This window comes from Aulostomus chinensis, chromosome 21 (assembly GCF_037954235.1).
Source record: "Aulostomus chinensis isolate RoL2024-O1b breed Wild chromosome 21, RoL_Achi_v1.0, whole genome shotgun sequence".
In the NCBI taxonomy this organism is placed as follows: domain Eukaryota; kingdom Metazoa; phylum Chordata; class Actinopteri; order Syngnathiformes; family Aulostomidae; genus Aulostomus; species Aulostomus chinensis.
The window spans coordinates 12120779-12262049 of NC_141340.1; the positions used below are offsets into that span (position 1 = coordinate 12120779).

General features: G+C 42.5%; 9 protein-coding genes, 1 long non-coding RNA gene and 1 pseudogene across 20 annotated transcripts; 9 read left to right on the forward strand and 2 right to left on the reverse strand.

Annotated features, from left to right (window-relative positions):
- Positions 1–793: 793 nt before the first annotated feature.
- Positions 794–7105, forward strand: commd3 (COMM domain containing 3). Its single transcript, XM_086191507.1, has 9 exons — positions 794–821; positions 3072–3451; positions 4111–4222; positions 5184–5247; positions 5327–5361; positions 6139–6199; positions 6272–6328; positions 6410–6463; positions 6941–7105. The coding sequence occupies exons 2-9, from the start codon at positions 3313–3315 to the stop codon at positions 6998–7000; spliced, it is 582 nt and encodes a 193-aa protein (XP_086047633.1). The 5' UTR covers positions 794–821; positions 3072–3312; the 3' UTR covers positions 7001–7105.
- An 881-nt stretch (positions 7106–7986) lies between these two features.
- Positions 7987–16463, forward strand: bmi1a (BMI1 proto-oncogene, polycomb ring finger a). The gene is made up of 10 exons (XM_086191506.1): positions 7987–8386; positions 11231–11401; positions 11510–11606; positions 11840–11895; positions 12423–12470; positions 12568–12676; positions 13477–13516; positions 13747–13845; positions 14030–14110; positions 15173–16463. The coding sequence occupies exons 2-10, from the start codon at positions 11290–11292 to the stop codon at positions 15518–15520; spliced, it is 990 nt and encodes a 329-aa protein (XP_086047632.1). The 5' UTR covers positions 7987–8386; positions 11231–11289; the 3' UTR covers positions 15521–16463.
- Positions 16464–20164: 3701 nt separating this feature from the next.
- On the forward strand, positions 20165–26860 carry spag6 (sperm associated antigen 6). The gene is made up of 11 exons (XM_086191410.1): positions 20165–20385; positions 20491–20586; positions 20661–20827; positions 23076–23259; positions 23384–23589; positions 25234–25407; positions 25692–25844; positions 25933–26124; positions 26207–26323; positions 26398–26543; positions 26655–26860. Exons 1-11 carry the CDS (start codon positions 20361–20363, stop codon positions 26734–26736), a joined length of 1542 nt encoding a protein of 513 aa, XP_086047536.1. The 5' UTR covers positions 20165–20360; the 3' UTR covers positions 26737–26860.
- A 6057-nt stretch (positions 26861–32917) lies between these two features.
- On the reverse strand, positions 32918–64204 carry pip4k2aa (phosphatidylinositol-5-phosphate 4-kinase, type II, alpha a). Of its 4 annotated transcripts, XM_086192211.1 has the most exons (12): positions 63174–63298; positions 62782–62903; positions 49072–49169; positions 48832–48928; positions 47223–47375; positions 46827–46973; positions 46692–46730; positions 42705–42821; positions 38448–38561; positions 37403–37643; positions 37151–37254; positions 32918–36497 (listed from the first exon to the last, which is right to left on the reverse strand). In XM_086192211.1, the coding sequence occupies exons 2-12, from the start codon at positions 62836–62838 to the stop codon at positions 36417–36419; spliced, it is 1248 nt and encodes a 415-aa protein (XP_086048337.1). In that variant the 5' UTR covers positions 62839–62903; positions 63174–63298; the 3' UTR covers positions 32918–36416. The 4 variants fall into 4 exon arrangements, with proteins under 4 accessions (XP_086048337.1, XP_086048336.1, XP_086048335.1 ...); XM_086192210.1 differs by lacking the exon at positions 62782–62903 and having other exon boundaries at positions 42714–42821; positions 63174–64204; XM_086192209.1 differs by lacking the exon at positions 62782–62903 and having other exon boundaries at positions 63174–64204.
- A 426-nt stretch (positions 64205–64630) lies between these two features.
- Positions 64631–69360, forward strand: LOC147241732 (armadillo repeat-containing protein 3-like; annotated as a pseudogene). Its single transcript, XR_015111086.1, has 12 exons — positions 64631–64656; positions 65264–65313; positions 65525–65644; positions 65748–65816; positions 65898–66067; positions 66207–66401; positions 66740–66902; positions 67034–67142; positions 67641–67938; positions 68049–68131; positions 68367–68535; positions 69043–69360. The product of XR_015111086.1 is annotated as an armadillo repeat-containing protein 3-like (transcript).
- A 1560-nt stretch (positions 69361–70920) lies between these two features.
- On the forward strand, positions 70921–75660 carry LOC147241733 (armadillo repeat-containing protein 3-like). Its single transcript, XM_086192213.1, has 4 exons — positions 70921–71582; positions 72523–72691; positions 73205–73299; positions 74399–75660. The coding sequence occupies exons 1-4, from the start codon at positions 71569–71571 to the stop codon at positions 74400–74402; spliced, it is 282 nt and encodes a 93-aa protein (XP_086048339.1). The 5' UTR covers positions 70921–71568; the 3' UTR covers positions 74403–75660.
- A 15458-nt stretch (positions 75661–91118) lies between these two features.
- On the reverse strand, positions 91119–108982 carry LOC147241734 (uncharacterized). 5 transcript variants are annotated; one of them, XR_015110807.1, is made up of 11 exons: positions 108845–108982; positions 107981–108137; positions 107762–107880; positions 106799–106927; positions 98904–98929; positions 96419–96535; positions 95679–95732; positions 94861–94973; positions 93344–93418; positions 92864–93033; positions 91119–91753 (listed from the first exon to the last, which is right to left on the reverse strand). It is a non-coding gene; the product is annotated as an uncharacterized LOC147241734 (long non-coding RNA). The 5 variants fall into 5 exon arrangements; XR_015110805.1 differs by having other exon boundaries at positions 94861–96535; XR_015110806.1 differs by lacking the exon at positions 107981–108137 and having other exon boundaries at positions 94861–96535.
- Positions 92757–95225, forward strand: LOC147241735 (lipocalin-like). Its single transcript, XM_086190749.1, has 6 exons — positions 92757–93176; positions 93354–93493; positions 93564–93643; positions 94476–94589; positions 94688–94789; positions 94888–95225. Exons 1-6 carry the CDS (start codon positions 93072–93074, stop codon positions 94923–94925), a joined length of 579 nt encoding a protein of 192 aa, XP_086046875.1. The 5' UTR covers positions 92757–93071; the 3' UTR covers positions 94926–95225.
- Positions 108983–109021: 39 nt separating the features above from the next.
- Positions 109022–124398, forward strand: LOC147241736 (armadillo repeat-containing protein 3-like). 2 transcript variants are annotated; one of them, XM_086191531.1, is made up of 23 exons: positions 109022–109153; positions 109364–109415; positions 109499–109616; positions 109829–109954; positions 110061–110129; positions 110225–110397; positions 110529–110723; positions 112086–112269; positions 113502–113654; positions 113786–113894; positions 114770–115019; positions 115125–115261; positions 115497–115665; positions 115816–115910; positions 116853–116936; positions 117436–117603; positions 117848–118013; positions 118158–118271; positions 119910–119919; positions 121010–121107; positions 121909–121985; positions 122182–122329; positions 122483–124398. In XM_086191531.1, the coding sequence occupies exons 2-23, from the start codon at positions 109365–109367 to the stop codon at positions 122612–122614; spliced, it is 2826 nt and encodes a 941-aa protein (XP_086047657.1). In that variant the 5' UTR covers positions 109022–109153; position 109364; the 3' UTR covers positions 122615–124398. The 2 variants fall into 2 exon arrangements, with proteins under 2 accessions (XP_086047657.1, XP_086047656.1); XM_086191530.1 differs by lacking the exons at positions 109499–109616; positions 119910–119919; positions 121010–121107; ... (1 more) ...; positions 122182–122329; positions 122483–124398 and having other exon boundaries at positions 118158–119283.
- Positions 124399–124506: 108 nt separating this feature from the next.
- Positions 124507–136465, forward strand: c8g (complement component 8, gamma polypeptide). Of its 2 annotated transcripts, XM_086190745.1 has the most exons (7): positions 124507–124851; positions 125653–125798; positions 126166–126236; positions 128601–128708; positions 128843–128947; positions 130998–131033; positions 136300–136465. In XM_086190745.1, exons 1-7 carry the CDS (start codon positions 124669–124671, stop codon positions 136317–136319), a joined length of 669 nt encoding a protein of 222 aa, XP_086046871.1. In that variant the 5' UTR covers positions 124507–124668; the 3' UTR covers positions 136320–136465. The 2 variants fall into 2 exon arrangements, with proteins under 2 accessions (XP_086046871.1, XP_086046872.1); XM_086190746.1 differs by lacking the exon at positions 130998–131033 and having other exon boundaries at positions 136300–136458.
- An 824-nt stretch (positions 136466–137289) lies between these two features.
- On the forward strand, positions 137290–138845 carry LOC147241738 (lipocalin-like). Its single transcript, XM_086190748.1, has 6 exons — positions 137290–137466; positions 137645–137784; positions 137857–137936; positions 138087–138200; positions 138299–138400; positions 138499–138845. Exons 1-6 carry the CDS (start codon positions 137362–137364, stop codon positions 138534–138536), a joined length of 579 nt encoding a protein of 192 aa, XP_086046874.1. The 5' UTR covers positions 137290–137361; the 3' UTR covers positions 138537–138845.
- The last annotated feature ends 2426 nt before the right edge of the window (positions 138846–141271 follow it).

The window sequence follows — 141271 nt, forward strand, 5'->3', positions numbered from 1 at the left end:
AACACCTTTGATTTACACAACAGATGTTCTCTATCAACTGCTGGATATTTCCACTGCAGAGAAATGAAGACGTTAGTGTGTGTATGGAAATCTGGGGGAGAAGTTGCGTAAAAAAGGGTCCATATGGACTCATCTTTGCGCGGGCAGAATGAGAGCAAAGTGGGTTGTTGTTTTTTTTTCCTCCTCTGGAATCACTTCAGCTTTTTTTTTTCTTTCCTCAACTTCATCAGAAAATAACATCTTCCACAATAAATCCCTTCATCACGTGAAGTGACACATTTTCTTCTCCCAGCATTGCACCACTCGTGCACCCACTGGCGTCTGGAGCTCCCCGCACGTGTCACGCGTGTCTTTACTGGGAGTTCTTAGAAACTGGGAAGTGTCACCCAGTAGTGTGTCACCCCGTGGTGGGATATTCCTTCACTTTTTTTGTGCAGTGACGCTCAGCTTCACACGTGTAGTTTAAATAAGAAAAAAACTTTTTTTTTTAAATCACATAATAAGGGTAACTTTAAAGTGGGTGACACGTGAGGATGGAGGCCCCACTCAGGACGTGATTGAATCCAGGAGCGGTTCATCGCTGGAAACTTCGCACACGGATCCATCACCTGCAGATGAAGCGGTGAAAAACAGAGGAAAAAAAAAACAGAAGAGGGAAGAAGTTCTGACACATGTTTCTTCCCGCTTCTTCTTCTTCTTCCTCTTTTCCTGCGGGTTATTGTGACACATCACGTGGACGCGCCTGCTGATTGTTTCACCGAAGAAAAGAAAGCCAGAGTTGGAAAACACCAAATCGATTCAAGTGGCGATGATTTAATCAGGTCAGTGGTTCCGCAACACTCTCGTCAATAAGACGCCTTCTGCTGCCAATTAAAACACACGCGTTTAAAGCTGACGTCACTGACTCAACCTGGTCCTGAACGTTGCTCTGTATGTCATTGACGTAAACACATTTTTTTCAAAGGTCATATTCCCACCAGCGTCCTCTTAAAGGGGATGTTTGTCATTATCTTCGTGTTCTGGTGTGGAAGGGAGCTCCGGCGTGGTCGAGTACCTTCGTTCGGAAACAACACGTCACAAATCCTTTCATGGGTTTTGGCGTCAAGTTGTTGTTGTTTTTTTTTTCATGACGTAAAAACACAAAGATCTCTGTTGATTTGATCTGAACGTTTTCACCCAACAAGTCACCGTAAACAAGTTAGAATTCAAAGAGACGGATCGACACCTTTGACCCCAGAAGTGCAAATCGTGCATTTTTTTTTAAACAACTCGGGAAATAAATTTAGTTCCTCCCCGTGAATGATCTTGTCCAACTGGTTCAAACCAAAGAGGTGAAAAGAACTGACGGGCTTCATTCTGATTTTCACTCCAGCTCTTCTTGTTGACGCTCATAACATGGGGGGGGGGGGGGGGTAATTTCATAGACACGTGAACGATTTCGTGAGCTTTCATTCAGTTTATCGGTGTAAAGGTTACATTCCTGAGTTTGACGTGCAAGAATTTAAGGGAGTTTAAATGATAGGATTATGTCGCGCTCTTCCTACACGAATGCAGGTTACAAAGAAAAAAAAAAACGTGTGTGAACGTAAAGATGGAGAAAGGAGGGAGAAGCCGTGCTGCAGGAAGGTAGGGGGGCCTAGAAACTCTTTCCTAAGACGACCTGCGGCCCAAATGGACTTCGGACAAAGCGGAGTCAGAGGTCACTCCGATAGAGAGCCGCTGCGGAGGAGGAGGAGGAGGCGGCGGCAGCGGCGTGCGGCCGCGGCTCAGCAGAGAAATGACCCGAGTCCTACAGACGATGACGTCACCACACGATCTGAAATAAGAGCTTGAAAGAAAGTTGCACGTGTAAACAATTCGGTGATTAGTTGACTTAATTATTATTATTATTATTTTATTTTATTTATTTTCTTTTCCAGCTGCAGCCCGCAAAGGGTCGCTGAGGAGTTTGGTGTGAACCGTGATAAATCGTTATGATTTCCTCCGGCGTGACAAGGGGTTTTCCGTGCCGTATCAGAGCCACCTGACCAGAAGGACTACGCAGTCAGGAACGACTGACGCGTCAGTTCGTTGTTATGGCAATGACGTGTGTCAGACTGACATCATTTAAAAGGGACCTGCTCACTAACCCTCGACCTCACGACTCCCTGGGCGCCAGGAGCGTGTGGATGCTCCTCAGTCAGTATCACGGCGAGTTCACGCTGATTTTTACAAACGTGGTTGACACGATTCAACTCTCCTCCATCTTTTAATCCCGAGGAACCAGGATTGACTTGTGGAGGGGAAAAAAGCCAAGAAAGCATCAGATGGTTACAGAACTGCGGTTAAAAAAAACCCAGTTCATCTGATTCTGAGGTGGACGATATGGATTTGAAACTGTACCACCAGATTTTATTGTACACACTGAAAGTGACGAAAATAGAGCGGTAAAGCCACCACAGCCCTCGATGGAAACAAACACTTACTGGGAAAATTAAGTTTGGAAAAACAAACGAGAATTTGATTGACCGGCCGGGACGTCATCATAGACACCGGCGGGATTCATCGTCAAACCCCAGGATGAACACACGGACAAACACGTTTGCTCTTTGAAAGTGCAAACAAAACTGACATTATAGATCTCCTGTGTTTATATTTTGTTTTTATTAGTTCGTGCACGATCTCGAGAAGATGGGGAATTCTTATCACGAGCAGGTTTTGTGAGGATGAATCTGGGAGGATGTGACGCAGCTCTACTCTCCATCTCCCTTCAGCAGACGGGCTCATTCATCACACGGGGATCGTGGGAGTGGAGTTTGGTGTAGTTTTTAGGGGTTCTGAGGCAAACAGGCAACATCTCACGGCTGCTTTATCAGCTTTGTAGTGCCTTTTTAGGTTCAGAGAATGCTGACAGATGTCCAGTGTTGGACCCCATCTGAGATGTTGCTCTCCTTCTGCAAAGACACTTAAATTCACATTATTCATAAATGTTTCAGATGTCCCTCAAAGTCTCAGTTTAACGGTCTCTTTTTGGCTCAAAATCCAAGTTATGTAGTGTGATTTTCCTTTTTTTTTTTTTTTTTTTTTTTTAGAAAAAATCTTTCAAAAAACGCCATCCCTCCTCCTTGGCTCAGGTCCATTACGGGAAGAAAACCTCGCACACGTCGTAAACCACCCGCAGCACCAGCTCCCTCCGTCTCCACTCCGCTCCCCGGCATGTGCGAGTGCAGCTCGGCTTGAGCCCGCGTCAGCACCCCGCTCCTCCCTCCGCTGCTCCGCACCATCAGCTGATCCGTCACGTGCTCGTGTGTCGCGGGCCACCCATTTTGCAAAATGGAGTTGTCGGAGTCTGTACAGAGAGGACTACAGTCTCTAGCAGAACCGTCTGTTTTCAACCAGACCAGCTTCCCGGTGCTGCTCGACGTCTCCTTCCGGAGTCTGCTCTCCTCCCACGCCGACCCCGCCGTCCTCGGTGAGCTGCAGCCTCTCCCCGCCGCCTTTTGTCTCCGCTGCCTTCTGCTGCTGCTTCCGGTTTCTCCCTGCGGTCGTGGAGGCTACACGGGAGCTCCCGCGACGCTCTCACGCCGCGAGTTGTTGGAAAACGGATTCCTCGCGTTTACACGAGGTCGTAAGAACAGAGAGACGCGCGTCAGAGCCGCTGCTTCACACCCAGCACGCCGCCTTTGTCATTTAAACTGTCCGCTCGGATATTAGCCGCAGCAATTTGACGCAATATTAGTCCAAACTGACAAAGGACGCACATGCAGCGGCTCATTCTGATCCGGAACGCTGAACCGTCCTGCTCTTATTTCTCGTTCATATTCTGTTATTTGCATGGGATGGTCGAACTCGCCTAATGGCAGAATTATTTCCCCGTGTTTACACCCCCACCTCATCCATCCATCCATCCATCATCCATCCATTCACATGCAAATCATCATTGATTTCCATTCTGACAACGTCAATCTGTGCGCTCAAGTATGGATGTCCAACCTGCATCTTTTGTTGCAGCGAGCGCGCCTGTTGTTGTTGTTGTTGTTGTTGTTGTTGTTGTCAGCGTTGCCATGGTGAAGAAATGACTATTGCTGGGGAGTCGATATGGCGTCTTCTGAGAGTATCTTGTGTTTCCAGATGAACCCGAGCTGAAGCAGGTCGACCAGATCGCGCTGAAGCAGAGCCACGCAGCGGTGGCCACCTTCATCTTGGAGGCGGTGAAACAAAACGCGGACAAGTCAACAATCAGGTCAGAGAGACTCGCCGTTAGACCCGAGAACCGAACCGGAACTTTAGAAAATAAACCATTAATGTTCACAAGAAAGAGCGGCGGATGGATGCAAATCCCTCCGCTGATATTTAGCCAATTGGATGCAGTAGATTTATCAGATCAGCTGTTTTTCCTTTTTATGAAATATGAGCTTTTGACAGATTTTAATTTTTGTAAAAAGAAAAAAAAAGTCAGGCATCAGTGGGTAAAAACCAGAAGTTTAAGATTCCCTAAACAAACGTAATACAAAAAAATGGAAAACGAATGAAGAATTCATAAACATCGCCTACACTTTTTACTCAGGAACATTTTCAGTTGTGATAAATCATGAACATTTGTAATTTCCCATGGAAGTGCTGGATCTGGTCTCCTACTACTCGACGTCAGTTCTTGTGAATTTTCCACCGGCATTCAAAAATATTTGTGATGTCACAAATCGTGCTCGTAGGACCGCCTCTTAAAAATCTGATTTTCAATTCACTTTTTTATCACCGATGGGTGTGAAAGGAGCAGGAAGTCAGGCGCTGCACATCTGTCACCGAGAAGCTCAACTCTTCAACTGTGGCAGCCAGAAGACATATTTGTCCAGCCGGTTGGGGGCTTTAATGTCCTGTTGTGTTGTTTCTTCATCATTCTGGGGTCTGTTTGAGATCATGTGCGTGTTCGTGGTGACCAAAGGAACTACGCAACACTTTTTTTAAAGAAATTTTGTTCTGCATGTTAATACTTCTGAAAGTTCCCGTGTTTCTCCCGTCTGCAATTTATTTTTTCCCTTTTTATTTTCACTTTGACATCAGCGTTCATGGGACCGAACTCACTGCCTGTCCGTGGACAAAAAAAACAACAACACACACACACACACACACACACACACACAAAACTGATTTATGACATAATTTCTTGTTATTTTGTGTGTCTAAGAGTTGTTTTGTCCCCGCAGCTCCTGTCTAGAAGAGCTCTCCTTCAGCGCGGAGAGAGTAGAAATCTTCTTTAGCTCATATCAGGTGACAGTCCGAATGATCTCGTTAACATCTGTCCCGTGGTTTTGTAGCCCAAAACTAATTTGTGTTTTTGTTTTTACAGAAACATAAAAAAGAACTAGAGGCTCTGCTGGCGAGGTAAGGATGTCATGTGAGGCGATCCCGTCTGGATTTAAAAGTTGTCCACAAAAACAAAGTATGAATGCACCGATTGAGAGATTCTGGGTCGATGTGGATGTTCGGAACAATAAAAATCTGGACTGTAGCTGATTCTGATATGGATGTTTTTTGTTTGTTTGTTTTTTTTTGTTTTTTTGTTTTGTGTTTGCCAACAGTGTGCTTTTGTATTGTTTTTGTGTGTTTGATTGTTCCACAATCAAACGAAAAAAATACCATCAGGTTTAAAAGCCTGCCAGTCATTCATCACGCCATCTTTGAGGACACCTCAAGGGTTCTTAAACAGTAGAACCCCTCGCATCAACTGATAAATAACAACACCTGTGAATGCCTTCTTTTTTTTCGGTCACTGTGAATGAAGAAGACAAATATCGGCTGGTACCGTCTACCTACCGACCGTTGCATCCTTGACAATCAGCATTTTGGGGGTTAAATTGGCCGGATAAATGCTAATCGATCTAAATCGATGTATTTGATTTGATCTACCGAAAATTGACAGGCAGAAAAAGCTGGCAACAGAGCTGCGTTTTCAAACTTGATATTGAAAACAAATCATCCAATAAAACAGGGAAGCTTTGACTCCAAAAAACAAGAAGCATCCGCAGAAATCTGGCGCCTCAACTGAGGTGCGAAGCGCACAAAGCCAGTTCGACGTCTCCCTTCAGACTCGGATTCAGATGACGGTTGGGTGTGGAAGCTCTGCTGCACCTTTAGCGGTCTCTTCTGTCTCTTCTCCAGCATAGGAAGGCGACCACCTCACATCAATGACGTGTCATGGCGCCTGCAATACCACGTGAAGGTACTTTTAGCACTTTGTCCTTTTTTGAATTCATCATTTGGGTGTAAAACTAAATCTTGGTCTCCCTGACAGAACGGACAGGTGGATAAGGTCAACGAGCCTTTCTACTTGCTCTCACTGAGCACCGAGGTAACAAATGGCAGCACGAGTCTCACGGATTTTGTTGTTTTGGGTGCTAAAACTGAGTTTGTGTTTCGGTTGTTGTTTTAGAATAAAGGAGCCCCGGAAGACATCAACTTCGCCTGCACGATGGAGCAGTTACAGGTAGGGGAGGAGGCTTTTCCGCCTGTACGTCATCACCACGTTGATTCTGCAGCACCCGATGAGGAGCATGACAGATCTCCTGGTATCGCGGGAGCTTGTGTTCTCGGCTGCTTGACAGTTTGGTTGCGTATTAAGTTTTTAAAAATGCAATCACCGTAAAATGACGAGCCCCTGTTTCTGTAAGGGGTAAAGGGTCACAGCAAGCGGCTCTCCGGATGAAGCTGCGGTTGAACTCTCGTCCAGTGAAATGTTGCATCGTCACTGAAGCCTCGACAGAAGATTCTTAAACGTGGTGAAGTTGTCAGAGAGAATTCTCCTCTGACGAGGACAATCGTTCCGGTGGAAATCTGATATTTTAAGGCGATCTTTCGCGCCCAGCCTGAATATTTGACGGTGATGAATGAAACGCTGCTGTGTTCTGGTTTTATTTTATGATTTTTTTTTTTAATCGAATGATCGATGGTTGCTTGTTTGCAGGACTTGGTGGGAAAGCTGAAAGACGCCGCCAAGAGCGTGGAGAAAGCCGGTCAGATGTGACGTGCTGCTGTCGTCTCCGCCTCCTCTGCCGCTCCATCCCATCTCAGCTTCTGTTGTACCTGACTTGTTATTTTTAATCGTTTGATTCTGAATAAAAGAAAGAAAGAAAAGCCCGTTGTTGAAATGTGTGTGATTTAAAAAAAAATCTTTCTTTAAAGGCGAAGCTCAGGTGGTGTTTCATTGTTATTTAGAATATTTGAGTCACGTTTTGGTGCACGGAGCCAAAAGAGAGATACTGGCGTGTTCAGTCCACGCACTCCGGTCTCAGATTGTATTGACGCTCAATTCCAGCAAATATTTTCAAAGCGCTGCAAATAAAAATCTGCCAGATAGAAAAAAATAATAATAAAACTGTTCCTTCTTATGGAAACCTAACGCCAGCCTTCAAGCTCCTGGCAGCGGCGGCGGCGGCGTCTCAGACCTCACTAACGACGCTAATTCATCAAGTGGGAAGTTGCGGTGCATTTTCTTTTTTCTTTTTTTTTTTGGCAGATGTCAGGACAGCGTGAGACAAAGGTTTGACACCGAAGCCATTTATCACAAGGAAGCATAACAGCGTTAAAAAAAAGCTTTTAAAAGATTAATAAAGCAGCTGCGTGAATCCAGATCCACGTGAACGTGCGTGAGAGCTGCGGTTATTTTTAACATTAAAGACAAGATGAAGGCACCACCCGCAGCCAGCGATTAACAAATTAGCGCACGGATTGCTGTGGTTGGATCAAAGCGTGTGTGTGATTATTTAAAAATCATGCGTCACACACCAGAAAGACGACGACCCAAACTTTCACGCGCCCTTGAATGCAATTCCAGCTGGACTGAAGTTCGGACTACCGAGTGTTCCTGGTCCGCGTGGATAAATATTAAAAACGGTTGGACAAAATGCACGTGTTCGTTTTCGTGGGGGTGTTATTTAACGCGTTAGAGGAGTAAACGAGCACTACGAGCCTACACCGACAGTAATTCCTAGGCACCCTTAAGCAACGAGACCACGTGACCAAAGCGGGGCGGTCGAACTACAAGCCATTTTGGGGACGGTGTCAGTTTCCACGGAGCACACACACACACTGCTGCGTTTTACTGGGGGTGAAGCGGATATTTTGGAGGCAAAGTTATCGTGGTGGAGTGGAAACCTGCCGGAGCCGATACCGCAGGACTGGGCTCGTCTCGGATACCGGATCGGACACAGCGCGAGAGCGGTGAGGAACGGTGGAGTTTTATTCGCACGTCTGAAATGCGCTCCGGTCCGCCGTGCGCTCTCCGCCACTGACAGCGTCTGCAGCCTGCTTCAAGATGGCGGCTCGGCTCCTATTCATTTTCTGCTGATCGCCTCCCAAGTTTCATTGTCTCCTCGCCGCAAGACCCACCGATTCCCAACCGAGCATCCAGGTACGTCTCCTTCGATATCATCTTTAACTAATGGCGGCTGGTAGCGACGTTTCCAGCTTTGTGTTTTTTCTACGTAACGATCCAGCGGTGGATGTGGAGCTTTCATCGGTGGCTGCAGCGAGCACCGACGTGGAGCTCTGTTTGTCTGGCGCACCACTTTTTTCCCCCCAAACATGTTCCCTGCTCCGGTATAAACGCCAGTTCAGATCCACGCACACCCAGCGTCGCATCACGGGGACTTCAGCATTCCGGGTGTATAAGTTGGTCGCCGATGATGTGGGTTTTGTGTCGTCTGGATTCGTGTGAAGTGGAAGATTTCAGCCTCGCCAGGCTGGATCGGCGGAGAAGTTCGCAGCAGCAAGTGCTCCAAACAGTTCTCCTGTGCCCACAAACCCACACAGCGGCTTCATTTTATAGATTTGGGACCTTTAGGGTGTTAGGAAGCAGGTGTGGTGTGGGTTGGAGCTGTTTTTGACAGAATATCTGATTTATTAACTTAACTTGGAAAGCTCCCATAAACGTGACATGAAGGCAAATCATCCCGTTGGAGCGTACACGTTTCATAACGGCTTCTTTGTGAATCCTGGAGCATCATTAAACAGTGCTGGCTCTTCTGGTTGGAGAAGAACACTTAGGTTTTTTTTAGAGGAGGGGGGGATTTTGTTGAAAAATAAATGCGGCACGATGGGCTGCTCACAAGAGGCTGCTTGTGTCAGCTAACGCGTGGATAAGTTCACGTTAAATTCTGCGGGCTGCACGTCACGCTGTTTGTTTCTCGTTCTTATGGCTCATTTGGAATTTTCCATATTTTCACCTTCTTACGGTTGAATGCTGGAGACGAGACGGTGACACGAACCAGAGCTTTTTCCTCTTGGGAGGAGGAGGATGGGGGGGGGGGTGATGATCATTTTCATGTCACAGAGTGACAGTGTGTGTTTCGTGGGGTGAAGTGAATATATTTTCCCATCATCCCCTGCTTGGGCAGCTTGACAGCTTTGTGGATGTGTTAATAGTGGTGTAATAAACCGGACAGGCAACAAGCTGTCAGAATAAAACACAAGTTCTATTAATACATCTAAATTTTGTTGCTTCTCTCTGGAATGACTGACAGGTGAATATGAGCTCTTTGCTTTTGTCGTTGCTTGTGTGTGTGTGTGTGTGTGTGTGTGTGTGTTTTCTTCTTCTCCAGCTGCTTTAGATTTAAGTTGAAGCGTGATTAAATCTCACAATAATTAAGCATGAAAGATGAGAAATGAGCAGCTTGTGTCGTCTGTTCACGCTATGAACCGGCGGGGTTGAATGCTGGTATTTTTATTTATCATTTTTGAAGCGTTTGTTTCAGCTGCGTGTTCGTTCTGAACAAACTTACCAGAAGAGCTCAAACTAAGATGGAACATACATGTCGTCCATCACCATCCGGGTGTTGCATCCTTAAAACGGACTCGCTTTCCGAACTTACCAACGGTGGTGCGTTCACAGACGGCCAGGAGAGGTCGGTCAGTGGGGCACGGTACCGTGTGACATCCGTCCAGTGCTCTATGCCACTGTCGACGCCGGTATTTATTCGTTGTTCGGCAATTTAAACAAGACAAATATTTCTCCGCTGTGTGTGTGTGAGAGAGCGTGTGAGTGTGTGTTCTTTTTTAAGTTCTCCGCACAAGTCTCGTATTACGCAAATCGTAGATGCAAAACCGGAGGGAGAACCGAGGGTTCCACTGACGGCGCCTCCGTTCATGACGCTGCAGGGTGAACACGGTCGGGTCGAGCTGAGCCCCGGCTGCTCGAGCTGCTGCCGCCTGGCCATGTTGCTGTGCTGCTTTATCAACACGCCGTGAAAAAAGCACGCTGCAACAAAAGAGCAGCTCCCACCGACACTCGGACTCCTCGCGGTGCCCGCGAAAGAGTCGGGAAGCTCCGGTAAACCCGTCACATTCTCCTTTCAGTTACCCCCCCCCCTTTTTTTTTTTTTAGAAGGGAAACCCCCGTAGCCCGTTGAACCGATACGGTTTTTTTTTCCTCCACAAAATGGCAGCCGTGCTGTCGGCAGCCTGGCAGTCCAGCGGCTGTGTGCGGGCGGGGAGGGACAGGGAGCCTCCGGTCCCTCCTTGTTCCCGCTCTGCACACCGGTGGCTCGTCGTGCTGCTTTGTTTTTGTTTGTTTGTTTTTGTTTTTCTACGTTGACGTCCCGCCCGCTTCTTGGTCACTGACAAGCAGCCATGTGAGCTAAATAGCAAAAGGAGTTGCCATAGAAACGCTCAGGTCCCCCCCACATACACCCCCCCCCCCCACCACGACCACCACCACCACCACCCAACCTCACCCCACCCCATAGCCTCTGTGGCACACCTGACGCAGTGAATGGGTGTCTCCTAACATCAAGGGCTTTCACCCGCGCGCACCCTGGGGTGCCCGCCTCTCGTGTCTGATCTCACAACAACAACAACAACAACAACAACAACAACAAAAGCTAAATTCCTGCTTGTGCGCGTGGCTGCGCGTGAGTTCATCCAGATTGTTTGCGTCTGCGCCGTTTTCTTAGAGTAAAAGATGAATTCTGGTGCTGAACCTGTGATGGAGGATGGAGGGCAGGCGAGCAGCGACCTCCCCTCTCTCCCCCCCCCCCCCTCTCTCTCCCTCTGCGTGCGTGGAGAGATTTACGATCATCCGCCGCGCCACGGCTCATTCCCCCATTGGTTAATATTGAATTAGCATAAAAGATGATGTTGCTTTTACACAGTCAAACAAACAGGCGTCTTCTCCAAATGGCGCAGTAAAGGAATCCCGCAGCCTCTCTCTGTCATGCGCGCGTTTATTGTTCTGACTTTTTGTTTTCTTCTTATGTAGGGTTGTTGCCCCCCCCCCCCGCCCCCCCCTTTTTTTTTTTTTTTTTGGTGGGGCTCATCATGCATCGGACGACCAGGATCAAGATCACCGAGCTCAACCCTCACCTCATGTGCGTCCTGTGCGGGGGATATTTCATAGACGCAACCACCATCATCGAATGTCTTCACTCATGTGAGCGACAGAGTCTCTCTCTCCCTCCCTCTCCCTCTCTCTCTTTCTCTCCTATGTTTCAAAGACTTCGTGTGACTCAATTTTCTTTTCTTTTTTCTGTGTGTGCAGTCTGCAAAATGTGCATCGTTCGCTACCTGGAAACCAGCAAATATTGTCCCATTTGTGACGTACAAGTGCATAAAACCAAACCTTTACTCAACATTAGGTGAGTCTCCTGTTTCCTCTCTCTTTCTTCTCCCCTCCGTGTTTCCTACTTTAGAATGTTTGAAATGAAATAGTTGTCATCTTTCAGGAGTGCTTCACATCGCAGCCCTGCTCATCGTTGCTGCTGAACTTTCTATCTGTATTTTTTCCTTTGCTTGATCAGTTTTTAATTGCGAGTGATTTTTTTTTCCCCCCAACGTCTTGACTTGAGAATTCTGTTTCTTTCCTTCCCAGGTCTGACAAAACTCTACAGGACATCGTATACAAACTGGTCCCAGGCCTCTTCAAAAGTGAGCAAACGCCTGGACTCAGGAAATGTTTTTATGCGCAAGTTTGTTTTCTGCAGCTTTCCTTTCTTCAATTTTAAACCCACAATTTGAGTCTGACTGAGTGGAAGCTGGAGCAGGATTTATCAGGAGGTGCTTCTGACTGAAAAGATAAAATTTGAGGGTTGAGAATGGAAGGAAAATAAATCACCAATGTGTTTCAAAGAACAAACTTGTGCATCAGCTGAGGTCCAGAACTGTTCTTGTCATTGGTCTGGCATCTCCGTGTGTTTGTGAGGCTTCTTTGCTTGGTTGTTGTGTGTAGAATCAGACCAGCCTCCCTCCATCCGTGGATCCAGTCCTCAAACACACGATTCAATCTCTGCGTCTGTTCTGTATTTAAATTGGATTCGGCGTCACTTCTTATCCTCACCGTTAATCTCGCAACACCGGTGAGCAGAGGGTCGGAAGGCTGGCAAGCTTCTGATCTTAGGTGTTTTGGAGACTGGTCCTCGGCCGTGTTTGACTTGAAACTTCCTCTTCCCGTGCAGATGAAATGAAGAGGAGGAGAGACTTCTACGCCGAGCACCCTGTAGATGGTGAGGCCTCACTCTCCAAATATTCAGCTGGTTTCCTGCGATGAAATCATCCAGACGCCGATGGGTCTATCTATTTTATTTATTTTTTCATTCCCAGCTTCAAACGGATCCAATGAGGATCGCGGCGAGGTGGCAGACGAAGACAAGAGAATTATTACAGACGATGAGATCATCAGCCTCTCCATCGAGTTCTTTGACCAGAGCAGGTAACGGAAGTCTGCTCAGTTGAGCGTTCGAGCTTCTCTGGTGCCTCAAGACACATTCAAGAGTAAAAGTGTCAGATGTTTTTCAAGCAGGATTTATGACATCACCAGCTGCTGGAAGCTGAACCTGCTACAGTGTGGAACTCTACAGCCTCCAGCAGCAGTGAGACCAGTGAATACTAGGATTTTTATAGAAGGAAAAGAACCTGCAGAATTTTCAGCACAAACAGTGTCAGACACACGTTGTTGTATTTTAAGAGTGTTGCTGTAACAGTGTCAGACACACGTTGTTGTATTTTAAGAGTGTTGCTGCAACAATGTCAGACACACGTTGTTGTATTTTAAGAGTGTTGCTGTAACACGGATTCGTGGATGTTGAGGATGAATTTACAGCTGTTGCTTGATATTTGTGCACCAGCGGTGGGCAAACAGCAAAATCCCAGTCCCACGTGAGCGGCACAATTCTTTTATTTTCGCTCCAAAACTCCTAGTTTGATAACGTGCCTGGGGTTCCTTGGTGGACTGATTGGTAGCCTTCCTGGTGTGGTCGCTGTTAAAAGGGCAGCTGACATGAGTAATGAGCCACGACCAGAAACTGCAGTAACATCTGTTGGAGGGAAAGCCCCCCCCCCACACACACACACACACACAAACACCACTCCAAAAAACAAAACAAAAAAACAACCTTTGGTTTTCATTCCAGAAAGATCCAGTGGAATATTATTTATTACTACTGCTGCTAAAACTGATGCAGAAAAAAACCATACTAGGGGTGACGTTTATTCTCTTGTTGCTGTGTGCAGACTTGGCGGCGGAACGGAGGACAAACAGTCGAAAGATCAGGTATCTCGCCTTTTACGTCCTCTCCTTTTTATCCGCGAGACATTGAAACCTGCTGGTCACCAACATTCGTTTCTTTATGTGTGAAATCGATTGTCGCAGTATTTCAGGGTCGTGGGTTGTTTTTTTTCCCCCCCCCCGTTATTTTCTAACCAGTCTTGATGCTCAGCTCGTGTTCAGAGATGCACCTTCGCAGGCAAATACCGTAAATAAACTCTCCAAATTACCTGCAGCTGGCAAACAAAAGGTACCTGCAGTGTCCGGCAGCCATGACAGTCATGCATCTGAGGAAGTTCCTGCGCAGCAAGATGGAGATCCCCAACACCTACCAGGTCTTTATGTAGTTCCACATTTTTCCTTAATGTTTTCCATTAAGATAAAGGCATATTTCACTCATTATTTTATTTTATTTTTTTAAATTTGTAAATGACTGCGTGAGGCAGGAGAGTTGGGGGTTCTGGTTCACGTGCGTGTGAAATATTCCTGGGTAAACTCGGCTCCCTCTTCCTTCTCTAGGTTGAAGTCATGTATGAAGACGAGCCTCTGAAAGATTACTACACATTAATGGACATAGCGTACATCTACACTTGGAGAAGGGTAAGGCCACCTTGAATACTCTCCATCTGAGCAAGACACTGATGGCTGTGGATCATTCAGGTTCAGGCATTTTCATGAAAAAGTCCCCTAAGGCCAAATATTTATTAAATGGCATTAATGCCGCTGTTGGAGCTTTTAATTTAATTAAAAAAAAAAAAAGACTCAAAATAAATCCAATCGATTGCAGGGAGAAATGATCTCATTTCCATTCACGTAGCCTTTATTGTGTTTATTTTAATATTTGTCAGGAATATTGGCGGCAGTAATAACTGAATCCTCCCTGCAGGTCCGAGTGCCGTTGGTCTTTCACGGCATCACTCAAATATTTAAAAAAAAAAAAAGTGCTTTTTTTTTTTTTTAATTAAAATTTTGCAATCAAACTAATTGATTCATATTCCAATAAACCAAATAGATTTATTGGAAAAAAAAAAACCAAACAAAAAAACCCCAACAACCCTTGATCGTCTGCTTTTTCCAGTCAGTTTCTCCTCTGGTCCTGCCAGGTTTTTTTCTTTTCATTTCTTCTTCTCTCTCATTTTTTTTTTTTTTTTTTACACCAACAATTCCAAAAAGACCTCCTAAAAAAAAAAAAATCAACTTTTATTCATGAAATATAATTATGTTTAGATTTTCTTAAAGATCAGATATATTATTTGACTGTGCTGCTGAATGTAGTTGTCAGTTAAGGGTGTCCTTAATGTCTTTGCCCTTTTTTTTTAAAAGTGTTTTTTAATTGATATTTTGTTATCATAAAAAAAAAAAAAAACCTGATGGGGTGGAGCAAGCTTTCTTCAGCCAGCCGGGTTTATTTAAGTAATTTATTAGATGGCGTTCCAAAAGTTGAACTCCCTGAAAATTTAGGTTATTAATTTCCTGCGGATTAAAGGGAGAACGAGAAAGATGCAGCAGTTTTAGTCTTTGTAGGAGGTGCAGTTGTTGCTGGAGGAAACCAGCCAGGTTTCATTCACTGAGCCTCTCACAAACTCAGCCCACAGTTGAGGTTACCTGTTTTACACCGGGCTCTGCTCTGCTCTGCTCTGACTCCGCCCTCCTGCTCTCCAGAACGGCCCGCTGCCGCTGAAGTACCGAGTGCGCCGCAACTGCAAGAAGATGAAGGTGGGCCACACGCAGCCGGAAGGCGCCAACAGATCCGGTCCAGAGAGCGATTCTGCCAGCGACAAAGCCGGAAGTCCCACGGGGGCCCCGTCAACGTCCTCGTCGCTACCGAGTCCCGGCACGCCTGCGCAGTCCCCGCACCCACAGCCCCCACACGGCACCAACAACGTCAATGGGACACCGGCTGCCGCCCCTCCGACCCCGGGCCGCTCCTTCACATCCTTCAGTAGCAGCGGCGGCGGAGTCAAACCCCGGAAGGTCTCACTGAACGGCTCGTCGACCTCTTCCGGATGACGCGCGGGTCCAGATGGAACCGGACCGGACCAGCCAACGCCAGACATCCGCTCAGCTAATACGTTTCCATGCCAACGTAGTCCCATTGTGTAGTCTCTCTCTCTCTCTCTCTCTCTCTCTCTCTCTCTCTCTCTCTCTCTCTCTCTCTCTCTCTCTCTCTCGCTCTCTCCATTTGTTATAAATATTCTGACATCATGTAAGTTTAAACGTAGTGTGGAGTCAGACATTTCAAAATAAAAGGACAGCGGAAGTTGGGTGATGTGGGATTTTTATTATGAGCGCAGATTTTGACAAGGAAGAAATTGGCGGAAAAGAAAGTCAGACAGGAGAGCATTTACAACCCCCGTTTTTTAAAGCTACGTCTTTATCTACAGAAGTGACTGAAGAATTATATCTTCTTTTTTCCTTCAAATAAAAAAAATGATCGCTTCACGTGTGTTGGGATGTTTTTAAAACAAACCGTTTTCATTATTTTATTTTATTGAGGAGGATTTTTTTTTTTGCGTGTTCGACCCACAAGTCTCGTTTTAATGTCTTTTTTTTTAAAATCAATGAAAAGGAATCCTTGGAAAATAATAAAGCGTTTGGCTCGACGGGAAAACGCCAATGGAGGAAAGAAAAATCCACTTTTCTTCGCCTTTTACTGGAAAAGAAAAACCGTTCTTGTAGCTGCAGTGGAATTTTCCTCTTGAACGGCAGATTTCTAGAAGCCACATGTACATAGAGACACGATGCATATTTAATCAGCGACGATGCTCTTCTCTTGTTTGTTCCGAGGGAATGACTTGGGCTCCTGCCCGGCTCCGTTTCATGCTCAGTGACAGATGTTTTGATGTCTCCTGTGTTTTCCGTATTTGTATCGCTCGATTGTATGAACAACTTATTGTATTGTTACTGTTGCACAGTATAAAACATCTAAATAAAACGTTTTACACTTATGGGAGAAGCCAGTTGACGTTTCGAGTCTTCGTGATCTGTTCTGCATGAGCTGAATAATCAAATATGAGCAGACGGCGCAGAGAGCCAGATGTCTGTGTGTGTGTGTGTGTGTGTGTGTGTGTGTGTGAGAGAGAGAGAGAGAGAGAGAGAGAGAGAGAGAGAGAGAGAGAGATAGCCGAGCTAGGAAAGCGGATGGGGGCTCTGGAGGAGAGGTGACCTCTCTTTACATCCACTTAAGAGGCTTTCCCCCTTTATATTCATTCATTTATCTCTTCATGATCCTCTGAAAAACAAACAACATTTTAATACCAGACTGTCTTTTTCCCGTGAATTGGATTCCAAATTTTTTTAATTTTGGTATCTCGTTGCTCATCATTTTAGAAATCAGTCAACATAATAATGTTTTTTTTTTCCCCCATTTTCGGACAAAGCCTGAATACATGTAAATAAATAAATTTTATAATTTTATTTTATAAATAAAATATTATAAATAAATTTGAAATAGATTTTTTCAAGAATAGATTTTCAATTCATTTCAAATGAATAATTAATAATAAAATATAATATATATATATAATATAAATAAATGTTAATTATCACATCAAACGTGTCTTTCTTTGAAAACAGATTCAAAAGACTGCGCAGGTTAAAATTCGATTTTGTGTAAGGACTTATTGCTTCATACAACAGAAGAAAAAAAAAAGTAAAATGTTGACTGTTAATTAATTACTTACATGCATGAAACAAGTTCGGCGCTTAATTTGCTTTAATGTGCTTAGAAACCAGCGAGGACAACACGGAGATCTCCGCTGAGCTCCGTCTCCTTGATATTAAAATGTCATTTTCCGTTTCTATCAAACGGAGCTTCATCGAAGTGGGAAAAACATCCCGGCAGGGCAGCACTCGGGTGATCTGTTCACAACCAGGGGGAAAATAAACAAATACAAAAAGAAGAATGTGAGGCTATCAAAGTAAAAACAGAAACCTGGGTACATTTTAAGAAAAGATGATTTACGTTTTTAAAAAATTAACTTACTTTTCTGTCTTTTTTTATTCCCTCTAAACAATACGTTTTCAGTGGGTTTAATACGTCTCATGAATAATTAGTTTAAACATTTTCACTGACATTAATTTGAATTGATATCAACTAAATCACGCGTCATCCCATCTAAAAGATTTGTGTCATGGCGTCATCGTGAGATGTCAAACCAAAGTGTAGGCCAGGGCCAGGGGCACTGTTGAGAGGTCTGATTCAGAAATAAATAAATCCAATTAAAACAACAACAACAACAACAATAACAACAACAACAACACAGCTATCCAGGGAAAAACAGCTCAAAATCAAAACCAAAAAAACCCAGAAAGCCTTTAATATTCCCACTGTCTTAAAATGAAAGAAGTTTAACAATGAAGGGAAATTAAATGAATGAATAAATCGATGATGACTACATAATCAGGAGGCCTCGTCGCCCGTCTTTGATGACGCTCGGAGCTGCCGTCGTATTTTACCTGAAAACAAACGCGGTTAACCTGCACTTGACCCGCGCCTGCGCAGTTTGATTGACGGACGAGCCGCGATGACAGCTTCCTGCGCTTCTCGCAGCCGCCAGATGAAAAACAAACAGATGCTGTTTTTATTTATTTTGATCAGTTGTTTCTTTTCACGTAATTCGACACTTAAAAGCATAACCAATCAAAACGTGGGGCACATTCTCAACTGGCGGAAGGGTTGGGATTCTCCGCAGTGACACGACTAAAAAAAAGTAGGACTTCTCAGCCGAGCGAGGACCTGCGCGACGACTTTGGATGTCTTAGCTTCTATTCTTTTAGTAATTATTTCCATGTGCATGTCACCGCCTTCTCATGCTTCTTCTTCTTCTTCTTCTTCTTCTTCTTCTTCTGCTTCTTCTTCGTCTTCTTCGTCTTCTTCTTCTTCTTCTTCTTCTTCTTCGTCTTCTTCTTCTTCTTCTTCTTCTTCTTCTTCTTCTTCTTCTTCTTCTTCTTCTTCTTCTTCTTCTTCTTCAGTGTCAGCAGTAACTGATACAAACCTGAGACATGGAACATCAACAGCTCTGTGCTACAACGTAGTCCCTTTTGACGTTTGATGATTTCACTGCAAAGTAAAAGGGATTTTTTTAAACTGACATATTCCTCAGGTTGCTGTGTTCCACTGGAAATTAAAACAGGTGATCTACTTTTGATGGTTTCAGATCAACGATCAACATTCACTTCAATTTTTTTTATCTAGAAAAAAAAAAAAATCGTCCAATGGAAGAAATTGAGCCAGGTTGGCTCCTCAGCTGGTAAACTGACACTTTAGATACTGATTGAAAAATGACTCAAAATCAAACCCTTCTGACAAAAATCAAGATGTTTCTCACCTTTAGAGGAGCCTGAATGCAACACGGGCCAATCAACTTAGATGTCCTTGTACAACGATTGGTCCCTCTGCTAAATCTGCTAGCTTCACATTTGGAGTTCATTTTGTGTTTTGACTCGAAAGGTTTGATGTCTAAATGTGCTTTCTTAACACATCGTTGAAAGAATGTGGCTGAAACATTTCAAGATGGGGACACAAACTCTGGTTGGTTGGTTTGTTTTTGTTTTGTTTTGAAAGGCTCAACCCGACCAACAATCACGCAATTGTTAACATCCATGATTAAGTTCAGCTAAGTTGGGCTGCTAGCTTATTATTTTTTAATTATGTTTTGTTTTGAACTTACAGAAACTGGCATTAATATGGAATAATGTCCGAAATATTGGCATTGTAACCCATTAATAACTTCAGAAACATGATGAATTTATTTGGTTTACTTAAGATTCTGATTACAAATACAAGGGCTCATATATATATATATATATATATATATATATATATATATATATATATATATATATATATATATATATATATATATATATGTGTGTGTGTGTGTGTGTGTGTGTATATGTATATATATATACATATATACACATACATACATATATATGTGTGTGTATATGTATATATATATACATATATATATATATATATATATATATATATATATATATATATTTCAACTATTTTCTAAATTATTCAACTGGTTCTTTTTGCTATTAAATGTAACATCGTCCCAAGGGACTTTCTGACATATTTTTGCTATTTAATTCTTGTACATAGGTTATTTTTTATACCATGTTGACTGTATAAAATCTTTAAAAACAAATTTTAGACACTTTTTAATCCCTCGAAGCTTTATTTATTTATTTAGATCTGTCCAAATATTTTTTTAACCCTTTACCATGTTCCTCAGTTCAGGATGACATGAGTAAGTATACTTCCTTACTACTTATCTAAATTATTATGATCACCCATGGGGGGGGGGGGGGTACTTTGGTCTCTGCTCCAAGCTGGTTATCATCTTTTAAATTCTTTTTTTTTTATTAACCTTCAAAAATGTTTCCTCATCTCGCGTGCTCCTGAACGTCATCTCCTGGTGGTTGACGTAGTTTAATCACGAGGTTGGAGGTGGACAAAAAACAAACAAACAAACAAGAAAACAAACTTTCCAACACAGGCTAACTTTAGCATATATTAGCAGTGTATTCACTGCTTCATTCTAAGCGACAAACCTCCGTCTCCCTCCGTAATGCTGCTGTTTATCCTCGCTCGTCTTTTTGAGCGGGAACAAGTCGCCATTACCACCGCAAACCTGCCGCCCTGGTTATATTTACGGGAAATATCCGAGTGACTCAACTGCTTAATATACGATCTTCGGTCAGGCAGGCGTGCGCGATTCAGCGTTTTGCTTCCTGTATGTTGCCAAGGCAACACTTGACAACAACACTAAGGAGGTCAAACGGAGAAACGCAACTCTGAGTCCGTTGATAACTCCGAGATTAAAGAGTGAAAGTAACGATGAGTCAACGTCAGATCATTCAAGGTGAGACTAGAGAGTAATTATGAGTCAGAAGAGTTAGATTCAAGCGTTCACGCCGTCTGTTTGTGCGTGTGCGTGCGTGCGCGTGTGTGTGTGTGTGTCCTGCAGTGTTTGAACAGTACCAGAAGGCGAGGATGCAGTTTGTTCAAACTGTTGCTGACTTGTCAAGTAGACCACAAAATGTAGAAATGCTACAAAATGCTGGTAAGACAGTAACACCAACCAACTCAGGTGTAGCATGTAGCTGCTCTCTCAAAGGAGTGCGCTCCTGCCTGCAGGTGTGATGTCCATGCTGAGGCCCCTGATGCTGGACGCGGTCCCCAGCATCCAGCAGTCGGCAGCCTTGGCTTTGGGTCGCCTGGCGGACCATAGTGACGACCTGGCCGAGGCTGTGGTGAAGGAGGGCATCCTGCCTCAGCTGGTCCACTCCCTGGCCACACAGAATGTTAGTATCTCTGATGGAGGGAGTGTGTGTGTGTGTGTGTGTGTGTGTGTGTGTGTGTGTGTGTGTGTGTGTGAGAGAGAGAGAGAGAGAGAGACAGGGATGTGGGATTGTCTTTTCCTCCTGACATGGCAGTTCTCCTGGGGGCCGCCTCGAACCCTAAGAGCCATTTACTGAGAGAGTCTTCTCTTCTCAGCCTGCTGTCTCACAGCGCCATCATCCAACACTATTTAATTTAGATCGCTGCAGGCTGATGTAGTTTTAGTTTTCTCTGCTGAAAATGCAACATTCGGGGTTAAATGAACATAATTTACATCATCTTGAGACATTTCCTAAGAGAATAAAGGCAAAGAAAAGCTAAACTATGAGAACAGAAACCTAACACCAGTGGAAGGTAACAAACGTTAGAGGGTGATAAAGTGTCCCAGTAACGGCTGAGATGTAACTTCAAGAGCTTTTCCTGATATAAAGGTAATAATAATAATAATAATGACAATTCAAGATGAGGGATTAACTTTTGAATTCATAAGAGTTGCAGTTATATGTTGGTTTCTGAAAAATCTAAACAATATTCAGAATAAATTAACTTCAGAAGTAGGCGACATCGTGACGATGTAACAAGAAAACATGACAAAACGTGAACACAATGGGTGACCCGGCACATGCACTTATTGTACCTTACATGATACAGTAGTTGTTCTGTGTGTGTGTGTGTGTGTGTGTGTGTGTGTGTGTGTGTGTGTGTGTGTGTGTGTGGTACTTAGCTTGTAGCTTTGACGTTTTGATCAACACACAATGGACTGTTTCACATTTTCACTTACATTGTCTTTACCTTTGAAACTAGAATTATTTCCTTAATTGAAGTTCATATTTTTTCTTTAAAGATTTGTTTGTGACTATAAATCTAAAGATAAAACAGGAAATATTTCAATATTATTGAAATTAAATTCTCAGTGGAACTGAAAAGTCATGAGTCAAGAATTTTACTAAGCTGAGGCAACAGTTGTTTATTGGTTTGCATGTGAATATCATGACAGAGGGTTTTGTTCAGTAATTGATTAATACAGGTTAATATGACGTGTGTGTATCTATCATTACTCTCTGTGGCGACTGTGGGATCCCAATCCCATATCAATTAAAGCCAGAGTGCACTCCATTTGTCGCCATCTGGTGACTGTGAGGGGTATCACAGCTGTTTCTGTCACCAAAGCTGTGGATTCATTTGTATGAGCATCACACAACTTCATGATCAAGACTTTATAGAATAAGTTTGATAACATTTGGAAAGTCTGGAGGAGGTTCATGATTGAAATACTCATCCGTGTTCGAGCTAGCAGAGGGCTAACTTGAAGCAGCCAGCTGTGAGCACGCTCAGTGTGCCCCCTCCTGGCAGTGTGGGGAAGTCGCCACAGACATCAGCTTGTGTTGTGAAATAGGGGGTGGGTACTGGCCAGGACCTCACGCTACCTCACACACAACCTGATAGAGCGCAATATTCTAGATTTTTCACTAAAAAGATTTTTTTAAAAATAGAGCTGAAAATTCAAGTTGGTGAGCACATCAGATGATATCCATAATTCAGAGGAAGACTTGTCAAAACTAATTCAATCAAAATATATCTTTTCCAATTCATTATAATCATTCATGAATGCAATTTCCATGAACAGCGCAGTGAGACATGTTGAAAAAGTGCAGTGTGCGTGATCCTTGTTGTCCCTCGGAGCGCGACACAGAAATCCTAATTACAGTCGGTCCCAAACGTTAGATGGAAAAAAATGAGTATGAAGAGCTGGACAATCAATATTGAATCAAGGAAGAATTACTGGGATGTCAAGAGCGATCAGAGCTGGTTTTTGTCCACCCCCATGGTGAAATGCAACAGGATTTAACTGATGATTCTGTTCATTTGTATTAAACGTGACGGCTCCATAACTATCGGGGTCACGTCAGTTGCACACGAGGTGTACGCTACTTATTTTTTTAACGAAAACAAGAGAAATCCAAACCCTCTGCAGTACTGCAGGGTTTGCGTGTGAGGTGACTGTCATGAAAACATAAAACTGGTCTGCATCTCTTAGAAATGATCACAGGCTTTTTTTCTGTGCAGCACTGGATGTCAGACGTCCTTCTTGTCTGTCAGACGAAGTTACGGTCTAAAAAAAAGTCATTATTGCTTCATCAGCAACTTCCATTTCTTCCTGAATCGTGTGTGCGTGTGTGTGTGTGTGCGTGTGTGTGTGTGTGTGTGCAGAGGTTCTATAAGAAAGCAGCAGCGTTTGTGATGCGTGCGGTGGCCAAACACTCTCCTGAGCTGTCCGAGGCTGTGGTGGCCAGCGGGGGGGTGGACGCTCTAGTACTCTGTCTGGAGGAGTTTGACCCCGGGGTGAAGGAAGCCGCCGCCTGGGCTCTTGGGTACATCGCACGACACAACGCAGGTGTGAGGGGAGATGTTCTGATTTACAGGATTTGTTTATGTGAGGCTTTTTTTCAGGAGCTGAGATGCAGCACTAGAATTTGCATCTCAGCTCGGAGCACTTCCGCCTTTTCTTCTCCTTGCAGCGTTGTCACAGTCAGTCGTGGACGCGGGCGCCGTCCCCCTGCTGGTGATGTGTCTTCGGGAGCCTGAGGTATCACTCAAACGCATCGCAGCCTCCACCCTCAGCGACATCTGCAAACACACCCCAGAGCTGGCCCAAACCGTGGTGGACACCGGTGCCATCGCACATCTGGCCCAGATGATCCTCAATCCAGATGCCAAACTCAAGGTTTGCAGCTGTGGAGCAGTTAACAAACGAAACGAATCCAAACTAAGAACACAATATCAGTTCGGGCTGTGACGACTGTTGGTGTGTCAGTTAAAATAAGCTTTGTTAAATGTGTGCATAAATTAATTGATACAATTTTGATAAAATGCCATAGGTATCAGGAATATGAGCCACACGTCAACTGCAGAACATCTCAGGGCCCAAATATACAGAAAGTAGCACCAGAGCAGCAGATTTTCTTCCATTTACCGCCATCATTAAATTTCTTCCTTTAATTTCTGGCAGGATAGACACCGCTAAGGCGTGTTGCTGCCCTCTACTGGTAACTCGCAGCTCCCCATTTAAATCAGCACAGGAGGTCAAGGAGCAAGTGCACGATTAAATGCATTCATATTTTTATTAGCACATTCTTTTTTTCTCTAATGTATGAATCAATATTAACCAGTTACTCTGCTAAGCCTGTTTAAATACGACTGAACTCTTCGCTCCGACCTCATGAGGTCACTTCTGAGACACCACACTGGATTTGACACTTTTCAGACTTTGTAAGCTCAGTGGCTAAAAAGACAAAAAATAAAAAATAATAATAATCAGACATTCAGATTCAGTTTAAATATTCACAAAAAAAAAACCTATGATAGTTTGAATTAATGAAAGAACAGCTGCTGGAGCTATGAGACACCACACCAGAGCAGAGGAACGCATCTGAACACCTCAAAACTCAGAGACTTGAACAGGCAGCAGGAGGTTGTTGTTGTTGTTGTTGTTGTTGTTGTTGTTGTTGTTGTTGTTGTTGTTGTTGTACAAAGCTTGAAATTGTTGGGCTTAACATGGGAATTGTAGTTCTCAGCATAGTGGACTACAAATCAGGACATCTATGAAGATAGTGGAAAAACACTAACATTTAGCATTTTTATAATTCACAACATTCACACAACAAGAATAAGCAGAATATTTTTGACAATTTTATGATCACATTTTTAAACTACAGCAAAACTACGTCTCCTTAAAGAGTGCGTGTGGCTTGAATATGAAGGCGCATGTTAGAGCACGTTTATAGAGCGTTTTCTTTTTGTCAAAAAAAGCGAAACGCTGAAATGACATCAGGTTTCCGTCCCATCTTTTTGCTCCCCCCACATCTGTTTCTCTCGTTTTTCACTCAGCACATCTGCATCACACGTCACAAATCCACCGTGAGGAGGAGAGCAAAGACAAAAAAGTTCAAGGTTATTTTATTTCCAGTAAATTTAAAAAAATCTTATTCAACGTAAACAAAACGACATTGAGTATTTGTGTGAGCCAAATTGCTTTTCATCAGTTTTCTTTATTGTTTTGTTTATTTTGAGGACAACGGACCAAAGAAGTAGGAAACGTAAACATGTAAATGTCCAAATTACTGACAAGACATGAAGAGATTTGGGAAATGTTTAAAATAAATAAATACATATTTGCAGTTTGTTGGACATTTTTGGATTTTGGTTATAATTTTTCAGATCTGAAAAACCTGGTGAAAGTTACACTTGAAAAAAAAAGTTCAATTTAATTTTTTTTAATATGAGATTTACCCCCCCCCCCCCCTCCCCAGCTAGACAACATAGTTAGAAACTTTTCAAGTGCTGGGGTCTCATGAGTGTGTCTCTGCAGAGGCAGGTGTTCTCGGCCCTCAGCCAGATCAGTAAACACTGCGTCAGCCTGGCTGAGATGGTGGTGGAGGCCGACGTCTTCCCCGCTGCCATGGTGTGCCTCAGAGACACGGACGACTACGTCAGGAAAAACGTCAGCACCCTGATGAGGGAGGTGGTCAAACACACACCAGAGGTACTGCACACACTCTGCAGCCTCAGGGTTTGCACGGTCATGAAAAACCTGGAAAAGTCATGGAATTTGAAAAATGAATGAATGAATGAGGGGGGGGGCGCTTTGGGTTGATATTGATTTTCTTTGATGCGTGTTTAGGTTTTATCAGATCTCCTAGCTGGTTCATTTCAGTAAAACTCAGGGAAATGTCTGTGTATTCAGGTGTTTCCCAGAAGGAATGAGAAAAAGAAAACTTGTTGATGTGTATGAACACACTCAAGCCACAGAGAGTGTATTTTTTCCAGCTGGCCCACTTCATCGTGAATTGCGGTGGTATGGCAGAAGTAGTCGATTACCTGGGCGATTGCCGTGGAAACGTGCGTTTGCCGGGGATCATGATGCTGGGCTACGTGGCAGCTCACAACGAGGGCCTCGCCATGGCTGTCATCCTGTCGAAGGTGTGTGTGGTTCTCGATCTCTCCTGACAGATGTTCCCCCAGCTGTTGGATCCAGGTCTGTAACGCCTCGTGTCCTCCTGTCCTGCAGGCGCTGTCCCAGCTGGCCCTGTGTCTCTCAGAGGAGACTGAAGATCACATCAAGGCTGCCACCGCTTGGTCCGTGGGACAGATAGGACATCACACCCCTGAGCACGCCAAGGCGGTGGCCACAGCCGCCCTGCTGCCCAAGCTGCTGCAGCTCTACATGGACACCAGAAGCTCGGAGGACTTGCAAGTCAAAGTACAAGCTGCAGCTGTTTCGCCGTCATGCCGGCGCATGAAGTTCTATTCCATTTTCCTCGCCTGTCATACTTTCTTTTCAGAGTAAGAAGGCTCTGAAGATGATCCTGCACAAGTGCACTTACCTGCCAGCGCTGGAGCCCTTCCTCTATGACGCGCCGAGCAACATCCTCAAACACGTTACCTGCCAGTACAGCAAGGTGAGTGGTGCGGCAAGAATCCCCCCCATAAGTAGAAGTTACTGAGGTGGTCACACACCATGTTCCCTCCCAAGGTGCTGCCTCACGACAGTAAGGCTCGTCGTCTGTTTGTGACCAGTGGAGGGTTAAAGAAGGTGCAGGAGATCAAGGCGGAGCCTGGCTCGGAGCTGCAGGAGTACATCAACGCCATCAACAGCTGCTTCCCTGAGGAGATAGTCAGGTATCTCACATAGCTGCTGGCTTTTCTCTGAATTTGCTCAATGTGGCATTTTAGAATGCAAATCCAGCTTTAGCGATTTATAAACGTTGGTGATATGAATGTGTGTTGCAGGTACTACTCCCCCGGCTACTCGGACGTGTTGCTGCAGCGGTTAGATAACTACCAGCCAACTGACAACAGCAACACGCCTTAAAGTTGTAATGTGAATTAAATTGTGCAGCTTCATCGTCTCTGGTGTCAAGTTTCTTCCTCTGACTGTATCTGCGGAGAAGAGCAGCAGCATCTCTAAATGCCGGATGTAATAAATACTAAATAAAGGAGCTATTCTTCATAAAGCGTTCTGTTCGAATGATATCACACAGCTCTGATTCATCTCCTACTGTGGTTGCAGTGCCTCCTGGTGGCCGCCATATCTTACTGCGACCCAGCTGTGTTTAGGTGCATGTTTGTGTGTGTGTGCGTGTGCTTGCAGCAGCTGCGGCGCACATGGCGAACCGCTCTTTGTTTATTGTCTGCCGGCTTGTCTCCGCTTGTTCTCGGCATCATCCTGACGCGAAGCAGCCTTAGTGTCTAACCGCCGGGAGATGTCACCATGTCGGCTGCAGCAGCTACCGTCACCTCCTCCTCCTCCTGCTCCATTTCTAACCAAATCCACCACGCAAGGAAAAACACAGCCATTTGACCCTTTTCATAGGTATTTCTCCCCCTCCAGTCGAATGTTCTCAATAAATCATTCTCGTCTAGTTTTGATGGGAGATGATCAACCTTTCTTCGCTTCACATGGGAAAAGAGCCTCATAAACACTTAAACTAGAAACAAAGCAAGTATGTGTCCTTGGTCTGTTTGCCAGATTGAAGCCTGCAGCTGAAACATATGGAAACAACTTCATATTTCTTTTGATGGATTGGTGTTAAAATTACATTTTAGGGGGAGAAAAAAATTGTGGGCGTAGAAAGGAAGGACTATTTTGAGGAAACAATCGAATTTGTTCCCTCCATTGAATGAAATCAGGGTGACAAGATTGATCTCCTTCCCTCAATTTGGTTATTTTGGTGGGTTAATTTTTAACAGGCATATCTTGTGGCCACAAATTAATTAAATTGAGTGAATGAGTTGTATTTCATGGCCTTAAAATAATTAAGCTATAACTATAACGATATATATATGTGTATATATATATATGTGTATATATATATGTGTATATATATATATATATATATATGTGTATATATATATATATATATATATATTAGGTAACAAGTTATATCTTGTGACCATAAATTAATTAATGTTACATCATGTGGCATTAAATTAACTAAAGGGGAGGGAAAAAACGTACAGCTTGGGGCCTCTCTCTCTCCATATACATACATATGTATGTATATATATGTGTATATATATGTATATCTATATACACATATATATACACACACATATACATACATATATATAAATATCTATTTATTTATTTATAGTTAGTTGAAGTTTTCTGCATGACAACTCAAGCTCGAAATTCTCTCTATATTAGAATTCTAAGGTATTTAATGAATATTTGTGTAAAACAAAAAAAGAAAAACGCACTTTTTACAGAGGGAAAGTCAGACTGAGTGTCACTATAACACCGATGACGATCTTCATTTAGGAATTCTAACGACAAAGTTACAAGAACAGAATCAAGTTGTTTTTTTTTAAATCTCCACATCAAAGATAACAAATTTCTCTGGAGGGGTTTAATTCTTTTTTTTATTTTAAAAGTCAATGAATGATCGTCCACTGTGAGGCTGATGAGTTGTTTTGATTTAGAAAAGGCATTCAAAGGCATTTTGATGGATCTAAACTTTCTTTCTGTTTGTCCTGCAGTGTTGGAGCAGTGCCAGTTTTGCCATCTCACTGTAAGAAACCAGACTGGGCCGAGGGAACCGTGTCGCTGACGTCTGCGGTGTGTCAACCTCCCCTGCAGGTGCGGTGAGCGCCCTGAAGCCCTCCATGCTGGACTTGGTCCCCAGCATTAAGCAAAGAGCAGCTTGGGCTCTGGGCCACCGGGCTGAGGCTGTGGTGAAGGAAGACATTCTGTCCCCAGAGAATGTCACTATCTCATCTGGTGGAGGGTTATGAGTTCTACTTTGCTTTTCTGTCAGGCTTCGGTGGTTGGCTTGTGAGTGAGTGAGTGAGTGAGTGTGTGTGTGTGTGTTTGTGTGTGTGTGTGTGTGTGTGTGTGTGTGTGAGGGGGGGGGGGGGGGGGCGATCACCCTGGAGGACGGCAGGGTCACTCCCCAGAATGTGGGAGTGTGTTTGCTAGTAACTTGGCAGTTGGCCTGGGGGGTACTTCAAAACCTAAGAGCCCTCTACCATGAGAGCAGCCGGGCCTTTGTTTTCTCTTCTCCCTCTCAGGCCACTCACACGCTCAGAATGGGCCCCATTCATGAAATATTCTTCTGCACAAATTTCTTCTTACACACTGCAGGACTTTCTATCCCTCATTTTATTCTTACAGGCAGGAAGCCAATCCTGATGGCTATTTCAAAGTCCTGACATCTGCTGTGTAGCCTGAAGTCTCACGCCGAGGTGATTGCCAGTCGCAGGAGTTTCACAATAAATGTCAGATGTCCTTCTTGTCTGTAATAAGAAGCCATGGTCTAAAAAAAAAAAAAGTCATTCATATTCATCAAAAACCTCCCCACTTGCACAGAGGTTCTATAAGAAAGCAGCAGGGTTTGTGTTGCTGGCTGTGGTGGCAAGCAGGGGGGTGGCGCTCTGGTCCTCAGGTGAGAAGGGTCACAGTCGGTCATTTCAAGAGGTCTTACATCTCCCTCTCATCTCAGATCCTGAAACCCTGCACTCGGCCTCTGGTGCAGGAGGTGTCGGCAATGCGCGCACCAACATTGACACTGACACGACTTAGGATTGTTCAGTTAACTGAGTCAAAAACGTACCAGCAGACAGATCTTTTTAAATCTTTCAATGAAAAATGTCTCGCCACGATTTTGTCTGCATGGTTCTTGGGGTTGGGTTGTAGCACTGTGGATAAAATACACACAAACATCTCAGCTTGGAGCACTTCGTTTTGTCACTTCCAGGCTGGATTACTGCAACTCCCTCCTATCAGGCTGCACCAGTAGGTCCCGAAAGACTCTCCAGCTGGTCCAAAACGCTGCTGCCCGCGTGTTGACGAGAACTCGTAGAAGAGACCATATCTCTCCTGTACTGGCCTCTCTGCATTGGCTCCCTGTCAAATTTAGAATAGAATTCAAAATTCTCCTTCTAGCATACAAAGTCCTCAACAGTCAGGCTCCTTCACACCTGACAGAGCTCATAGTCTCTTGTTACCCAGCTAGAACCCTCCGCTCCCAGGATGCAGGGTTACTGGTGGTCCCTAGAGTTTCTAAAAGTAGAATGGGACCCAGAGCCTTCAGCTATCAAGTTCCCTTCCTGTGGAACCGTCTCCCAGTTTTGGTCCAGGATGCAGACACCCTCTCTACCTTTAAGAGCAGACTTAAGACCTCCCTTTTTGATCAGGCTTATAGTTAGGACTGCTTAGGCTAGCCCCTAGATATGCTGCTATAGGCTTAGACTGCTAGGATCTCCCATGGTGCACTGGTTTTCTCCCTCCACCTCTCTCCTTTATATGTCATACATAAATCATACTTGTATGTGTTACTAATTTATCTTCTTCTCCTGAGCCTTTCGGCTCCCCACATCCCTGATCCTGGGTGCTGCTGGAGGAGGCTACAGACCTGAAGAGGCTCAAGCTGCCACCTGTAGCTCCACCTGCTCACATCCCTGTCTCTCCATCAGTCTCTTCCCTTTCTCTCTCTCTTTATCTCTGTCCCTCTCTTTCCTTCTTTATCTCTGTCTTCCTCCATTATCTGTCTTTGTCTCTGCCCCGCTCTCCTGCTCTCCTCCCCCCAACCGGTCAAAGCAGAAGGCCGTCCCCATTGAGCCTGGATCTGCTCGACATTCCTGCCTGTTAAAAGGAAGGTTTTCGTCACCGCTGTTGCAGGATGTGCTGCTGATGGAGAATTGTTGGGTGTAGATTCATTGAAGGAGTGTAGTACTAGAGCTGCTCTACTTGTAAAGTGTCATGCGATAACTTTGGTTGTGCCTTGGCGCTATACAAATAAGATTGACTTGACTTCTACCTTTTCTTCTCTCCTTGCAGCGTTGTCAAGTCAGTCGTGGACGCGTGCGCTGTCCCCCTGCTGGTGATGTGGCTCTGGGAGTCTGAGATGTCCCTCCAACGCATCAAGCCTCCACCCTCAGCGACACCTGCAAACACACCCCAGAGCTGGCCTGTACCACTCCGGTGCCATCGCACATCTGGGCCAGATGATCCTCAATCCAGATGCCATATTCATAGTAAGGCCATCTAGAAGCTGACTATTTTCCTAAATGACTGGTGATGCAGGACGCAGACGCTCTGTTTAAATGTGAATGTCTTGGGGCTCATGAGTGTGTGTCTCTACAGAGGCAGGTCTTCTTGGCCCTCAGCCAGATCAGTAAACACGGCGTCAGCCTGGCTGAGATGGTGATAGAGGATGACGTCTTCCCTGCAGCAGCGTGTGCCTCAGAGACACGGATGACTACATCCTGATGAGGGAGCTGGTCTCTCTCTCTCTCTCTCTCACACACACACACACACACTTATACATACACGTGCAGTTGCTCTTATAAATCCTCTCGCCATGTTTTCTTGTCAGAGTAAGAAAGCTCTGAAGACGATCCTACACGTGTACATACCTGGAGCCAGAGATCAAAGTCAGAGATGGAAGTAAGAACCCCTAAGATCAAAGTCAGAAACATTAAAGAGTAATGAGTCTCTTCTCATTCAGCTAAACTGCAACACTTTTAAGTTGGTGCCATTGATATTTCCAAGAGGAAATACAAGAAATGAAATCTACAAACAGTTCCTTTTCCTCCTTCCTCGGATTCTTCTATTCAATTCCTGTTTCATCTGACCTCAGACCAGGCGGCAGCAGATTTTAACAGATGCTTGTGTTCAAACAAATAAAAAAGTTTTCAAAAGTTTGCTAATTAAATTCCCCAAACTTCCTTTTCATTTACTGCTCATGTTTATCTTCCTTTAGCACAGACTGTTAAAATAAGTATTACTTCCATCAGCGAGCACTGCGAAGGTTTTCAGCTCAAACAAACACGGTAAATATGAAAGAATAAAAGTGGACAAAGAGCACAAAACAACGGAGGCAGAACATTTGAGTTAAGCAGAACAAGTGCTTTAATTGGTTTGTGTGAGCGCTTATGGAATGGACTGTATTATCATCGTCATCATTAAATGTGAAGAACAATAAACGTACATCATTTTGGCCTCGCTGCCACCGAGAGGGAACTCTCACCAACTATAGTCAGACAGCAATAAACATTCACTCACACTCTCTCTCTCTCTCTCTCTCTCACCCACACACACACACACTCTTATGCTTTAACAACAACCAATAAAAGTAGCCCGGACACAATCTGCAGAGGGATGTTTTCCTGGCCTTGTGTTTGGATTTTCTGCATGCACACTCAGATTCACTTACGTTTGAGCACTTGTCATAATGTTTTTAAGTTCTTTGAAGATTATGAATCATAAAAAGGCCAAACTCATTTATTTTCCGCGTCTCTGCAGATGCTGCCCGGCCTCCAGTCTTTTGCAATTTTTTTCCCCTTAACACTTGATAAACCACATAAACACAGGGCTGTTTTCCATTAACTTTGGACAAGTTCACATATTCACTGTCTCTCCCAGTATACACACACACACACACAAAACAACAACAAAAAAAGATTTGAAACAAACAGACACATTATATACGATACACAATGTTCTTCAAGCTCATGAGGGGGTTTGCTTTGACTGCTGAAAGATGCTTTTGGCAAGTTAACGCTGGCGGCAGGTCATGAATGAAGGGGCGAGTCCAAAAAAACACATACATTTATAAGCAGAGCTGTTATTGTCTTCAAATTGTAACTTTTGTGGTCTGGCATTGAGATTCTGAGTTAATACTACTCCCAAAAACCAAACTTTGGAACTCGCTCACCCTGCATGCATCGCGCCGTTTTACACAAGGAAGTCTCCGGAGCCCTCCCTCCAAAAAAAGAACAGAGTTGATAGCGTTCCCTTATTCTCTGTTTTCTTTAGAACACAATCTATGTACAGTATGAGAGCTATATGTGACAACGGAATACAGCCCAGTAATATCAACAAGCCACTGAGGGATCAGCTGGGGCCTCCCTGCTAGAAGCCCCAACTGATTGGAGAGTCTTTTACACGTGTCTGGGTTACACAAACAAAAAGAACATGCATGCAAGAGAACAGAAAACCTGTGAGAAATGAACAGGAGTTAAACACTGACAGTCTCCTGAGTTTTTGGGAAGGGGGGGGGGGGGTGTGCCAGTTATTGAGGACAAGCACAACAAGATACAACCACGACACACACACTCACACACTCACACTCCACTAATGCACACATTCATTAAAAAGGCAGGACCAGCGCAGAGGAGCAAGCGATTTAAGACCCTGGGGAGGAGGTAGGGCACACCACTCAAAAAATCTGAAAGATGGATTTGAATTTACAGAACTGATGCACCATCTTCCAATTGAACACAGCTAGTTTGTTTATTTAAAACACAATCGTTAGAATGGTTTCACTTTTAAACTGCATAACATGAACAAGTCTAAATATAGAGGGAGTGGAAGAGCGAGGGGGGTAATGCATGTCAATGTAAACACTGTAATTGAACTAACCTTTTACCTTAAAAAAAAAAAATACAAAATATAAAATTAAATAATTTTGGAGTATAAAGGCACACATCTTGCACAGTGTATACAATGAAAACAGTTATTTAAAGCATAGTCGAGAGGGACTATTACGCAGAACAGCTCACAAATCTGGTTAAAGTGTAGAAACACAAACAACATCGACTAGAGAGGGAAAAGGAAACTTAGTCCTCTGACATGCATTTTTTTATGACCTTTTTTTTTTAGAAGTACATCAGAGTAAGCGTTGTATAAATATGATTCTTCATTTCCCACAGCACCATCATTCATCCACACAGGTGGATCCTTTTTTCTTCTTCTTTTTTTTTTTTTTTTTTTTTTACACAACCATAATTCAGGACTAAAATCTGATGTAAAAATATAAATGTGAATATAATCTATGGTATCTACACAAACATATCGCGACGGAAGCTTTTTGTGTGGGTCCAAAAAAAGAAAAAAAAAGAAAAAAAAAAGTAGAGGACGATTTTTTTTTTACTTGTTTTAGTTGGTTATCCAGAAGTGATACACAACATCACACGCACAACAACGCTTCTCGCTCACATACATGTATATTGCATTTCCCTTATTAAGACCACATCAACTAACTTGGAGGGGGGTGGGGGTGTTCGTAACATTTGGTTACTTTCCTCTTGTGCAAAATATACAAAAATCCTTGTAACAGAAACAACAAAATAATTCCACATTATTTCATAAAACCACCAGATGCAAACACAGATAAAACCACCATTCAAAAATGTCAACAATAACACGAACAACACTGAATAACAGACTGAGGTTAGAGAACTGATGTTACTAACAGTGCTAAAAGCTCATCTTTGTGTGTGCAGCAACTTTTCCACACGTCCCTCCTCTCCTTCCACAACTTTTAAACACATACACACACAGGTCATCATTCCTGGCTACAATGTAGATGTTCGCTTTCAGCCCTGAACGCACGATGGCAAATCTTGTTGACAAGTCCTCCACCACCACGCCACAGTGCACCTCGGAGAGGATGGTCGTTTATGAAAGAACCACTTTTACAGACAAATTACCAGTAAAATTCTTCCCATCCAATCTGAAGTGCTCGGAGGCGAAGACCATCTAAGATTGAAATCCTCTTTGTTGCAGCGTGTGTAACAGAAAAAGAGCTCCTAACCACTAATGACAAATAAAAGTGCAACATTTTGTATTTTGCTCATAAGGTGCTGATGGCAACTCAGGGTTAAGGGCTGCTCATGTTTCACTCCAACTCTTTAAACACTGATGACACACTTCGGTAGTTCCCTGCCAAAGGAATAGAATCCAGACAACAAACAAATGCCCGACTTATTTAGAATCAATGCAAATGACACTACAAAGGATCGACACTCACTAGCACTGCTTCTCTTCTTCCCTTAATTCTTCTTCTTCCTGTTTTTTTTTTAATTTTTCCCCTAAATATATACATTAGTTTTATATATTCATTAGTTTTCTTGTGACCAACCCCCAAAATTGTTTTATTTCCCCAGGGATCTCTTTCATTTCATGATTGTGAATGTGCCCAGCACTTGGAAATAGGTTCCCCACCTTGGTGGTTCCAGGAAAACCTTTTGTTTCCCTGCATTGCTGTTTTGGTGTGGCAACGCACTGGAGGGTCTTGTCTGTCAATGCTCTCTCCATGAACTTGTTTTCCTAATTACTGTGTTGTGGTTTGAAACTATATTTTAATGATATACAGTTGTGTGAGGTGGGAAGACACGTGATGCTGCCTCCATTGGAATTTAACAAAAAAAAAAATTCAGATTTATACCAAATTATTTATTTGTGTGTGTGTGTGTGTGTGTGTGTTGGGGGGGCATGGCTCTGAGGTATAGAGGCCGACTAGCAACTTAAGGGCTGTGTGTGTGTGTGTGTGCGCGCACTTCCTGTAAATTTTGTATCTCTTTAAATCTACTGTGTATAATGGAGAGACGCAGAGAAGACGTGATGTGACTAATGCCCATGTGGCTTTAATCTTGTGAAAGTATGCCGATTTCAACTTTTTGCCGCCATCACTGTAAAAAATGGACTGATGTGGGTAACGAAGGTTCACGCTTCCTCACTGCACTCTTGTTCTACTAAAGTAATATATTGTCTTATATTGCATATACAGGATATTCTATACGGCAAGCATTCGTCTTTTTAATACCTTGGCCTGTTAACAGTTAAAAGCGATAAATGATATGGCGTAAAATGAGTGAGCTGCATGGAGAGATGCAGAGAGGATGTGACGCGTGGCTGACGGCCATGTTCCTTTTATCTAGTGAAGAAAATAAAGCCATGGATCTCCAGTTTGGGTGTGTACGCTTCGCTCAACTACACCACGCAGAGATGGCAGTAATCGTTCTGTTACACAAGCATGACCATTTCCTGCAACAAGATGAGAAGCGTGTGAGACCGAGAGGCTTCTACTACACACACAATATAGGAAATTGAGGGGTTTCGGGGTAAGAGATGGAAGAGGAGCCCGAGGGGGGAGATTTGTTTGGCTGACTGTTTGTATAATGGTGGGGTCTTTTCTGTTGGCCTATTGGAAGACAGCTTCCTACTCCCTGAAATGAAGCAATTGCATTAGACGAGGCTCAACATAAACCTCAGACCCAGGGACCTCCTCTTGACCACACACTATAGCACTTCCAATCATCCCCAACCTCCCCTGAACATCATCACAGACAGTCGGACAAATATCGACATGAAACATTGCTGGGTGTTGCATGATGTGTTAGAGGCAATTAAAAAGAGCAATTATTCCACAAATACAACCATACGGACCAAAAAATTATACATTAAAAAACAATGACTTGGACACTTGCTCTTAACAATCTTATCATCCAAGAAACACAAGAAGAAAAAAGTGGAGAGGTTAAATGTAAACCAATTATGTTTCTTTTTTAGCTGCAGAGCATGGCACCCTCCTGTAAGAGAGAGGAACAAACGAGGAGAGCTGAGGAGAATGGATGAAGGAGAGTGATACCAAGATATCGTAGCACCTTATTCATTCAGCCTCTGGATGTTTTCCTGTCCTCTCTGCCCTTCTCCCCACTTGTTCTCCCTATCCCCTGTGCCTCAGTGCCTCCTGTTGCTCCTGGGGGCTATGACAGGATAGTGGTAATGAAATCGTAAAACCTCTTGGAGTACTGCTCTGGGTTCACCGTAGAGATCTCTGCTCCGGCCTGCAGATGGAAACACAAGGTTTATTACATTTACCTATTTATCAAAATGATTGTCAAAAATAGTTTGAGAATGACCAAAACGAAGAATCAGCTCAGAAAAAAGCCTGGGTCGGTGTAAAACAGTTCCAACTGGTTTGATATAAAGCAGAACCCCAGACTGCATTACCAGACTGTACCACTAGGTGTCACACTGCACATAGGGGCCAAGTGAAACTCCAGAGAGGCTGATACAGTGGGCCAATGCTGCTGTGATGACATCACGGTTGTTAAATCAGAATTTCGGTAGGGCAGAATAGCAACTTGGTGTTATTAGTTTCATATCGAGTTCAGCTGTAATGAAACACAGTAAAAACAAAGCAAAATACAATTGCATTGTCATGCAGGCTGTTTTCTTTGAGACCAACTCCGCCATGTCTGCTCTTATTGTCACAGGACCATCATCCCCCTTCCTCTACAAAAATCTCCTCCATGTTGCTGCCTTAGCTCAGCAAGTCCCGACATTGTTACAAGTCACACACTAGTTGGATCTAGTGCTGTGACGTGAAGTGTGTAGGTTACCTTTAAAATGTCCAAGCATGTCATAATAAAAAATACAGTTTTAAAACCAGTTTGAGCTCCTACACTGGACCACACATCCACCCAACTTTACCTACCCCATGTTTGACAGTCTTGGCGGCGTGCGCGGCTTTCTTCTTGGCATCGTAATGCTGCAGGATGTCGATGACAGCCATGAAATAAACCTCCTTCCTGGGAGCACCTGTCGTTCAAAAGCAAACACTCACACTTAAAGTCCAGTAGGGAGAGCTCTCAGAGCTGTACTGGTCTTTCCAGCTTTGGCAATTGACTGGTTGAACATTCAACATTCTATTATAATCCTGCAAAAAAAACAGAACACAAACACTCACTCTCATTGCTTTTGATGGCATAGACGTCAATGGTGGGATCGAACTCTCCTGGTGACAGGGGCTTGGTGCTGTCCAGGGTGTTACTAGGACTGTCAGGGGGCGTCCCAATGCCCCCTCCGTCACTCTCTCCCTCCTCCTCTGCTTCATTGTCCTCACTCTCCACCTCTTCCAGCTCTGCTCGCTCAACATCGTGGATCCCCACTAGCAGACTGTAGTCCATGAGCTTCAGCTGTGCCAAGAACTGAGGATGGTCAGAGAATGTGGGTTGTGAGTACAGGTTTCATGGGAATGCCAGAGGTACAAGGGCTTAAGGAGGAGCATTTAAATTAATCTAGTATGGTCACATAAGTAGGAGGTGTAGTAAAACAGAAAACCTAAGCAACAATGAGGGAGAGGTAGACTGTTCCCATCTATAGAATAATACCCAACACGATTACATACATAGAATTTAATGCACCAAAAGCTAACTGTGAATTACCTCCCTTTTAGAGCGTGTTAGTATTAAAGGTTCTATGTGTGAGGCTTGGTCCACTGTTTAACTCACTCTCCAAAGAAACTTGAACCAGTATATTAAGGAAATGTTAACTTAGCAAACACATTAACCCTGCCAGTAACAGTGACACTGCTATTGTCAGTGACAGCGTTAATGCTACAAACTGAGGGAGTATCACAGGGTCTTGTTCATCATTGTGGGTGTGAGGTGGACAGGTGAATTGGTGGTCTAGAAGGGGCTGGGACTTCGATTCAAGTTTGCCGACACAAATTGACAAAACGAGTCCCCACCCATCCCTGGGCTGGTTGGGTTGAACCAAAACCCCTACACATACAGTGACTCACTGCCTGAGCTACAATGTGCTTTCAGTAGACAGGGCAGACTGGCACTGCTCTGCGATGGACTAGCAACCCGTCCAGGGTGAAAAGCACCTCTTGCCCAATGTCAGCTGGGATAGGCTCCAGGCCCCCCCGTGACCCTGAATGGATAAGTGGTATAGAAAATGGATGGATGGATGGACTAGAACTAGCTGGTTAGCAAACTTACACATACCTCCACATCTTTCCTAAGCTTCTCCAGGAACATTTTCTTGTTCTCCTCATCGATGTAGATCTTCTGTCCATCATTGATGAAGTCATTGTCCTTATAGGTAGGCAGCTCCTTAGCCTGCCCATTAGTAGTAGAGATGAGCAATGGGATAAGCAACAGTCAAAATACGATAGTTCAGTATAGAGAGGCACAGGAGGCAGCAGACCTGGGTAAAAACATAGCAGAATTCTGGTGCTTACATCACTTTTCTTTAAAAAGATGAGTGCCTACAAGTATCTGATAATCACTCACTTTAAATATTGCTTTAAATTTGTCTTTGGGAGTTCCAATCCAAATAATTCTATATAAAAGTTGAATATTTAGAAAAGAAACACAAGCATCAGTGTTCTTTATATTTTTATCCCACAAATACGAAAGAACATTCATAATCTACCCTAGATGTTTTTGCATTGTAGCTATTAGAATCATGGGGGTATTTCAAAATGCACCACAGATATTGAGTCTAAACTTTGAAATGAGTCATGTGAATGCGGTGTTGAAATAAATTTCCCTGACAAGACAATCCTGCATGTTGAAACACCCAGTACACATAAATGAGGCCTTGAACCTGTGGTTTGTTAGTTAGATCGCCTGTCTCAGCCAAATACAACAAATATTATTGATGTACAGGCAGTCTGTTCAAACCAAGGCTGGCCTCTTTTCAAGGTATATCTTTTGCTTAATCTAGTTCATGCAGCATGCTCACAGGAGGGTACAGATCCATCTGATGCATTATTCTTAAATTCACATCTTTTCACAATAGAAGGTATCCTGTTGATCTCACAATAACCTCATGCAGTTACTTTTTTTTAACAAACATCTTATCCACTTTGTGTCATGAGAAAACCAAGAAACAACTGTGTTGCCAGTAAGCTCGACTCTGAAAAGCACCAGTTCATAGCAGTATGATAACAGAACATACCCCCACCTGAGGGGTTAAACTAATAAAGGCCTTCTAAGATGCTTTTCAGAACCAGACTTTTCATTAATTGAAAGCTATATCTGATAATTTGCTAAAGCTAACGTCTGCACAAGAAGAATGAAGAAACGTCTTATTTTAATGCCGGGTTTTTCAAAATCAGGCTGTTGCAGTACTGCTGGCAGCATGTAGGAGGTGTCATGTGAGCACGATGGGGCCTAATTCTGAGTCATTAAGGAAAAAGAGAGCAGGAAATGAGGTAACAGGGCAGCAGCAGCAGTAGATTAGCTACTACAGTGTGTCCCTATGGCAGCAGGAGAAGAGCAGCAACACATGACTTGTAGCACTAGAAGGAGCTCGGACATACACGACTCACATACATACACATACAGAATAGGCTTTTACACAGATGAGCACAGGAATACATGTCACAAAATATCAAGCACATATATACAGACATAGACCTCCAATTTGCAATAAATATGGGATGTGCAACTGGGCTTGACAGAACATAGATGTGACGTAAATGTGTAAACAACAAAGCTGACAGCAAACATTTGCAGGGTTGTCATCTATACTGACACCTCAACTCTTACATTCATCCATATTTGTCCAGCTTTATTTCAACCAATCTAACCAGTTCAACATTTCTATGCCTCTTTTCTCCATTACACTGACTGGACTGAAATGCACTGGATTCTTCAGTGGTGGTAGAGTGAAGAAGGGGAAGTAAGTGGAGAGACAGATATGTAAGAGGCAGGAAGAATAAAGAGAAGGCAGGTTTGTCAGTGAGCGCTATGAAGCAGTGAGACAGTTCACGGGGACAGTCTCCCCGTCTGTCCTGTCTCCCTTTGGCCGTTTGCAAAACTGATCGTCTCATAGTATTGCCATGCCATACATTGATCACTTTCTAGCAAAATAAGCAATTCATATCAACCACTTCAGCATGCAAGGCAATATTTATAGATCACTTTGTGTGTTTGGTCTGAATTCTTACACGTGTATTATTGTATATGATAACCATCTCCTTGGATGTAGAAACCAAACAGAAACAAGCTCTAATGTATGTAAAAGTGAGCAGAAAAATAATGGTTCAGATGGGAAGCATGTTTCTCTCAACCATATTTAAACCAACATAATTAAAACCATTAAAGCAGTCATAAGTGGACTCTTTTTAGGGAACAGTCTAAAAATTCCCCCAAGCTAAAAACAGAGTGAGATACAGGTACTCTCCAAAGGATGCATACAATAAAGAGACAGAGCGCAATTAAGTCCTGCCCACACCAGGGGAGACAACATTGAATCTCTGCTGACTTCGTGTTGTAGAAGGTGCCTCACTGTCAGTTACAGTTGAGAGTAAAACCCTGCCTGAGACCTGCTGTGTGAACTGAAAACTAAAGCTGTTCAAGCAGGCAGGAAGGAGGCATGAATGTCATGTCAATAATACCTGTACTAATATCAACAAGTGAGGAGGCGGGACCTCAAAAATTATCCGCTATCTAAATCACATCGCTTTTGTCCAGGTTACCAAACTGTCAGTGAACATTATGCTTTTATTTCAGTTTCAAACACACTAAAGATCAATACCAGATTTGTGTACATATGTATTGTGTGTGTTTGTGTGTGTGTGTGTGTGTGTGTGTGTGTGTGTGTGTGTGTGTGTGTGTGTGTGCGCGCGCGCGCGTGTTAGGATGAAGGGCATCTGTCTTTTGCTTGATATTATGTTTTCTAAAATGTACAACAACTGGTGAAGGTCACCTGCACAAAATTCCACCTTATGGTTTATCAAGAGAAATATGCACTCTGTTGGTGTAAATACCTTTTGGTATGGGGCCTGTTTGTGTATGTGTGTGTTACTGCAAGTCAACTGTAGTTTGATTGTAAATGTACAAGGCAGTTGTATATGAATGTGTGGGAGAGACAAATTTCTCATCAGGTAGACGATTCTAGCTTTTCTTATCTTAAATAATCTTAGACCGGCAACTCTCTGGCTCACACTCCAACAATTAGGTAGCAGTATTGCTCCTTAACAATCCCTACACTCATGACCACAATTAAGTTACCAATAGAAGACACGAAAAATAAACAAATTTATATATTTGACTCGTTATCATCTTGGTAAATTATGTTATTTTGACAGCCCTTACGTGCGGCAAGCATTTTGTTATGAATAAATGAAATCTCCAAACATCAGATTTAGGTGACTATATTTCTCTAAGTTAAACTAAAGCATTTAGAAGGTATGGAACCTGCATTATGGCGGAATGTGCAAAAAATGAGAATACAGTTAACACCTCAGTAAACTATGGCAGTCAAGTGTTTTGTTCATGTCCATAAGTGATATGAAAATTCAGTTGATTTAGTTTTCTAACTTCTAATATTGATAGTAATCCCTTGACATACAGAAATCAAATATTTGTATGCGTCTAGTGTTTCAGCCCCTGGTTGCATATTGTGGTGCCACTTGTTCTCCCCTCCAGTGAATGGTTTTCAGAACAGGACATGTTGCACTCTGTCTCTCTATACTCTCCTTCTAAAACACTTATTTTAGGAGATTAAATCACACTGACAAATGCCTGTCAGAAACCCTGACAACTGACTCCTCTTAGATTGTATTTCAAGAGGATGTCCTAAGGCTTCTACTTGACATCTGCCTGCATTTTGAAATAAAACAAAGTGGCAAAAGTCAGGACATTGGACGCAGAGTCAATAAATCTCAGAAGCACTTTCATGATTTTGAGGTACAAGTTCTCATATATAGGCTTATAGGCTAGATTAAGACTTTTGGGTGCGACATTCTTGACTGGCTTAGGTAAATCCAAGTGTTGCGAGTTTATTGTGATTGCTGTATTATGCATGCAGGCCAGTTAAAATCTATACTGCAATCACTATAATTGAGGGAATCCTCCTTAAAATTTTGCTTTTCGAATTGGAATAAAAAACAAACAAACATCAAAACTAAACGCATCATCTTGTCCTGATGTAACAATGCGATTTCACCCTTCCCATTGATGCAGTTCAACCTCTTGCTCTTGGGTGTTTCTGATACACGTTTGTGCCATCGACTGAAAGGTGGGAACAAATGAACTGTTTGGCAAAACTAAAACTGGAATTGTTGCAAAAAAGTTGAGCAAAAGTGACTGTAGATGGATGAAAAGAGTGCAAAAATGTCACCTTTAAATAAGAGTGTATCAGGCTGGTGAAGACAAGGAAAAAGAAATGCTTGGCCGTACAAAGAATAACAATAAAAAGAAGATTGGTTAAATAGATCATGCCTGGTATATGAGCCCTGGTTCTCTTACATCTCTTACGTGTTTCATGGCGCAGTAAAAGCGCGTAGCAATCCGCAGTGTTTGCAGCCTTTGCTGAACGTTACCAGATTTGGGCCGCAGGGGCACATCCTCTGGTGGGGGCGGCTGCTAGAAAAGGGGGAGCGAGGGGGGGATGGTAGGGGTGGAGGAAAGGAGAGAAGAAAGGAGAGGAGGGGAGGAAGGCAGTTGGAAGTAAAGGCAAAGTGTTTAAAATGTAACAAGGGCATCAACGCGAAAGATGCTTTTGACCAGTCAAGAGGTTAACAATGTTAAGATGGCTGGGCCAAGACGTCCATAAAGTCTCCAACTTGATGCTTGTAAAAGTGAAACTAACAAGCATTGTAGTCAACAGAGAAGCTGTGTTAGCAAGTGGGCTGCTGTTTAACATTGTTCAGTCATATATCATCACATGTTTATTGTGAATCATTTGTCCTTCTCTATCCACTGGCTTGAGTGTGGATGCTGGAAAAACTGCAATTATATTTGAAACACCCATCAGCACAGCCAATCCAGATTTACAATGCATACATGCCGAACACGAACTCCAAACGGACTCTAGAAAGTATTCTTGGTTTTACAGAACAGTATCAGCTCGAGAGGGCTGACGTTCTTTTTGATGTTCCACAATATGGCTTCTTGCATAAAGTGATCGGAGCATGCTTTGACAGCAGGTCCTCCTCAGTCTCTAACAGTCAAAGCACTGCGCTGATACCCCAAGGTAATACAGGATAGGAATAGGATTTTAGACTCTGTCCCTTATTGGTTTTGTTAAAATCTAAGTTATATTTGCTTATGCATGACCCTGCTCTGCCTGCAGTGGTGTTATTTTATTGGAAAACATTCCTTCACTAGCTGATAGAGTAAGAAAGCAGCCTGGGAGTACAACTCTAAGGAAGTGAAGAGCAAGGAAACAGCTACCAACTACTTCCATTTGCATTCTGTGCACGAGCAAAGAAAAACTTTGGGTGTAGTAGGGCTGCACAATTTTGAAAAAACATTCAATTATTCTGACAATGATTGCAATTTTGATATAAAGGGAATGTTATATTTTTCCTCTCACATTGTTACTGAAAACCTATTAAAATGATAATGGTGGGATTTCTGAGGGGTACTGCATTAAACAAAGATGTTCCCTTAAGTTTACAGAATTTGTACTGAGGGCAGGACATCTCTATAGCACCACCTTCAATTTAAAATGGTATTTTTACCAAAGTAAGTCAAGAAATACAGTGATTTGAAAACTGCAGTGGGCCATATTGGGATTATGCAGCCCTAGGGTGTGGTACTTTTTCTAATAGTTTCCTCTGGGAGGTGCAACCAATCCAATATCATGACAGTCCACACACACATTCATTCCAGCATGTTAAAGCCATGTATCCTTGGTGGAGACAAGCCACCGCTGGTATGAAGAGAAAGAGGAGAGTGAACAAAAACAGCAAACACAGAATCGGAGCGCTACTGAGTGGAAACCTGGTGCAGACACTGGTGGTATTTCAAATGCCAGTGGGACCAGTGCATATTTGATAGGATGCGATGGTACCTCTACATCTTCTGGGTCACTAAGCAATGGCACCTAAATTGTTAAATATAATGTGGGTCAGGATACTAAATCAGTCAGTCTGTGTTATGTGGTCAACCACATGATAAAATCACTAGTATGAGGGGCCAAAGACCAACGGTACCTTGTTTGGTCTTTATTTCACTGAACTGAGGATTAAGCTACCACTTTAAGAGATTAAAATAAATTATTCCCATTGATGCTGTGTGATCAAAAAAACTAAGTAGCTAAAGGAAGTGCAAAACATATTTCATGTAAACAAAAAAAAAATACATGTCATATGCGGGAAGAACACAACATGTCCAACAGAATGGAGCAGGTGTTTATATGTATTGGAATGTGTTAGAAATAACTTCAAAAAAGATGCAGAAAAAAACATTACATACCATGCAAGATGCATGCATGAAAGGGAGACAATCATGCAGTCAGGAGAGAACCCTGCCATGCTTGTTGTTTGTGTATATGAAGCAATTTTAACACACACTTTACCCTCTGGACTAAACACAATTGCTCTTTTATTTGGATAGATGCACACTCCTTCTCAATCTAATAGGCACCTGTAGTGCGTGAGAGTGTTCACACTTGCATGGTTCTGGGTCATATAAGACTTATGAAGAACAATTTGAAGTCAGCAACACATCCATTCAAAGCCAGAAGCAGTTTCAGCAGGTAACTTGACTGTGTGGTTTTGTGTGTTTCAAGTTTAGACATCAGCATATCTCTTGTCAGATCTGTGTGTTTGATCTGATCTTTCTGAGATCTATTTTTAAGTTAGGTGTGAGCTGTCATGCACATTCAATATCATGTATGCGATTGTGCACTGTAATCCGCCTCCAAGTGAAAGTAACTGCTAAAATTCCACAGAGACTTGCACTGAACTAAACTGCTTTATGAGTCAGGAACATTTTCCATACGGGTGAAAATGCAAAATTTGTCCAATTGCTTGTTTATCTTTAAAGCAAGCCTGTGAATAGTGTTTTAGCTGAACTGCAAACAAAAAGAGGTCATAAAGTCAGCTCACGTGCGTGTGAAATCCTCAGCTGTATAGTTTTTCCACTCTCTCCGTTTTAACCCCAATGTTTTGTTCCTCCTTCCACTGACACTACACTAAATTTAGTTCAGGGATTCCCTGAAGTCTTACATGCATCGCTGCATGGTGTGCCCCATGATTAAGGCTCCATAAACCCTGATGGAAAATTCAAACCCCTCTGGGTCAGAACTCGCTCTCATACATAAACCATTTTCATAGCCTGCACCCCCCCCCCCAAAAAAAAAGGCGGAGACATGAAAAAGGTCACAATCAATTAATTCCCATCCAGTTTTGCTGTCAAAGTCAAATGAAAAGCACCCCAAAGTCACAGCGTTTACTACAGACGCTGTTTGCAGCTTCCATAGTTCAATTACTACATATTCAGTTTACCCGTTTTAAAATATCTCATTAACCAAAAGCAAAGTGAACTAACAATTCTTCCACAGTTTAATTTCTGACAGATGACCAAACTGATAGTAGCCAGTCTCTCAGTATATAGAATAAGCAACATTTCCAGTGACATCCTGTACGCATACACGGAAAACATTACCATTCAAAACCATGTGTGACAATATCTGATAATCAGCACACACACACACACACACACGCACCCACGCACACACAATCTTTCACACAGACAGCAAGCAGGGGAACTAGAGGAACAGCAAAAGCGAAGTTAGAGGGGAGGGAAGCAAATTTTAAAAAACACAAATAGCGTGCAGGGGCTGGAAGGGGAATGTGGTGATGGAGTATGTGCTAACTAAAGAAGATGAATATTCGCTACTGTCATCCCCACCCAAAGGGAAATGAAAGCAGACACTAAAATTTAGTTAGTTGGACTGTTTGGGTGATGACAGTTAGCTTGTTTGAAACTGTGTTGGTTATAGAAACCACTGGAAACGCAATTTGATCTCTCTCAATCCCTGATTGTCCCTGTGCCTCAGGTGTTATTGGCACCTCTTAACAGACTCACTGGGTATTTTTGCAGATGATAGCAGTGTTTTAAAAAGATGAAAGATAAATAGTTCCTTCCTTGTTTCTATACTGTTCATTTCCCTTCTCAGACTGTCCTCAGAACCTGCCATTCTTTCAGTAAAATTAACAACGTGCAACAACAGTTGGTCATTGTGGATTATTACATTAGTGCATCAGTTCACAGAGACAGACTCGTATTTACAAAAATGTAAATTGTATATTCCAAAATGTTTGTTGAGATGCTTTGATGAATTAGTTTAATTCTAACTTGGCTGTAGATTAAATTGTTATTCTATTAATATTTTTAATGTTTGTGCTGTAAGCAGGCAAGAATAACAGCATACAACAATATTTATCATAGACTGTGCGTGAGTGAGCATAAGAGTAGAGCCTGGCCCACGACAGATGACTGTACCTTCTCCTTGTCGCTGGCCTCTCTTGCCACAGTGGAACCCTGGGGGGGGGGGGGGACAAGACCAACAAAAATTACTTTTCTCACCCCACTATTAGTAGTTTCACTGGAAAGTCTCGCTTTGCTCTCCTCTCCTACCTTAAGATCATATTTTTTGTAGACAGAAAGGCGGTGTGAGAAGACATTGCGTGTAACAATCATGTAAGTTGCGTCTCCGTCCACGGTGAGCCGGTACATCCCCAGAAACTGAGGCAGCAGAGTGTTGCCATGGCACTCCACAATGAACTACCAGAGGAGTAACAAAAAATAATTGATGGGTCCTTTATACTTAAAAGGGACACTTTACTGTATGTGTAAGTGGAGACACAATAATAATTTTGCAGCACTTTTTTAATGGCCGACGGTGCGGACATGCATTTAACTACCTCTTCGCAGTTAGAGTTTCAGCACACTAAAAACCATAAGGTGTTTAGTGTCTACCAAAGACACACTGTTGCAGCAGACTTGTGCTGAAATATAGTATTGTAATATCACCTGATGGTACTTCTTTAGAATGTTATGCATTTCTGCCACATCCTCGCTGCTGATGGTCTTGATGACATAGCGCTTGTCATACGAGGTGTGGAAACGGGCCCCGCTCCGTCCCTGGGCCTCACTGTTCAAGGGAGCACTGCGTGTCAGAGAGTTCTGTGAACACGAATAGAAAGAAACAGAGGAGGAAAAACAATCATCACATCTATTTTCACTGCTTCTGGAGAGCTGAGTTCATGCATTTTTTTTCATAGTTATGAAACTTTTGTAACTTCATAAACTTTTTAGTGAGTAGCACATTTATTTATGAGTTCACACCCAAATTTTGCTGTCATGTTGAAATGTCTGAACTGAGTAACTTAGAGTAACTGCTCTGTCTGTGTATTTGCATAAACAGACATCCTGCCACTGTTCAGTCAATACATATGGGGTTCTGACCCCATGCCTGCTGCCTGTCCAAACCTACACAAACAGCTGCTGTCCAGACTTTGGAGCTCAAAAGTAACATGATCCAACACCCCTGGCTCAATGCTTCATTCTCCAGGAATTCCTGATGTCCTCTGCCCTCACTTTCCTCTCCTCTCCTCTCCTCTCCTGTCCTCAGCTCATTGCATTGTTTGCTTGTGAGGACCTTAGGAACCTTTGAGGCGCAAGCTGAAACATGTGCTACACAACAATTTTGCTTAGACTCAGACTCAAAATAGTCTGAAGTCTTGTTTGTGGAGGTTCTTAAAAAGCATATAAACTAAGGCTGATCTGTAAGTGGTTTGTATCACAGCGTAAACAGTTTACAAGTCTTACAGTCGGTCCAATGCTGGAACTGATTTTCCGCACTGCCCCTATATCATAGTGTTAGGAAAACCATTTGAGCTTCAGTTCCCCTCTGCAGAGCTCAATTACCTTATTGGAAATAATGTTTACAGCTGCATGACATCTAAACTAGCTGGCTAGCTGTTGCAGCTGGTGGCACCCACTGGCTGACATTAGGAATACTGCCAGTGAAAGTTGAAAAACACGCAGAAAGGCTGCTTCTGGAACAGGGGCAGGAAGATGAAACTGACAATTTAATAAGCTTTTTGATCAACATGTGACTAGTATTTTATGTTGGAGACTAGTTACAACATTTCTTCTCACTTGGCAGTTTTTAACACCCCGACTGCCCTCTCCCTGCAGCCAGCCAAACCCTGATATAAACATGTATGAAAGACAGCTGCACTGAGCTGGGACACAATGACCTCAAAGTACTGCCAATTCACTGCCTGCACTGGGAATGGGGATTTTTTTTCAGGAAAGGAAGGAATATAAAAGGAGATGAGAAGAAAGCTGAAGCAAAGGTGGGAAACACAGAATTGCAACAGAAAAACAGTTTACTCATTCTGATGAAATTTATTTTGAAAAAGTGACACTTGTGCATTGCATTTTACTTGTAGCACCAGATGTTTCATTTTAAAGATGCAGATGGATTCAGAAACATTTAGGGATGATACATAATCTGTTAAATAATATGACCAACCACACAAGCTGACACAAAAGTTGATATTTTACTAAGAAGGATTAGTAATGCTGAAAGGCTTGTAAGTTAATCTTGTGAAAGTATAGAAGTTTTACATACCAAGAAGTCTTGATCATCAATGCCGAACCTCTCTCTGAGGTTTCGAAACACTAGGGGACAGTACTCCTTGAACTTGAAATGGCTGGGCATGTTTTCTCTGCATACAAAAACAACAACAGAAAAACACAAATGATGCTGATTCTGATTTACATGTGAAGGACTTAAGACAATGAATATTGTGCCGTCAAAAAGATTTTTTTATGAAATACTACAGTGAAAGTATAGTGGAAAAGACCTTACTTATTAAATAGGTGGTTGTCCACTTTAATCTTGGAATAAGCCTTGAAGTCGTCTGGCATGAGCATGATGGGAATCTGAACATGACTCAACTCATTTATCTGTGCAGTGAAATCAAAAGGAGACAGGATGAGATAAGTGGAGTTCCCAGAAACACCAAAGAGTGCAAAACATTTCATTAAAATCATACTGGAAGTTCTAGAGGTTAAATGTGTGGAAAAAACACAGATATTTGCTGACTATATATCAGTATTAATAACCCTATTATAGTTTAGGACCTGAGAGAGTTGGTGGATGTTGAAGACATACCAGTAGTGGCTAGGCCTCGGCCGATTAATGTCAAATATCACTCATATCAGAACAACAAGTCATCATAGCGATTAATTGGCTGATATCGATATTATCAATATCATCACCTGACATGAAAATATTTTCAAAGCAGGCAAAGTAACTGTTTAATTAGAAATGGTGTCCTTGCATCATTTGCTCAGTAGAGCGTGCTGTGCTCTAGTGCTGCACTGTTGTCAGTCCAGACAGTAAGATAACTGGCTGAGTATTTGAATTATATTACTATAAAATACATAAAGAATTAGTTGTCAAAATATTTTACTACTTGATATTGATATCGGCAGAGAAAAAAACTCCCATTATCTGTCAGGCCCTGGTATGGCGATTCAACATTAGCAATGGACAAGAACTGAAATGACAAAGCCAAAGACGAAAAGAACAGACCATTTATTGTTTTAATCAAAAACATTAACAAGCCTGGAGCTTTGCAACCATGACAGTTCATCTACTACGATGTTACTCTACCAACTCACACACATAGATACTCAACCATGTGCTAGCTGCATGCTTCACTACTCTACTGATGTGACCTTTTCCATGATACAGATCTCCACAGACTAGTGCAAAGGTCTGCGCTAACATAACTTCACATGAATGCTCGTATGACTATATTATAGCTCTGAAAGCAGAACTCCAGCAACCAAAAGCATTCAAACTTTTCAGCAGCAAAACTTTGTCACTTATGTCACTTCATTAAAACAACCAGCTGTGATGAGCAGGTAAGATGTTCTGTTTTGTGTGTGTGTAGCTATGAACATCGCATTTCTTCTGAATATTTCTGCATAGGTCCCTCTGTACAGGACATGTCTACAAATGCAGTGTTGTTTTACGCAATGCATGCACAGAAATTTTGTGTGCTGACTTTAATGCAAAACACAAGTTTTCTCCTGGGAATCTTCTGCAGAGGGAAGGATTGTTAGTTGATAAATCACCATGCTAAGCGTCTGAAAACTGGAATAAACAAGATAAACCAATATCTGTTTAATTTAACCAATATCATTTAAGTCAGCTGTGTCAAGGTCATAAATGGATGGAAAAAACAAATCATCATTGCATTCAAAATTTTGAATGAGTAGTTGCTGCTTTTAAAGTAGCATATTTCTGATGATTCATAATTAAAAGAAACAGTTGAATTTACCAGTTATTACGTATTATTACCAATTAGTACAACTCACCACCCATACACAGATGATTACTAACAAAAGTGTGTAGTCAAAATTCTCCAACTAAAAAAAATAGGGGAAGCCTTGATGAAACTGGAGAATACAGAAATGTTGATACATTTTTCATTTCTGAATCAAATTCAACTTTGAGAATGTCATAAATTACTGTACACTACATATTGTGAACTATTAGGTACTTGTGCTGAGCATTTACAGTCATCGCAGTTATCCAAGAAAATGTTAAACAACAGAATGTTACAATAAACCCTCCGAGCGGAATAAACAGCAGGAATTCAAAAACACATAAGGTACATTGCTGGAGTTTCCATTCAGAGCTGGCCATGCATGACACTGCTGTAATACGTAGACTGGACATTTGCTATGACTCAGACACAGCTTGACACACACAAGACATGTGTGCATGCACATTTGTTATTGGCTGCAAGAAGGGGTGCTGGCAGGTTTCTTGCATCTATTAATAACCTGTCATTCCACCAACCTTGCTTGTGTGTGTTGAATAAAACTCCTGTACATAAACACTGACTGAGTAAAACAAACAAAAATGTGTGTGCTTCTCCACAGCACCAAATATATACACTGTTCACAATATGGTTTGAGCAAACAGGCACAAGGCGCTATCATATCACAATTCCAGCAGCTGTCTCAGAAAAGGCAGCCAATATATTAACCACAGGGCAACCACCATGAGCCTGAGGTATTGCATGAGTGTTACAGCAGATGGTGCAGGGAATAGTCTCAGCATGGCTGACTGACCCGTGAAAGCATTTGGCATACTTCAGGCGGCCATTAAGTGCGCTTTTTGGACAGTCGACCTTAAACATGTTCATGATATTAATACGCCTAATTATATTTAGAACCAAGAGTCAGGACATCAGAGACATTACATGGTTAATGTTAAATCAGATATTTAGAGCCATTTTGAAGCTTCATCCTCTGAAATAATTATATTCTATCCGTTTTTGCTTTGCCAGTACAACTTTTGTATAGATGGTAATGTAAATAATATATTTCCTGTGTTCAAAGCTCTGTTAGTTGAGAGTCTGCAAGTAAAACAGATTGAAGTGGCTTACAAACGATTACAACCCTTCCAACAGAAGAAGCTGGCATCAAGTACTAATTACCTTGGCAAAAGTGGCTGGCAAAACACTTCAGTTAGACAAACAAAAAATACCAGAAGCAGAAATGTTTCTATCTGTTACATGAACTAATAACGGAAAGCGACAAAAACCACTGATTACTAGAGTGATTAAATCATGTACAACTATTTTTAATCAATGCTAACTGCAAAAAGTGTTCAGCAAAGATCTGTCTTTCTAACTTTGGCTTTTATTCTGCACAGCAAGGATACTGCTCAGGATAGGTATTCTTTTTGATTAATTTAACAGCCCTGAGAAATGCAGGAGAAACTTTTGTCTGGAAGAATGCAGAGAAAACACGAAGGGAGCATTGTTTGAAAAAGTGGAAAAAAGGAGAAAACAAGAAAGAGGGGCATTTGCAGGGAAAGCAGAGCATTGAGTCCACAGATGCCATGTCAGAGTATGTTTCAGTGCAGTGCTGTGACAGGCACCGACGTCACAGTGATGCTATAGCCCCAGATGCATTCTGGGTAAGAAGCGGAGAGATGTCGCGGAATCAAAAAATCTGCACAAGGGCAGAGACAATGCCTGATATTACCAAATGCTCTTAATATACCATTTAGACAGCTATAGAAGACTAAACCCACTGAACTAGAAACAGTGAAAATATATTCAGTTATATAAAATTAAGTGTAGATGTTGAACTAGGAAGAGACAACCCAATACATATTCCCAAATTACAATTATATATCATTTGGTACTAATAATGTAGAGGCAAACATTCCTGATGGTAAAATTAGGTCCACTCCAATTTTTCTAAAAACATGACAAAGGCAGTATGTGTGAGACTTTTCCCCTTAGAGGGTCCAAACTGAAATGTAATGGTAGTAGTCGTAGGCTGTGTGCCAAAAACAGCCTGGTGCAGCGCTGGTGTCACTGCTAGATTCTTAGCGGTGCAATTGTCAGCACCACCGTTGTTTAACTCGCACATGTACCTGGACTCGTGTGTGAGCCCGTTGTAGGGCTGCACAACTTCCAGCAATTCTCAAATTGCAAATCATTTTCACATGAAGGCACAATATTGGTTTCAGGCCAAAAGACCATTTTCAATTATATATTATGCTGCTGCAGAGATGGTTCTACATGAGCAAAACAGTGAGTGCATTTACACACCAAACAGAGCAGCATAATTCCTCTGACAAAATCAGTGTGTTAGGATTTAGGTTTTGCATTTAAGCATGATCAGAGTATGATTCAAAAAACAATTTAGGCAGATTTATGCCATATTTTTTGTATATTGTGTTTCTTTTGTAAAATTAGAAGAAAAAAAAATACCAAAAAACACTAGTCATACACTTGACAGGAAAGAGACCCTTGAGAACAGAGGAAACACTGCATGGGGACAAACACACACATTGATCAAATTAAATATTTTCTACACAGACCACAGAGACCACTGATCACATGAATGATTATCTTATTACTATGATTCTTTTATAAATATTATTTCTTAAATGTTGTTTAAGCTTTTATATCGTACAACATCTTAGGGTTTAACTTCAACCACGCAGTGCATGACCAAGTTTCCAAATGATACTCTGTGCAAAAAGTCACTCCATTTCCTGATCAATTTATGAAAATATCAGCAGGGATCCCGCATATTTAACGTGCATACAAAAAAGATAACTACACAAAAAGAAAAGTACGGTATATTTATTTAAATTATTTTAAACATGTATTGTCTGGCCTGTTAAATCATTATTTTTTCATGTGGTGGGCCAAATTTAACCAAATTTTGCAGTTCTAGTCTACATGATGGTTGATTAAATCATGATATGATATGCCTACTGGAGAGACCAGATCCACTATAGTCACCTACCTGTCCTTCACAGTGCCTCTCGCATATTAAATGGCTGCGTTATGTCTCCCAATGTTGAAATTCTGTTCGAATTCTGCTTTATTTCTCTGTTCTAATTGTTATATTTCTCAGGCTCTAGACATAAATTATTTCTTGAGGATTATGTAACGGTTTTTGTTTTATCATCTGCCTCATGCATATCTGATCACCTCCTTGCAACTATCAAACTTGCAGACAAATTTCACACCACCACTTCCTGCGTCTCCATAGTAATATGAAATGGTTTTCTGGCCCAGAGGAAAGCAAGTGTGTGCTGTTGCTCCATTTGACAGGAAACTGGTGAGGAAAGCGTGCTCAGTCAGCAACATGGCACAGCATTATCTACTATAACAGCTAGATGACTTTCTCTTAGCTGATGACAGCACACTACATGCGTTGACAGGACAGAGATTGTAAAACAGTCTCTCTGAAAAAGATAAGGCTGAAACGAATCGTACATTTGGGTCATTCCTTAAATGCAGTATTTAAAAAGGGAATCAAAATGGAAAGAAAGAAGTTTTTCATCTTTATTCTCCTTTTTATTTAAAAAACAATTAAAATGATAATCATGTGACTCATTCTTTATCCAATCTTTATTCAAACAAGGATGTTGACAAACTTGTTAAAATTTATTGTCAGTTATGCAGCCGCAAAGGAGGAAACAAGGTTTTTCAGGCCAGGGAAGGATAAGATGGCCACGTCTAATATAAAATTTACAGATTTCTTTTTAGGGATGTTTTTTGAGTTAGTCTGACAGAAAATTACAACAGCGGAACAAGGAGGCAGCATTAGAGGTATAATGCTGACGGTGATGTTATGAGGTCATATTTCCTCTCTCCGACTGTCGGTGTTCATATTGATGCTGTAACCATATTTCCCAACAAAGCTGTATTTCCGTTTCTGTTGTAAGACAATGGAATGACAAATGTTATTAAATACCTGCTGATACATGGCTTTGCTCATTAATGCTCAATGTTAACAAGAGATCCTCAAGTTCTTGATATACCTTTGATGGCATCAGACAAAACCGTCAAACACAAAACGTAAGGACACTGACTGTGCTGTGATTTGGCTGAATTCCCAAGTAAAATGATCACTCAGAGAACATTACAAGCAAAAGAACATCTTATGTTGCTGATGTCAGTGTTACTGAACTCTTTGTGGCTGCAATGTGGACAACAGGATCCTTGATGCCATTAGTTGGCTGGACAGAGCAAGGAGCTTGCAGGGAAGTAACGATGACAAGGCAACTCACTAACGTTTGTCAAAAGACAATGGAATTGGAAGCAGCAGCAGTTAGGGCTGCAGCGATACACTAATCTCGCGATGCGATACGATACGGCTCACGATACAATTCGATACACTTACATCCTTTTATGAAAGATTTTAAAGGGACAAAGTGATTTTGGTGACATCTTGTGAGTGTTCCATAGACTTGGATTGAATTAATTCAACTGACAGCATCAATTACACAACACATGGCTCTGACTGGCAGCTTGCAAATGCTGGACAAAATGAATCAAAGATGTGGTGAGAAAATTGGTTTCATTTTTTGAAACTGACTGCAAATTGTAGCTTGCAAGATTTTGAAAAGTAAAGTCAACAATGGAGAGTTTAAGTGCAGCAAGTGGCCTTCTTTGGCAGCATTTTTAGCTTGATACTGAACACAGGAGGTAGCTACGAGCCACTCTAACCACCAGGTAAACCAAAAATAAACCATGGCAGCCAAAAACTCAAATCGTGGGTGACTACAGCATAGCGGGGCTCCATCACATTCACCATGCGCCTAAAGCCAGTGTTTTCCACCACTGAATAAAGTCTCAAATCCTGACAAATAAAGTAGGCAATGGACTCCATAATTTTCTGTGACCTCGGTGAAGAAGATGGGAACTTGTGGCAACGACCGCCGTCACTGTCCAGTGTGGTTTGTTTCAGGTCGCGCTGCAGCTTCTTAGGCTCGGTCTCAGTTAGTATTACCTTGTCTAGGACTTAACGTTTGTTTGACACAGGATGAAACCGCCATTCCTTTGTCTAAATTGTCACTTTCCTTTTTGTTTTGAACCCAAAAGGCTCCCACACATCTGCGTTTAAGCATGCATGCGCTGGATTTATACTCGCCGCCAATGTTCCCTCAGTGCGCTTGCGCAATCGCGCACCGCTCGCACATTCTCCGCGCACAAGAAAATCTATGCGGCGCATCACCTCGGTGAGTGACAGGTGTCCAGCCAATGATACGATATTGTTCACTTAGGTGATGCAGCCAATCATAGCATTGACCGTGCTTGCGTATGTGCTCTGCCCATACGTGCCATGGCACCGTGCAGGTTAGCTAGCTAACAACAGTGCGGCAGAGATAAGAGACAGCGACGGTTGCACAGCGGTTGAGCTGTAAACCCCCGAAAATAAAAGTAAACTTATAGAAATTGCTGCTGTACCTTGCTACGCTCCCAGGTGTTGAACAGGTGTGTGGCCACAGCGTGCACAACTGATGTTGCTCACATTGATCCTCAGTGTGCTCAGGGAGCTTGTGTGTATGCCCAGACACATGAAAAATTTGAGGGAACAATGCTCACCGCTATTTTCCTAAATCTCTCAGCTCTAACTGGATGATAAAGGCGTTGGCGTCTGGGTAACTCGAAATGCTTTAAGCGACACTTGCAGCTGGCAGACCTATTTGCTCTTCCTGCAAAGTGCAGGACACGGGGATTTGAATGGGGCTTAAGGTATCGATGCTCGCGGCTAAAAAATTGATTCTCTCTGGGGAAACAAAATATCAACGTATATTGCAGAATCGAAAAAATTGCTCAGCCCTAGTTGTAGTCGAACCACTATACCAACGTTTTCTGGACTTCCTAAGTCTACACAATACGTTTTGTATGCAGGATGTCTCTCTAGCTCCATGCAGCAGCATGGCTCAGAGGTAGAATGGCTGTCTAGCAACCAAAGGGTTGCTTGTTCATCCTCATTTTCCCCCAAACTATGTCAAAGTATCCTTGAGCAAGATTCTGAGCCCCTAAATGCTCCTGATGGCCCTGTGACAGACTGGCAATCCTTGGTCCAGGGTGAACCCTGCCTCTCACCAAATGTCAGCTGGGATAGGCTTCAGCCCGCCCCCGGCCCTTAATGGATAAGCCATACAGCAAATGGATAGACTTTTTGAATGAATTAATCTTCAAATATTGTGTCTTGTTGAGATTTGAAATTTGTGGTAGGCCTTCAAGGGATGTCCATTAAATTTCAATTAAATGTGCAGACCGATTATATAGCAGGAGACTTGCCCTTTAACTGTAAACCAGCCAGCATCAAAGGTCACATCAAGCTGTAGTAGATTGTATGAGTGTGGATTTAACCTTTCAATGACTACTTAACAAGGATTACATCATTACCTGCTCTTTCATGAATCCTAGGCCGAGTAATCATACATGGCAATCAAACAATATCCACACAGAATAATACAGCCAACTCCAGGAGTCTACAATAGAACGCAATGAGCTGCAAGCCCATTACAACAATAGTTTATGGGTGTTTTTCCATCAGGTTACCTTATTTCAAGAGACAACATAAAACAGGATAGAAAGAAACAAAAAATACCATTTTGTAAGATTACAGACCTAACCAATACACTGGATGTTTACATTTACCCACCTACTTCCCAGGACTGCAATGAAACAAAGCTGCAACGAAGACAGGCGAATCATAATTGAATCAAATTGTGACACACCAGTGACGATTCACATCCCTATCAAACTGCAGTGTCCATAAATTGAGCACACTTCAATAAGTTTTCCGATGTTATGGAGAAGACAGTGTTGTAAAATTTTACTGTCAGTTTCAGTGTATGAAATTAAGAAAATATTTGGGGGGTAATTCTGGTCCCCATGGTCTAAAAAATGGGAGCATTTTTAAAATGACTAGGGGACATGGAAAAAATTGCAGTTAGAGCTTGGTTGCTTTTAGGGTCCGACCCATTTATTGGCCTGCCAATTCAATTTAAGCTGTTAGAGCATAATTGGTAATGAGCCAAAAGTTGGCCGATTGATGCTGATTTTACAACGTAATTTTCAGTGTAAAATGCCATTAATTTTTTTTTTCTTAGAAATGATGTCCTTGTTAATCCAGTAGAGGGCGCTCTGACTCCTCTCATGTGACACTCCATCGCAACCCCAGTGTGAGAGTGAAGTCATGTATGGTTACGAGACTAAAACAGAGCAGTTTGCCTCAATTGTAAGTTCATAATAACTAGTTTGTGAAATAAAAAATAACGTAAGTTTCTCATTTCCCATGACCTGCCTTGTTGTGGCTGTCACGTTTCACTGATATTATCAGTCGAGTTTGACATATGTTGGCAAACTTAAACTTGGGATAACCTAGCTTAAATATTAGCTACCTTATTAAACTATTTAACCGAGTCAGTCTCGAAACCATGAATGATGTAACGGTACAGTACCTCGATGTAATATTACGCTACAGACTAGATAAAACCGGTGCAAATTAGGATTATGCTTCGTCGCCTTGGGCCTGTTGAGTTTCCAGTTCAAAATCATTGCTGGCAGGGTCCATCTCTTTGTCTACGTGTTTGTGGGAGTTTTGGGAGGATCTGGTGGAGGAACAGTGACTGGTTCACTTTGCTGAGTAGGTGGCTTACTGGCTTAACCAAGTAGCGGTCCATGATCTACTGAAGTACGGTAGCTTAAGGTAGGATACGTAGTAAGGAGCGTTGTCTGTGTGTGAGGCAGGCACCCTGGCAGTCAAGTAATCAGTGAGATTATCAGAATAATGAGTTGTTGGCAAAAACTTGGGGGTAATTTTGGCCCCCAGAACATGTTTTTTGGGGGGCATTCTTGGCTAAATTTGGAGCCAGAAGGCCCCTAGCCCTCGCCAATTTCCAACACTGATCAGGTTGACCCGTTGCATCATGATGCCTTTTGAAAAGTAACGCTAATTAATGTTGTGCTTTGTTATGAAAATGGAGGACAATATCAACCAGTCTTAGCAGGGCCCTGGCCAGAAGCTTACAAGGGACCATCACTGCTGAGATACACGTGTTGCAGGAAGCATCAGCGGTCAGCTGAGTGAATTTGACATCTCCTGTAGTGGGAGGGCTGAATGGATCTGCACTCATTGTGGGCCTTTTTGAATAATGTTGACAGTTTGTTTTTGTTTTTCTTTTTAGAAGTAACAGCCCTATATAAGGCACTATAAGCAACAAATCTAAAATGTCAGTGAAATAATAACCCTGAGATCACAATAATGAGTGAAGCTAAGAAAGACAAAGAAGATAGCCATTAGTCAGTAGCCCTCCTTCCTCATGTCTTCCTCCATCAGCCAGGAACTACCTTTACAATAAACTCTCCAATTTTATAATTTGTATGTACTTTATTTAAGCTGATTCATGATAACTTTATACTATTTAATTTTTATTTTACCCTGTACAAAAAATATACAGAACAGGACATCAAAATCAAGGTATGCCCTGATTACTTTACATTTCTCGACAAAATTGTGTTAAACTAGATGCTGAAAAATGCCAGTGTGTGACAGCAGAGTAGTGAGTCTGTGTGTGTGTGTGCATTCCCTCCCAGTACAGCTGTCATGACGAAAAAAAGAATCATGACTGCAGATAATAATCATGCTGACTGTCACAGCTTGTCAACAAAACACAATGTGCAATACGATGCATTTCATGAACACTGAAGAGAGTAAAAGATATTATCGATGTACATTTGTGTGAATAACAAAATAAGAGAGCCTTGGAGGAATGTCAGCTTCTACCTGAATAAGATAACAGCACTGCCAATAAAAGCTAATGGTCACCCTTTAATTTGAAATACCAATGTTTTTTTCTACAATACCAAGAGATCAATCTCCTGTCAGTGTTGAAACAGTGAATGACAAGAATGTCATTTATTGTTATCTTCAGCGTAAGCACACACACACACAAAAGTCAGTGCTGTGAATGGCCAGCTATTAAAGGACAGAGTGGTTTGGACTGCTAGAGCAACAAACAGTCTCATGGTATATGGCCTGTCATGCTGAGTGAATCAAGCTCCTCAGCAACATGTCACATCACATTTGGGCGAGTAGTGTGCAGTGTGTAGGGAGTGTGTGGTGAAGGACACAAAAACACAAATGGCAGGGTTGCATAGCAATTTTACTCCCTTCATTTTTTTTGGAATATTGAAATCATTTATGATTGATATCATATCGCCCCAGATTCTTTCAACCTTTTGCTCAGTAATTATATGATCTATGGGCTTACCTAAATGTTCTGAAAATGAAGAAGGACATTACATCACAATGTTTAAAGGTGTTTTTGGGTGTGTATAGAATGAAAATATCATATAAATCTAAAGGCATAAAAAGCCTGAATATTTAACCCCTACAATGAGGGGAACTGCTGGCAATGTTATGTTACTGGACCGTACTGCCATTTCCCTCTGAGGGAGGAATCATTGCAATCCTTCAGCTTGAAGAAGAGCAAGTAGCTTAGAACATAACTGCTGTGAACTGGTGACTTGAAAGGGGAGCTGCAGCGCACAGACCTCCATCTTGTTCTTTGAGTTGTCTCTTCGCTTCAACAGAAGTTTGCATTTAACATTTTCTGGATGCCAATAAAAGTAATAACAATACATCAATAAGAAAATAAGCAAAATGTACTCATTCACTGAATAAAACTTACTCAGCAAATAGAACTTAACTGTTTCTAGAGCAGCGGTACTGAAGTTTACATCAAAAAGGGCTCTATAGAGTGACTTTGCTGTGTACATAAACACTGGTACATAACTGGTAACAGATCTACAATGAAGAATGAAGTACACAGGCATTAGCCGTTTCTCTTGTTTCTTCCGTACAATAACACTGAAATAGTCAGAAGGAGCCAAAGTGGATAGGTTTGACTGATACCCACAGTGGATGTGGGGGTGGGGTTACATTTTGCAGAATCTGTATGTGCATGTTACTTCTGCAGTCTGGCTGCATTCTCAGGCCTCCCCCTTCAGTTCATTCTTTCATAGTATCCTGTTATTTGTGGAATACTATGTGACCCGTTTATTTAAGCTTTCAGGTTAAGGTTACTTTCCAAACTGCAGATTTCACACCCTCAGGCTATACACTAGTTACACAATCTTGTAACACTGCATGGTATGTCATTTTCAGATTGCCAATACTTTGAGCAGCACCTTATCAAGTGCTGACTAAAACAGCAATTGTGGCAGCCTAAGGCATTAGAGGGGAATGGGCTGGCGGCAGCCACGGCCTGTTATGAAATCCAAAAGAAGAGTTTGAACATGTTGAATGTCCAAACTTGTGTAGATTTGTGTGTTTGAGAGTCAGTATTACACTGTTTTGACTAAGATTAATTAGACAAAGGAGGTGATATGGGCTTAAAAATACTCCTTGCATCAGACATGCATGAACAAAGTGATGATCTAAATAATCCTGAACCAGAAATAAACAGTTTAATAAAGTTTCTACCTTGTTAATGGATCCAGTTACAGTTTACATTCATGTTTGTAGGAACTTGAATAAAATACTGCCTGCTGTGCAGATTTAAAAGAAATTTATTGAGAATTCTTACGTTTCTTTCTCGTGTCACAACTTCATTATTTTATGCTATTCACTATTCATGCAAATTAGGTCAGATTTATCACGTGGCTTAGGAGTTTCAGTGACTTTGACCACCAAAATCTGGTTAAGTTGTTTACAGTGTCAGTCTTAAAGAGACACAAAACCATCTGCAAAACAAGAGCAACACAGGTAATAGATGCTTAATTCCTGCTGTCTGTCTTTTAGGGTTATTTTTTCTTTTACAGTAAATAGTGGTTAGGGCCTTCAAGCGGCCTCACAAGTAAGATTTACCTGTCACTGGTTAATTTGGATTATTAGACAATATTTGCCCAGCATGTAACCATGTCATCTGTGCTCACAGTTAAATGGATCATTAGTCTGGAGATAAACAAAAACCTAACCGCCCCACCAAGGTAAAAGAAAAAAGAAAAAACATTAGACTTGATTATGTCCTGTCACTGCATCAATGCAGTATTTTCATCTGCATCATAACACCTCGTGGAATCAAAAAATGTCCACACCATTATCAGTTCTGCAGAAATTGTGATGTATCATAGTTTTTCTTGAAACCTATATGCATTACCACAGAATCGCTGTAGTTAGAATCATGTCATGAATTACTCTCAGACTCTGAAAGTCTAGCTAGGAGAGGTGGTAAAGCCATATAGTTCAGGTTTCGAATAAATATCGTCTCCATACTGTATTACTTTTGTCTTAATTGAAAGCATAGTGCAGTTTCATAGCCGTTTTTAATCAATCCAAACTACAGCCATTTAGTTTGCCAGAAGACATTGTTTTGACCCAGATGTTCACCAAGTTACTGGGTATCGAAAATGTTCAAAGTCCGCAAAGATGAGTTGAATCAAGACTTATTTACATAATGCTAACTTGACAATGTGGCTGGTGTCCTTGCTGAACTGGATACATGTAAGCCTGGCTCATTACTGACTTGCCACAATTGCACTGCTTGAGACACGTTAAAAAGATTATAACGTTCCCTGCCATCTTTTAGCAAAGTTCTTCCTGGTTATTTAACATTTTCCAAAGTATGTGAATCTCATATCAAACTGCTGTGCTGCATCAATAACTGTTGTAGAAACTGCCCCTTGATGACTTTTCTAAACACACAAAGCAGCTCTGTTATGATCTACTCTAAATTTCTAACTATCACCACCATAATATGAAACAGCACAATAATCAATACATACTTAAGCCACTCTCATACACACTCCACGCTGTCACACTGCCTGCTTACACTGGTATGTACAAGCCAAACCAACAACACTCAAACATGAATGAATGAGTAAAAAAGCAGCGCTACCATCTATATCTGGTTCTTAAAAATAAAAACAACACTGTGTATTATTGTATTTGTACAGTACACATGAATCTAACTGCTCACTTACCACTCCACATGTTGGTAAGCAGTTCTCAGTTAAGTTAAAAAAGAGCAAGCTTTAGTGTTTTTAAGTAAAATATGGAGAGACCAAAACCATTCGGAGAACAAAGAAATTGTGATTGGCACACAATATATAATAATCTGTCAAAGAGTGTAAAATATCTGATATCTGGTGTTCAAGGAAATATTTGCATCTCTTCTGATAACCAACTTTGCTCTTAACTCCAAAATATGAGCACTCACCCAGTGCAAGTATTCAGCTACGGAAGAGAAAGGGAGCAGAGATAAGCTGTCTTGCATGGGAAGATGTGCTCTCTCATGACATAGAGCCCGAGCAGCTTATCCTATGAGTGCACAACAGGAAGCTACAGCGGAGTTGGTTGTTAAAAAATACACACTCTTCATAAGTGAATAAATGCAGCAGAAATATCATGCAAACTACAACTGAGTCAGTAAACACCGCTGACACAAATGTCTAACACAATTAAAGCGACATCAGTTCGATGACACTGGACATGCACTATTTATAGTTTTATTCGCCTGCAACAACACAAAAGCAGATTTTTGATAGGCTTCATGTGTTATATCATAGTATGGGGGTACTCTGTGGATCAGCATTAGATGGTCTGACTCACCGAATGGTTCACTCCCCACATAACCACGCTGAGCAGGGGGTCGCTGGCACGGAAGAGCTTCACTTTCTGAGCCACGAAGTGTTTTTTCTTGGTCTTCGTTTTGCTCGCAATAGATGCCGCAATACTACTCGCTGAGGCCATCTTAAAGCAAACTGGCTGGTTATTGCAATCTGAACGATAATCTCCGGAGAGTGTCTTCCCTTTTGGCTGGCACAGTGGCCGCAAGCTCACGACTCAGCGTTCCCAAAACCAGTCATTCAGGCAGCGCACAAGTCAAATAGCCTCAATTTCTTTCTTCATCAAACGTCCGAAAAAAGCTTGGCTAACGCTATGGCCCTATGTCGACGAGGACGAGAGAAAATATATATTTAAGCTAATACTGCTGTTCTCCCTCACCGAAGAGTCCACCACTTCCTTCAGCCCACATCATAAACCACCTCTCTTCCCTCCTTGACTGGACGACTTCGCACCCCTGCGACGTGAGGTCTCACTGAGCTGGCGTTAGCATAGCCACATAGCCAGCATGCTAGCTAGCAAACATCAGCGATATCCGTTGTTAAAATGAATAAACGCATTAAATAAATGAAAAACGTGAAACTCTGAAGAGAGTGAATATTTTGTGCAGCTTTCTAAAAAATTAAAATCTCACATATATGATACTGAATATACTCTCCTATAACAGTTATCAGCTAACATTAGTCCCTCCGACCTTTGCTCGGGAGCCAGCTAAGTGACTGCACATCCAGCCTCCGTTCACCTGCTAGCTACTATTAGCCTGCAAGCTAGGTAAGTATTAGCACTAGCAAGCAGCGGTTCGGTCCTCCTACGCGTCTGCGGTTAGTCCGTGGACATGACAAGGGTGTATCCTGTCATGCTATTGTCCCGTTTTACGCCGAGGAGCTCCTTCTTTGAGTTAAATCAACGGGTGTTTCCATACAATTTGATTCGTGCGCTGCATTGAGGTTCATGTGTGCTGCTGCTGCTGTCAACTGACAGCTCGACGGAGGGGAGTTGACAGCCAGCCTGCGCTGTGCAGCGTCTGCGCCGGTGATTCGCTGCAAACCCCACTGCCTCCATCGGCTCCATGCTACTTCCCTGGACCAATACCATTCTACTTTTTACATTTTCTTTTAATTCTAGCTTGACAATTAAAACACAATTAACAACAACAAAAAAATACTGCCTCTAAGTGTGAATATGGAGAATTAATTGGAAGAGTATTTTCAAGTGAGCCTGTGGAAAATTTAAAGGGACAGCTCAAGGAACAATGAAATTCAGTCATTGTCTCCAAACACTCAAGCTGATTACAGGTCTGAGGAGTTTTCTTCTTTTTTTTAGTTTTAAACACCCTGCCGGAGTTTCACAGGAAAAAATGTGACAGTTGTCTCCCAAAAACATTTAAGTAAATGGTGACTGATTAAAAAACATACATAATAAAAACATAAAATGCTTTCGTACTCCTGATCCTAAGTAATCCAAGTGACCTGAAGCTTTGATGTGGCTGGTCTCTCAGCCTTTCTGAACAACTTGTGATTTCAAAGCGAGAAGCCTGAAGCAAAGTACCTCAAATGAAAAATACATACATGATTTTTATAGTGTGGATGCAATTTTGAGGAGCAGAAAGTTATTTTATGAATTACACGAGACTTTAACATCACCGCCACTAGCCTCACCCTCCTCCTGTTTTAGGATTTATTCCCACAACATTCTAATTGCACTGAATGATCATAAGACAGTGTGTATTAATTTTTTTAACTGATATCTCATGATAACAGGATACTGTTTCATTATCACGACATGAGATTTTTTTTCTCATGCTAATGAGATATCATCCCGTGATTACGACACATAATCAGAGTTGTTTTCCTGTGACAACGGGATATTATCCTGTTATAGTGTGATATTACCTCATTATCTCAACTTAACCAGACTCGATTTTTCAAAAGGGTATATTGTCCTGTATGAGATATCATTCCAGCCTCAAACTGGCCAGGGTTTGTGACATTTGGAGGGGATAATGTCTGTGTCAGTCTTTTTGTTGTTGTTATGAAGGATGCTACTCGTTATGTCGCCAGCAGCACTAGATAGTTAGATATTCTACCCAAATCCTGTGACGTTGTCTACACATTTGCAGAGGAAAGTGCATCGACTAATCTTACTATGAATGCAAGAAATGAGCATCTTCCATCAAGCATGATTGAGCTGATGATGCCTTGGGGAAGTTCAGGAGGCGATAGGGTGTCATACGGCAGAGCCCTTAAAACGACTCACTGAGATAACTTTAATAATGCGTGGACTAGAGGCTCACCGGAGAAACTAAAATGTTGCCTTCTGCCTCCCCCTGTTGTTAGGAGATGAGAACAAAGTTTCTCTGCTGGAACTCTGGGCATTGCAGCCTCTCTGTCAGCTCCTCACTTACAAGTAAGTCAGGCGCAATGCCTTCATGGCCCTGGGTACCATGGCCAAAAACAGTACATCAAACAGCACATGACAGTACTTGCAACTTGATAAACTGTTGACTTACTGATGGGTCCTGAATTACTGTGTTAACTTTGTTTCTGTTTATACAACAAGGCGATGTCAAGAGTAACCTGAAACAACTAGATGTCATTCCATCCATCGTTCACAAACTGTCACTTGAAGGTTGGTTTTCTCATCATAACCTGAATACATGTTCTCTATACTATGTGATTACTGTTTCATTTTGATTTTTTTCAACTGAAGAAGTTATCCAAGAGTTTGCGACCCTCTGCCTGTCCTCTCTGTCTGTGCGCTTTGTCTCGAAGGTCCAGATCTTTGACAACAAGGGCCTTCCACCTCTAATCCAGCTCCTTTCTAGTCCTGACCCAGATGTTCAGAAGAACTCTCTTGAAACCATCTACAACCAGGTTCAGGTGACTCAAAGTTTAACTTTACAAGTAGAGGAGTAGAATTTAAGTGCATGAAAGACTGAAGTCAAATTTAAATCTTTGTATGGCTGAAATTGTAATTCCTTTTAATGTCATCCTCTTATTTCCCCTGTTCTGTATGAAGGACTGCAACAGTCGCTGGGCGATGCTTGAGCTCTCAGGGATCCCTCCTCTTCTGGAGCTGTTGAAGTCGGACTAGCCTGTCATTCAGCTTTTGGCTTAGAAGACACTGCAGAATATCACCACTGATAAAGATACGCATGCCACCTTCAGGGAAGAGAAGGGATTTGAGAAACTCCTGAATATTCTCAATAACGAGGTCTGTAAGAGAGAGTTTGACATATGACCTACAGTAAAGCAAAGAAAAATATTGCTTCCTGATTTTACACAAAACAGCACTGTCATCTGCTTTTTTGAGTTAAAAAATCAGCACTGCTCTGTGATTACAGCACACATCGTGGTGAAGGGTGGGATTGATATTCTCAACAACAAGGTCTGTAAGAGAGAACACATCATACTGCTAAGCAATAAATATCTGTATATATTGATGTCTCTATGTTTGCGATTTGATCATCTGAACAACAGCTCCTTTGATGTGTGCACTGCTGGGAATGTGTTTGGGGATCTGCTTATCCTAATGTTACTGTTTTCTTACAGAGTTTCAGTGACCTTCATGCTGCAGCTTTGCAGGTAGTTGCAAACTGCATGAGTAACAGGGAGAATCTGGAACTGATCCAGACCAGTGGAGGACTAACTGTCTGCCAGGCTGCTGCTGCCATGAGCTTCCACGGAGCCAGCAAAGATAGTTTCAGAGATCTGGGTACATCAGCTTTCCCGCAACCACCACAGCACTTACTCACTCACCTCAATCAAGAGTGAATATGATGGAATATCACATAATTTTTTTCACTCAAACTATGTGATCATCTTAAAGAGTATTGCGTCTTTCAGGTGGTTTCCCTGCTGTGGTAGCATTGCTGAGCAGTAAGAATGTGGCACTAAGAGAGGCAGCAACTGAAGCCCTGTCCAACCTCACATCCAACCACAAGCTAAATGCTATGTGAGTGAAAGACAAGCTGCCCTCCCACCTCTCCTCACCTGTTTATATACAACAATATCCTTTAATTCTATGGTGTTAGTGCAGTGCCAATTCTGACTTGGATCTCTGTAATTCTGATTGAGATCAAAGTCAGGGATCTTTGATCTCAGATGCTGCGCTACATACAGCTATCAAAGCTATGCAGAAACCTGTGTGTCATCTCAGACCTTTGACCCTCAGACCCCCAGATCCTAATGAACCTCAGCTTTAAAACTCAGCACTGAACATCCGACAGGTGCCAGCAATACACACGTTTGACATTGTTCAAATGAAGGTTGTTGGGACAACCAAGTCATGGAAAGAACATAAAAGAGATTTCTTGCTTGGCAGCATAATTTTGCAGATTTATTATGATTTTCATTGAAATACATCCTCTCTGTTCCCCCATTCTCCAGCTGCCTTCCACACATCACTTGTAATGTTCTTGGAATGCAATAAGTGTTTTGTGTTGTCTTCCAGCGCAGTATTTGAGGCTAAAGGCCACACGTACCTTGTCCAGCAGCTCCAAGACAGCTGTCCCAGGACAGTGGCCAATGCTGCAGCCACACTTGGCAACGTGGCAGGACAGGAAGTCATCCGCTGCAGCATCTTACAGCATGGAGTCATACAGGCGCTGGTGGAGCCCTTAAAGTCCACAGACACACAGGTCCTGATCAGCACTACACAGTGCTTGGCTGAGCTGGCATGTGATGCTGATGCAAGGACAGAGGTTGGTGCAGGAAAGACTAACGACCAACTTCTACTCTATTTTTATTAAATATATTTCCCAACAAACTGTCAAATAATACAATACATTTGTCTTTTGTCCAACATAGCTACAAAGAGATGTAGGCCATCCACTGGACAATTTTTTTATGTACTTAAAACAAGGAGGTGTTGAAGAATGCATGCTTGGCAGTCAGTGTGTGTGCTCAGGATGAGCTAACTGCTGTGGAGATGTGCAACTTTGGGTAAGACACTGAGATGAGGAACAACTTTAACACTATATTCATCGGCTCATGACATTTAGCAGAGATGGAGCATTGTCGGATTTGTCAAAGTAGAATTCAGTCAAAGCCGCGTAATGTCTCAGGGAGCCAGTAGATGGCATGTAGGGCAGTGTTTTTTGTGTAGCTAAATCAGTAGCTTTGGGTCATTTTGCTCATATTAACTGTATGTATGCATGCCGGTGTGTTGGTGTTTCAGAGCCCTAGAAATGCTTCAGGAAATCAACAAGTCAACAAATCTGAGGAGCAGGTTCAGTGAGATGGCCATAAACAGTCTTCTCAACTCCAGCTTGTCTCTGAAATACATCCTGACAGGTCATTTGGCCTCTACCGACATCATCACGGATGGCTTTTATGATGCCGGGAAGGTTTGTGTACAATATGTGTGTGTATTCTAAGGCAGTTTGTGTCACAAATATTTTCCAAATGAGATTGCAATACCTCTGTCAGGGATTTGAGGGTTGAGGATGATGGACACCCAACTGCAGACAGTGAGGGCGGTGCACAAAAGAGGTTTATTGAGAGACGTGGCGAGAGGCAGGAGGCTTGACGTGACAATGTGGGGACACCAGATGACGAGGACAAGGACAAGGCCAGCAAATAACAGCGACAACTACAGCTACAATGACCCAACAAAGTAACTGAGGAAACACAGAGGTTACATATAAGAGGGGAAACAAGACACAGGTGGTGCAATCACCCAGGTGAGACACATGAGGTAATCACAGGAGGGAGGACAGGAAGACAGGACATGACTACAAAATAAAACAGGAAGCACAAGACAGGGATCGTGACAACCTCTCAATATTTCTTAATATTTCGGTAAGAAGAAACATGAACAAGACTACTCTTTGACTTTTATCTCTCCCTCTTAGGTCCTTTCAGGTCAGAGAATTTCGACCCTTGAGGAACTGTCCAAGCAGCCACTGAACACACACCGGCCCATCATTGTTGTCAATACAGCAACAGAGTATGATCTCAGCTTCACAATTCATACACTAACCAAAACCTTCTGGAAATGGCAAAAAAGTTCACAAAGTCTTAGGAAAATTAAAACAACAGTACTTATTCTCTGTATACACATCTATATCATAACCCAAGACACAAGTAGAGTACGAAAAAAGCCAGCAATGATCCACTCTACCAGCAGAATCTATATAGGCTAGTGAATCACCCCCTTCTGCTCCAGTGCAGCCCTCTGTTTTTCCTTCTCTTGTCTCTCTTTTTACTTGATGTTGTCAGTGTGCCACACTCGTGAGACCTCACAGGGTAAAGAAAGAGCCTTTGTGACTTCTGAAAAACCAAAAGCATCAAAAATTCAAAATCAAGCGAAGCATATCCATGAAGATCAAGATAAAATGCTGACAAACCTCTGTCATCCCTTCCCAAGATTTCAGCAGACAGTATTCCTGTCTCAGAGCACAGGATGACACAGTTTGATGTCAAAATTTCATGCTAAAGACTGATGATACAAACAGTCAATTAATGAGGTTGAGACGTGCGTGAAATTACCATTACAATCTTTGAAGTTCAACTTTTAGTCCCAGAGAAACTTTGTCCTGTAGTTGAAGGAAAGACCTTGAAGTAATTTCTGAGATATTGAATTACTGGGGTACACATCACTTACAAGTGAAGCCACAGTGACCTTTGACCACCAACGTCTTTTCAGTTCATACTTGGGGGTCAATCTTTCTGAGGAATTTGAAGAAATTCTTGCAAAAATTGATGGGGAATCTACTCTCACAGGGCACTTCTTTACAAGGTACCGGCAGCATAATTAGCGACATCTCAGAATTTTGTTTTTTCCTGTATTTCCCTTTTTGGATACTGCTGTCTTTTCACTTCATATCTTATTCTGAAATATTCATACCCAGACTCATATGCTCACTTCCCTGTCCTTCCTCAGTGTCTGGCTGATTACACTAGGATGAGCTGTACTCTTGTCAGAGGTGAGTACAACCGGGCCTGGAATGAAGTACTCCTGAAGGAAAACTCCAGCAGACAGTCCTGCAGCTTCATAGTAGACCTCATGCATCAGCCGGGGCGACTACTGGAGGCCAATACTCCTGCTGCTTTCCAGTACCAATATATAAAGAACAATGTAGGATTGAACTAGTGTGTAACACTCAAACCAGACATTTTACTTAAAGTATTTTTGGAAAACTGGACCCATATTTGAAAAAAAAAATTGGGAAAAAAAATTCCGTCTCTGTTGAATTTACTTATTTGCAATCATTATTGACTTGCAAAATGTATTTGTTAGGATCAAAAACAGGTTTAGTTTATAAAGAGACAGGTCTTGTTGATCTATGCCTGATGCAAAAAGTTGCTTTGCTTTATTAAATCGATCAAACATTGTATTTTTTTATGGCAGGGCAGGGGTGGGTGATGTTAACTTACTGTGGAGGATAGGGTGATGCTGCTGTATTGAAATGAAAATTTCAGAATGAAATGTGTCACTGATAAAATATGAAAGCGAGAAATTGTACTTATTATACTCTTATGCCTCATAGGACCGTTTGTAAAAAACAATGTCAACATTAACAGAAATAAAAGTAACACAAAGAAGTTTAGGAAGTATGAAAAGCGATTTGATATAAAAACTTCTATCACACATAAGGACAAAGTACTACAAAGAGAGGGCCACAAAGTCCTGAGTGAGTAGAGGATGATGAGCTGCAGTGGTAGAAAGTAACCAAGTATTTTACTTATTGCTATTTTCACTTGAGGGGGGCTGTGTATTGCTTTCATCTGTGGTTAGCAGGCAATCAGAACCTGCGTAAAGGAGAAGTTTGCCTGGGAGGCTGCGTGTTTGGAGAATTTCTAACAGAAGGCCTTTGAGAAAGATTCTATTTTCACATGAACCAAGAAGTTTTCATTGATCTAATCTCAAATCAAATAGAATCAAAAGGGTTTCTCTGGCAGAAAAGCTTCAGGGCAAACTTGTCCTTTGAACCTACATTTTGTGTTCTCGCTGAGGTCAACAGATTTGAAAGATGATCTCTAATGTATGTGTTTTTATATTTGACAACACCTTCCCTCATTACTCGGTTTGGTGTGTTTTCTTGCCATAAAGCTGCTATATTATGACCTTTGGACGTTACCCAGCCATAAAGACCAGTGAACCCAGTCCTCTTTGAGCCATATAGTTGGAAGTGGGACTTTCTGACCAGGTCGACCTGCTGGCAGGCTGGATCAGCCCGGGGAAGACCAGCAGGAACTCGCTGCTGCATGAACAATCGTGGCTGTCAGCAGCGCACTTGAGATCCGCACTTGAGCTCGCAGGCTGCAGCAGCCAGCATGTCTCGCTTCATCAGCCGAGCTCTTCTCGTTATTTCTAAACGGTCGGCAGCCAGATCCGCGGTGTTACCATCAAGGATCCCAGCACTCATACGATCTGTATGTACAAGTCCAGGTACGTTCGATTTCTTGATTGTTTTAGACCTGCACGCTTTACACACGCCGGCGTTTCAATCCATTACAATAGTTTTAGAACTATCATAATGCAGGTCATCTTGTCTGAGATAAAGATAGTTTTGTCATGAAAATCAACTCAATGACAAGTGTTTCAGTAAAAGTTTTTTTTTTCAACAAGTGGGCCAGAGAAGTGTAGAAAAAAATCCATGTGTTTGCAGCATATTCCTCCACACTAAGAATGTGTTGAACAGCAACTTTACAACTTAAAAAGATTTACTGTGAGACATGTATGCTCGGCAAAGAAACACCTCAGGAAATAATTACAAGACAAGTTATTAAAGGAACTGTTTCATGTGGCGCGGATGGAAGCAATATCTTAAAATTGGCACAGTATGAGTTCCTTTCAAGTATGTCGCAGAAGTGTAAATGCATCCTCCCGTTCTGCGGGCATTGACCCTCCTTTCCTGTGACAAATCTGCTTCACCGCCTGCATGGCTTCTTGTTGCAATATAACTGTCTCTCATATTGGTATACTCACATACCACATCCAAAAAGCCACTTTACGAGGCTCTGATCAGTGTATTTCATTTGGACTGCGTATTGTGGTATCTTATTGTGGTAAGGAGGTGTTGCAGAACACATTCTTGGCAGTCAGTGTGTGTGCTCAGGATGAGCTAACTGCTGTGGAGATGTGCAACTTTGGGTAAGACACTGACATTAGGGACAACTTGAACACAACATACAGTGCCAACAAGCAAAGGCGGAGCATTGTTGGATTTGCCAAAGTACTGTAGAAGAAGTCGAAGCAGAGTAATGTCTCAGGGAGCCAGTAGATGGCAGTGTGGGGCAGTTTATTTTTTGTGTAACTCAATCAGTAGCTTTGGGTCATTTTGCTCATATTAACTGTATGTATGCATGCCGGTGTGTTTGTGTTTCAGAGCCCTAGAAATGCTTCAGGAAATCAAAAAGTCAACAAATCTGAGGAGCAGGTTCAGTGAGATGGCCATAAACAGTCTTCTCAACTCCAGCTTGTCTCTGAAATACATCCTGACAGGTCATTTGGCCTCTACCGACATCATCACGGATGGCTTTTATGATGCCGGGAAGGTTTGTGTACAATATGTGTGTGTATTCTAAGGCAGTTTGTGTGACAAATATTTTCCAAATGAGATTGCAATACCTCTGTCAGGGATTTGAGGGTTGAGGATGATGGACACCCAACTGCAGACAGTGAGGGCGGTGCACAAAAGAGGTTTATTGAGAGACGTGGCGAGAGGCAGGAGGCTTGACGTGACAATGTGGGGACACCAGATGACGAGGACAAGGACAAGGACAAGGCCAGCAAATAACAGCGACAACTACAGCTACAATGACCCAACAAAGTAACTGAGGAAACACAGAGGTTACATATAAGAGGGGAAACAAGACACAGGTGGTGCAATCACCCAGGTGAGACACATGAGGTAATCACAGGAGGGAGGACAGGAAGACAGGACATGACTACAAAATAAAACAGGAAGCACAAGACAGGGATCGTGACAACCTCTCAATATTTCTTAATATTTCGGTAAGAAGAAACATGAACAAGACTACTCTTTGACTTTTATCTCTCCCTCTTAGGTCCTTTCAGGTCAGAGAATTTCGACCCTTGAGGAACTGTCCAAGCAGCCACTGAACACACACTGGCCCATCATTGTTGTCAATACAGCAACAGAGTATGATCTCAGCTTCACAATTCATACACTAACCAAAACCTTCTGGAAATGGCAAAAAAGTTCACAAAGTCTTAGGAAAATTAAAACAACAGTACTTATTCTCTGTATACACATCTATATCATAACCCAAGACACAAGTAGAGTACGAAAAAAGCCAGCAATGATCCACTCTACCAGCAGAATCTATATAGGCTAGTGAATCACCCCCTTCTGCTCCAGTGCAGCCCTCGGTTTTTTCTTCTCTTGTCTCTCTTTTTACTTGATGTTGTCAGTGTGCCACACTCGTAAGACCTCACAGGGTAAAGAAAGAGCCTTTGTGACTTCTGAAAAACCAAAAGCATCAAAAATTCAAAATCAAGCGAAGCATATCCATGAAGATCAAGATAAAATGCTGACAAACCTCTGTCATCCCTTCCCAAGATTTCAGCAGACAGTATTCCTGTCTCAGAGCACAGGATGACACAGTTTGATGTCAAAATTTCATGCTAAAGACTGATGATACAAACAGTCAATTAATGAGGTTGAAATATGCGTGAAATTTCCATTCGAATCTTTGAAGTTGATCTTTTAGTCACAGAGGACTTAAATTAGTAATGGTTTGTTCATGCCTGTTTATACTTGTTAATGGTGAATAAGTGTTACTTACAGTAAGCATAGTTAACCATTTATTAATGCACTAAGTGAGCCCCTATAGTAGTGTAGTGTTTACTAGACATGTTAATTGAATTGAAATTAATACAAACTACACATTATTTATGCACCCTTATTGTAAACTGTCAGATTTAAGTAACAAAGAAGCAAATGAGTCCATTCTCCCACTTAAACATGAGCGGGAACAGTATGCTGCCCATGTGACTGTTTAATGCCACTAGCACACATGGATAGCAAAAAACAATGCTACATTAATGCTACAATAAATGGGCAGATCTTTTTTTCTGCGTTGTCATTGAAATTGATTCAAACTGTGTGTGGTCCTCATAAGAGTAAAAAGATGCACACTGTAGAGAAAATGATGTGAACACTGTGGAATTTAGGATGCAGAACACTTGTTTGATTTCAAAGGTGTGATGAGATTTGCGTTCATGTAATTGTGTGCCAGGTGAGTGAGTGACACCATGGGTGGAGCAGTGGAGCTGGAAAAAAAGATGCAGAAATGGGTGCTTCCCCTCAGTGTTGGACCAAGTCAACCTGCTGCTTTTTTTCCCCATCTTTTTTTGGTTTAGCATTTTATGGATGGCTGCCAACTGCACATACAGACTAATGTCATTGGTCCAGCCGATTGCTTTAATGGTTAGCAATCTTTGTTTTTTATACATATATGTTGTACTTGATTAACAGGATGTTCAATGCTGTTGTGTTATATTCACCTCTGCTCCGTGCAGGCCAGAAATCTCTCACTTGCTATGACAAAGCTACACACCGACAAAAAAAAAACCTCACTCATGAGCAGTACATAGTCACCTGAGAGGAACAGAGGAGGTGAGTCCTTCCACCCAAACAACTGCACCATCGCTCCATTATATCTTAAGGTGGTGGCAATAATGAACTGTGCAGAAAGATTGACAGATTGCACCTGCCAAAAAAAACCCCCACAATGCTATTTTGTGTCAAAGCAACTTCATCCAAATAATCATTCTAGGACAAGGCATGTTGATAACTCTTTTAGCCAACAACAACAACAAGACATCAAATGTGTTTCTCACGAAGGGGTTGTCAGTGAGGTTTTTTTTTTTTAGTATTTTAACAGGTGCAGAATACAAATAAGTGTCAAGCTGCAGGCCCTGGTGCAGGTTCTTTCAATTTGTACCCATAATAGGTAAGGTTCGGGCAAGACCCAATACATTGCAGCTCTAATTTGAGCAGCCCAGAAATACCATTGTAAATTGGGTATTTGTCACCCCCCCTCCATCCATCCATCTATCCAACCATCCATCCATTTTCTACCACATCCTGTTAAGAGTCACAGGGGTGCTGGAGCCTATCCCAGCAGCCTTCAGGCAAGAGGCAGGGTTCACCCTGGACAGGTCACCAGTCCATCACAGGGCCAACACATAGAGACAGACAACCATTCACTCTCACAGCCACAACTATGGTCAGTTTAGAGTCTTGATTTACCTAGTCCCCTCTTGCATGTCTTTCGACTGTTGGAGAAAGCCACAGTACCCACGCAGGTACAAGGACAACATGCAAACTCCACACAGAAAGATTTTGCACTTGGGCCACACCCAGAACCTTCTTGCTGTGAGATGACAGTGCTAACCACTGCGCCACCGTGCTGCCTAACCTTCCTCTCTCATATGACAAATAAGGCTGGATAGTTGCAACCTTGCTCTTCTGTTATTCCAAATAAAATTTGTAAATTGTTGCTTCATTTTTTAAAAGGACTGGGGGGGGGGGGGTAATGGGATAGATTTAAATTAGATATAAATACCTTGGCATTCTCCTCCTGGAACATCATGTTATTGTGGCAGAGGAGTTTGAGTGCCCTAAGGACCCTATGAGCTATGCTGTCGGGAGCGTTTTGTCCCTGGTAGGGTCACCCAGGCAACTGGTTCTAGGCAAAGGGCTAGACAAAGAACAGTTCAAAAGACCGTTAATGAGGAAAACCAACAAGAGGCAGTGTACCCAGCCTGAATAATTACCGGGGCCTTGCCCCAGAGCCAGAGTCAGGGTAGGGGCCCGTGGGCAAGCGTCTGGTGGCAGGGCCCTTGCCCATGGGTCCCAGCAAGGCTCAGCCCAAAATGGTTACATGGGTTTGTCTCCCTGTGGCCCACCACCTGCAGGAGAAACTGGAAGGGTCCGATACTTTGTGGATCGGGCAGCAGACAGTTGGGGCTTTGGCGCTCTGATCTGCAGCTACAGAAGCTGGTTTTTGGGAAATGGAATGTCACCTCTCTGACAAAGAAGCCACCTCTCTGGAAAGAAGCCAGAGCTGGTGGAAGAGGTTGAGTGTTACTGGTTAGATATCATCGGTCTCACCTCAATACATAGCTCCAGCTTTGGAACGCAAGTCCATTAGAGGTGCTGCCTCAAGTGTAGGAATTTAAGCATCTCAGGATCTTGTTCACAAGTGAGGGTAGGATGGAGCAGGGATGTGGGTGCTTCACCAGTGTGCTGTAGTTAAGAGGGAGTGACGCCAAAAGCGGAAGCTCTCAATTTACTGCTCAATCTATGTTCCAACCCATACAGCTGCTGCTCCTCCATTTTGAGAGGAGTCATTTGAGATGGCTCAGCCATCTGGTGAGGATGTACCTCCTGAATGCCTCCCTCGGGAGGTTTTTCAGGCGTGTCTAACTGGGAGGAGGCCTCAGGGCCGACCCAGGAAACGCTGGAGGGATTATATCTCTCGGTTGGCCAAGGAATGCCTCGGGATTCCACCAGAAGAGTTGGTGGAATTGGCTAGGGAGAGAGCAGTCTGGGTATCCTTGCTGAGGGTGCTGCCCCAGTGACCCGGATAAACAGAGGACGACAAAGACCAAGAACTTTGGCATTATCATTATTTGGATAATGTTTATACATCCTATAAGAGAGATTGGCATAGATGACAAATTGTTCATATATTCAGTTACTGTAGAAGGTTCATAGTTACAGCCTACTAAGTCTTTTATGGCTGGGGTAATGGTAATACCAAGTTATATGAATCTGTTCATTCCATTGTTGAAAGGGTGGCTTATCACTGGATTTAATCGCTCCTGCTTTTTAAAAAAAAAACATGACAGAAGATTTTGTTCTGTTCACTTTAAAGCCTGAAAACTTTCCAAATGTGTCCATCAAGTTGGTTAGATTAGAAAATGAGTTGCTTAGGTGTGATAATAGCAAAAGGGTGTCATCAGCATACATTACAATGTTCTGTGTCAAATACTCTTATGCCTGAGATTGATGGGCGTGAACTCACTGCAATTGCTAACGGTTCCATAGCTAAACAAATAACATTGGCAAGAGAGGGCAGCCCTGGCGGGTACCTCTCAAGAGTTTGAAAGGGGATGATATTAAAAAATTAGTAGAGACCTCTGCCACTGGGTCAGTATAAAGTATCTCTCTCCATTTTTGGAAATGAATAGAGAAAATCCAAATTGAGTTAGCACATTAAATAGATATATCCACTCCACTCTGTCAGATGCTTTTTAAGCATCTAAAGACAGAATGGCAGGGTCCCCCTCCCTCGCATATATTACATTCAAGACCCATCTGACATTATAGAAGGCCTGACAGTTTATCACGAATTCATTCTGATCTGGATTGATCACAGTTGGAAGCACCGGTTCCAATCTTCTAGCTATGACCTTAGCGATAATCTTAGCGCCAGTGTTAAGGAATTTAATAGGTCTATATGATGTGCAATTGGTAGGTGGTTTATCAGATTTCAAGATAAGCGTTGTCAGCACACCTTTCAAGGAGTCCGGTAGACTATCCTGCTGAAAATCCTCTCATACATTGCTATGACAGGTCTTATAAGTTTGTCTTTAAATATCTTATAAATGTTGACTGGGAGACCATCAGGGCCTGCGTTTTGACGTTCCCCCACATTGGTAATGGCATCTGCAATTTATGAAGCATCCAATTTCATATCAATATGCGTTTTAAAATCATCTGTTGCAGAAGGGATACAGAGACTGTCCAGAAACTCAATCTGCTTCTTCAAATTTTCCTGTGGTTTCCAATGTATATAAGGTTTTATAGTAAGTGGTAAAAATATCATTAACTTTTTGAGGGTCCATTGATATTAATCCATTCCCATTCCCGTGTGTTTGAATTGCTTTTATTACCTTGTCTGCATTTAGTTTTTTTTATTATGCCAGTCCAACAATCTCCCTGGTATTTCACCTTGATCATCGTAACTCTGTTTAAGCCAGATCAGACTATTTTCTGTTTTTGATGTGGACAACTATTCATATTGGGTTCTAAGGGACATTAATTCTTGTTTTGTTTTTTTGAGTCATCCAAAGAGGCCTCTCTCTCCAGTTGTCTAATTCTGTGGTCACGCTAATTCATTTTCAGCTTGGATTTGTTTGTTTTTGAACTGATATAAGATATTATGATGACTCTGATGTAAGCCTTAAAGGCCTCTCATCTGTCAACATCAGTGGTCTCATTTGTATTTAAGTTGAAAAATGTCTCAATTTGCTCATTCGACAGTTTTTTTCACAGCAAATGTTGAGCACCACCCTAGTTCTATAAATGACAGCTAAGACTGTATTGGAGGAAAGAGCACTCAATGATTTTGAGATGGTTTGCTTCCACGCACCACAGCTAGCGTTTGTTGAAGCTGAGCTATTCAGCATCAGGTGGGGGCCTGGGGCTCTGTGATGGATGCAGAGAGTCGAGAAGGGTATCTGTCAGCTTGTCTGACCCTAAAAATGATGTACAATAAGTCTACTTATAAGTTGGTGTGTTCCATTAAAAAAAACAAAACAGAAGAATAATGTTCATAATGGTTGTCATATTGAATGTCACATGAATCATATTTTTTCCACTTCACATTTCAGTTCTGAATATGGTGGCTTTATGATTTCACAGAAATGTACATTGCCTAACTGCGTATGATTAGACAAATTGAAATCTGTCATGGCGGCACGGTGGTGCAGTGGTTAGCACTATTGCCTCACAGCAAGAAGGTTCAGGTCTGAGCCCCGGCTCAGGCACGTAGTCTTTCTGTGTGTTCTGTGAGTTTGCATGATGTCCCTGTGCTTGTGTGGGTTCTCTCCAGGTACTCTGGCTTCCTCCCACAGTCCAAAGACATGCAAATGGGGACTAGGCTGATTGATACTCTAAATTGACCATAGGTATGTGAATGGTTGTCTGTCTATATGTACTGGCCCAGTGATGGACTGGCAACCCGTCCAAGGTGAATCCCACCTCTGGCCAAAAATCTGCAAGGACAGGCTCCAGCCCCCCCGCAACCCCTTAACAGGATCAGCGGTAGAAAATGGATGGGAAAATGGATAGAAAAGATTTCATGTTGAGCCACACATTGCGTATAACTAATTTTTGCAATGACATTGTTGCCTTGCGTGTTTTTAAGTAATTCATATTTACACACGTAGAAAATGGACAAATTTTGTAATGAATGCTTTGTTTGTTAATTGCTTTTTTTGGTTAATTGCTTTTATTTTTTACCAACTGTGGAATTTATCAGGACATTAAACTCAGTTTTGAATATAATGCTGCCTCCTGTAATTCAGATGTACATAATGCAATACTGCATTATGCCTGTACAAGTTAATGTGTAACTGAACTGCTCATCCTGCATTTTTTTTTCTGTCTGCCTGTTTAATGCATTTCCTCTGAGTGTTTGAGTGTGTGCAACTAGATGGTAGAGAGTTTGAAGGCAGAGAAAGTAAAGAGTACAAGAAAACAGATTCCAAACCTACTGGACAAGAAGATTGATCCTGAGTCGTGTTGTTCAAGTCCCAGGATGGCTGGAGCATGGTAATGCATGTTAATAGTGGTAGTGTTGATAGTTGTGTGTCTGTGGGGGTCCATTGAGGTTGAAGTGGGGCAAAGAGTTGGCCATGACCCCAAAGAAGACCTTGCAAAAAGCCAAAGTTTGAATCTATTTAATTGACCCCACCGGCACAGAACACCGACATAAAACAGGAAAGAAACTAAAAGAAAATGATGAAGACTGTATTTTTATCATGTCTGCTTTGGCAAAAATAAAAAAAGAATCCTGCAAGACCATCTCTATCATGTCAAATATTGTGTTTAAAAGTTAAATTTTATCTTCTTCATTCCTTTTAATCTTGTGACACTGTCACATTTTGTCAAATACTTTGTAAGATGGCTTTTTACTGACAGTGAAGGACAACTGCAAACTTGGAGCCATTTCTTGACCTGTGAACACAGATGGTCTCTCCTGTCACCAGTAGAATAAACCAATACAATTCTAAACTGAGCTGTTTCTACTTAGTGGACCTATTGTACTTGTCTGGCAAACATTATAATTTCATTTCAGGTTAAATTCTCTGCAATCGAAATTCTGTTGTGGAAAGGGCCTCTATGATACAAATGTTAGCTTGTTTATAAGTAAGTGGGGTTGGCTGGCGAGGAGGACACACTTGTTCAACTACGTCAATATGACGACTACAGCAAAGAGGGGAACTTTCCTTTTAGCTAAACCAAAAGAGATCTAAAGATGATAGGACAAAACACTTAAGGGAGTTTGAAATGTAAAAATTCTACCCCACGTGATAGCGCAGACTAAAGGTGATGATTTCTATCTGCTTGAGTTGCAGATGACAGGAACATGTTACCAACTTAACACAGCCTCTAAATGCTCTTACTTGATGAATCATGGAACCAAGGTGGAGCCAACAGTCACGACCCTCACATTTTCCCCGGAATCTGATGAAACGCTTTTAGTTAGCACCAAAACGCATCAGTAAGTATGACAGTTTTCGGTGCATGTAATACTCAAAATGCCTCACAATTTGGTGTATGATCAGCAGACAGAGCGAAGTCACAAGTTGACATAATGTGCGTATACTCAAAATCAGGAAGGACAAGAAAAGTATTTTTCAATTTGTTTGTATGTCTTGCCTGAGTTGGCCTAACCTGATAGTTGTGTAAGGTTCAATCAGTGGATATCTTGTTGTTTTTGTGTAAAATTCCTTCATACACTGTGTTGAATTGGGTTTTCTGGTTGTGTAAGTTTTGGGCAGCATTCACTCTGGGGAGTCTGTTAAAATACAGGAGGAACGATGGGATGGATAATCTGCCCGGTCCAGTGTGTATCACTCTTCTGCTGTTTCTCTTCTGGCTGTGCTGTATAATGTAGGTTGGGTGATGAGGAGGTGAGGGCATGGTGTCTTAGGGAGCCAAGCTAATAATCAGCTAGGTAAGCGTGGAGGCTGAATGCTCTGCCTAAGATGCACAGACTTCTCAACTTCACATGCTTCTTGGCTGGCAAGTTCCATCCTCAACCAGGGTAAGCCCAGGATATGAGGCTCAAAGGACCAAATTTGTTGGGATGGTGTTGTGGTTTTATAAGGTTTGGGCAGTATTTGCTCTGGGGAGTCTTCAACCCTTTGCTGGAGATTGTCCATTAAGTACAGCACAGCAAACCAAATACAGAGAAACACAAATGGGAGTACATATGATGTGAGTGCGTGTGTGTGTGTGTGTGTGTGTGGTCTGCAAGTAGAAACAATAAACATAAACCAAATGAGTAGTAACTACAGGGTTAATAGTATCACTAACCACATGGTGAGCATAAACAATGAGCCACTGTGTGTCACACGTTTTAACCATGAACAGAAATAGTCTAACCATTTACCTTTTAATTATCAAAAGAGGTAGCTGTTAGCTTAGGACTAAACATGAACTCTCCACTAACAGAGATAAAATATTAACTACAACTTACTTGCTGTCCCCTATGCACACAGGAATAACGACAATGATGAACTAAAAAATGTCATTAAAGTATGGCTATGAGCCATCCCCCTGACTCCCGTCTACTCTTGTTAGCTCGGGAACACTTGTGTGCACTCATGCCTGCGCACAGACATACATCATGTACAACAGTCCTCTCAAGTGTCACAGACGATATTACAGCCGCTCACAAAGTTGTGTCGCAAACATGTTCACTACAGGGATGATAGACATATTGAGCTAGGTTGGAGTGGTGTCATCAGGAAGCTCAGGGAGCATGACAAGCAGAGGTCATCTGTTGATGCCCGCCACTTCTGCCATGGTTGTAGAGTCGGTAAGTAGTATTGAATGTACATAGACCAGAAGTGATCTGTGAGGATCTGGCTTTGCCTCCAACATCTTCTGCTCAAGGCCTCTGACTGTGAGTAAACTGCAGGGGGCAGGTAGCTACTAGGCCTCCCCACAAGGAGGTGATTTAGTGTTATCGGCTCAAGATCAGCGACATCTGAGGAGATGCAGCCCAAGGGCTTCCCGTTTAGAAAGCTTTCAACCTCCACTAGGACAGTCTGAAGGACCTCCTTTGTGACTATCTGGGACCCTAGTATGATCCAAAGGGTGGACTTCACAGAGCAAATTTCTCATTCCCATGCTCCTCCAAAATGTGGTGCTGCTGGTGGACAAGTGAAACTCAGTATGATGGTGTTGACCAGGGAGTTCCTTCAGGCTAGGGTGCATCTCCCTGAATGCTGTGGCCAGCTCCTTTTCTGCTCCTCGGAAGTTGGTGCCATGATCAGAATAAAGCTTAGCAAGGGTACCTAAGCAAGCAGTGAACCTCCACAGAGCCATGAGGAATGCGTCAGAGTCAAGAGAAGTCAGGAGTTCCTGCTGAATGGCTCGGATTGTGAGGCACTTTAATATGAGGCCCCATCTCCTATCATCACCTGAAAGGAGCTAAAAAAACCCAAAACATTCCAGTGGAATGGAACTGGGCCCTCAAAGCTGGGGATGTGCAGCAGGCAGGTTAGCCATGAGCTGGAATGAAGGCTTCACCCTCCACCTTTGGCAATCTGGCCAGATATGTTGTTGTTTCCCAATGGCTTCCCACCCATGTAAAATCAAAAACTAAGGAGCGTCTGATTTCAATAAGAATCTGCACAGGTTCTGGATGACGTAACTTGCAATCAAAGTCTCTGATCAGTTGTGTCGTTATTCTGTGGCGTGGATATAGGACCACTGGATGAACTGCTGACGCTCTTCTGCCCAGTGTAGTCTGCCACCAATTCTGATGAGTCTTGAGGCTGCATCAATTTCAGGTGATAAGTTGACAAAATGACTTGTTGGAGGGATAGGCTTACCCGCTTGCAGGAGGGCATAGTCCTCAGGGAACTAGTCAATCTGAGCCATCTGACGGATGAGATGCTGGGCCTTCTGGCACACTGCTGCAGATGGTGGTCTGTCTCCGCTAGCTGCCCCTCGCTGCTGTAAGGTGGCGTTCATCAAATCACTCCAGGTATTGTACCTTTCTAGGTCTGGTACAGCTGGATCCGCATGAACAGTAGTGAGGCCACAGAAGAAGGATCGGCACAGCTCAGAAGGGTCCTTGGCTGACTCACTCATTGGAAGTTTGGGCCACTCTTCTAATTATTCTAAAGCAATAAATACACAACTACTAACATGTAGGAGACAAAACTTGGCGAATTAGTAAGATTGCAACATCACATTCAAAATATCTCTTATCCATAAACTTAATCTGCAGCAACTAATCTCAATAATAATTCAACTCATTCACATGTACAAGTGTCCAAGACAAATTGTCCATAAAAAGAATCAATGCAGCTCTTCTGGCTCCTCCACTTCTTGAAGAAGGCACACCTTCATGATGGGGCTGTCCAGATAGCTACTCCTGGTCTTGATGCGAATCCGATGCACAAGTTTTCCCTTGTCAGTCTGCCTGCACAACCCTTCAAATGTGCCATGAGTTGTGAGGAACAGTGTCATTCATGATGATAACAACTTAGCCAGGAACAAAGTTTCATCTGGTGCTTTGCCACTTCTGATGCTCCTGAAGTTGAGGCAAATACTCCTTGACCCAGTGCTTCCAAAATTAACGCAGACATATCTTGAACTTCCCATTGTCGACGAACATATATGTCCTCCCTTTGAAACACTCCTGTTGGCAATGAAGGTTTGGACTTAAGCAGCTGCAGATGGTTCAGGGTCAGTGCTTCCAAGTCGTTTGGATCAGCAGATGTTTGGTTACGGGGCAGCTTTTGATAATAGCCTCAACTTCACAAAAGACTGTATAGTGACACTCTTCGTCTAGATTCTTAGGATTGAGTTCAACACCAACCTCACAGATCTTCTTAATCACTCCCACACTCCACCATAAAGTGACCCAGAGGGTAGATTGAAAATCCACTTGATTCCCTTCTGAAGGAGAGTGTCATTATCATAATCTAGACATGGTTCCATCTTCCAATTGCTTCTCTGAATTCCTGTTCAGTTCCGACAAAATTTGTGCCATTATCGGAACGCAACTCTTAACACCTGACCACATCTTGCTATGAACCGTCTCAGGGCATTCACAAAGAAATCGTTGTCTAAAGTTAATGCTAATTTCAGATGTATAGCTCTCACCAACAGGATTGTAAAGATGACACTGTACCTTTTAACCATGCCCCTTGCCCGCTTGACCTCAAAAGGTACAAAAATCCACTTCTACTCATGTGAATGGAGGCTCATCAGGTGAAACTCTGACCTGGGGAAGATCTACCATTCACTGATGTTCCAGGGCAGCATTCAACCTCCAACAGACAACACTCTTAGATGAAGTCTTCCTTATTGCAAAACTGGCACCAGGAATCTAACATGTGGGAAATTAGCTCAAATGGTAGAGCGCTCGCTTAGCATGTGAGAGGTAGTGGGATCAATGCCCGCATTCTCCAGTGAGTCTTCTTGAGACATATGAGGCCAACTATGAAGACTGTCACTGTGTGGCCTAGTGATGCAGCCTCTGTGCTCCAGAACTGTTTTTAGTGCACAGACTGGCAGATCTTCAGAGAGGCAGCTACCTACGAGGCAGAGGTGAATCTGGAGGAATACACCTCCTCCTTCCTCAGCTTCATCTCCAAGTGTGCTGATAATGTCACCACCACCTGCAGAGTAACCTGCTACCCAAACCAGAAACCCTGGCTGAATGCCGAACTGAAAGCGCTGCTGAAAGCCAGGGTCGCTGCGTTCAAGGCAGGTGAGGCATCAGCACTGAAAGAGGTGAGGAAAGAATTGAATGCAGGCATCACGAGGGCTAAAGCCACATACGCCCAGAAAATCCAGGGTCACTTTAACACAAATGACCCCCTTGCATGTGGAAGGGCATCAAGTGCATCATGGACCACAACACCAGGGATGCACAATGCCCAAGGGACCCCTCCTTGCCAGATGCACTCATCCTCTTTTATGCCCACTTCGAGGACCCTGACACCCCCCCCCCAAGCCTCCAGCACCAGACTCACACCACCTCTTGACGACACACCCCTCAGTGTGACCACAGCAGATGTGAGGAAGGGAATCAACCCTTGCAAAGCTGCAGGTCCTGACAACATCCCAAAAAGACACACAAAAGCTGTCCGAGGTGCTGGGGGACATCTACAACACCTCACTGGCGCTGTCATCTGTCCCCACCTGCCTAAAGACTGCCACAATTATCCCTGTCCCCAAGTCCTCCACAGTGACAGGCCTAAATGACTACCGACCCATTGCACTCACCCCGGTAGTCATGAAGTACTTTGAGAGGCTGTTCAAGGCCTATATCAAGGCCTCCTTCGACATCACTGTGGACCCCCACCAGTACACCTACAGGCAAAACCGCTCCACTAATGACGCCATTTCATCAGTGGTCCACACAGCCCTCACCCATCTGGAGAGCAGAAACTCCTACGTCCGCCTGCTCTTCCTGGACTTTTCCTCTGCCTTCAACCCCACAGACTGTGGGGCAGAAGCTCTCCACCCTTGGATTAAGTCCCACATTGGGGAATTGGGTCCTGGACTTCCTGACCAACAGACCCCAGACCATCAGGATCCACAACACCGTCTCCTCTTCCATCACCGGCTTGCCACAGGGCTGTGTGTTGAGCCCCCTCCTGTTCACTCTGCTGGTGTACGACTGTTTGGTGAAACACTCCAGCTGCCATATAGTCAAGTTTGCAGGTGACACAGCAGTAGTGGGACACATCACTAACAATGATGAGTCCGAATACAGAGAGGAGGTGAAACACCTGGTGCAGTGGTGCAGCATAAACAACCTCTGCATCAACGTCCAGAAGACTACGGAGATGGTGGTGGACTTTCGGAAGGACAAGCATCGATGGCGCAGCATTGGAAGTGGTCTTCAGCTACAGGTACCTGGGTATGCGCATATCCAATGACCTCATCTGGAGTGCAAACACTTCCCGTCTGGTGAGTAAGGCCCACCTGTGCCTCTACTTCCTCAGGAAGCTGCGGCGAGCAGGACTGGGGAGCTCCGTCCAGAGGAATTTCTACCGATGTGTGGTGGAGAGCGTCCTCTGCACCTGCATCACCATGTGGCATGGCAGCTACACTGCTTCCAAACAGAAGGGTCTGCAGTGGGTGGTCAAGGCTGCACAGAGAACTGTGGGGAGCAGTCTTCCCACCATCTCGGACCTCTACACCTCACAATGCAAGGGGAGGGACCTCCGCATCATGAAGGACACCACCCATCCCTCTCACAGTCTGTTTCGTCCTCTCCCCTCTGGCAGGCAGCTGAGGAGCATCCAGAGCAAGACCACCAGTCTCAGTAAGTTTCTTCCCTGCAGCTGACATACTGTTGAACTCGCGTCATGCTCTGTAGTCTCCCTATCTCTTCCATCTTCAGTGCAATATCGCTTCCATTAAGTGCAATATCCCTCAACTATGTAAATGTACATACTGTTTTGTCTGTTTATATATATATATATATATATATATATATATATATATATATATATATATATATATATGTATGTATATGATCCTTGAAGGGCTGCACGGTGGTGCAGTGGCTAGCACTGTGGCCTCACAGCAAGAAGGTTCCGGGTTTGAGTCCCGGCTCTGGCGCGGGATCTTTCTGTGTGGAGTTTGCATGTTCTCCCCGTGCCTGCGTGGGTTCTCTCCAGGTACTCCGGCTTCCTCCCACAGTCCAAAGACATGCAATTTGGGGACTAGGCTATATTTCCAGAGACATCAGGGTTTATTGGCCACTTCATTTCAGATTCAACAGGAAACATTGGCCCAGACACACAGTGTCACTCTTGAGAAAGGATTCAACTTAGCTCTAAGTCTGCAGGACTACTGAAGGTATTTACATATCTCCATTGAGATGAGTTGGCTGAGGTGAGTATGTCCGAGACCTAATTTGCCACAAATACCTTGAATCTTTAGGTTTCATTTCTAATGTACTTCAATACGGAGTTACTATCAGTCCAAAAAACTGACTCCTGCAGTGGCATTTGCAGCTCTTTCCTCCACAACTTGTCCATTCTACTTGCAACCACTGCAACTGTTAACTACGTGAATGGGATGGTGATCAATTTTGATGTAGCTACACGTGCCTTCCCCATTATAAAAGCACAGTGCACCAGTCCATTGGTGCTATACAGTAACAGGTAGGTCACCATTCTATACCCATCCTCACTTGCACCTGCAAAGTGGTGGAGCTGAGCAGAAGCATATTCCCCAAAAGTGAGAGGTTTTAAGCGCCTATTGACCTTAAAAACCTCAAGCTGATGTAGCTGATTTAGCCAGGCCTTCCAAACTCGAGTGGCCAAGCATTATCTCAACCATGCTGGAGGATAGCACCAGAAATCCTAAAGGATCATAGATAGAGTTGACAGGGAACAACATCCCTCTCCTTGTTAAAGGTCTGTCTCAGAGCATGATTTAAACTTGAATGAATCTGACTAGACATACCATTGCACTTCCAATGCTCTTTCCATAGACAAGTTGTCATTGTCCAAGTCTCGAATTTTTTACCTCCATGGATCTTTCCTGTTGAAATAAGACAGCAAGAACCGCACGTCTGCTGCTTATCCATTTGGTGAGCTTAAAGCCTCCTTTAGCACAAAGAGCACCAAGTTCCTCATAAAGTAAGACTGCCTCCTCTTCTAAACTAAAAGATACAAGGCAGTCATCAACATAAAATTTATTTAGCTCAGAATCAACTGCCCTTGGATTGAACTGCTCCTTGTTATTGCCTGCACATTACCTGAAAGCAAAACTTGCACAACTTGGAGAGGATGTGGCACCAAACAGATGTACAGTCATTCTATATTCCACCAGATCCTGACCATGGTCTCCACCATAGAAACCTTAACAGGTCTGAATAATTGGTACTCAGGTATATACCACACCCTACCATCACAACACTCTAGATCCTCAGCCGGAACTCTCTCAGCATGGCCCTTGGAAATTATGTCATTCATGAAGTTAGCATCATCAGCATGGGAAGAGTTGTTAAATCTCCTTCTGAGAGTCAGAGCATGCTGTATTGCAGCTGTCTTATTGTTGGGCATTCTGACATCAGCTTGTCTCAGAGGTAAGTAGTAGTGTAGTGATTGTCCACCAATGTAGCAGACTTGGTTACCAACTTCATAAAATGGCCATCTTCTTCTAAGAGTCCAAGCTGTTCATCCTGTGCACAGTCAGGGAAGTCAGCCCTTGTTTGTTGCTCCCAGTCCAACCTAACATAGTTTGGCTGCATAGGCATCACCACCCACGCTTCAAACAACCGCCCACGGCCCTAGAGCCATGGGAACATTGGTACCAATCAGCAGGTCTAACCGAGTCGATCCCTGTTGTCTTCATATGTTCTCTCTAAAGATCTTCCTGTTGAGGAATGTCACGTTGATAGCAAACACGGGTCCAAAAACCCACGTTGAAACATGTTTTTCAGTGTGAAAAGGGTATGAGTGTGCGATGGACAGGCGACCTGTCCAGGGTGTCCCCCACCTCTCACCCCAAGGCTGCTAGGATAGGCTCCAGCCCCCCGTGACCCTTAACAGGATAAGAGGTACAAATTGGATGGATGAATGGACGGATGGGCCCATTTCATACAAAGTGCTGAAGCCAGCTGCTTTACCATCGTGCAGACGAAGAACATCTGAATATTGGTCACCCAACAAGATAAGATAAGACCAAGATAAGATCAACCTTTAATCGTCCCACAGTGGGGAAATTTACATCGTTACAGCAGCAAGAACAAGGAGAATTTAAAATAAATAGTATGTGAAGATAAATATGAGGTATGTGCAAATGTACAAAAATAAGTAATATATAAAAACAATACACAAAAGTTAAAGAGGAAGAAGTATGTACAGCAGTGGAGTATGTACAGTCTCAAATATACTGTATGTCTATGTACAGTGGTACTGCAACACTGTATACTGAAAAGCAGTTATTACAGTTGCTCACAATTGTATCTTGCAGTTGATGGAAGTCTTCATATAGCTGTAGTGAAAAGGTATGTCTGACCTAATAAAGTCCAGAGTTCAGGTGTGACTGTTAAACAGCCTGACAGCAGTGGGCAGGAATAAGCGGCGGTACCTCTCCTTCTTGCAGCGCGGGTGTAACAGTCTCTGGCTGAAGGAGCTGCTCAGTTCTGTCGGAGTGGCCTGGAGGGGGTGGGAGGGTCTGTCCATCATAGCTGTGATCTTAGCCTGCATCCTCCTGTTGCCCACCTCCTCCAGAGTGTCCAGGGAGCAGCCCAAGACAGAGCTGGCCCTCCTGACCACCCGGTCCAATCTCTCTCTGTCCTGGGCTGAGATGCTGCCTGACCAGCAGGCGATGCCAAAGTGGATGGCTGAGGCCACTACAGAGTCATAAAAGGTCTTAAGGAGTGACCCCTGCACTCCAAAAGACCTCAGTTTTCTGAGCAGGAAGAGCCGGCTCTGCCCCTTCCTGATCAGGGCGTCCGTGTTGTGTGACCAGTCCAGTTTATTGTTCAGGTGAACACCAAGGTACTTGTAGGAGGTGACCCTCTCTATGTTTGAACCCTGGATGTTCACTGGTGCAGGTGGAGAATGTTGTTTCCTGCAGAAATCCACAACCAGCTCCTTAGTCTTCCCCGGGTTGATCTGGAGGTGGTTCTGCAGGCACCAGTCCACGAAGTCCTCCATCAGTCCCCTGTACTCCCGATCATCTCCGTCAGTAATGACGCCGACGATCGCAGAGTCATCAGAGAACTTCTGGAGGTGGCAGGATGGAGACCTGTAGGTGAAGTCCGAGGTGTAGAGGGTGAACAGGAACGGAGCCAGGACAGTCCCCTGCGGCGCCCCAGTGCTGCAGAGAAGCATGTCCGACTCACAGCCCTGTGCCCTCACATACTGTGGTTGGTTGGTGAGGTAGTCCGTAATCCAAGTTGTAAGGTGGTGGTCCACTCCAGCATGCTGCAGCTTGTCCCCCAGCAGGATGGGCTGGATGGTGTTGAAGGCACTGGAGACATCAAAGAACATGATCCTCACAGTGCTTCCAGCCTTCTCCAGGTGTTCCAGCGATGAGTGGAGGAGGTAGATGATGGCGTCCTCCACGCCGATGCCGGGCTGGTAGGCAAACTGCAGCGGGTCCAACGAGGAGCTCACCAGCGGTCGCAGGTGGGCGAGGACGAGTCTCTCCAGTGTCTTCATCAGATGAGACGTCAGCGCCACCGGCCTGTAGCTGTTGAGCTCCTTTGGGTGGGGGGTCTTGGGCACGGGGATGAGGCAGGAAGTCTTCCATAGCTGTGGGACCCTGCCCAGCTTCAGGCTCAGGTTGAACACGTGCTGGACGATGTCACACAGCTGGTCGGAGCAGGTCTGGAGGAGCCGGGAACTGATGTTGTCCGGACCTGCTGCCTTCCTCACCTTCATCTTCCTCAGCTGGTTCCTCACCTGCATAGTGGTGACAGACAGGCAGGAGCCAGCAGGAGGTGGCAGACCGGGGGTTGGAGGAGGGGGTGGGGTGTTGGTTGGTTGAGAGGGCAGCCGTTTGAAATTGGGAGCTGGTCGTGAGAGTAGGAGGGGAGGAGGGGAGGTCCACAGTGGGGGGTGGTGGTGGGGGCTGCTGCAGGGGGGGGCAGGTTGGGAGAAGGGGCCGACGCCTGGTCAAACCGGTTGAAGAACCGGTTAAGTTCATCAGCCCAGTCTTTGTCCCCCGCAGTCACCGTCTTTGGGCTTTTGTGGCCTGAAATGGTTTTCAGGCCCCTCCAGACACCAGTGACGTTACTGGCCTGCAGCTGGCCCTCCATCTTCACCCTGTAGGCCTTTTTCCCCTCTCTGATCCGTCTCCTCAGCTGGATCTGCACAGCCTTCAGCTCCTCTCTGTTTCCGTAACAGGTGAACAGGTGACATATTGGGTGAAGGTGGGTAGGGAGGACGACAGGGAGACATGGTTGAGGTCTCCAGAGATGAGCAGCAGGGCGTTGGGGCTCTGTGTTTGTAACCTGCTCACTGTAGACAGCAGGGCATCGCACGCTGCGTCGCCATTAGCCGATGGGGGAACATACACGGTCACCGCGACGACGTGTGAAAATTCCCGCGGGAGATAATGCGGCCTGAGGCTAATGGCTAGCAGCTCAATGTCCCTACTGCAGCTTTGCTCTTTAATAGTGATGTGCCCGGGGTTACACCATCTATTGTTCACAAACACAGCGAGTCCCCCACCTTTTCTGTTGCTGCTCTCTTTTGTCCTGTCCGCTCGGACGAGTTGGAAGCCGTCCAACTCAGCGTGTGTGTCCGGAGTTTGCACCGTCATCCATGACTCCGTGAAGAGCAGCAGGCTGGCCTCGCGGTACTCCCTTTGATGCCGGGTCAGCGCTGCTAGCTCGTCCATCTTGTTGGGGAGAGATCGAACATTCCCCATGACGACGGACGGGAGGACGTGTCTGTAACGTCTCCTCTTCCTGCGGCGCTCCTTCCCGGCCCGACATCCCCGCTTCCTCCTCTTCAGCTCGCGGGGAATGTCTGGATTCTCTCCGGCCAGTAGCCCACTGTTAGCCCGCAAAGCTAACAGCTGGTCCCTACTGTAAACAATAGGGTCATGGGTGCGAGCGGGGTCTCTGGAAACAGCAATGGTCATAAAAAAGAAAATAATGGAGATGAGCAAAAGAGAAGATGCCCATCTCCTCCCCATAGTTCTGGGGCACAAAAACACAAAAAAGAAAGTTGGGAAAAGGAAAACATAAAGTACAAAGACAAGAAGAAACTTAAGCACGTACAAGAGCTGCTGTAAAGGCACCCACTCACGCGGCGCCATCTTGAATTCATAAATAAATTTACAAGATAAACATACAACAAAGAAAAAATTTAGAAGGCAGGAAGGAAGGGAGAAACCAATTCAAAATAGTTTTGAATTTTTTGCCTAAATTATTACTTCAACAACATATATATAATATCGACAGTACATCGATACATAATGTATGTAACTCATGTTCTAAAGACTGTAAGCTCTCATGTTGAAGAAGTAAAGCTGATCAACATGCTGGACTAGCTGGTAATTCTCCAATGAAAATCTGAAAATTACAACATTTAGGCATGACAACACGATTAATTAAAACATCAAGGGCTGAAAGACTGCACGATTGTCTTCAAATGTCAAAAGTTCTAAATAAATATTCGATCAAGTCTTGCATTTGTTATGTTTCTGTCAAACAAATTACTTAATACGTTTTGTCATGCAGCAGAGTTAAAGAAGCTTAGGAGTAAAGTCCAAAATGGCTTTAGAAAGTCTGACTGCTAAGTAATCATACATTTATATAAAAATAGTAATAAGCTAGTTAGCAAATGTTGTGTTTGTTTTTTGTGCACATTTGGTACATCAGCAGCAAGTGGTGACTATGTTGCCCCCACTCTAAAAACAGATTTATCTCGGTATTTATACTTTCACTTAAGTAAAGGAACTGTGTTCATCTCACTGGCAATTTGCTGCAAAAGATTTTTACTATAAAAAGGTAATGTTTATGATCGTTATCTGGGAGTTATTTTGGTCTGTATATTCTCTTGTTCCTCAGATCGTTCAATGAATGTCACTTAAAGTGTTAAATTGTTCCTGAGTCTTATCTCTGACTTTGTAAGTGTGGTGGTTTTTTTTATTTTTGGAGCTTTCATTTGCCACATGGGAAACAGGTTTCCACTCCCACAAAACAGTTGTATTGATTATCCGTTCATACCCAAACATCTTTTGATGGAGGTTGTGTAATGGCAGTGATGTTCGGTTGAAGGTCAAAATTTTCGTGATGACAGAGGAGGAGAAGACCACAGGGGAGGGTTGGATATCGAACAGCAGGATATAAGGAGCCCCTACTTGCCTTCACCTCTTCACCTCTTCTAATTCTTCACTCTGTGGCAGAGAAGTTGAGATCATAGGAAGAAGAAGCCATGAGGAACGCACTGCCCTGTCTGATCTGTTTTCTGATTGCCTACATCTATGTTGTGGCCGCCTGCCCAGATGTCAAACCTGCTCCAAATTTTGATGTGAAGAAGGTAAGGTCATACTTTGTCTGAAACTGGAAAATGAATAGATCACTTGTAGCTGTTTTTTGAAGAAATCAGTCTGATGAGAAATTCTGATCTGTTTTTTTAGTATTTGAAGACAGTATGTTTTTTTCTTTGATTAGAAAAAAATATTAATCCATCTATATTCTTCCCACCTTTCTCCAGTTGTTAGGCCAGTGGTACCTCTCTGCCTATGCCACCAATCAGGAATGGTTTATGACAACCAAGACCTATTTGAGGAGAGGAACAATTAGGCTAGTGCCAACAGCTGAAGGGGATGTGGACTTCTTTGCTTCCAACATGAGGTCTGTCATTAATTTTAAAATAAAGTCAGACAGATTTATCTATATTTACCATTTCAGTCTTTTTTTTCAGAATCAGCGGTTACTGCTGGAGACTGAACTTCCGGATGTACAAAACTGACACTCCAGGACAATTCTTCTTCATCAGCAAAAGTGAGTCGAAAAAAATCTCAGACTTCAAAATCCCCTGCCCCAACCCATATCTCCCTTTTCTACAACTGGTCTTCATTCTGGTTTGTGTCCCTAAAAGTTACCGTAAATTCTGGACTATAAGCCGCGACTTTTTTTCGACGCTTCATGCCCCGTGGCTTATGCTCCGGTGCGTATTATACGAGGATTTTACCTTCACCCTGGGGTGTGGCGGGCAGCGGCAGCGGGCAGTAATTCCCTATTGTTCCTGATGGTAGCTCCAAGTACCGTACTTAGGGAAATTCCTAGCCAAATGTTATGGTAATTTCTCTAAGTATTGTACTTGGAGCGTCCAGTCCATGCCGCGGTGCAGTGTAAAAAGAGCATCACATGATATTTTCAGTCATTTGTACTCACCCTCAAGATGGAGAGCAGAAGAAGGAATGCTTATGATGCAGCTTTCAAGTTAAAGGCAATCAATCTGGCGGTTAAAGATGGAAATAGAGCTGCAGCACGTAAGTTTGGCATAAACGAATCGATGGTGAGACGCTGGAGGCGGCAACATGACGAACTGACCGAATGCAAAAAGACGACAAAAGCTTTCAGAGGTCATAATAGCAGATGGCCCGGACTTGAAAACGCTCTGGAAGACTGGGTCAAAACGCGAGAACGGGCGGCCGAGGTGTTTCCGCGGTGCACCGCGGCTTATTTACCGGTGCGGCTTATACGTGTACAAAAATTGATTTTTTCCCTAAAATAAGCATCTGCGGCTTATATAACGGTGCGCTCTTACGGTACTCAAGTCATACTTAAAGTAGATTCAACGTCCTGACCTGTGTGTGTGTCTGTTCAACAGTTTGGAAGAATGAAAATGACCTGCGAGTTGTTCACTTTGAACCTGATCAATATACTACGTTTTACACCATCAAGACAGAGTTTGGAATAGAGGAGCCTCTCATCATTCTTTTGAGTGAGTCTGCCTATTCAACACTTCTCCTTCTGGGGAATAATTTTGTCTCACATGTGTAATCAAATGTGGCGGTAGATAAAACCAGCTATTGTTTGCAGGTCGCACTAAGGTGGTCCCACTCGATATTCAGGAGAAGTTCAAAAAGTTGTCCCTAGACACAGGCATTCTAAAAGAAAATACCCTTATCCTGAAAAAAAATGGTATGCCTCTTCATAGTAACATAGAAATACATGTGCACACTTCCTGTGAATGTATTGTGAATGTTTCTGACCTCTACTTCCTGGGTCTCTCATTACAGGTGAGTGCCCCGATGTCAGAACGTATATCGATCTCTAATCCTGTTCGTGGATTTCATGTAATTCCCTCTCACGACGATGCCTGGAGCTTCACAAAAGCAACATGTTACACAATAAAACTTCAGCATTGCACTCAAATCCCTGCCAATCTCTTAAAAACTTCAGCTTGCACATGAACAGCAGCTCAATGACAGTGGGAAAGAGGGACGGAATGAAGGAAAGAAGGAAGGAAGGAACACTGTGAAAGCTGTTAATTTACTTTTTGCACTTGCATGTGTTTAAACCCTGTTAATTTCTTTTTCAATATATCTTTTGCTGACTCAAATCCAATAAAGAATAGATCAACATATCTCAGTTCACAATAGTTTGTTCTTTTTAAATGAAAGCCTCAGAAATTCATGGTTGTTGGGGAGACAGGACCTGTGGTCAGTCCAGATGTATGCTAACCTTTGTGGTCAATTACCCTTGGTTTCTCATATCCATACATTTCTGTAACATAAAAAAAATTGAGTAAAATGTTTTCCTTGACATACTTCTGGAAAGGAATGACATTTGGTAGATCCTGTGGTACTCGTGGTAGATTCATAGAAACCCAAGTAAATAGAGACACGAGTACCGTGCATTTTTAGAAGTTGGAACAGAGACCTCAAACCCAGAAAATTGTATCTAAATGGAGAAAAAGTTGATTTCAAGCTCGACATAGGCAGAAGTAACATCAATACTTGAATGGTGATAAAAACTGCAATGTCATGGCAAGCTGCAATGCAAGAATAACAGCAAAAGGGTGCAGTACCTCACTGAGGATTCAAAGTCTCAAGACTGAAACAGTCACTTTTCAGCAGGTCAGCTACAGAGAAATTCCAAAAGTTAAAAAAAACAGTTTTTAGAAATACAGTTTTAAGAAGTTCTATATGATAAATCATCGATTCCAAAACTGAGGGCCGTGGCCCACCAGGGGGCCGCAAAGGTGTGTGTAAGTGGGCTGCCAAATCATTTCATTTTAATTTTTTTTTCTTTTATTCTAAGTTGCATCTGGTAAAAGAGTTAAAAGATTAAAAGAACAAATTCATACTTAATATATTATTTGCTAACTTTGTAACTACCAAAGTGAAATTATACACCTAAATTTTTCCTTGTAATCCTTCTATTGTGCAATGATTTAATTTCAAACTTTGTTTCTTAAATGTAAGGAAATAAAAATACATTTATAGGGAGGTTCACTTTTCTGGACATTTGGTCTTATTCTCAGCTTATCCAGGGTGCTACCAGTCACTGGAGACAGATTTTGACCCATTTGGTCTGGTCCTTTTGCCGATGCTATCTGCAATATGCTAGCGTGAGTGGATAGGATCCCATTAGCCTGCCATGTAAATACCATCTTACACACTCCACAGCACATTACAGGCTATTGAAATGAAACTCCATAATATCAATTTAAATGTGTATGTTGAAAGAATAATTATGGATAGAAAATGTTTCATACATCGTGTTTCTTTTCGAGGGACTAGCCTTGGATTACAGGCATAATTTTACCTTTTCTCTTGTCGGTAGTAGTGGGCTCACGTTGACAGCTGCAGTGGACTGATATGCAGTGATTGCAGTCAGGAAGTACTTGCATCACTGTAGCCTACACTTTGTTTACATCCACACCTGTCGGAAGAGAAGCTGACTAGTTGGTCTTTTATCTTATTCTACAATGACTACCGTTGACAGAGAAAATGATGTATCGGATTTTGAAGACGAGGAAGAAGATTTTGTGTCGAGTAACCAACCCTACATGTACGAGCCCGGATACATTGCATGAATTGCAGAGCAACGCGTTCCCTCGACGTAGAACTTCAAATACTCAATGACAGTGTAAGGTCTACGCCGTCGCGGCGACGGCATAAACCAAGCTTAATGAGTCACGCCCGCCATCTTGCACTGCCTCCCCTCAGGCACACACACATACTCACATGTACAAGCACGCACACTTGCTGCTTGCTTTATTACACTTGCTTGTGATTTGTGGCTGGAAGTTATTACCTGAAGCATGTGATAGGAGTAATCAGACAGAAGTGATACGAGTTGGAGATTGATTTTGCAAATGCCTGTTGTATTTTTAAGAGACGTTGTCCTTGTGTCTTTGCTTGGATTGTGATAAAAGCTGGTTGATGGAGTAAGTGCCGACCTCCACTCCTTCTCTGTTCACTCAAGAAATATCAACATTTCCCCAAATATTGACATTTCTCGTTGAATAAGTTATTGGATCGGATTTTCCGTGGTGCCCTGTTTATCATTAATTTCAATTAATATGCTTTACTAATTTAATAATAATTAGAATCATCTTTGATAAGGATTAATTACTACTAATAACCAAATCTCACTCCCACACTGCACAACAGTGCAAGAACTCTGAAAAGTCACTTAAACTCCAGGCTGGATTATAAAGCTTTTGATCACTCTGAAATTGATTGAAATCAGCATATCTGAAAGCTTCAGGGAGTGTTTTAGAGTATGATGCAAGAGGCAGTTAAAATAATGACTGATTGTTTGTAGTCCTGTTTTTCGGTTTAATTATTGCTATTTTTTATTTTCATTTACTGCACTTTGCATTTTAATTGTAAGTTTTCCCTGTTGGACACTTTTCGCTTTCTTTGGATAGAAACGTTGTATGAATCAAATTTACTAATTTCCTACTTAAACAGGAGGTGGCTGCGTCTCCTCCTGCCCTCGGCCTCAAAACCTCAGCATAGTTTTGTCTTTTGAAAAATATCATGCATATGAATTTATTGAGGCAATTGTCGAGGTCAGAGAGATGATTGAGGTCATTTGCACTTATCATATAACATGTCGATTAATCGTTTATTGCAACAAGTGAAGAAAATAAAAACAGAAAATTCACGCAACTGTTATTTTTCTGTTAGAAAAAATGATTTAAGACGGTTTAGGATGTTTTTTCTGCACGGCCCACAACATAATTTGCAGTCGTGGAAAGTCATGTAGTAAAGTAAGTAATTTTACTCAAGTACTATACTTCAGTATAATGTGAAGGTATCTGTATTTCAATTGAGTATTTGTTTTATGGGGGGGACTTTGCACTTTTATTTCATGACATTTCAAATGATATATTACTTGAATATACTTTAATTCCACTACATTAATCTGAATCAATCCGTTCAGAGTTGCTTCGCCAAAATTTTTTTTGTCCAGACAACATGGCCAAACCGATCAAGAAGTACTTTTCCACACAAAGCCATCACCTTCTATAGGACACAATCAGAGCAGCACAACTGAAATGCACTACACAACTTTTAGAGTTCAATGGATCACAATAATATAAGAATTTGTTCTTTTGCTTTTAACTAAATCCATCCATCCATCCATCCATTTTCTACCGCTTATCCTGTTAAGGGTCACGGAGCTGGAGCCTATCCCTGCTGCCTTCGGCGAGAGGCGGGGTTCACCCTGGAGAGGTCGCTTTTAACTAAATTTAAATTCAATTTGTTTCAGATATTTGAATTGGGACTTAATTTACTGGAATACTATTTTATATGGATATTTCTTATTTTAGCCTCTCTGTGCCTCTTCCATTGCTGGCAATTTGCTACAAGATGTGTACTTTTATTCCAAAAAATAAAAATGTATATCCTATTTCAACAGGGCTATCAGGGTCTGTATGTCCCGTAGTTCCAAGAAGTCTTTAAAGGAGTCACTTAAAGTGTTGAAGTGTTCCTGAGTCTTATCACTGATTTTGTACGGATGGTGGGTTTTTAATTTTTGGAGCTGTCATTTGCCACATGGGAAACACAGGTACACTACCACTAAACAGTACTGATTGTCAATGCATGCCCAAACTTCTTTTAATGGAGGTCGGAGAAAGGGGTTTTGGAAGAACTCTATTATATACATGTGCCGGTTGTGTAATTTTGGTGTAAGGTCAAAATTTTCACTATGCACAAAAGAGGAGGAGGAGGAGACCACAGGGGAGGGCTGGATATTGAATGGCGGGATATAAAGAGACTCTACTTGGCTTCACCTCTTCACGACTCCTGACTCTTCACTCTATGCCAGAGAAGCAGAAAGAACAGAAAGAAGAACTATATGAAATTTTTCTTGCTTTCCTAAGTCTATAGAACACGATTTGTGTGCAGGATGCCTCTGTAGCTCTGCAATAATATAAATATAATAATATAATAAATAATAATATATAAATATAAAATTATATTTTTTGATAGAGGGGGCGGCATGGCTCAGAGGTAGAATGGCCGTCTAGCAACCAAAGGGTTGCTGGTTCAATCACTTCCCCCCTTGACCATGTTGAAGTATCCTTGAGCACAATACTAAACCCCTAATTGCTCCTGATGGCCCTGCGACAGACTGGCAACCCGTCCAGGGTGAACCCAGCCTCTCGCTCAATGTCAGGCCTCAATGTATAAGCGGGGAGGGGGGGGTCCAAGAAAATGGATGGATGGGACGGAATTTTTTGAATGAAGTGATCTTTAAATATTGTATCTTGTTGTGATTTGAAATTTGCGGTAGGCCTTAAAGGGATGTCCATTAAATTTCAGTTAAATGTGCAGACCAATTATATAGCAGGAGACTTGCCCTTTTACTGTAAACCAGCCTGCATCAAAGGTCATATCAAGCTGTAGTAGATTGTATGAGTGTGGATTTAACCTTTCAATGACTACTTAACAAGGATTACATCATTACCTGCTCTTTCATGAATCCTAGGCCGAGTAATCATATATGGCAACCAAACAATATCCACATACAGAATATTGCGGCTACCTGGAACCAGTTTAAAAACAATCAGCCACGTTGGGCTGAACACGGATGAGAACTGTTTACAAGAGCACCAAAACACCTGTATTTTTGCATCCAAAGCACTTACAATGGTCCTTGCGAAGATAGACGTCACACAAGTCAACACAAGTTTTCACTTCCAACGTTCATCCGATATCATCTTCAAAATGCCAGCTGATGAGACAAAGTGAATGCAACTACAAATCAAGGATCAAACACTCACAGTGACACACGCCTCACGCAAGCACCAATGCAGTGCACACACACCAACCAAGCCTACAAACAATAAGATCTACATATAGCTCCTACATTCTGGCCCCTAATTATTCTAAAGCAATAAAATTACACAACTACTAAAATGTAAGAGACAAAACTTGGTTAATTATCAAGATAGCAACATCACATTCAAAATATCTCTTTTCCACAAACTTAATATGCATCAACTAATCTCACTAATCATTCAACTCAGAAAATATTCAATCAAAGTCCATTCGCATGTACAAGTGTCCAAGACCAACTGTCCATATATAAACAAAAAGCAGGTCTTCTCGCTCCTCTGCTTCTTAAAGAAAGCACACCTTAGTGATGGTCCTGCTCCTTTCATTTTAGAATAAAGTTGGGATTTCAAATTTCTAAGAGCCTTTCTTGCTGCTGGATAAGCCTGTATAAATACAAACAGTGGGTTACTTGCAAACTTGACCTGTTTTTCAATAAATTCAACAATGTCACAAAAGGTCACTATGATAGAAATTATCCTGTAAATCGCAGAAAACATTTCGCCATCTGTCCCTAAGTTTAAAAGGCAATTTAAAAAAAAACATTCGCAAGTTACCAGTGATATCCAACTCATGCATGGCCCCTACCTCTGCCATGAAATGCAGCATCTTCGTAGCAAAAGGTCCTATGCCTGCAGGGCTTTCACATCCTCAGGTTTCAACACCGGCCATGAGAGGAACATCTCCATGTAGGCAGAAGCAATTTTCAAGGAATTACCAAAATGTTCTTGCAGTAAAGATTTAGCCCTGGCATATCCTTGATCATAAGGGATATGCTAACAGCTTCTGACCAGGTCCCTGGGCTGCCCTCTGGTGTACTGCTTGAGGAAGTACAAGTAATCTTCAGCACTGTCTGCCTTGTCTTCACTACTATGTTCAAAGGCCCTTGTGAAATTTTGAAAGTGCAAACATCAAAAATCTGAATGTCCCGTCTTGGAAGAAAGAAGAGAGACTGTCGCTCAACCAACAAGGATGTAATTTCATTCCTTTTCTCCAAAACTGTTATTAGGCGATTATAATCAATGCAGTTTTGCATTTCAGGTGGAGGTACAACTGAAACAGATGATGTGCTTGTGTACTCTATATTTTACCTTGTTGCATCTTTGGCTCCAGCCCTTTTGACAATGTGACTTGTGGCTGCAGCTCAGTCCTTTTCTCTTTTGGTCTAGCGTCCAACAAAAGTGAACATGGCTGGTCACCTTGCTGGAATATACTGATTTGGTTGCCTAACCGCCACAGGCATGAACGTCTCAGCATCAGCATTCAATGTCAGAGCTTTCTTCTGTTCTCCCTCCAAATATTAATTCATTCAATTTGATTTAGCACTGGAAGCTCTCGAACCTTCAGAAGCTGTTAACACTTTTACTTTAGCTATTTGAACAGCTATTTCCATATCCAAATCAAGCTACTCTTTCCTTTTTCTGAGCTGCTCCTCCTGCTCTTCTCAAGCATGTTTGTCCTTTAAGAGGCTTTGGTGAGTAATGAGTGCCATCAATGTCTGCCTCATCTTTAGTAGGTGGTGAGGAGGTAGATAAAACACTGGACTTGGTTCTTGCTGAGCTTCTTTTCTTTGAGATTCTACTTGCAACATTGGAGATGCTGTCACTTGGTTAAACATCATTTTCCTTAGTTTGTGAATCACATGGTTCATGAGGTGGGTATGACTGAGGTAAAGTGACATCATCTACGCTTATGTGTGCCAAACTTTTAATAATTTGCCTGCTTGCATCAGAAAGCCACTTCTTTACATTCACCCGAAAGCCACTGTTATGCAGTGGTAAGCATTTTGTTTTTCTTTTCTTTTTAAGGAAGCAACTAAATCACAGCTTCATGAAATTGGTCTACATTCTAAAGCAACACAGATACATTGTCAAGATGAGACTGAACACTTGGAGCATTATCATTAGTTTGCAAAAGCCCTTTGATTGTCCTTATAGCATCTTTAATTTTGTTATCTTGTGCTTGACAGTCTGCTTGAAACCTTTCAATTTGATTTTCCAGTGATTTCACAGAGAGTTTGGTTTGTCTTTTCTTCACAACTCTTGCACTGACATCATGACACAAAGTAGACCTACCAGATCACATTCACTTGTGAATTACCAAAAGCATACAAATCCATGCACAGCACAATTAGTTCTGTTCACATAGCCCTTTAATGGCATAACTTAGCCACAAGAAGATTGTATCAACAATAATCATAAAAAGATTAATTAACAGGCAATTATGTGACATTCCCCCTACACTGCCTAGAGATGGAGACTAGACTCAACCCTTGTCTTCTGTGCATACTAGCTGTGGGTACTGATGTACCTATATATCATTAGTCTTGAGCTGTCTTAAAACAAGAACGACAGCAGCACTCACGAGCCAACGGCTGCACCCGCTTGATGACACAAAAATAACAAACAGCTTAAAACAAAAAACAGTACACCTACCCAACATGGCTTTATTGAAATTATTTACGATCAATATCCTATCGCCCCAGATTCTTTCAACCTTTTGCTCAGTAAATATATGATCTATGGGTTTACCCAAATGTTTTGAAAATGAAGGACATTATATTAATTACACAATCTTGTAAGAAGAAGAGAAGAGAAAAGTTTGAACATGTAGAATGTCCAAACTTGTGTAGGTTTGTGTGTTTGAGAGTCAGTATTACACTGTTTTGGCCGGGATTAATTAGACAAAGGAGGTGATATGGGTTTAAAAATACTCCTTACATCAGAGATGTATGGAAAAAGTGATGATCTAATTAATGCTAATCCAGAAATAAACTAGAGTTTCTACCTTGCTAATGAATCCAGTTGCAGTTTACATTCATGATTGTAGGAACTTGTTGAAAACACTGCTTGCTGTGCGGATCTCAAAGGAATTTATTGAGAATTCTTATGTTTCTTTCTTATGTCACTACTTCATTATTTTATGCTAGATGTGCACAGATATCCTGACGTATCATAGAGTTTCTTGCAACAACAGAATCACTGTATTTCTTATACAGTAGGTGTTGTGGGAAATGTATCATCATTGAATCATGTCATAAATTACTCTCAGACTCTGAAAGTGTCATTAGGTGAGGTGCGTGAAATGAAATGAAATAAATGAAAATGAACATGTAAATAGTGTTAGAAACAAACTTTCGTATATATTTTTTGGGAAAACTGTACAATGAAATTACATGAATTTTGATATCACTGGCATAACAAGAATAATGCAGAGCAGAGTCTGGAGGCACTAATTAAGCAGGTAAATCAAATCATTCTCTTATATTCAACCCTGCTCCATTACCTTAAAGACATGTGGCTAGCGTACGAAATTTGACAAAAACTTAAGCTAATGAGCATCTGTGATTAGAAAACTACTTTTACACACGTTTTGTTCGATTTGTCATTAGTATGAGGGGACTTAAGCAGAATAGAAAAGAAGATGAAGTAGGACAGTGATCCACCGGTGGAAACAGTGAGATCAGTGTGAAATCTTTGGTATCGACTCTCACGTGTTATGCTATCATAATGAAATGAGTTTTACGTGTCTGTCTCCTCCTCACACACGTTTTGGCCCATTGCATGTTGAAATCAAAATACCAGCAGCACTAGATAGTTAGATATTCTACCCAAATCCTGTGACATTGTCTACACATTTGCAGAGGAAAGTGCATCGACTAATCTTACTATGAATGCAATAAATGAGCCTCTTCCATCGAGCATGATTGAGCTGATGATGCCTTGGGGAAGTTCAGGAGGCGATAGGGTGTCATACGGCAGAGCCCTTAAAACAACTCACTGAGATAACTTTAATAATGCGTGGACTAGAGGCTCACCGGAGAAACTAAAATGTTGCCTTCTGCCTCCCCCTGTTGTTAGGAGATGAGAACAAAGTTTCTCTGCTGGAACTCTGGGCATTGCAGCCTCTCTGTCAGCTCCTCACTTACAAGTAAGTCAGGCGCAATGCCTTCATGGCCCTGGGTACCATGGCCAAAAACAGTACATCAAACAGCACATGACAGTACTTGCAACTTGATAAACTGTTGACTTACTGATGGGTCCTGAATTACTGTGTTAACTTTGTTTCTGTTTGAACTGCAAGACGATTTCAAGAGTGTCCTGAAACAACTAGATGTCATTCCATCCATCGTTCACAAACTGTCACTTAAAGGCTGGTTTTCTCATCATAACCTGAATACATGTTCTCTATACTATGTGATTACTCTTTAATTGTTTTTTTTTTTCAAGTCAAGAAGACCCTCCTTTCCTTTGACAAATCTGCATCATTGTTTGCATGGTTTCTTGTTGTAATATTACTCCATTCATCCATCCTTTCATTTTCTTCCACCTATCCTGTTCAGGGTTGCAGGGGGCTGGAGCCTTTCCCAGCAGCTTTTGGGCAAGAGGCAGGGTTCACCCTGGACAGGTCACCAATCCATCACAGGCCAACACATATAAAGAAACAACCATTCACACTCACATCTACGGTCAATTTAGAGTATCAATCAGCCTCGTCCCCAATTACATGTCTTTGGATGGTGGGAGGAAGCCTGAGTACCCAGAGAGAACCCATGCAAACTCAGGGAGAACATGCAGACTCATATAGAAAGATTCCGTGCCTGAGCCGAGACTCGAACCTGGAACCTTCTTGCTGTGAGGCAACAGTGCTAAACACTGCACCACCGTGCCGCCCTGCAATATAGCTGTCTCTAATATATCTGTATGCTTGTCTGTTTTACTCACACATCTCATCCAAATGCCACTTTACAAGGCTCTATTCAGTGTATTTCATGTGGACTGCATATCGTAGTATCTTATTGTGGTAAGGAGGTGTTGCAGAACACATGCTTGGCAGTCAGTGTGTGTGCTCAGGATGAGCTAACTGCTGTGGAGATGTGCAACTGCGGGTAAGAAACTGACATTAGGGACAACTTGAACACAATATTCAGTGACTCATGCCATCTAGCACAGGTGGAGCATTGTTGGATTAGTCTGAGTAAAAATATAAGTCCAAGCAGAGTAATGTCTCAGGGAGCCAGTAAATGGCAGTGTTTTTTTTGTAGCTAAATCGGTAGCTTTGGGTCATTTTGCTCATATTAACCGTGTGTATGCATGCCGGTGTGTTTGTGTGTTTCAGAGCCCTAGAAATGCTTCAGGAAATCAACAAGTCAACAAACTGGAGGAGCAGGTTCAGTGACATCATCATGGATGACTTCTATAATGCTTCTCTGATGTTAGTGCAATCCCTTTAAGGGTTTGTATACAATATATGTGTATTCTTCTGCAAATTATGCACGTCAGAAATTACTTAAGAAAATCTAGATATGGTTTGGAAAGTTAAATTGCTACTAAAATGTCTTTCACAGATGTTATTACAATAAACATAACCGAAGATAACATTTTAACTGTTTTCTCTCACTTTCCCATCTTTGGGTCTTTCGGTAATGTCAACACTTTCAGCTTTGTCTTTCGAGGAACTGTCCACACAGCCACTCACCACACACCTGCCCATCATTGTTGTCAACACAGCGACAGAGAATGTTGCACATAACCTCAATTTTCTGTCATGCTATAAAAGCTTATGATGCCTTAAGAAAACTAGAAAACACAGCTTATTCTCAGTGTACACATCCAGATTCCGACTCAAATAAAAGCTGAAAATTTAGACCAAAATAATTTTGAAACTGGCAACTAGCTGACTCCTCACACTTACAGAGGATGATTAAGAATTAATTAATGAAACTGGCATGATTTCTACACTAAAAGCCTTGTCCAACAACAGCTGCTATTTGAATATTGAAAGAATGATGACGAAAAAGAAAAAGAAAAAGAAGTCCCAACCAGAATGTCAGACAGAGACACAGCAGATGATTACAGAAGACATCCCGTTGCAGTTTCTCATTGAAAAGGCCAAAGAATCTATTCTGCCTCTAAATGATGAGTGGGAACACTATGCTGCATTTGCCAGGTGACTGATTAATAACACCAGCACATTTCCAACATGTAGTCATGTCAAAGGGATAGAGAAACAATCATTAACTCCATATTATGTAAATGACAAATTTTTTTCTCTGTAATCATTGAAATAGATTGAAAATGTGAGAGTTCACACAAATGCATTGTCACATTGGATGATGTTTGGATGCGGTTTGTGCTGTGTTTAAGATGTTTCTGATATTTTTGCTGTTTATAGTTGGTGGCAATGGGGTGCCATTAGTTTCAAGCTACATATACGTGGCTGACTCTCTAAATTGTGGCAAAAGAAAATTATGAAGCAGTGAAAAAATATCTCCAGGAGGTTTAGATCAGCTAATTCTGAGTACTTGGAAAGCAAAACTTTTTGGCTTAAGTTATTACCATTATTCAACTTTCAGCATAGTACAAGAGTCACACTTTCACCCATGTGGTTAGCTTGGTGCAGCGCAGACACACTCCTGTTACCCGTGCACACCACATCCCATGTATGAACCCTAAAGGATCCTCAGAACAGTATACAGATGCAGACTCTAGCAATCTGATGTGAACACTGAGAATTTTGGAGGCAGAACACTTCATCCAATTCAAGGACCAAAAAAATTACAAACAAAACAGACCTGAACAATCGTGGATGCTGAGGAAAACACCATCCATCCATCCATCCATCCATCCATTTCCTTCCACTTATCCTGTTGAGGGTCGCAGGGGGCTGGAGCATATCCCAGCAGCCTTTGGGCGAGAGGCAGGGTTCACCCTGGACAGGTCACCAGTCCAGCGCAGGGCCAACACTTATAGACAGACAACCATTCACACTCACAGCCACGCCTACAGTCAATTTAGAGTGTCCAATGAACCTCTTGATGTCTTTGGACTGTGGGAGTAAGCCGGAGTACCTGGAGAGAACCCACGCAGGCACAGGGAGAACATCCACACAGAAAGATCCCATGCTGGAGCTGTGACTCAAACCTGGAAACTTCTTGCTGTGAGGCAACAATGCTAAACACTGCACCACCGTGCTGCCCCTGAAGAAAACAAAAAAGGATTAAACAGTGAAATATAACAGATGAAAGGACAAAGACTGACAGAAGAAGCAGAACCAAAGTACAGACTTGACTGACCATTCAACTGAAAAAAAAATGGGGGGAGAACATGAGGGAAGGGGAGGACCCAAAAAGATTAGAAACGCTGGGAACAAAGTCTGTGGATGTTAGTCCATGACTAAAAATTCACAGGCTCCAAGGGACCATGACAGTAACTTCCGTGATCCTGACAATAATCTCAGTTATTCTGACAGACATCAAGTCAGACCTTGTCTGAAAGTGAGAGCCAGCATTTGCTGGCCTGGTACTTGAAGGTGGGACCCATCCTTCGAGGTTCTACTTAAGGTCTGTCATATGCAGACAGTGTTACCCAATTCACAGTTATTCAAAATTTCAGTTTTTTTACAATCATTTTTGATTCAACTTTTCTTAAACACATGACAAAGTCAAAAAATTGACATTCCGAAACACTGTGGATGGGACCACATTGTTCCCATCTGTCCGACCTTCAGTAGAGCTTTATTGGAATGTTCTTGTCAGGTTGTTGACTTTGGAAGTGAATGACTGGGTGGGAGAACAGGAATGGGATAGAGCTCTCATGATACTATGACAATTTTATCAAGTCCATGTTTTACAACAAATGTCTGTATTTGAAAAATCCTGCATCATGCAAAAAACAACAAAGCAGCAGACATGGGCAAACTACAGCCCACAGGCCATATATTGCCTGTTAGCTTTTAAATATGGCCTGCTGAACTTCTCTAAATTCTATTATTAAATTAAATTTTACTAAAATTAAACCTCATTCATTTTTACCTTTTCCAAAGCCATGTTTCCAAACCTCAAAAGGATGGCACAGAAGATGCTGACATTGTCAACACTTTGGATCCATCCTGAGAATTGGCACAACAAATCCAACTCCAGACTTTGATGCACTGGCAAAAAAGGGAGATGAACAACACTGTTCCCATTGAAACTGAACAGGAGTTTCCCTACTGTGTTATGAAATTTATGCATTTAGAAAACAATTTGTACAATGAGCCTTATGTCACAGTTGTTCAGTCTTCTTTAGTCTGTGTTGTGTGAAATATAGGCCAATGCTCCATGACCTTTACAGCGGACGTTTATTGCCTGAATACAGCATGAAAATCCACTGGTCAGTCACGTAGTTCCAACGGTTTACGGCACAGCTCTGTAGAAAAGTTAGCCAAACGTTAACTTAGTTTAGGAGCTGAGGAAGCTGACTACCCTACAAACACTAACCAATTTGTCACATTAAATGAGTTACAATGCAGTTGCCACTTTCTGTAATCTAGTCGAAAATAATATAAGGATAGCTATGTCACTCAATTACATTATTTTGACAGATTTTGTGTAACACTGTGCTTTGTGCTAACTACTTTGGGCTTGAGCCTCTCCAACTGGCACTGTGCCAGAATTTATGAACTGAGGGAAGGCCCACCAACCAATGGAAATTCAGAATACAGGTACATGCGAAAAGGGGATTGGGAGCAAGTGGAATCAACAACACACAACAAAACTCTGTTACACTTGCATATTCATGCTTTGCTGCCTGTTAAAGGATAAATACTTTCACGTAATGGCTTTTACATGTCATTTATATTAGTTAAAAAAAAAAAACCCACTATCAATCTGTTCCTGCCCCCCCCCCCCCTTTCAAATTTTAGAACCCATTGCTGCCTGGGAGTCGAAAAGTTTGTCCAAACGTTGGTTAGAGGGTAAATATACAAAATAGAACAAAAATTGTGTTAATTTTCCCCGTGACTAATAAAGGAATATCTTATCTTGAAAAATTAAAGTGGAATTTTGAACAGGCCGCTGTCGTGGTGCTCGCACCCTGATGCTTGACATCTGTTGTAATGAGCCGGGAATACTTACAGTCTTTGTAGCCTTTTTCATTTTTTAAAAAAAGCCTTGTGAATGTTGAGACAAATGAAGTGCGTGACACTCAAATCCTTATGGAAAAAAATAGCCAAAATGAACCCATATCATCACCATGGAAAGGGAATCCCACCCCTCTAGTTAGCACAATGAAGTTAACGGTTAACGTGTCATCCGTTGCCGAGCAACGCGAGGTCAAACAAAACATCAACATTATACCGACTGGTCCCTGTCGAAGGCTGGTTTCAGGGCCGTAACGCTTTTTAAAAATCTGACTCTTGACTATTAGTCGCTTGTATGACACAGGTAAGTCAGTGGGACGGTTTCTGGCATGTAAGGTTATAATACGTTAATTTGATAAAAGACAATGAGCTGATATGATGAGCAGCTATAGCCTCGTAATTTTCTCGGTTTATGGGTGAAGCTAGCGAACAGCTCGTCAAAACAAAAAGACACAGAAAAAATGTTTCCAGAAAGATCTTATTTGTGTCATGGGAATATTACCATATATTACAGAATGAACAGGAAGTTGGCGTCAGAATTAGGAGTTCCTTGCAAGGAAAAAGAGGTGAGATTCGTGTCTCCACGTTTGTTCCGGACTCTGGACTATGATGACTCAGTTTTACATCTGTCTCCTCCTCACTGTCACAGTTTGGCCCACTGGGTGTTGAAGTCAAAACACCAGCAACAGTGGTGCTTCTGCTGAGCTCTCTCGAAGAGGACATCCTAGCCAAAGCATGTGAAGCCATTTACGCATTTGCAGAAAAAGGTGCAGAAGGACAATTGGGAATAAATGTGTTGATAGCAGCACACATGTGGTTGTCCTTTTTTTCTTTTTTTTTCTTTTTTAGCTTTAACCCCACTCACCCTTCTATTCCATGCTTCAGTTATTTTGCAGCCTTTAGGTTTAAAACTTCCCTTGTAACATATCTAATTGTTCCCTGCAAGAAATGCTGATTTTCTTGCCTTCTGCTTCCCCAGGAGATAAGAACAAAGTTTCTCTGCTGGAACTTGGGGCATTGCAGCGTCTCTGTCAGCTCATCACTCACAACAACAAGCAAGTCAGGCGCAATGCCATCATGGCCCTGGGTACCATGGCCAAAAACAGTATGTCAAACAGAAAATGGAAGGCTTTGCAGTTTACTGTATGACCTTATGAAATAAACTGTTGACTTAATTACTGAGTTAACTTGGTTTCCGTTTGCACTGCAAGGTGATGTCAAGAGTGTCCTGAAACAACTAGATGTCATTCCATCCATCATTAACCAACTGTCACTTGAAGGTTGGTTTTCTTATCATAACCCAAACACATGTACTCTATACTATGTGTTTACTCTTTTGCTCTTTCATTTTGTTTTGTTTTTTCAACTTTAAAAGACACAGTTTTTCAAGAGTTTGCGACCCTCTGCCTGTCCTCTCTGTCTGTGGACTTCATCTGTAAAGTCCAGATCTTTGACAACAAGGGCCTTCCACCTCTAATCCAGCTCCTTTCTAGTCCTGACCCAGATGTTCAGAAGAACTCTCTTGAAACCATCTACAACCAGGTTCAGGTGACTCAAAGTTTAACCTTATAAGTAGAATTTAAGTGCATGAAAGACTGAAGTCAAATTTAAATCTTTGTATGGCTGAAATTGTAATTGCTCTTAGTGTCATCCTCTTATTTCCTCTGTTCTGTATGAAGGACTGCAACAGTCGCTGGGCGATGCTTGAGCTCTCAGGGATCCCTCCTCTTCTGGAGCTGTTGAAGTCAGACTACCCTGTCATTCAGCTTTTGGCTTTGAAGACACTGCAGAATATCACCACTGATAAAGATACGCATGCCACCTTCAGGGAAGAGAAGGGATTTGAGAAACTCCTGAATATTCTCAATAACGAGGTCTGTAAGAGAGAGTCTTTGGCATACAGTGGAAGAAGTGAAGTGAAGAAAATTATTGCTGACTATTTTTACACAAAACAGCACTGTCATCTTCTTTTTCTGAGTTAAAAAACAGCACTGCTCTGCCATTACAGCACACATAATGAGGGTGGGGTTGATTCTTTAATTTTTTCCCAGCAGTTACAAATTGATGTTATCATGTAGCAATCATATGGCTAGAGACACTTTTGTTCTTACAACCATGTCATATGGATGTCTCAGAAGCTAAGGTTGACCTCACACAGTTAGTCAAGTCAGTTGACAGGGATGTGAGCAGGTGGAGCTATGGGTGGCAGCTTGAGCCTCTTCAGGTCTGTAGCCTCCTCCAGCAGCACCCAGGATCAGGGATGTGGGGAGCCTAAAGGCTCAGGAGAAGAAGATAAATTAGTAACACATACAAGTATGATTTATGTATGACATATAAAGGAGAGAGGTGGAGGGAGAAAACCAGTGCACCATGGGAGATCCTAGCAGTCTAAGCCTATAGCAGCATATCTAGGGGCTAGCCTAAGCAGTCCTAACTATAAGCCTGATCAAAAAGGAAGGTCTTTAGTCTGCTCTTAAAGGTCGAGAGGGTGTCTGCATCCTGGACCAAAACTGGGAGACGGTTCCACAGGAGGGGAGCTTGACAGCTGAATATATACAAAGGAAAATTATAAACAAGTGATGCACATTGATCAAAACTTACATTTTCTTCATGTCTTATTCATTGAATCCTTTGCTCAAGTATTTGTTTTGATGTCATTACTCAGTCCTTTTATTTCTTTGCACATTTGTTGTGCTATGATTTTATATTGATGTAATACAACATGTTAACTCTTTTATTGCCATACTATTCATACAGTAGGTTAAAACAGTCAAAACTTTTATAAAGCTGTTAAAAAATTCCTGAGGCTCCTCCAGTCACTCACAATATTTTAGTCTGTGGCCTGCAAGATCACAACAAGCACATTTCCTCAACTCTGCATTTAGTTGTGACACACATACCCACAGGTTTGTACTAGAGAAAATGGATGAATCATTTGGGTTTCTTTGAGGTGTCTTGTACCTGCATTCTATGGAATCAGCACCAGGGGACTCAAACTCCTCACTTAACTCAAGTCCCCTATGGTGGCATAAATACAACCTGTTGGTCATCATTTTAATGATGGACCTATTAAGGGTAAAAAAAACAATAAAGCACTTAAAGCTGAACTGGAATCTGAAGTAAAGACCAGAGAGGTTCCCGCCCTTAGCTTTAAACGACTCAACAAATACTAATAATCCTTTTTGTAGTCCACTCAACGTCTGCCCTCCTCTTCCCTTGTTTCTGTTTTCTTACAGAGTTTCAGTGACCTTCATGCTGCAGCTTTGCAGGTGGTTGCAAACTGCATGAGTAACAGGGAGAATCTGGAACTGATCCAGACCAGTGGAGGACTAACTTGTCTGATGGAGTTTCTGACCACTGTGACCTTGCCTGAAATTCAGTCCAGTGTTTGTAAATGCATCGCCAGAGTTGCTCAGAGCTGTAAGAACAGAATACCGCACAAAAGTTATACATTTCAAGTCGTAATGTAGTTCCATTTTAAAATCACTGCATTGGCTCCCAGTGCATTTCAGGATCGATTTTAAGGTTCTTTTATTAGTTTTCTAAATGTCTCAACAGTCTTGGGCCATCTTATTTATCTGACTTGCTTTTGTCGTATCAACCCTCGCGGACCCTGAGGTCCTCTGGCACCGGCTGTTCAGTCATCCCCAAAGGTAGAACTACAGTAAAACCCATGGGGAGGCTGCATTCAGCCATTATGGTCCACAATTACGGAGTAGCTTGCCAGAGAACATCAGGGCTGCAGAGGCTGTTGATGATTTTAAAAGGAGTCTCAAGACTCATCTTTTTAGTTTGGCTTTTAACTAATATCTTTGACTCCTTTAATTTTAGTATACTTACTTTTAAGGTCTAATTTTTTTAATGACTTATTCTTAAATCTTTTATGCATTTTATTATTATTAAATCTTTAGATCTTTATTTTTTAAGTCTTTAAATCTTTATAATCTTTAAATTTTCTAAATCTTTATATTTTAAGCATTTTATCATTAGTTTAGCCTGTGCCTGTTTTTACCCTATCCTACTGTCTTTTAATATGTCAGTTTTTAGCTCCAGTGTTTCCTCATGGGGGCCCTCCACACTGGGAGTTGTGCCTGGTCTGTCCGCAGGGACATCGTCCTGGAGATCCCTCAAGCCTGGGGGACCGGGAGGCTCTGCACCATGTGTAGAGTCTACCCCTGTGTATCTACCTGTGGCTGTACGCTGTGACACCTCTTGGTGTGGATGGCTTCCATGGGTGGTTTTTTGGATGGCTTCCATGGGTGGTTTTTCCTCACCTGGTCCCTCAGTGCCTTGCCATGTTTTATATTGACAGTTAGTTAGTGCTGTGTGTGTGTGTGTGTGTGTGTGTGTGTGTGTGTGTGTGTGTGTGTGTGTGCACGTGTGTGTTCGTGCGTGTTACTATGCAAGCATGTATGAGAGTGAGTTTGCCTGTGTGTTTATATGTGGGGGTGGGAAGGGCGGTTTGTAGTATATTTGTAGTATTTTTGTTGTATGTTGTATGTTTTTATTCTTGTGAAGCACTTTGTGTTGCATTTTTAATGTATGAAAGGTGCTATATAAAGACTAATTGATTGATTTACTTGGAAACTATTGATTTTTCAAGATTATCTAAATGGATTGTAGCATTTTGTGTGTCTATTTTCTCTGTATAGCAGAGAATTGTAAACAGCTCCATGAGCAGAATGTTGAAAAGAGTTTGGTGGAGCTTCTGTCCGTGCCGAATGACGACGTGAAAACTGCTATCTGCCAGGCTGCTGCTGCCATGAGCTTCCATGGAGCCAGCAAAGATAGTTTCAGAGATCTGGGTACATCAGCTTTCCCGCAACCACCACAGCACTTACTCACTCACCTCAATCAAGAGTGAATATGATGGAATATCACATAATTTTTTTCACTCAAACTATGTGATAATCTTAAAGAGTATTGCGTCTTTCAGGTGGTTTCCCTGCTGTGGTAGCATTGCTGAGCAGTAAGAATGTGGCACTAAGAGAGGCAGCAACTGAAGCCCTGTCCAACCTCACATCCAACCACAAGCTAAATGCTATGTGAGTGAAAGACAAGCTGCCCTCCCACCTCTTCTCACCTGTGTATATACAACAATATCCTTTAATTCTATGGTGTTAGTGCAGTGCCAATTCTGACTTGGATCTCTGTAATTCTGATTGAGATCAAAGTCAGGGATCTTTGATCTCAGATGCTGCGCTACATACAGCTATCAAAGCTATGCAGAAACCTGTGTGTCGTCTCAGACCTTTGACCCTCAGACCCCCAGATCCTAATGAACCTCAGCTTTAAAACTCAGCACTGAACATCCGACAGGTGCCAGCAATACACACGTTTGACATTGTTCAAATGAAGGTTGTTGGGACAACCAAGTCATGGAAAGAACATAAAAGAGATTTCTTGCTTGGCAGCATAATTTTGCAGATTTATTATGATTTTCATTGACATACATCCTCTCTGTTCCCCCATTCTCCAGCTGCCTTCCAAACATCCATCCATCCATCCATTTTCTTCCGCTTAGTCTTGTTAAGGGTCGCGGGGGGGGGGGGGCTGGAGCCTATCCCAGCAGCTATAGGCAAGAGGCGGGGTTCACCCTGGACAGGTCACCAGTCCATCGCAGGGCCAACACATAGAGACAGACAACCATTCACACTCACAGTCACACCTACGGTCAATTTAGAGTATCAATCAGCCTCGTCCCCAATTGCATGTCTTTGGATGGTGGGAAGAAGCTGGAGAACCCACGCAGGAACAGGGAGAACAAGCAAACTCCACACAGAAAGATCCTGTGCCCGAGCCGGTACTCGATCCCGGAACCTTCTTGCTGTGAGGCAACAGTGTTAACCACAGCAGCCCCCTTACACACATCACTTGTCATGCTCTTGGAATGCAATAAGTGTTTTGTGTTGTCTTCCAGGGCAGTATTTGAGGCTAAAGGCCACACGTACCTTGTCCAGCAGCTCCAAGACAGCTGTCCCAGGACAGTGGCCAATGCCGCAGCCACACTTAGCAACATGGCAGGACAGGAAGTCATCCGCTGCAGCATCTTACAGCATGGAGTCATACAGGCGCTGGTGGAGCCCTTAAAGTCCACAGACACACAGGTCCTGATCAGCACTACACAGTGCTTGGCTGAGCTGGCATGTGATGCTGATGCAAGGACAGAGGTTGGTGCATGAGAATCAACAACCTACTACTACTCTATTTTTGGAAAGTATATTTCCAGACAAACTCTTAAATAATACATGACATTTTTCTTTTTCCCAAATTAGCTACAAAGAGCTGCAGGTCTTCATTTACTGGTAAATTTGCTGCGTACTGACAACAAGGAGGTGTTGAAGAATGCATGCTTGGCAGTCAGTGTGTGTGCTCAGGATGAGCTAACTGCTGTGGAGATGTGCAACTTTGGGTAAGACACTGAGATGAGGAACAACTTTAACACTATATTCATCGGCTCATGACATTTAGCAGAGGCGGAGCATTGTTGGATTTGTCAAAGTAGAATTCAGTCAAAGCCGCGTAATGTCTCAGGGAGCCAGTAGATGGCATGTAGGGCAGTGTTTTTTGTGTAGCTAAATCAGTAGCTTTGGGTCATTTTGCTCATATTAACTGTATGTATGCATGCCGGTGTGTTGGTGTTTCAGAGCCCTAGAAATGCTTCAGGAAATCAACAAGTCAACAAATCTGAGGAGCAGGTTCAGTGAGATGGCCATAAACAGTCTTCTCAACTCCAGCTTGTCTCTGAAATACATCCTGACAGGTCATTTGGCCTCTACCGACATCATCACGGATGGCTTTTATGATGCCGGGAAGGTTTGTGTACAATATGTGTGTGTATTCTAAGGCAGTTTGTGTCACAAATATTTTCCAAATGAGATTGCAATACCTCTCAATAGTTCTTAATATTTCGGTAAGAAGAAACATGAACAAGACTACTCTTTGACTTTTATCTCTCCCTCTTAGGTCCTTTCAGGTCAGAGAATTTCGACCCTTGAGGAACTGTCCAAGCAGCCACTGAACACACACCGGCCCATCATTGTTGTCAATACAGCAACAGAGTATGATCTCAGCTTCACAATTCATACACTAACCAAAACCTTCTGGAAATGGCAAAAAAGTTCACAAAGTCTTAGGAAAATTAAAACAACAGTACTTATTCTCTGTATACACATCGACATCATAACCCAAGACACAAGTAGAGTATGAAAAAAGCCAGCAATGATCCACTCTACCAGCAGAATCTATATAGGCTAGTGAATCACCCCCTTCTGCTCCAGTGCAGCCCTCGGTTTTTCCTTCTCTTGTCTCTCTTTTTACTTGATGTTGTCAGTGTGCCACACTCGTAAGACCTCACAGGGTAAAGAAAGAGCCTTTGTGACTTCTGAGCATCCTCTCAAAACCAAAAGCATCAAAAATTCAAAATCAAGCAAAGCATATCCATGAAGATCAAGACAAAATGCTGACCGATGAACATTATTAGGCAAATCTCTGTCAACATTTCCCCAGAGTTCAGCATTGTGATGAATTGAAGTTGCCAAAGTGCAGACAGTATTCCTGTCTCAGAGCACAGGATGACACAGTTTGATGTCAAAATTTCATGCAGCAGACTGATGATACAAACAGTCAATTAATGAGGTTGAAATATGCATGAAATGTCCATTAGAATCTTTGAAGTTGATCTTTTAGTCCCAGAGGAATTTTGTCCTGTATTGTAGTAATTCAGTATTTAAGGAATGCCTTCAAGGTCATTCCTTAAATATTGAATTACTGGGGTAGACATCACTTATAAGTGAAGCCACAGTGACCTTTCACCACCAACATCTTTGCAGTTCATACTTGGGGGTCAATCTTTTTGACAAATTTACATTAACAAGAATGCGGCGTGAGTAGGTACATTTGAAAAAAACAACAACATCTGGAATGCATCTCTCACTAAACTGTGAGAAATATATTCAGAGATGTTCTGCTGTACAAGTAAAACTGTTTTCCTGCTGTGGCAGAGAGACAGTGGATGTGGCAGAGGACAGGCAGAGCAGCGCATCTAAAACAGACACCAGCTGCAAGGGACATCGCAAGACATCGAGGTGCGTCAAGTGACATCGGTTATTTTATGACACTTCACAAGTCGAGTCGGTGCAGAAACACACCTCTAAATTAATGTAAACCCAAGAATTTCCCATCAGCAAATGTGTCAGTGTGTGTGCCTTCCTACTGTACGGTTCTAGCTGGATGAGCTAAATTCTTCACAATAAGGGCACATTGATAACGGTTTGTTCATATTTATTAATGGTAAATAAGTGTTTTACTTAAGCATAGTTAATCATTTATGAATGCTCTTAGCGAGTCCCTTGAGTATAATGAGGAACATGTATCCAAGTATCACTTAATGCTAACACCCATCCCTGACATGAACACCATTAGTACATGTTTACTAGACATGTTATTTGAATTGAAATTAATACTTACTCCTCATTATTTATGTACCCTTATATAAACTGTCAAAGTGGAGGTATTTGTTGGCCAAGTGTTGTAAAATTACCACTGGTAATCTGCCATGTTTTAATTTTCTGTCCTTCTGTACAGGAAGAGGAAAGAGGAAGACAAGCAGAAAGAGGAGACCCAGCCAGAGTTTTCTAAAGAGTCACAGTGGAAGATGATGGAAGACAGCTCATTGAGGGTTCTTGTCAAAGAAGCAAAAGAATCCATTCTCCCACTTAAAGATGAGCGGGAACAATTCGCTGCCTTGGCCAGGTGACTGTTTAATGCCACTTGCACACAGGGATAGCTAAAAACAATGCTACATTACATAAGCAGATCTTTTTACTCTGTTATCACTGAAATTGATTCAAACTGTGTGTGGTCCTCAGAAGAGTAAACAGAGGCACACGGTAGTAAAGATGATGTGAACACTGTGAGACAGAATTTGGGCTGCAGAACACTTCTTTGATTTCAAGGGTGTTGTAATGAGGTTTGTGTTCATTTAATTGTATGCCAGGTTGGTAAGTGATACAATGGGTGGAGCAGTGGAGTGGGAAGAAGAGATGCAGGAATTCTCATGGGTGCTGCCCCTCAGCGAGCTCATGTCTGAACTGAAATCCAACATTGTTCCAATTGGCATGATCGAAACAGGAATCTACTCTCACAGGGCACTTCTTTACAAGGTACCGGCAGCATAATTAGCGACATCTCAGAATTTTGTTTTTTCCTGTATTTCCCTTTTTGGATACTGCTGTCTTTTCACTTCATATCTTATTCTGAAATATTCATACCCAGACTCATATGCTCACTTCCCTGTCCTTCCTCAGTGTCTGGCTGATTACACTGGGATGAGCTGTACTCTTGTCAGAGGTGAGTACAACCGGGCCTGGAATGAAGTACTCCTGAAGGAAAACTCCAGCAGACAGTCCTGCAGCTTCATAGTAGACCTCATGCATCAGCCGGGGCGACTACTGGAGGCCAATACTCCTGCTGCTTTCCAGTACCAATATACATAGAACAATGTAGGATTGAACTAGTGTGTAACACTCAAACCAGACATTTTATTCAAAGTATTTTTGGAAAACTGGACCCATATTTGAAAAAAAAAATTGGGAAAAAAAATTCCGTCTCTGTTGAATTTACTTATTTGCAATCATTATTGACTTGCAAAATGTATTTGTTAGGATCAAAAACAGGTTTAGTTTATAAAGAGACAGGTCTTGTTGATCTATGCCTGATGCAAAAAGTTGCTTTGCTTTATTAAATCGATCAAACATTGTATTTTTTTATGGCAGGGCAGGGGTGGGTGATGTTAACTTACTGTGGAGGATAGGGTGATGCTGCTGTATTGAAATGAAAATTTCAGAATGAAATGTGTCACTGATAAAATATGAAAGCGAGAAATTGTACTTATTATACTCTTATGCCTCATAGGACCGTTTGTAAAAAACAATGTCAACATTAACAGAAATAAAAGTAACACAAAGAAGTTTAAGAAGTATGAAAAGCGATTTGATATAAAAACTTCTATCACACATAAGGACAAAGTACTACAAAGAGAGGGCCACAAAGTCCTGAGTGAGTAGAGGATGATGAGCTGCAGTGGTAGAAAGTAACCAAGTATTTTACTTCAGTACTTCACTTAAAAGCAATGCTTAATTATCTGTACTGAAGCTGCGTAAATATATTTTTGAGAACTTTGTACTTTACTTCACTACTCTTCAGAGGAGATGTAATTTTTACTCCACTCAGTTCACCTGAACCCATCATTTAATTTGAGGTGAAATTTTGGAATAGAAATTGTAGTAACACTGATGAAGATGATGTATTTTCACATTTTAAGCCAGCTGACATCAAGAGGACACAACACCTGGAACTTGTGATGTTATAATGAAGTGTGGAAGCACTGGAATACACAAATAAAACCTAAAACCTTTCCAATTTTCATCATAACATTTCAAAAGGAGACTTGTACCACAGTACTATTTCATCTAAATATTGCCTCTTTCACTTGAGGGGGGCTGTGTATTGCTTTCATCTGTGGTTAGCAGGCAATCAGAACCTGCGTAAAGGAGAAGTTTGCCTGGGAGGCTGCGTGTTTGGAGAATTTCTAACAGAAGGCCTTTGAGAAAGATTCTATTTTCACATGAACCAAGAAGTTTTCATTGATCTAATCTCAAATCAAATAGAATCAAAAGGGTTTCTCTGGCAGAAAAGCTTCAGGGCAAACTTGTCCTTTGAACCTACATTTTGTGTTCTCGCTGAGGTCAACAGATTTGAAAGATGATCTCTAATGTATGTGTTTTTATATTTGACAACACCTTCCCTCATTACTCGGTTTGGTGTGTTTTCTTGCCATAAAGCTGCTATATTATGACCTTTGGACGTTACCCAGCCATAAAGACCAGTGAACCCAGTCCTCTTTGAGCCATATAGTTGGAAGTGGGACTTTCTGACCAGGTCGACCTGCTGGCAGGCTGGATCAGCCCGGGGAAGACCAGCAGGAACTCGCTGCTGCATGAACAATCGTGGCTGTCAGCAGCGCACTTGAGATCCGCACTTGAGCTCGCAGGCTGCAGCAGCCAGCATGTCTCGCTTCATCAGCCGAGCTCTTCTCGTTATTTCTAAACGGTCGACAGCCAGATCCGCGGTGTTACCGACAAGGATCCCAGCACTTATGCGATCTCTATCTAGGAGTCCAGGTACGTTCGATTTCTTGATTGTTTTCAACCTCCTGTGGTGCACGCTTCACACACGCCGGCGTTTCAATCAATTTCAACAGTTCCAAAATTATTAAAATGCACGAGACAGTGATCATCTCTGATCGATAATGCTTTTCCGCCTCAGGGGAGCTCAGAGCAGCTACATCACTCCAACAGGGGCGATTCAAGGATGGGGGGGGGGGGGGGGGTGAGGTTCAACTGTTCAAGTCCCCTCCAAAATCACTAATTTCCCTGGAAGATTATTCGGGCCTGAGCCTGAAGGTACTTCAGGCGAAGACCCTATTATGTTTGCTCGTTCATTTTAATATTTTTATAAACATAATTAAAATTCATAACTCTAATACTTTAGTTATTCAATGCTTTTCAAGAAATTAAAAATTGGAATATGCTACATGCACAATGTTTCAAACAGGATATCATTGATGCCTGAAGGCATTTTTGTGACAGTGGCGGCTTAAGAAGTGCACAGGACAAGTACGATACCCCCCTTTAGAATGTAACTTCCGGTTTTAAGCCTCCAGTTAAATGTTTCAGATGTCGCCATCTTGGCTTTTTGCAAGCAGAGGAAACACAGGGATGAGATGATCATGCGAGACAAGATGGAGGGGAGAAACAAATGTTCTAACATGGTAGGGACTTGTCAATCACAGCCTTAAAGCGTACCCTACTTAATTGCCTATTTTACCCTAAATGGGACTAGAATTTACAGAATGAATATCATGCATTGAAGAAGACTAGCAATTAAGACCATATTCACTAAACAACAATCATCTATTCAGAGGAGATGGTTGCAGCATTTTTATTTTTTTTTACCAACTTTGATTTAATAGACGAATGTCGTTGGTCCAGCTAATTGCTTTAATGGTTAGCAATCTTTGTTTTTTATACATATAGGATGTACTTGATTGACGGGATGTTCAATGCTGTTGTGTTATATTCACCTCTGCTCCGTGCAGGTTTGAAATCCCTCACTCGCTATGACAAAACTACAGATTGGCAAAAAAAACTCACTCCTGAGCAGTACGTAGTCACCAGAGAGAGAGGAACGGAGGAGGTGAGTCCCCCCCACCCAAACAACAGCATACATCTCCCCATCATATCTTAAGGTGGTGGCAATAATGAATTGTGCAGAAAGATCGACATATCGTTTTTTTGTCACCCACTGATATGATCGACTAACATTAGCAGAGTTGGAGCTGGACTTTGATCCTCACTGTGCTGTTGATGTAGGTCGGGTTCAACCAGTTCAACCACAAACCTGGGGTTTATTTTGGGATAAGAACAATCTGTATTTTTCAGAATGCTACATTATATACTTTTTAAAGTCTTTTCCAATGGAGTTTAATTGAAAGGAACTTTTTGAAATTTTGCCTCTTCAATCTCGCATTACAAGGTGTGACATCACTTCCACCCTAAGACAACCCAAACAATTCTAAACCACAAAAAAAAAATTCCTCTCAGTCCCACAATTGTGACCTTAGAAATATAATACATTTAAATGTAGAGACTTTTTTCATCTGTCAACTTATTTTTCCTCAACAAGACACAACTTCAATTTTTGATTAAACAGCTTCCAAAAAAAATAAAAGTACGCTCACCCAAAACCCTATTCCACTGCCATGTCATGTTTACTTCTGTTTGCAGCTTTGTATGCGCGGTGGTTGGTTGTTGTAGCAAGAAATTGTATTCTAATGTTTGATTTTACGTCCTTTAAAATAAGCAATTTGATGAGTCATTTATTTTTTAATCAAAGAAATTTTCCCTGTTTTGAATAACTCCAAACTTTCATGCTACACCCAGATTAGTGCTGTGTTTCTGTTCTTCACTCTGCGTATGTTCGTTTGTGTCTTGTCAGCCCTTTAGTGGGATCTACCTGAACCATTATGAAGTGGGGATGTACCACTGTGTCTGCTGTGACGTGCCGCTCTTCAGGTAATACTTTGCAAAAAATATTTGGAATAAGATACGCAACCTGCATTGTGTTTTTTTTTTTTAATTCTCTTGTTACAGACTTTCACAGATGCAGAACTCTGAGGCAACAACAAGAACCAAGTTTACTGTCAAACTTGCAGTTCAGCCTATATCAAGTTTTCTTTTTATGAGGAAAATATTTTTCCTGTCTTGATAGTTCAGAGGCGAAGTATGACTCAGGCACAGGCTGGCCAGCATTCAAAGAGGCTCATGGGACATGGGAGCGGGATGAAAGCCACGCCTCCATCGTTCGTCGCCCTGACAACAGTCTGGGGAGTGCTGGGACTGAAGTCCTTTGTAAAACTGTAAGTGTTGGTCACAGAGTTCACTTTTAGCTATGTGTGCATTTTTATATAAATCAGTGTTGATTAAAACTTCTGACAGGAATTTTAGGTTTAGCTTTATCACAAAATTCTGCATGAAGTTTATGTCTTTTTGAAATTTTGTGTTTCTTGCAGTGTGATGCGCATTTGGGTCATGTATTTGATGATGGACCAGATCCAACAGGTCAGCGATTCTGCATTAACAGTGTGGCATTAACATTTAAACCCAGAGGCAACAACAAACCTGAAAAGGCTGAAGAAAACTAATGTGCTGTCCGGACTAAATCACAAAATCAGCTTAAAATGTGGAATTCCATGTTTTGGTTTTTGGGTTGTTGTTTTTTTTGTTTTTTGTTTTTTTTTACATAAAATTTAAGAAGAAAGAGGCTGTATATTTGATGTTTGTAAGCTCAGTCCTTCCTAAAAAATGCTTGTGTTCTCTGACTAGAAGTCAATACGGTACATCATTATGAAGAACGTCAGCTCCTTCAGTCATACCTCATAGCCAAACATTTTGGACAACTGTATTAGTCTCCATATCCTAAGCAGGGGCACATGTACAAATTAGCTGTGGCTGGAAACCTACAAGCATGGCATCCAGTTAGAATTTTACATATGAAGTAGGAACACGCCAACCTTTTTGGAAGTATGATTATTAGCCATCATTAATCAGACCAGCTCAGATACTGTGCTTTCCAAGCGAACCAAGGTGAACGACATGGCGTTATTGCATGGCAAATTAGTTTTCTAGCCATTAAAACAAAACACACAAAAATAACCTGCTAATGAGGTTAAAATCCTGATCACTTTAAGTTGTTCTCACAGTCATGGCTATCATAAGGGCACGGGAACATTCAAGTTGAGGAGCTGCTGACAGACAGAACAAAAAACAAAACAAAAACAAGACAATCTCACTTCCTGTCACACAGGAAGTGGACAGACAATCTCACGATTAGCCGTTCATGGACAGCCAGCCAATGTCAAGGTGATGCAACTGCACAGTACAAATAGTACACACTGCAGGAAACTCAATTATTGCACAGTTTTTTCAAAGCAAATAGTGAGCACCACCCTAGTTCCATTAATATTGACAAAGACTGTGTTACAGAAAAGTGTACTTGATGAATTTTGAGATGGTTCGCTTCCACGCACCACAGCTAGCGTCCATTGACGCTGAGCTTTTTAGCATCAGGTGGGGGCCTGGGGCTCTGTGATGGATGCAGTGTTGAGAAGGGTATCTGTCAGCTTGTCTGACCCTAAAAATGATGTACAATAAGTCCACTCATGAAAAAGTTGACATGTTCCTTCAAGAACAACAAAGGAATTAAGTTTATATTTACTGGTTGTCATGATGAATGTTACAGGAATCATATTTTGTCCACATTACATTTCAGTTCTTGATATGGTGGCTCAGTGATTTCACAGAAATGTACATTACTTAACTGTGTATGATTTGATGAGATAAAATCTGTTATGGTGGCACGGTGGTGCAGTGGTCAGCACTGTCGCCTCAAAGCAAGAAGGTTTCAGGTTTGAGTCCCAGCTCAGGCAGGATCTTTCTGTGTGGAGTCTCCATGTTCTCCCTGTTCCTGTGTGGGATCTCTCTGGTACTCCAGCTTCCTCCCACAGTCCAAAGACATCAAGAGAGGACGAGGCTGATTGATACTCTAAATTGACTGTAGGTGTGACTGTGAGTGTGAATGGTTGTCTGTCTCTATGTGTTGGTCCTGTGATGGACTGGAGACCTGTCCAGGGTGAACCGCGCCTCTCCCCTGAAGGCTGCTGGGATAGGCTCCAGCCCCCCCCCCCCCCCCCCACCCTTAACAGGATAAGCAGTAGAAAATGGATGGATGGGAAATCTGTCATGTTGAACCACACATTGCAAATAACTAACTTCTCTAATGACACTGCTGCCCTGCTTGTTTTTAACTAATTCATATTATTATTTTAACACAGAAAATAGACTAATTTGTAATGAATGCTTTTTTTGTTAAATGCTTTTATTTTGTTTTACCCACTGTGGAATTCATCAGGACATTAAACTCAGTTTTGAAACTCATGCTGCCTCCTGTATTTCAGATGTACATAATGCAGTACTGCACTATGCCTGCACAAGTTAATGTGTAACTGAACTGCTCATCCTGTATTTTCCTCTCTTTCTGTCTGCCTGTTTATGCATCTCCTCCGTGTGTTTGAGTGTGAATACAGCAGCTCGAGTGTAGACAGACAGAAGAGAATGCAAGAGCCAGAGTACAAGAAAACAGTTTCCAAACCTACTTGACAAGAAGTTTGATCCTGAGTCGTGTTGTTCAAGTACCAGGATGGCTGGAGTATGGCAATGCATGTTAATAGTGGTAGTGTTGATAGTTGTGTGTCTGTGGGGGTCCGTTGGGGCTGTAGGTGGGGCAAAGAGTCGGCCCAGACCCCAAAGAAGACCTCACAAAAAGACAAAGGTTGAACCAGCTGATTTGACCCCACCAGCACAGAACATTGACATAAAACAGGTAAGAAACCAGAGGAAAATGATGAAGATTGTATTTTTTTTATCATGTCTGCTTTAGCAAAAAAAAAAAAGAACAACAAAAAAACGGAATTCTGCAAAGCCACCTCTAAAATGTCTAATGTCAGTTGAATAACTCTGAGGCACTCAGAAGGAATGCACTCCATGCATCCTGTTTTGTGAATGTGCAGTGTTTTGTGTAAAAGGTAAATTGTGTCTTCTTATTTCATTTAAGCCTTTTTTGGATCACAGTAACTGAGCTTAATGGTTGGGATTTGATTTGGAGTAAAGTAACAATTTAAAAACTTAATTTAAAATGAATTCTGACAAGAAACACAGTCACACTTTGTCAAATATTTTGGAAGACAGCAAACGTGGAGCCGTTTCTTGACATGAAAACACAGATTGGCTCTCCTGTCACCATAATGTCAGTACGACAAACAAATAGGATTTCAAATTGATCTGTTTCTACTTAGTGGACCATTGTACTTATCTGGTCAACATTATAATTTCATTTCAGGTCGAATTCTATGAAACCTAAATTCTGTTGTGGAAAGGGCATCTTTGATACAAATGTTAGCTTGTTTATAAGTAAGTGGGGTTGGTTGGCGAGGAGGACACACTTGTGCAACATGTCAATATGACGACTGTAGCAAAGAGGGGAATTTTCCTTTTAGCTAAACTGGAAGAGATCTAAAGATGATAGGACAAAAAACAAGGGGGGGGGGGCGGTTCAGATGTCAAAATTCTACTCCAACACATGATAGGGCAGAGTACAGATGATGATCTCTACCTTGTTTTGCAGATGACAGGAACATGGTATCTGCTGAACACGGCCTCTAAATGCTCTTACTTGATGAATCATGGAACCAAGGTGGAGCCGACAGTCATGACCCTCACATTTTCCCCAGAATCTGATGAAACGCTTTTAGTTAGCACCAAAACGCGTCAGTAAGTACGACAGTATTATGTGCACATGATCCTCAAAATGCCTCACAGCTTGGTGTATGATCAGCAGACAGAGCGAAGTCACATGTTGACATAATGTGCGTATACTCAAAATCAGGAAGGACAAGAAAAGTATTTTTCAGTTTGTTTGCATGTCTTGCCTGAGTTGACCTAACGTGATAGTTGTGTTAGGTTCAATCAATACACACCTTGTTTTTGTGTAAAATTCCTTCATACACTGGATGTTGAAATGTCATTTTGCTTAGACATTTTGCTTAAAAGAACAATTTACAATATCCAATTACAAAAATGTGAGTGCAATTTGGTTGGACGTGTCATAAAACTGCTATCTGCCCTACCCTATTCTCAGTAATCACCAGTGTTGGGAGATCTTGCAGATGTACAATCTAAAGCAAACTCCAGGAAAACTGACACTTAAAGGTCAGACCCTCTCTTGTATTACGAGTTACCTTGTTTCTGTTATCTAACCTTTTACTGTCTGTTACCTTTTGGTTGGGTAGGAGATGGGGGGGGGGGTTGCTGTTACATAACAGGGCCCTGGACTTTCCCCAGGAACCCTCAGCAAGTTCCCAAACAATTGCTGTGCTGAAAAACAAACAAAAATTAAAGCTACAAGCAGCGTTGTTAGGGCCTGAGCCCCTGCGCGGCCTGTGGCCGCGTCCTTGTGTAGGAATTGTACGTCTTGATGAGACGAGTCCAACGGTGTTGGTCCCATGTTTGTGGGACACTCGTGGGAGGAGTTATAGCGCTCCAAATTATAAAAAATTATCTTGTAGTTGTGTGGCTCCCTAGGTGGCGCTATAGACTTTTGTGATGTTTTTCTTTTTGATTAGTGAATGTTTAGCCAGACCGGACAATTGTGCTGAATTTCAGCGAATTTCATGCATGTTCAGGGGGTCAAATTAGATTATGCGCGTTATGCGCATAATGCGCATATTGCGCACGCTCATTGACAGCAAGAACAGTCTAGTACCAGGTTTTGAATGGGTGTGTATGTGAAAACCGGCTCCGGGCCGTCTGGCCCAGTTGCCTCATGGGTTTTTTTTGGGGGGGGGGGCTGGGACACTGTTTAGTGTGTGTTTTTAGTGTTTTTAGTGCTGCTAATGTGTTGCTCTGCCGAGCAAACTTAATAGGGTCTTCGCCTGAAGTACCTTCAGGCTCAGGCCCTAAAAAAACAAGGACCCGACCGATTAATTAGCCGATTGTAGCCATAAGAGCACAATCGGTAATCAGCCAAAAGAAATTATGTCCTTGTGTATCCAGCAGAGGGCGCTCTGACTTGTCTCATGTGACGCTCCGAAGCAACCCCAGAGTGAGACTGAAGTCATGTACGATGCTGAAAAACCAACAGCGTACGAGACTAAAACAGAGTAGTTTGCCTCACTGATAAGTTCATAATAACTAGTTTGTGAAATAAAAATAACTTAATACGTTTCTCATTTCCCATGACCTGCCTCGTTGTGTCTGTCACGCTTCACTTAAATTATCAGTCGAGCGTGACATGATATGTTAGCAAGCTAAAGAAAGATAGGATAACCTAGCTTAAATATTAGCTGCCTTGCTAATTTAACCGAGTCAGTCACGGCACCATGAACGATGTAACGGTAACGGTACAGTCCCTCAAAGTAATGTTACGCTCAGGCAGCTGCATGCTACCAGACTTGATACAAGGATTACGCTTCGTCGCTGTGCAGAAAACCATTGAGGGCTTCATTTATTTTCAGCGGTGGGCGGACTGTGTTTGCTAACTTCTGGTGTTGAGGAGGAAAAGGCTTTTCTGGTCTAAGTTCTAACTTCATGGAGGAAAGAAAATGCGACCGCATGTTGAGAGGACTTCTGACAGGCACATTTCAAATCACGTTTTACCAGAGACTTTATGATGGTGTTTTTCCACCTGCCTGTTACCTCCAGATATATACTTACCGACCACTTAATTAGACACTGTGCGGTGTAATGAGCACCAATAACAGCCCTACCATGAGATTTACTTCAATAAATGTATTACTTTGTAAATGTTGACACTGTCACAGAGACCTCTTTATGTTTACTGAGATGATAGCAGGTGTTGTCCTTAAATTTAAATCTTTGTAACAAGTTTTTGGAACTATATTTAAGCCATCAAAAGCAGGTAATTTGTAATTTTTTTTAATATGAAAAATGTAAAACATGTTAAAGGCCAATATATTGGTTATCAGAATTTTTTATTCCCAAGTGTCTAAAACAGCATCAGCCCTAAAATATCCCTTTGAGGCCTGCAGTGCCCCTGAAGGGTTCCTGGATCCTGGATGCCCCCAAGCCTCCGTCCCACCAAACAATCAGTACGTCCCCCAGGGGCACATTGTCATTTTGGGACCATCTGGCGAGAAGAAGCAGAACCTATCAGTACCCTGAGGGCAACTGGGGGGTCCTCACCATAATTGAAACCAGTCAGTACCATAGAAATTTATTGGGCCCCTGACAACTTCCCAACAAAAGAGGGAACCAAACCTAGAGGCACCTGTTGGGTAGCAGACACAAACCTGTTAGGAAACAGATGCTAACCCATGATGTAACAGACCCTATCAAATTAAGTAAATGAGGTCTCTTGATACCTACTTACCTGCAGCCCCCACCAACCCTCCAAGGTGAGTGGGTGGGGGGGGAGGTTACACACTAACCAGTTGGTAACAGACCCTAACAAATTAGCGAACCTGTAACTTGTGCACTTGATCATAAAGTGTTACTAACTTCTTGAAATTCTGGACCCACTGTTTTATCTTTAAACATGTTTTTTTTTCCTTATAGGAGCTCGGCCAGAGCTGAACATTGAGATAGTGATCGGAGAAACGGACTACAGCTCTTACGCAATAATGTACTATCAGAAAGGGGGCAAGATTACAATGAAACTCTATGGTGGGTTCCACAGTCATGTTGATTTTTAAAAATAATTCCAGCTAAATGTGCTCATCTTTTACTGTTTTCCAATGCTTTTGTAATGATGTAAATGTAATATTTCATGCTTGTTGTTAATTTTGTGCTTTGTGAAGGCAGGACAGTTGACAATCTGTCAGAGCCGATGTTGACCAAGTTTGAGCAGCTTGCTGAGAAACAGGGCATGGGATTGGCATTCCTCTTCCCCTTTCCCACTTACAGTAAGTTTACTATTTTGATTAAAGAAACAATACTTCAAAATTAAATCTACATGTTCATCAATTCATCAAAAAGTCCCTTAAAAGTATTGCAAAATCAAATCTTAAAGCCTCGGCACTGTACCCCGTCCTTAATGGACGCCTCCTGGCGGCCACCCGGGATTACTAGGGTTAGACCTGTAGAAGTCTGTGAGGAGCATCAGGTCCAGAATGAACACCTAGGAGATCCACAACTGCTCCTCAGGGCCGTATCCCTCCCAGTCTATGAGGTATTGGTATCGATACTTTTGCAAATGAGTATCTTATCCAGATGCAAATTTTTAGTAAATAATTTAATTTAATTTAATAATTTTGTAAATAATTTTTAGTAAATAATTTCTGGGTATCGATACTTTTGACAACCCGAGTGGACATTCATTGAGGCCAGGAGGGTTAGATGGACAGAGGAGGGATTTATGATCTTGGTAATAGTAAACGACCCCACAAACTGGGTGGCGAGCTTACCCTGTTGGCAGGGGGAGATCACGGGACGAAAGCCAGACCTTCTGTCCAACCTGGTATTCAGGGGCTGCGGAGTGGTGCATGTCGGCCAACCACTTATTCCTCTGCGTGGAGCGGATGAGGGCTGCCATGACTGTCCTCCAGACCTCCTGGACCCTTCGGGTCCTCCACTGCAGGAACTGTCATCTCAACCTCCTGATCAGGGAATAAGAGGGGTTGAAATCCATTCCATGCCATGAAGGGCATACCTGTGGCTGAGCAGTTGAGGGAGTTGGGTGTATTCTACCCAGGGGAGGAATCATCCCTAGGAGACAGGATGGTAAGCAGCAACACGGCTTAAGGCTGCCTCCATATCCTTATTGGCCCACTCTGTCTGGCCGTTGGTCTTGGGATGATAGCCCAAGGATAGCCTGCCTGATGCGCCCACTGCCTTGCAGAATTCCTTCCGCTCTTGAGACAAGCACCGAGGACCGCGATCTTTCAACACATGGTTAGTGAAGGGGTTGGCAGTTTCAAGGGCAGAAAGTAACTGAACTGACTTGGAGAAACAGTCAATGATGGTAAGAATAACAGTGTTACCCTCAGAGAAGGGTAAACCAGTGACGAAATCTAAAGTGATGTGAGACCAGGGGTCGCTGGGAATGGGAGGGGGATGCAGCAGACCAGCAGGGGGCTGATGGGATGCTTTTCTTCGGGCACAGACAGAGCAGGCTGCCACAAATTCCCTGGCATCCTTGGAGATGCTCGGCCACGAGAAACGCTGTCGGAGGTGGAAGGTTCTGTAAATTCAGGGATGGCAAGTAAGCTTGGATGTTTGTCCCCACTGGAGGACTTGGGAACAGGCACTGGGGGTAACAAACAGCCAGTTAGGAAGTCAAAGTTGCATCACCATTTTATTGTCCAGTCACAGTCCCTCTTCACGACAGTACATCATCAGTATGCATATGCTTCATCTTTATATTCGTACATCTGGAAGCTGGTGTCTAACAACAGATAATGTAGGAAGTAAGCTTACCCAGGACGGCGATACAATACCAGAAAAGAATTCCAACAGTCAAACTGGTTGCATGCTGAAACACTGACCAAACAAAGAACATCAACATCTCTTCAATTTGCCATTGCTTGAAAATATGAAATAAAAGTTGTTTTTCCTCCTATCAACCTTTTCTTTCCTCACCATTCTCTCTCTTTTTTCTGTTTCAACATTGCTCTCATGTTAAACCCTACAAATGATAACATTGTTGTTGCTACTCGCTAATGTTAGCTCACAGCACACAATATAATGTTTGTCATATAGAGTTCAGAATAAATGCTCATCACATGTGTGAAGGAACTTTAAACCCTGGCCCAGTAGATGTGCAGTGTGAAAGATGTAGCCCAAGCTTATGCTAAACTTTAGCTAATTATTTGTGTGTGAAAAACAGCTGTTAGCCATGGTGTGCAGCATGAAAAGTCCAATTCTGGGTTTTGTATCTCTTTAAAACACAGTTCAGCAGAAGCACTACTTTCCTCTCAGCTGCAATTAAGTAACCATTAATTTTCTCCTATTAAGGTCACTGTGGAGATGTGGACCAGCACCACACAATCAGTAAGATAATTTTTTTTTCTCAGTAAAGAAAGCAGTGATTGGCTGTCCTAAAAGTCACTAGATGACATCATCAATTAATTTGAAAGCTAAATAATTTACACATAATGGACTTTACACCAAGGGAAGTTGGAAAGGTGCCAGATCTAGTGACGAAGTTGCCAAGTTGGCAACACTGCACAGGGATCCAAAAACAACTCACACAGAAAACCAGACTAAAATAAAAACATGTTTAATATACAAACATGATGGTCTGGAAGGAGCTTATACAGTAAGAAACACTGGGAACAGGGCTGTGATTGACAATCACTGATAACCAGACAAGACACAGGGGAAACACTCATAAAAGGTGGGAAACAGACAGACAGGAAGTAAATCATTGGAGAGAAGTAATTTCAAAATAAAGCAAGACCATGAAAAATACAATTTTTTTCAACAAAAGATCTTCTTACAGTTTATCTTCAAATCTCATTAATACTTTTGACAATGGCAATGCTGCATTCAAGCCAAGTTCCTTACATATTTTAAAAGGGTCAGTAGCATACCCTAGTTGTCTGACAGACAGAATGCCTTTATTGTCACTATACGGCGGTACAATGAGATTAAAACCATCACCAATAACAGTGAAAAAGACAGAGAAGAAAAAAATATAAGAAATAAATACAATATGAACATACAGACATTGATGTAAGTTGCACAGTCTTGAGGAATAAATATGGTGTATATACAGATTTAATCAAATATATATTGCACATAGATGTGTGTTGTCCATGTGTGGTTGGAATATTGCACATGGTTAGAATATAGCATAAGGTTAGAATATTGCACAAAGGGAAAATCAGAGCATGTTATGGTTCAGGGTTGTTATAGCTTTTGGAAAAAAGCTGTTCTTGAGTCTGTTTGTTTTAGTCTTTATGCACCTGTAGCGCCTCCCTGAGGGCAACATGTCTAACAGGGCAGAGCCAGGGTAGGAGCTGTCTTTGGTAATTGCTCTGGCTCTGCTATGGCAGCGGAAGGTGTAAATGTCCATCAGGGAGGGGAGAGGGCAGCTGATGATCTTCTGTGCTGCCTTTACAACCCTCTGAAGCCTCTCTCCTTCTGCAGCGGTGCCACAATCACGTTCCCAATGTAGAACTGAATATAGTCCAGTACCGTCAAATAAGTCCCAGTCTGTCTGTTGAAGGCAGTCTTGAAGTTTGGAGTGCTTCGTCAGGCCAAGATGTAACAGTCCTTATAGTGGGCCTGACCCTGTGTCTGAGGGGGGTGTAGGCTGAGGAAAGCAGGAGGGAGAGATGGTCTGACTGTCCGAGGTGAGGGAGGGGTATGGCTCTGTACACATGCTTGATGTTGGAGTAGACACGATCCAGAATGTTCTCCCCTCTTGGAGCACATACTGGTAGAAGTGTGGTGGAGCAGTCTTTAAATTGGCCGAATTAAAGTCCCCTGCAATAATGTGAACACTGTGTGGGTGGGCCCACTGCTGTTTGTTTATGGTGTTCAGCAGGAGAGAGAGTGCTGTGTTTACACTGGTGTCAGGTGGAATATACACAGCCATGATGATCAGGAAATGAGATCATTCCATGTTTCTTCGTTAATGTCCGTGAAATTGTTTTGGTAAATACTCTTAATATCACAGCACTCAAGACAGTTGAGGGATGTTTTTTTCCTCGTTATCTCCTCACCCTCCTGCTTAAAGAAGGTTGGGTTAATTTTTTTGAATCAACAAAAGCGTCAAAATTAAAGGCCTTGCAGTATTCTCCCAAAGAAGACCAGTATTTGAATGTAAAAAATAATTCTGAAACCTTGACTTCAGTAATTCTGAAACTTTTAATAATGCAGAATTAATGATGGAGGGATTTGTTGTGATGTTTGTGAAAGGATGGTTTTCAGTTATTGGCAGCACCTTAATTCATCACTTGACGATGTACATTTCTAGTTGATAGAACCTTGTACTGTATGTGCGGGGCAGAGAGGATATCAGCATGATTTATTCTCTCCCCACAGCAGCCCAGGGTGCAGAGCGAATTGAGGACAGTACACCAGTTTTTATCAAATCACTGATTTTGCCACAGCCCATAAGAAACGGTTAAAAACCAGTAAAATCTCTTTTATTTTTCAGAAAATTCATTAGCGTTTTGTTCGCATATTAAAGAAGTGAAAGTAAATCATCGTCGTCATCCTCCACTTATCTGGTTGGTCCGGGTCGCGGGGACAGCAGCCTCAGCAAGGAAGTCCAGACTGTCCTCTCCCCAGCCACTTCCACTTAATCTTCCAGGGGAATCCTGAGGCATTTCCAGGCCAGCCAGGAGATATAATCACTCCAGCATGTCCTGGGTCGGCCTTGTTCCATTTCAGCATGCCTGGAACACCTCCCGAGTGTCCAGGGGGCATCCACACAAGATGCCCGAACCACCTCAACTGACTCCTCTCGACATGGAGGAGCAGTGGCTCTACTCTGAGTCCCTCCTGAATGACTGAGCTTCTCACCCTTTCTGTAAGGGAGAGCTCAGTCACCCTGCAGAGGAAATTAATTTCAGCCGCTTGTATTCGCGATCTTGTTCTTTCGGTCATTACCCAAAGCTCATGACCATAGGTGAGGGTTAGAATGTAAATTGACCCATAAATCGAGAGCCTCGCCTTTTGGCTGAGTTCCCTCTTCACCACAACGGACTGATTTAGCACTCACATCACTGTGGATGCCGCCCCAATCCGCCTGTCAGTCTCCTGCTCCATCCTACCCTCACTTGTGAACAAGACCCTGAGATACTTAAACTCCTCTACCTGAGGCAGGACCTCCCCCCGCCCTGGAGTTGGCAGGCAACCCTTTTCCAGCTGAGGACCATGGCCTCAGACTTGGAGGTACTGATTCTCATCCCAGCTGCTTTACATTTGGCTGTGCACTGTCACAGCAAGAGCTGGAGGCTGTGGCCTGATGGAGCTAAGAGGACCACATCATCCGCAAAAAGCAGAGATGACATCCACCCGCCACCAAACTCTACCCCTTCCAACACCCGGCTGTGCCTAGATGTTCTGTCCATAAAAGTTATGAACAGAACCGGTGACAAAGGGCAGCCTTGGCGGAGTCCAACCCTCACCGGGAACAAGTCCAACTTACTGCCGGCAATGCAGACCAGACTCTCACTCCTCCGGTAGAAAGACTGAATGGCCCTTTGTAAGGGGCCATCCATCCCATACTCCCGGAGTACTCCCCACAGGGTGCCCCTGGGAACATGGTCATAAGCCTTCTCCAGATCCACAAAACATATGTGGACTGGTTGGGCAAACTCCCATGCCCCCTCCAACACCCTAGCGAGGGTGAAGAGCTGATCCACAGTTCCACGGCCAGGACAAAAACCACACTGCTCCTTCTCAATGAGGTTCAACTATCGCCCTGACCCTCTTCTCCAGTACCCTGGCATAGACCTTTCCAGGGATGCTGAGGAATGTGATCCTCGATAGTTGGAACACACCCTCTGGTGCCCTTTCTTAAAGATGGGGACCACCACCCCGCTCTGCCACTCCAAAGGCACCGCCCCCGATGTCCACGCAATGTTGCAGAGATGTGTCAATCAAGACAGCCCCACAACATCCAGAGATACTCAGGGCGGGCGGATCTCATCCACTCCCGGAGCTCTGCCACTCTCACTACTCATTTGGGCCTGCCAGGTCTGCGCTGTGTCTTCCCCTGCCACCTGATCCAACTCACCACCAGATGGTGATCAGTTGACAGCTCAGCTCCCCTCTTCACCTGAGTGTCCAGAACATGCAGTCACAGGTGAGAAGACATGGCTATAAACCAGTGGGCATCCTAATCTTTGAACAAACTGTTAGTTATGGACAAACTGCAACTTGCATAGAAGTCCAAAAACTGCACACCACTCAGGTTCAGGTCGGGCCTGCTGTTCCTCCCAATTACCCCCCCCCCCTCCCCCTCCAGGTCACACTGTCATTGCCCTTCCCAAGGACTCAAAGGGTCAAGACAAAAAGGGTGGGTATTCTGAACTGCTGTTTGGCACATAAACACAGACGACAGTCAGGACCTGTTCCCCAACCTGAACACACAGGTAAGCAACCCTTTCGTCCACCGGGGTAAACCCCAATGTACAGGCAGAAAGTCTGGGGGTGATCAAAAAACCCACCCTGGCACTCCGCCTCTCACCCAGGGCAACTCCAGCAAAGGAGAGTGTCCAACTCCTCTCAAGGACTTGGGTTCCTGACCCGGAGCTCTGTGTCCAGCTGAGACTAAATCTAGCCGGTAATGCTCAACCTCTTCCACCAGCTCCGGCTCCTTCCCCGCCAGAGAGTTAAGGTTTCATGTCCCAAAAGCCAGCTTCCATGCCTGGGAATCAGACAGCCAAGGCCCCCACCTTGATCTGCTCCCCAAACCACATAGCCCCGGACCCTTCCAGTTCCTCCTGTGGATGGTGTGTCCATGAGAGGACGAGTTCATGTATCCCTTCTGGGCTGGGCCCAGCCGGACCATATTGACTAAGGCCTGACCACCAGGAGCTCACCATTGGGCCCCTACCCCAGGCCTGGCTCCAGGGTGGGGCCCCAGTGCCCCTCTGGGCTGGGTACACAGACTCATTGTTCTATCTTCCATGAAGGGTCTTTTGAACCGTTCGTCTGGCCCTTCACCTAGGACCAGTCTGCTTTGGGTGACCCTACCAGGGGCCAAATGCCCCCGACAGCATATCTCCTAGGGTCCTTAGGGCACTCAAATTCCTCCACCATGATAAGGTGATGGTTACAGGAGGAGGTGAAAGTAAATGCAAAGAAAAATTGTCTAGGATAAAATGTATTACTTTATGGGATATTTGATCTTTTTCTTCTTTTTTTTAAGTCAAAAATCTAAATTTCCTGGTTTTCCAGGGGGAGTGGGAAACTTGAATTAAGCTTGTTCTTGAAACATGACGGTCTCCATAATATGAGGCCAACCCTTTCTCATCCACTTGGCTGAAGGCCAAATCATTTAGGAAGACAAAATATTTCGTAAATATTTCATACAAAGTGCTGAAGCCACCTGCTTTACCATCGTGCAGACTCATAACATCTGAATATTGGTCACCCAGCAAGATAAACATATAACAAAGAAACAATTTAGAAGGCAGGAAGGGAGGGAGAAACCAAATCACAACAATTTTTACATCTGCATGACATCTTTTAGTATGAATTATTACTTAAAAAACATATGACTTTATAATATCGACAGTGCATCTATTCAGAATGTATGTAACTCATGTAACTGACCATTCACTCTGTTTTACAGACTGTGTCCCCACATGTTGAAGAAGTAGAGCTGATCAACATACTGGACGAGCTGGTAGTTCTCCAGTGAAAATCTGAAAATTACAACATTTAGGCTTGACAATGTGACGAATTAAAACATCAAGAGCTGAAAGACTGCACTAATGTTTTCAAATGTCAAAAGTTCTAAATAAATATTTGATAAAATCATGCATTTGTTATGTTTCTGTCAAACAAATTACACAATACGTGTTATGTGCCATCAGCCCGTATCATGCAGCAGTAACGATTGTGTGTGTGTCCATCAATGTCCAAAAAAGAGGTTGGTGTAGGTCAAGAGGCTCAGGAATAAAGTCCAAAATGGTTTCAGAAAGTCTCACTGCAAAGAAATCATACATTTATTTAGAATAGTAATTGAACAAGTGACCACGTGTTGTTTTTTGTGCACATTTGGTACATCAGCAGCAAGTGGTGACTATGTTGCTTCACCCCCGAAAAAAAGATCAATCTGAGTGAAAAAATATTTATTTCAGTATTTCTACTTTTACGTAAGTAAAAGAATTGTGTTCATCTCACTGGCAATTTGCTCAAAAGATTTTTATTATAAAAAGGTAATGTTTATGTTCGTAATCTGGGAGTTATTTTGGTCTGTATATTCTCTTGTTCCTCAAGTCTTTCAATGAATGTCACTTAAAGTGTTAAATTGTTCCTGATTCTTATCTCTGATTTTGTAAGTGTGGTGGTTTTTTATTTTTGGAGCTTTCATTTGCCACATGGGAAACAGGTTTCCACTCCCACAAAACAGTTGTATTGATTGTCCGTGCATACCCAAACATGTTTTGATGGAGGTTGGGGAAAGGGGGTGTTGAAAGAACCCTATTATACACATCGGCCAGTTTTGTAATGGCAGTGATTTTTGGTTGAAGGTCAAAATTTTCGTTATGCACAGAGGAGGAGGAGACAAGAGGCGAGGGTTGGATATCGAACAATGGTATATAAGGAGCCCCTCCTCGTCTTCACCTCTTCACCTCCTCTAATTCTTCACTCTACGCCAGAGAAGTTGAGATCATAGGAAGAAGAAGCCATGAGGAACGCACTGCCCTGTCTGATCTGTGTGCTGGTTGCCTACATCTATGTTGTGGCCGCCTGCCCAGATCTCAAACCTGGTCCAAATTTTGATGTGAAGAGGGTAAGAACATATTTTGTCTGAGCTGGAAAATGAACAGAGATAACTTGTAGCTGTGTTTTGAAGAAATCAGTCTGATGAGAAATTCTGATCTGTGTTTTAGTATTTGAAGACTGTATGTTTTTTTTCTCTGATTTGTAAAAACATATTAATACATCTAAATTCTTCCCACCTCTTCCAGGTGGTCGGCAAGTGGTACCTCTCTGGCTTTGCCACCAATCAGGAATGGTTTATGACAACCAAGACCTATTTGAGGAGAGGAACAATTAGAATAGTACCTACTGCAGAAGGAGATGTGGACTTCTTTGCATCCAACATGAGGTCAGTGATTAATTTTAACATATAGTCACACAGATTTATCTATATTTACCATTTCAGTCTCTTTTTTTTCAGAATCAGTGGTTACTGCTGGAGACTGAACTTCCGGATGTACAAAACTGACACTCCAGGACAATTCTTCTTCATCAGTAAAAGTGCGTCAAAAAAATCTCAGACTTTAAAATCCCCTGCCCCAACCCATATCTCCCTTTACTACAACTGGTCTTCATTCTGGTTTGTGTCCTAAAAGTTGCTCTTTGGCCTGTCTTAAAATCCTGACCTGTGTGTGTGTCTGTATTCAACAGTTTGGAAGAATGAAAATGACCTGCGAATGGTTGACTTTGACTATAATAAGTATGCTATGCTCTACGCCATCAAGACAGAGTTTGGAATAGAGGAGCCTCTAATCATTCTTTGGAGTGAGTCTGCCTAGTCAACACTTCTCCCTCTGGGGAATAATTGTGTCTCACATATGTAATCAAATACGGCGGAAGATAAAACCAGCTCTTGTTTGCAGGTCGCACTAAGGTGGTCCCACTCGATATTCAGGAGAAGTTCAAACAGTTGGCCCTAGACACAGGCATTCTGGCAGAAAATACTCTTATCCTGCAAAACAATGGTATGCCTCTTCATAGTAACATAGAAATACATGTGCACACTTCCTGTGAATGTATTGTGAATGTTTCTGACCTCTGCTTCCTGGGTCTCTCATTACAGGTGAATGCCCCGATGTCAGAACGTATATCGATCTCTAATGCTGATCATGGATTTCATGTAATTCCCTCTCACGACGATGCCTGGAGCTTCAGAAAAGCAAAATGTTAAACAATAAAACTTAAGCATTGCTCTCAAATCCCTGCCACTCTCTTAAAAGCTTCAGCTTGCACATGAACAGCAACTCAATGACAGTGGGAAAGAGGGACAGAATGAAGGAAAGAAGGAAGGAAGGAACACTGTGAAAGCTGTCAATTTACTTTTAGCACTTGCATGTGATTAAAACCTGTTCATTTCTTTTTCTGTGTTACTTTTGCTTACCTTAAATCCAATAAAAGAATAAATCAGCATCTCTCAGTTCACAATAGTTTGTTCTTCTTAAATGAAAGCTTGCATCAGAAATTCATGGTTGTTGGGGAGACAGGACCTGTGGTCGACCCTTAACAAGGTAAGTGGTGATTTCAAGCTCGACATAGGCAGAAGTCACATCAGTACTTGAGTGGTGATAAAAAAAATGCAATGTTACAGCGAGCTGCAACGCAGGAATAACAGCAAAAGGGTGCAGTACCTCAGAGGATTTAAAGTCTCAGGACTTTTCAGCAGATCAGCAACAGAAAAATTAAAAGTTTAAAAAAAAGGGGTCTGTATACACACACACACAAACACATATGTGTATGTATGTATTTATATATAGGAAAATTAAGTCTGTTGCAGTTGCCCCTATTGTTGAACAATAGAATAGAATAGAATAGAAAAAGGACTATGTTAAAGAATGTAAAAATAGGGAATAAGAAATATGTTCCAGAATGTAAAATATGTAAATATAAATATAAATACCCTATATGCTCTACTATACTAAATGAACAATAGAAAATAAGAAATGTATGTGCAATATGTACACTATGCAACAATGTATATCAACTATAGTAAAACTATAGTAAACTATTATGCAGTATGTAAATAAATATGTAGAGTATGTTCATTTTGTTATAATAAATATGTACAACAATTTAATTAGACTAAGAACAAGAGATTTAGGATGGAGTAATGAAAGCCATGTGGCAGCCCCTAATGCCCAGTACTGGGATTCTGGAGCTGATCTGTAGAATGCAGTTGCCAGTGTTATGCAGCATATGCAGAATGAATGATACACATTAGACCATAATACTGCCCAGCCCAATTTTTCATGGAGATTACAGGGATAAAAAAACAATAAGTGAGTAAGTCCAAGGGTCCAGGCTATTGACTCAAATACCCTTTTACAAAAAACATGTGTCAATGTGGGTTTTTGGACCTGCGTTTGCTTGGCATTAGGGTGCATTCAGGCTTCCAGAAGATCTGGGTCTGAACTCCCGCTGTGAGGGCTACGTGCCTGTGTTTTTCTCTCTCGTACGTCATCGCGCTGACAATATCATCATTTCACATAAACGTGTGCCAGAACACTGAGATGTAAACAAATGACAACATGGATGTCACCGAGTCGAACGTTAGCGTTGTTGTTGCGTGCATTGCAATGTTGTCTCTTTTCCAAAGCATACAAACTCGGCACAGATTGGAAAAGAGACAACATTGCAATGGCTAGTCCGCAATGTTAGTTTTTGGCTAGTCTGAGAAGAAGCTACAGGTGAAGCCTGACAGGCGGCACAGTGACAAAATCAGGATGGCACAGGAAGGTCGCGTGAAACCTGAGGTGACGTGGGTTGCCTTTTTTCACACTGCAGGCAAGCCAAGCTGATAAAACACCTGGGTCACTTGGCGAATTGGTCGATGCGGGTCAAAATGCTGCGTCGACCCTTTCAGAGTGCCGAAAAACCCGCGTTGATCCGTGTTTTTGGTGCAGTGTGAAAGGGGTAAAAGTGACTGATACTCTGCAGGAGGAGTTAAGCAGTTTGATGGCCACAGGCAGGTTTGACTTCTTGTGACGTTACGTGCTGCATCTTGGTGGGATGAGTCTCTCACTGAATGAACTCCTCTGTTTGAGCAGCAAGTCACGAAGTGGGTGGGAGGCATTGTCAAAGATGGCACCTAACAAGGACAGCATCCTCCTCTCTGACACCACCTTCAGAGAGTCCAGCTCCACTCTCACCAGATCACTGGCCTTGTCATTCAGTTGGTTGAGTCTGTTGGCGTCTTCAACCCTCAATCTGCTGCCCCAGCTTGCCAAAGCAAACAGGATTAGCATTGGATGGTGTTAAAAGCACTGGAGAAATCTAAAAACATAACCCTCACAGTGCTTGCTGGCTTGGCAAGGTGAGCATAGGTATGGTTGAGCAGGTAAATGATGGCATCCTCAACTCCCAGTCTGGGCTGGTAGGTGAACTGGAGGGGGTCCAAGACTGGCTTGACCAAGGGCTGGAGCTGCTCCAGGACAAGTCTCTCTGGGGTCTTCATAATGTGGGAGGTCAAAGCCTGTAGTCCTTGGAGCAGCTGGTACATGGCGTCTTTGGCACAGGAACAATGCAGGACATCTTCCGCAGCATGGGGACCCTCTGAAGAAACAGGCTCAGAGTGAAGATCTGGTGAAGCACTCCACATAGCTGTGGGGCACAGGCTTTGAGCACCCGAGGGCTGACACCGTCAGGGCCTGCAGGCTTGTTGGAGTGGAGCTGCCTCAGTTCTCTTCTCACATGGTCAGCTGTGAAGTTCACTGTAGAAGGGGGGGGGGGGGGGGTCAACTGGTTGTAGAGGGCTGTTAGACTGGTAGCCTGGGGGAAGTGAGAAAATGACCTTCAATGGAGGATGGGGGTCTATGGGGGGTCAGTGGAGTAGGTGATGA

Bases quoted from the DNA above. Each gene is read 5' to 3' on its own strand.
- bmi1a (XM_086191506.1), top strand. From the start codon at position 11,290: ATGCATCGGACGACCAGGATCAAGATCACCGAGCTCAACCCTCACCTC. The intron at 11,402-11,509 runs GTGAGCGACAGA...CTGTGTGTGCAG, and splicing joins CATCGAATGTCTTCACTCAT to TCTGCAAAATGTGCATCGTT. The intron at 13,517-13,746 runs GTATCTCGCCTT...AATTACCTGCAG, and splicing joins ACAAACAGTCGAAAGATCAG to CTGGCAAACAAAAGGTACCT.
- commd3 (XM_086191507.1), top strand. From the start codon at position 3,313: ATGGAGTTGTCGGAGTCTGTACAGAGAGGACTACAGTCTCTAGCAGAA. The intron at 5,248-5,326 runs GTGACAGTCCGA...TTGTTTTTACAG, and splicing joins TCTTCTTTAGCTCATATCAG to AAACATAAAAAAGAACTAGA. The intron at 6,329-6,409 runs GTAACAAATGGC...TTGTTGTTTTAG, and splicing joins TGCTCTCACTGAGCACCGAG to AATAAAGGAGCCCCGGAAGA.
- LOC147241738 (XM_086190748.1), top strand. From the start codon at position 137,362: ATGAGGAACGCACTGCCCTGTCTGATCTGTGTGCTGGTTGCCTACATC. The intron at 138,201-138,298 runs GTGAGTCTGCCT...TCTTGTTTGCAG, and splicing joins GCCTCTAATCATTCTTTGGA to GTCGCACTAAGGTGGTCCCA. The intron at 138,401-138,498 runs GTATGCCTCTTC...CTCTCATTACAG, and splicing joins TCTTATCCTGCAAAACAATG to GTGAATGCCCCGATGTCAGA.
- LOC147241733 (XM_086192213.1), top strand. The intron at 72,692-73,204 runs GTTTGTGTACAA...TCTCCCTCTTAG, and splicing joins GCTTTTATGATGCCGGGAAG to GTCCTTTCAGGTCAGAGAAT.
- spag6 (XM_086191410.1), top strand. From the start codon at position 20,361: ATGAGTCAACGTCAGATCATTCAAG. The intron at 26,324-26,397 runs GTGAGTGGTGCG...TTCCCTCCCAAG, and splicing joins TTACCTGCCAGTACAGCAAG to GTGCTGCCTCACGACAGTAA. The intron at 26,544-26,654 runs GTATCTCACATA...TGTGTGTTGCAG, and splicing joins TTCCCTGAGGAGATAGTCAG to GTACTACTCCCCCGGCTACT.
- LOC147241736 (XM_086191531.1), top strand. From the start codon at position 109,365: ATGAACAGGAAGTTGGCGTCAGAATTAGGAGTTCCTTGCAAGGAAAAA. The intron at 115,020-115,124 runs GTTGGTGCATGA...TTCCCAAATTAG, and splicing joins ATGCTGATGCAAGGACAGAG to CTACAAAGAGCTGCAGGTCT. The intron at 115,911-116,852 runs GTATGATCTCAG...CTGCTGTGGCAG, and splicing joins GTTGTCAATACAGCAACAGA to AGAGACAGTGGATGTGGCAG.
- c8g (XM_086190745.1), top strand. From the start codon at position 124,669: ATGGCTGGAGTATGGCAATGCATGTTAATAGTGGTAGTGTTGATAGTT. The intron at 125,799-126,165 runs GTAAGTACGACA...CCCTATTCTCAG, and splicing joins GTTAGCACCAAAACGCGTCA to TAATCACCAGTGTTGGGAGA. The intron at 126,237-128,600 runs GTCAGACCCTCT...TTTTCCTTATAG, and splicing joins AGGAAAACTGACACTTAAAG to GAGCTCGGCCAGAGCTGAAC.
- LOC147241735 (XM_086190749.1), top strand. From the start codon at position 93,072: ATGAGGAACGCACTGCCCTGTCTGATCTGTTTTCTGATTGCCTACATC. The intron at 93,177-93,353 runs GTAAGGTCATAC...ACCTTTCTCCAG, and splicing joins CAAATTTTGATGTGAAGAAG to TTGTTAGGCCAGTGGTACCT. The intron at 94,790-94,887 runs GTATGCCTCTTC...CTCTCATTACAG, and splicing joins CCTTATCCTGAAAAAAAATG to GTGAGTGCCCCGATGTCAGA.
- pip4k2aa (XM_086192209.1), bottom strand. From the start codon at position 63,314: ATGGCCTCAGCGAGTAGTATTGCGGCATCTATTGCGAGCAAAACGAAG. The intron at 47,376-48,831 runs GTATGTAAAACT...TCGTGTTCACAG, and splicing joins TTGATGATCAAGACTTCTTG to AACTCTCTGACACGCAGTGC. The intron at 38,562-42,704 runs GTAAGAGAACCA...ACTAATGGGCAG, and splicing joins CCATGAAACACGTAAGAGAT to GCTAAGGAGCTGCCTACCTA.